Raw genomic sequence first — 144,179 nt, forward strand, 5'->3', positions numbered from 1 at the left:
GGACCACGACCATATAAGGACTCCCGGTCTGGAAGCATGTTTTAAATAATTAAGTTTTTAAGGTGTTTAAGAGTTGTTTTTAATATTAATTGTATTGTGTTCAATATATGTGTATGAGAGGAACTATACAGATACGATGCACTCCAATTATGTGATACAAAGGGATTAATTGAGAACACGCCCCTGTTTGTAATTCCTCTGAAGTCTTCGTATTTAAACCCCTGCATGTAGATGTGTGGCACCACCTTGATAAAGACCATTCACAGGTCAAAATGCGTTGGTGCGGTGCCTATTTTTTATTTGTATCATTTTTTAATACTGGAAGTCTTGACACCTACTGATCTGAGATGAGTTACCTGGGTGTTCCAACACTCCCTTGGTCTGTCTCTGTCTATGTACATCTGGCACCAGTTTTTAATTTGATGGAATCCTACTGGAATTCAATAAAAAAAAAAGTTGGGATCTTCACGCTTGGGATATTCCGTTCAAAGAAACCTTGATGAGAGTGTGATGACATGTGTACATGTAAGCATACAAGTGAGCATTCACATCTGTTTCCCGTTTCATCTCTAATGTCTGAAATAGATTTTAGATGAGAAAAGAAACCTTTATATGCAGGGGTAAAAATTCCTTCATGTAAGCGAATGTGTAAGCACTATCTCTGACTAAAAGCATGAGGTGTTCCTTTAACAAGTAGCAATACCACGCAATATAAGGAAAAGGACCCCATAGGATTCCCTATACATTTCTATTACTCTTCCTTTTATGTGGGAGTCTAAATGGGACTGAGCTATTGAAACCAGGAGAAAGAAGATCATCATATGTGAGACTATTTTAAAAATATAACATAGCGTTAAGCCCACAGTACAGCGCCGACCATCAATATTTGTGGTTTTTGATCATATGAACTGGGGACACTGCATGCCATAATGTGAATTAGAAGTACTGTGTTGAAGAATATGTGCTGGCAGCCCAACAGTGTGATATAACATTAACTAAGGTACTACTATTGCTTAGAAAATGAACTAGGGCACTATTATGGGACATGAAATTAATGACTGCTGCAGAGAGGGTCTTCAATGTTGCCTTATGGCCCACAAAGTTCTGGATAAGCCCGTTGTTCTGTACATGCAAATGCTAGATACAAATGCCAAATGGGGAGAGGTATCTAGCACATGCCTAGAACAATGGGAACAGACATAGATGCCCATGGAGAACTGTGTGGTTCTGACACATAGGCCAGCCTGCCTTTTGGATTGTGGAATAAAGCGGAATGTTGTAAGCTAAACCAAGTTCCAAAAGTGCATGCAATCAGGTGCAGGTCATTAAATACTCATCATATACACCTGGGTAATTATTTGTAGTTGGTCCTGTGCAGACACTTAATGAATAATAATAATAAGGACATTTGGCTCTTTGGGATTTATCTACTAGCACTAATAAACAGGTAGTTGAGATAATCAATAACTCTTCAACACAATCCAATGTAAAGACTCCCATACACTGGTCCGACTTGTCCTAAGGACAAGTCGGACCAGTTTGCTCTGGCAGCTCCCCGGGAGGCTCGCAAGCGATCTGGCACTTGATGTGCCATTTTTACATGCAATAAATTGCATCTGATTTATTGCATGTAATACTCTCAGGGAGTTGCTGCGGTGGCGGGGGTCGCAGTGGGATCTGGCCAGCTGGTGGGGGGGGGGGGGGGGGGCGGGCAGCGGGGTCCGTCCGAGCAGTGGCTGGAAGCTTGTAGCCGCATTTTGCCAGGTGGCAGGGCGGAATGGGCTGCTGAATATTTTGAAATGACTTGCTGGACACTGATTGGCTGAGAGAATTCTCTCAGCCAATCAGCGGCCTCCCATCAGGACCACGCATCTGACGTGAGGGGCAGTCAAACTGAGCTGACTTGGCCAGATTTTACGGCCAAACCAGCTCAGCGTTTGTGCACCTTAACTCTTATCCTGGTTCCACCCTACAAGGCCAATAGCGCAAAGATATTTTCCAATTGTATGTTTTTCCACTCCACTAACACTGATTGGTGCTTTTTTGTTAGTTTGGACATACAGTAGTTTATTATTGTTGAGTGTGGAGGAAATTCTGTATTAGGGAGGTGTAAAGAAAGTAAAATAGAATAAAAAGGAGGTGAGGAGACCTAAGGAGTGGACTAGAAGGTTCAGAAAACAGAAGGTAAAATATAGAATGGAGGGGTGGGGGGCAGCAACCCACAACAACTAATACACCCTCTTTTATTTGCCCAATAGTGATATCATTTGTTGGGTGAAAAAATACTAAATTGAGTATAAGGTATGGTGCAGGGTGCATACATGGGGATGCTTTATGAGTGGGACAGGTGTTTGGAGGCTTGCAGCTGGCAAGTGACTTAAAATTACACGCACACACACACACACACACACACACACACACACACACACACACACACACACACACACACAATTAACCATGATTAAATAGGGCATATATTTTACACAAAAAATAGCTTTTAATATGTTTTTCAGTGTTTTTGGAAAGTACATTTAGCAGTTATTTGATACGTTTTAAGAACCCAAATATTTGGCCATTAATAGACTTCTATACTGTTATCCTTTATTAGTTTGTATTTGTTTAAGCTACAGGTAGATTTCCACATTTTCATGTATACTTAATGTCTTTAACACAATCAAGAATTATCATGTGAATGCCAATTTTGTGATTTTCTAATTGAATTGTATGATAAATGGGAGAAGGCATACATGCGATAAGCAGAATTATTGAGCAATAGCTGCATTAAAATAACATGCATTAGATTAATGTGTTATCGCATGCTAATTGGATTCCCCAGAAAGTCTAAAATTTATTTTCTGCATAGGATTTGTTCGGTTTTATCCAGTTCCTACAAAAAAAAACGCGTTAACAAAAATATGCACCAACAAAGGCAAGGAAGGAATATTAGCACCGTCACCTTAGGGAGGATCTAATGTCTAAAGGGTATCTAATTCCGAAAGAATTGTGAATATTGTTATTTTTCCTTATAATTTAAAAATAAATTAAAACCTATATTAACTTCATCAGGCATTGGATCTTGGTACCATTTTCTGCTATATTTTTCCATTGAGGCGTTTATTTGACATGAAACCATGATATGTTAATTAAATGAACCAGGTTGCAGAATTATAGTTTTTAATTTAATGATTTCTCAATTGCCTAATCTCATTGATATTTTAAACATTAAAGACGACAGTTGGATTTTAAACAAGATTAAAACTGCAAAAGGGCTGGCAAGATTAATTAAGGTTTATGTAGAGAAAATTTTACTTCTACATTTATCAAAGCATAAAATCTAGCACCATAGCATTGTGTATAATCCAGTATTTTTTGTTATCTCTCCCCTCATTTGCTCTTTTGTTTCGCTATATTTCTTAACTCTCTGTGTGCCAAGTGAATTTGTCAAAATAGGTGTGAAAATTGGCAAGCAAACATTTTTAATTCATCATAATGAACTGTAATGTTTACCTTATATAGGAAATATAATCTTTTTTAACACATCTTTTATTTTAATTTACATAACAAAGTTGTGTGACGCTGGCATTTTTAGCGTATCGCACATCACTCACAGATATGTTGACTCTCAAAGGGTTAATGAACCACATACAGTATTTTGTTATATAAGTCTATACAGAATGGAATGATTATACAGTATCTGTAATGAACAATAATTGTATTTTAACTGGGTTTGTCCTTCAGCAGATTTTAGGCCTGATTCGAATTTGTGTGTAAACCCAATGGTTTACAAATCTGATGGTGGTGCACTCTGTGGCGTACATTTACTAAGATGTGAGTTCTATTGAAGATGGGATGTTGGTCTTAGCAAAAATCAGATTCTATTATCTTCTAGAACGTGCTAAATAAATAAGAAGTCGATTCTGATTGATTGCTACAGACAACATCCCATCTTCAATAGAATTCCCATTGTAGTAAATTTACCCATCTATCTGTGTCGCTGCACTGATAACTGTAATCAGTGACTTTGGGCCTTATTCTAGTTCACTCTTTCTGACAAAATCCTTCTTAGATGGACAAAACCATGTGCACTGCAGGGGGGCAGATGTAAAATGTGCAGAGAGAATTAGATTTGGGTGAGTTATTTTATTTCTGTGCAGGGTAAATGCTGGCTGCTTTATTTTTACACTGCAATATAGATCTCACTTTGAAGTAAAACCCCACCGAAATCTAATTCTCTCTGCACAAGTAACATCTGCCCCACCTGCAGTGCACATGGTTTTGTCCACCTAAGAAGGACTTTGTCAGAAAGAGTGAAATAGAATAAGGCCCTTTGTCTGGGTATAATGGGCCTGATTCAGTGCAGGATGCAGCAGCTTCCGTGTTTGCGTCTTTTGCCTCTGCCATCATGTCTGTGACTTTATGATAGTACGAACCCTTTTGTTGTTGTACAGATGTGTGGTTGGTTGTGCAAGGACTGAGTTGCTTACTTTGTCTGTCTTCAGACCATTGGATGCACCATTATGCATTGCACATATCCCATGCTAGGAACAGATTCTCTATCAGAGTATAGTCTCCAATGTACACCATTAAGCATCTGAGCTTGCAGCCAGATATGTGATATGCCTGCGACATGCCCAAGGGTTAACTCTTAATGCCCAGACTGGCAAGCCCGAAAAATTCTTGGTATTGCCAGTGTTTAGCTCCGGGCATCGCTACTGAGTTCATCGCTGAACTCAGCTGGTTTCAGCATACCTCCCAACATGACCCTCTCCCGGAGGGACACAATGCTCTGCTCCTGGACTTTCTTCTTAACGTATGATTACCTCCATCTGTGTTGAACAGGTTAATTGATAAGAAAGGTGCTTCAACACAGGTGATCATACATTAAGATGAAAGTTCAGGAGCAGAGCATTGTGTCCCTACTGGAGAGGGTCATGTTGGGAGGTATGCTTCAGCGCTGCTTCGCTACCTCTCCTCCACCGTGCCTCCGCCTCGCTCCGTCCCCGGCTGTTGTATTACAGCCTGCGGCGAGACGGGGCGCCAGGCAGCGGCTGATGGCCGGTTCAGTGGCGCTGCCCGGACCCTGGGACACAGGGTTTTTTTAGGGAGCACTCCCCAGAAAAAACATGCCCAGTGGGGAGCACTCCCTAAAAAAAAAAACACCACTGAAGGGGTTAAACAGTGTATTCCAAATACGCATGCCCAGGTCATTGCACATGAAAATTCATTACATTTTCATTATACTGATGCAGGGACAGACTGGGGCAGGGAAACAGCCCTATCACATGTTTGTGCATGCGTACTGCAGACGTGCATGTCAACGGATGCATGCTACAAATCAGGGGTCATAGCCTCATGGTACACTCCCATCTATCTAATCACCGCGTATTGCTCTCTGTGTGACTGGATCTTCCCAACGGGCCATCAGCTATTCTGGTATTTCCCAGATGTGCAGGTGGCTAGTCCAGCTCTGCATTTCTGAGATTGTAAAAAACAACTTGTCCTGTGACTCTGTACATATACACCATGGGTGAATGCGATGTGTGACTTTTTAACTAGACCAGTGGTTGCCAAACTTTATTGAACACAATGAGCACACTAAAGTATCAGACTTTTCTTTTGTGGCCCCCCTAGGCCAAAAGTTTATCAGAAATTTAGAAATAAATATTAAATTAAGTAAATTGTGTTTATATGTCATCCTTAGGTTTAATTATTTGCTTGTCTATGTCCACATATATTATGATTGGAAGCCAATAGCACTGGTTTTGTATATTACATTGACAATAAATAATTAGAATATATCCTGGACCACCAACCCAGGGCACCCTCTGAAAGTGTCTTGAAGCACCCCAGGGTGCCACGGCACACAGCTCGGGAACACATTTTAGGTTTGTTTGACTAGGAACTAACAGTGTTAAGGGGCAGATTCAATTAATTCACAGTAGCTGATTTCTGATTGCAGCCTATTGAGGTGTGAGGAGATATCAGCTAGTCCACTGGACGGAACATGTGCAATGGAAGCAGACATTGGAAGCTTGCCGCTAACTGAATTTTGTATGTCAGCAATGTAGAACAACCTGTAGCCCATGGAAGTATTTCAAACTTAATATTCAGAGCTTATACATTCATATTAATGGACCACAGGCTTTGTCCACAATTACCTGAGATGAACTGGCTACCCTTGGAACATGATGATGTCCTCCTACCCACTCCAGTACTGTATATGGTCAATGTGGCAGAGATAAATGCATTGTGCAATGATCTTCAAATCAGAATCAAGTAAATGGTTCCTTAGCAGTGACCACCAAAAATTTATTTTCTAGAGGTGATGGACATTAGCAGATTTGAGACCCCATTTGATTACTTATATGTTAAAGTGATAATAGAGCTGTATATTTTTCCATATATCCCTGCCTGTTTCTTCATTAAAAACTGAATCTTTCCAACAGATTCACATATGCTACTGTGATCTGTCAATGTGTTTTAGACAACATGAAACCAGCCAGATTGGCACACTAGCTGTTAGTACTCAGTTCCAATTCTCAACCGTCTTGAAATTATTTTTCAATTACCAGCTTTCTGCGAAGTTCTAATCACATGATTATATTCTAATTACAGGATTTGATGTGACTATTTGTTTGCTAAAAGTAAACTGGAAATATAGTCAGGATCCTGCGTCGGTGTGGCGTGGGGCTGAGGTGGGCAAATATACGCAGCGTTATATTAGTACAACAGTGTTAATATGAATTTCAGGTTTACATACAAACACTACCAATAATAACTACTTCCCATGAGAATGTCAGGAGAAGTGAAAGAAAAGATAGAAAACGGTAATAGATTTGTGAATATTAACATAAAACAAATGTCTTATACTGTACTTACAATTTTGTCAGGGATAAAACACGTTTTTATATCGATTTAGAATACATGTGACATTTTAAAACAAGTGTAACATCTATATAGATCAGGGATGGAGAACCTTCGGCCCTCCAGCTGTTGTCGAACTACACATTCCAGCATTCCCTGCTACAATTTTGCTAGTTGGCAATGCTAAAACTGTTGCAGGGCATGCTGGGATGTGTAGTTCAACAACAGCTGTAGGGCTGAAGGTTCCCCATCTCTGATATACAGTAAATGGAGTATGTTAAAGCAAATGCCAAGACACAGGACTTGCGCATTTTCCACCATATTCATATATGTTTCTCACATATATGTTCTTCATCCCTGTATGTACCTTATAGTTTATGGAAGCAATTTAACTCTCTGCAAGGTGCACAAATGATGGTACAGTGACATCCTATATAAGGATATACTTCAGTATATAAATTATGGTACAGACAGTGACATCATCGATTTTCCTGTATGTTGGTGGGCCACGAATTGCCGTTGAAAAGTTGATTTTTCATCCTCGATGTCCAATAAATCTATATGTTGGGAATTTTCCATCCTGTAGTACATATTTTGTAGCCCTACCTGCAGGAATACCACCTGTGCTTCTGTGCTTATGCTCGGTTAGGAAGGCATAAGAAAGATTGTTTGTTTCAGAACAAATGTCTGAATAGATGCTATTAATAAAATGTTGCATAAATTTAGTGTTCACTCATGGGAAACAGGGCACTTCTGTGTCGGCCAAATAGGGGACAGGGTCACCAAGGAAGATAACACCACCTCTTGGTAACCTTTGGGAAGTACCCCAATCTCCTCCAGTGAGCAATACAACAAAACCCTGCCCACCTGCCAGGTGAGTATTGCTGATGACAAGCTGTTTCAGTGGGGCACCTCCATAAGGACAGGGGGCATTTTGTATGAACCAATAATCTAGATCATGGGTCCTCAAACTGCAGCCCTCCAGATGTTGTGAAACTACAAATCCCAGCATGCCTTGCCACAGTTTTGCTATAAGGGAGTATTAAAACTGTGGCAAGACATGCTGGGATTTGTAGTTTCCCAACATCTGGAGGGCCGCAGTTTGAGGACCCATGATCTAGATGATTCAATAACTCTAGCATTATCTCGGTGCCTCTCTATTTTGAAAATGCAATGAAAGGAAGAAGCTTTAACACATAATAATAATAATAATAATAATAATAATAATAATAATAATAATAATAATAATCTAAAGATATTAACATGCAGCTCTAAGGTAACGGATTTATCAGTAAAAGTTACATGGTCACTTCCCCACAGGACTTCTCTCCTCACTGCCATCGGGATGGCTGGATAACTACAATCTACTTTAATGAAGCTGTGTGGCTGCCATGTACAGGGAATTAATTAGGTCTCCATTTTACTGGTAGCCCCACAAGTCTTGGTGCCCTAGTCAGCAGCCTAATCAGTCTAATGGTTGATCAGGCACAGGTTCACAGACGCCTAGTATTTTAGCTGGCAGTGGTTACTCACCATCCTCATACATACCTTCCAACATGCTTATTAAGAATGAACATTATCTTTGGGCCAAATCATGCTGTTGATGCACACTAGCAATTTTGCGAGGGTTACATAAAAAAAAGTCAATGCAATTTTAACACAAAGTTACAAAAATAAAGTTCTAGAGCAATGTGAAAATGACAAATTGATCTAATTTTTTTTTTCGATTTCCCCACTGATCAATAAAAATTTGTGAACCAATCTGCTGAAATAAAGCTATTGATCCAGAACCTTGAAATATCCTACTGTGGCAATGTTGCGTGTTTCCTAAACTATATTTGGTTATAAAGCCACCTTATACTGTGATTACGCACAACTTCATACATTTATAATGTCCACTTATTCTATTACAAAAGTACGACATTACTGTATTGGCCAGCAGGGATCAGTATTATACTTTTGGACTGCTTAAGTACACTTACACTAGATCATGATGTAAAATATGAGCCTTGCTTAAAGAACAAAACCCATAAGCACTTGCTTCTGGCGATTTGTAAGTTTATCAAGTGAAGGTCAATTAAATCCATTAAATCAATATTGATGTATCCCTTGGACAGATGCAGGAGACACAGTATATTTTGCTGTACAATAGTCATCTAACAGCTCATTGTTTGCATGGCGGCGAACATTTATTCTCTTTCATAATGAATGACTCCATTCATATTGATTTTCTATACAGTAGGATAATGGTTCTGACAATAAATAGGATATTTTTTTCCCCTTTTCTCCAGATAAGATGCCTATTAAATTTTCATGCAAGAAATGAATGGAATTGATGAGTGGCAGTCGGAGGTTTCAGTTGTGGTAAGAATGGAGAAGGCTGCTGTGTTTTGTGCATGTGTAATTGTTTTCTTTAAATTTGCATATTATTTTCTCTTTTGGAAAGCAGCATCTGGGAGGCTGTTGTTCAGATTGTATGGCTTCATAAGGTCATCAAAGAAAGAGATTCAAAGGAAATGGAAATGCAAGACAATCTTTAAATTGTTTCAGAATTGTTGTTTTTTTTTTTTAACAAAGAATCTTAGATTCCCAGTGCACACTGCAATACCTCTGTAAATGTTTGTCTAAATGAAGCAATACATTTCATTATTGATAATGTGCTTCTGTATGACTTTTATCAAGAGAGGCAATGAGAAACTTTTCTCACGTGGTTCAATATGAGGCGTGGAAAAGACTAAGGGGTAATTTTTTTTTCAGCCTTTGATCAGTATACCAGATGCCACTTTGACATGAGACTAACAGTACAGCTCCTAATATAGATACAGCTAATTAGGAAAAACATAAAGTCCATTACCTAGAGACAGACTATAGAAAGATATTGGCATAAGCAGTGTATGACAGTTTGCCTGTGAAACGCGTCACTAAAGTTGTATGTGTCTTACTCTGAAGAAGCAAATGTGAATGGATGTCTGCCTATCTGTGTTATTTTTTATGACATATTAATAATTTCAGCTCAATTCAGCGATTAAGACTCTCCAATTGCTTTAGGATCTTTGTCTTTTGGACTTGTGACTACTGGACTCTTTAAGGTTTTGGTTTCCTCTTTTTTGGCAAACACTAACAATTGATGGATTAGTTTCTCAAGTGAGTGGGTGTGAATCATTCTGGGTAAATTTATTAAGCAACGTCATTTCCCCATACAGTTCCGGTAATTTGCCACTCTAATTGCAACATTTATTATACGGAAGATTGGAAGGTTCTAATTTACTTGTCCTGTTTAACTAGGCAATGTAGGATACCTGACTTGCAGTTTCTTGTCGTTTTCCTTGGCGGTGTCACATAAAATAGATATCAGGGGGCAAAGTGAACCAATTTTCCCATAGACTAAAATGGGCCTGTTATAGGTAAGTTTTATATACAGAATAAGCACGCTAACTGGACCCTTAAAACCAGAGAAATTTAACTTTAAGACCATTTTAATTTATCCATAGGGTTAAGCTACAGCAATTCTATAGCATCACGCCTTTTAGAAAAGTCATCACCCTGATGGTCAGCAATATGGAGTCGCAAACCCATGCTGAGAAGGTCGGGACTCACAGTTTGAGAACCGCTGGTCTAGGGGACTTGGATGCTCACACAAACCTAATTTTCGACAGTGTCTCTGAATTCCACTGGTTAACCCCACACCTCCCCTGGGAGACTGCTCTTTTTCACAGACAAGGAGGCCATTTTACAGTGAATACTGTAAATTTCTAACACAGTATGTAAATGAAGGGCTGATAGTACAGTCGCTTTGATTGGCAGAAGGCACTAGAGAAGGCCGGAGTGAATGTACAGTGATCCCTTGCCATCAGATCTGCTTATGCTGCATTGGCTAAGGGATTATTGCTGTAACATATTGGTTTGCAATTGTATGCGCTATTTTTATTTAATGATTTGTCTAGGACACATACACACAGGCCTATCTTCAATGGATCATTAGTTTAACATGTTTGTTTGTGTCTGTACACACTGTTTTTATTCACTGATTTATTGGTTTATTTTTTTATTGACTCTCTCCGGCTGAGTTACAGTATACAGTAACGTAACAGTTGTCACTGGCCATTGACTGTACTGTACAGTATATCCCCCTGCCTCTATTTGCTCTATAGTACTGTATTAATGGAGCATTAGCCTCCCAGTGTTGGAGATGTGTATTGCATGCTATGTATGTTGTGCCTCAACACGCTCCAACATGACTGTTTGGTCTCCAATCGAGGTGTAACACAACCTCCGTTTAGGTGGTAAAATACAACGATGAGGGAGGCTCACTGGTAAAATTATATCGTAAAATGAATTGGCATGTACACACACACACACACACACACACACACACACACACACACACAAAGCAGTATAGATTAATATATAGAAACATTAGAACCAGGCAATAAAAATACAGCATAAAATAGAAACAAAAAATCTAACAAGGGGGTGTGATCAATGGGAGGGACGTGGTCAACAGAAGGGGGCGTGGCCACGTCTCTTTAAAAAGGGGCAGAAGCGGTGCGGTGTATGGCAGGGTGTGGGTGTGATCACACACCTGCTCACGGAAAGAGAACAGACTGCTGCAAATGCCTCTCTCATCCAGCTTATCACACAGCACTGAGCAGTGCGTGCTGGGCTGAGGAGAAATGATGTGCTGCAGCGACAGTCTGTCCTCTCTCTTCCACTGCTCTGCTCTCTGCGAAACTAGCCACTGGGAAAACTACTGCTCACATCAGCCTTTGTGCCTAGTGACATCACAACATGGGTGTGGGGTGCGAGTTCTGCAGTGACAGGAGCTAGATGCTGCAGTGTGATATTTTTCTGCCAGCATCTGGATACTGGAAATGCCCCAGAGTGATGCAATATAGATCCCTGTTTTCAGAAGACCACACCTACGGCACAGGGAGGAGGGGGAGTTATACAGAATGTGTCTCTGCTTGCGCCACCCTACAGTCCTTGTGCCCGGACCGCCTAGAGGGGTGGGGCTGGTACTAATTACCCGGGCCTGGGATTGCTGGAGGGGCCCATCAGGGGCCCTGGTCTGACCCCCCCTTCCCCCTCCGTCCCCCCCTCAGCAGCAGCACACACCTACAGCATGTGCTGTGCTGAAAGCAGGCTCAGCATGAGCATCTCACTGACAGCGTGAGAGCTCATGCTGAGCCTGCTGTCAGCACAGCACATGCTGTAGGTGTGTGCTGCTGCTGAGGGGGGACATTGACACCCCCTTGAATTTAGAGTGTTTCTTTCAACCCTGTCTAAACATTTTGGGGGCATGGCCTAATCATGTAGGTGGTCATGCCTCCACGATTAGGCCACACCCCCACAGTTTACCATGACCCGGCATACCTCTAAGCGGCCCCGTTTGTGCCTCCAAGCAGCCCATGGAACTGTAATCCCAGCAGCCTCCTCCCCAGTTAAGGGTTGGAGGGGTGACCGCCAGAAGCCACAGAGGTGACCAGAGATCCCTGGAAAGGCAAGTATCATCAATTTTTTATACACACTGTGGGATTTTCAGGTCTGAAAACCCTGCAACCATTTTTTTTAAATTGTATACTGTATGAATTGAGAGTGCATATACTGCATGAATTGAGAACGCATATACCACATGAATTGAGAGCGTATATACTGCATGTGTTCAGAGCGTATATACTCCAGTAATCTAAAAATGGATTCTTGCTAAACCTTACTCTCGACTGAATTTCCTCCATGGAGGATGGTGTTAATGTATTGTGTTTTTGGGTGATGGTCTCGCTCCTAATGAAACTGTTATCTGAAATGTCTTCAGTAGGAGACTGTAAAAATCATGACAATGTCAATGAGCTAAACAGTGCAGAAAATGTGTGAGTGATAGGGGCCCATTAAAAGGTGATTAACCTAATAAATAACGAGCAAAGGAATAGGATTCTGCCCTTAGCAAAGATGAAGTTGCTGAGATAACTATAACCATGGAATGCAAATAACCTGTAAGACAATAGAACTATCTTGGTGCAGGCCATTAAGTGAACAATCGCACAGTCATGTAGCACTCAATCAATAACGGCATTCAATAAGTGGTTTGGTAATAGCATGTGGTTGGAGATTCTGTAACACTACTGATGATGATAATGAAAAAAACAACAATGGCATGAATCAATTAGGGCTCGTAACATCGAAAAAATAAAATAAAGGAATATACTAGGAACTAGGGAGCAGGTTATTAGTGCAGAGTTAAAATAATTATTATTTTTGTTTATTTAGGTTTCTATTTAAAATGATCAACACCAGGGGTCTATGTACCAAGGGTAGAACATGTTAAAGGCAATAAAAATCCCTGTACTCACCGCTGTTCAGTATGTACTATGGCAGTGATGGCTAACCTTAATACTCTAGCTGTTGTTGAACTACACATCCCAACATGCCCTGCTACAGTTTTACTATTTGGCCATGCTAAAACAGATGCAGGATGTGTAGTTCAACAACAGCTGGAGTGTCAAGGTTAGCCATCACTTTACTATAGGGATTTTCTGTGCAGCCCACTAGTGTTAACAGTAGGCTACAATATCGCACAACACCTGGGTCACTAGTGCTGCCAGAGACACCTACAGGTATTACTGCACTGTACTGTCATTAGATTTGCATGTCTGTGACTTTTAACCCCCCCACTTCACATCATTGCTGCAATTGAGGTGCATTTATCTTCATCCTGCAGCTTCATCATCCTGTCCACTCTGTCGGGCTGGGGGGACTACCCAAAGATCGGGAGTCTTCTGCAGCTTCCGGGAGGGTAGTCATGTACAGTATAATAGCATATGGCACTCTCAACGCAGAGGGTTTGGTAGTCGGGACACGGAAGCCACGCCTTCTATTTTCATCCCCCCCAGTACACATAAATAGATCCATAAATCACCACTACTCAGTTCTGCACCCACAGGGTTCTTAGAACATTTTTTACTTTTTAAATGCCCCCAAGTGTAGAGCCCTGTAGGGGTCAGGCATGCCTGTGGGGCAGTGAGAGGTATGGGGCGAGTCAATTGTGTAATAGTGGCATCACACTTTTGGGGTGTCACTTCATTCAGTAAGACAGTGCAAGCATGAGACTGGCTCCACTCTTTTGGGAGTTATGGAGAGACTCCAAAATTTGGGATTCATCCAGACACTCTGAGGAAGTTTGCAAGCATGCATTACATAGTCCTGGTGCATGCTTGAAATCTATTAGATGTGGATTTGATTCAGAGGTCTAATTACCCAGAAGCCTATTCTCTTCTTGTTGTGTCTTATTTGAATATGCCCTTAAATATTTTTTACTTTAAACAGAAAAGTATTAGAACATTTCTTGCAACAAATTCATGTTTGGAACTTGTGTAGAGTGTGAAACTGATTTGATTACCAGCAGACTGTATGTCTTCATAACAATAAATTAGCGTTTCCGTCTATTGGGAAATTTGCTGGCATGTGTAGTCTATTTTCACTTTTTATTCCATAACTAAACAATATTTTATTGTATGTGTCATTGTGCTCCTAAATAATTCTAGTTAAAACCACTGCTTATTCTTTACTTTTGAATTTAATTTCAAAGGACTTGCAGTACAAATCAATCTGAACCAAAGTAATAATTCTCGTATATTCTGGTAAAGACTAGAATATTAACAAGGCTGGGACTTTAGAAATCCTTCTTTAATTTGCATCTATTGCACACTGTGGATAACCGAACGCTTTACTTGCTTCATGCAGTGTTGCACATCAGGTAGCTTCTGTGGTCAGCTTTGCTAGAGTGAGTAAAAGAAAAGTGGGTTTTATATTCTGCAAATGTTTAAAATGGAATTGTATGAACAATTGTTAATTTAACTCTGCCAAATCATTGTTTTATTGTCATTTTCAGATTGCAAGTGATAGACAAGCAATGTGTTTAGTAATATGTATTCGTGCATGAATTATGCATGATTTAGGGATATATTTAATACAAAATATTTGTGGGATACTACCCTGTAGAGACCCATTTTTCCATGGCAAACTGCAAATACTAAGTATCCCCTGACTGTATGCATTGTATGAGGTAATTTACCTATTCACTATTCTTAGCTCTCCGTTGGAGCCACAGGTATAATCATCTGGGCCAGTGGCCATGTTTGCAGAGATCAATGCATGCCAAATGCAAAGATCACTGGGAAAATGGTGCATGCAGACTCACTCCTTCTGTTCATATGAAGCAGTAGTGCAGACATGTCTGGAACCCAGAAGTATAGTTATTGCATAAGTGCTCAATTTACTTTTGAGCAATGGTAATTGCCTGTGATCCTTAATTTCTTATTGCCGATAATAAATATGCCATGCATTTTTTGTACTGTCAATCAAATATGATCCTTTCTTGTTTATTCCTTTTTATATATTTTCTTTTATATTTTTGTGTGTTTTATATTATTTTCATTAGTTTTCATTATTAGTGGTGCCCAGTACTACTTTCATAATATACATAATCGCATAGGGCTAGATTCGCTAAGCTTCAAAAGTGATAAAATGGAGAGTGATAAACAGCCAGCCAATCAGCTCCTACCTGCCATGTGACCGATTGTGTTTGAAAAATGTCAGGCAGGAGCTGATTGGCTGGCTGTTTATCACTCTCAATTTTATCACTTTTGAAGCTTAGAGAATCTGGCCCATAATCTTTTTTTGGCACATACAGTATTCCGCGTTGAATGCAGGGGCGGCCGGCTGACATCATGATCTGTCTCTACTGACTCGAATGATTTCTCCACCAGCGGGACATGCGAGGGGATGTGTCTCCATGACATATCCCCTCACATGGTTGCGAGGGGATATGATTACCAGGGGGCGGCAATTTGGCGGGGTGTGCCCTCTGGGGCTCGGTAAGCTGCATTAGCAGCAGCTACCTACAGATGGAGCCGGCCTGGCTCTTGCAGGTGTTGGCGATTCCATTGCCAACCCCCGCCAGCTCCTGCCAGGGGGCGCATGCGAACGAGACGCCCGCATGTCCCATGGTGACGGAGCTCCCTGCCGCCATCCGCCGCCATCCGCCGCGTCCCCCACAACGGTCCCCATCACTGCCCCGACTGCCGCCCTAACCCTGCCTCTCTCCCTGAAGCGGAGACGGGCAGGGTCCCGCTGCCCAGCTGCTGAATGGGACATGTGTGTGCGTAAGACACAGGCGCGTCCCAGTTTGATGGCGTCCCTCTCCACCGGCTCTCGCCAACGGGGATGTTCTGGCGAGAACAGAGCAAGCATGAGAGGGGCTCCATCTGTATTTGCAGAAGGAATTAAGTATCTGAAAATAGAGCCATGACTATGGTTGTTTTAGTGGTGCCATCATCCAGGGTACAGGGTTAAGTGGGTTGCACATGTATATGGGTTGTAATCAGTCTGATCCTGTCTTGTCCTATTGCAGGGTTGCCTACCCTGCCGGAATGACAGGGAGAGTCCCGGAAATCGTGGTTCCCCTCCCGGCCCCCCCGGAAAGGGGGGAAAGCGTCCTGGATCACATGTAGTCTCCCGCGACCCCCTGCCAACGGGGTCCGTGGGACCAAAGACACGCATCACGTCCTTGTAGCCTCACCCACCCCTGTCCAATGCATGAAATACCGGCATTGGACATGGGGCCGTGGCCGCAAGGATGTGGCCATGGCATTTTCCCATCCATCGGCGGCCTCTCCCCCTACTGCCGCACTGAACTGAGCTATAAAGTAGGCAACCCTTTCCTAATGTATACAGGGATTCCTGATATGAGCTGCTCAGTAAAGTTAATATGCCCACCTCATTTGGAAAGCCTGTTTCCTGCTGACATTTCTCTATGGAGAAGCTAACTCTGTGAAAGATCTGCTACGTCTCTTACTACACTGATAATAATTTGTTAGTATTGAAAAGAACTGTGCTGCATTTTATTAAAATGCAATCACTCTGGAGTATTCTGAAGATCTACTGAATAGCTTGCTGCTGTGCAAATTAGTTGTGCTGTATAGGAACTCCCTACCTATACCCATTAGCTCTTAGCAAACACCTACTAACAGTCATTTTATAGGCTGTGTTTCAAATATGACTTAGGAACTGATTGGTTTGCACTATACTTTATAGCTGGGTACACACACAAAGATTTATCTGCCCAATCTGTCTGGTGGGAACAAAATCTGGTTATGTATGGGAGAAAATGACAATTGCTCATTTTCTCCCAAGCACTGTAAAATGTATAAAAAAAATTGTTCAGATTAAGCTGGCAATACATCTATAGATTTATTGTCAGATCTGGCTATTTGGAACAAAAACCTGATAATGGATGAGAGCAAATGACAGTTGACCATTAGCTTCGAAATGCTGACAAACTGTCATTTGCTCTCATCCATTACCAGGATTTTGTTCCAACCAGCCAGATCTGACAATAAATCTGTAGATGTAGGGCCAGCTTTATAATAGTTTTATAAATCAAACTGCTTTAACCAATTTATCTGAATTACTATTGTTTGTTTTCCAGCATTTGGGAGCAAAGGGTTGATTCTCTTATACGCTTATTACCAGATCTTTGTTCCTACCATATAGATTGGACAGATAAATCTGTAGGTGTGTACCCAGCTTAACTCTTTTCATTTTGTCTTATTCCAACATTTAATACAACTCCCCTCTAGTGTGTTCAGTTGTTCTGCTGTCTGGATTTACAGCCTGAATCTCATAGATGACATTGTTGCCAAGTCCAGATCGATTATTTTAATCGTTACCTCAGCCTTGCCAGTCTTATTACAGAAGCATTTTATTTCCATTACTGAATAAATTAGAGAGGTGCAGCTGCTGAGCATCCTAGTGCAGGCATGTCCAAACTGTGTCCCTCCAGCTGTTGTGAAACTACACATCCCAGCATGCCTTGCAATCATTTTAGCATTCCCTAATAGCAAACTGTGGCAAGACTTGTAGTTTCACAACATCTGGAGGGCCATAGTTTGGACATGCCTGTCCTAGAGTATCCCTTGCATTAGCAATAATGCAAGTAATAGGTGTAACTATATACTATATATATACTGTAGGACCTTTTTCTGGTCCGTTCGCATGGTGCCGATATTTTTGCATTGCGCATGCGCAAGCACTGGGTGCATGCAGCCTTATGCTAATGCGCCTATGACATGGGGGTGTGGGGCGGGCAGAAGACATCACTGGATGTTCGCTCCCCACCCACTTCCCTCAGAGTGTGCACGCAAATCTAAGGTTGTTCCGAGATCTGCGTGTAGGTAACACGTCATTCAATGGTCTGTTTTATGTAAAACATCCATTCGCTGCCAGTGCAAACTTACCTGCCTTGCGAATGGTGGGCCAGCGTACCACCATAAGCAAGGCTGGATCTAGTGTACTCGCAATGATGTAAATTTGCATCCGAGCAAAAAGAACCAGAATATCCCGCATACTTCTACAGTATAATATACAAAAAACGTGTGCATTAGGAAAGATATTGCTATTGCCTAGCATTCAAATATATTACTATCGCTACCATAAGGCATGATATGTTGTTTAGCTGTAAATGTTACAAGTAATAAAATCCTGTTCTTATGTATATCACGTAACATTGGTAAAAAGAAGTACATAACCAAAATCATTTATTTTTTCAAAGCTGACATGTTTCATAGAAAAATATAAAGAATTTTACAGGTGCTATAAATTTCCGCTGTTCATCCTTGAAATCTAATTTTTGCTGTTCAAGGTGCGGGAGAAATAAAGAGGCTCTCTCCCAGTCTCCCCGTGCGATGAGAGCTTAGCCAAGTTCTACACTTGGAATACTTCAATTAATCCAATGAAGAGTCTTCTGAGTTCAACAAAATCACAATATATCTGATTGTTTCTAGATTGTGACACAAACACTATAAGTATCTAAAGTGATTTTGAGGCCGATTCAGGCCTGTTTGCACAGGTCCGAATTTGTCCCTGTCTCTGATGGTGGGGGTCTGCGTATGTCTGTAAATGCGCATGTGCAAACCCCCGCAGCAAGCGCCTTTGGTAAATTTTTGATTTGCCGGGGCACTCCCTGCCTGAGTGACAAGCAGGGGACGGCCACTGGGGTTTCATGGGCGAGCCCACAAAAATGGTGGGCACGCCCATAGAAATGCTGGGCGGGCCTCTGTGAATGCAGGCATGCCCATGTTTGCTCAGATGACATCACATGACTTCAGCGCCCGCCCCCAAATCGGCCATCAGTGTGCAGTATAAAAGAAAGCCCTGACTTACTTTTATCTGCGAACAGAGAGGAAAAATAATCCGATGGTGAGTAAACATCCAATGATGTTTCCTCTGTACGGGCGCATGCGAGCGAATCTGTCAGCGTACACATCAGCTTGCAGCATCCCAAGGGGATTTGGCCGGTGGGGGGGCATGCGTTCGGAGGGGTGATGGGGCAGCGTTAACCTGCTTGCTAGGCGAATATATGCAGCCTTGCGAGCCAGTCTGAATTACCCCCTTTATGTCTGACTCAATTAATGAGAGATGTATCAAACCTTAGAAATAAAGTGGAGAAGATGACCATAGAAACCAACCAGCTTCTGCCCTTTGTCTAGCACAGTCTATGAAACGACAGAAGCTACATATGGAGCCGCTCTTGTTAGGGTGGCTCCCGGCACGATAATTAGCAAACACCCCCCGCCGCCATGTCCCCCATTCTTGGCAATGGGACGCGCAAGAGAGTGAGACGTCTGCCGGCCCGCCCTCCGCCAGCACTCATCATGAACTAGAACGGTTCCATCTGTAATTGGCTGCAATGGGCAAATTTTCCACTTTCTCTTTTACAAGATTGATACACCTCTCCCTTGGATTCCAGGACTGTTTTGTATATTAAGCCACTGTAGCTCAGTTATAACCATTTCCCTGGTTAGACTGGACCACAGGGGTGCAAGGAAAACCCCTGGTGGCCCCCATTACCTGAGGGCCTAACTCTTCCTCTAGAGTTTGAGTTCCAGACTGTGTATATAAATTATACATTATACATATACTATACGTATTCGATACAGAGCTATTAATCAGGCACTAGCAGTATTTACTATATATATATGTGCACAAGAAATGGATATAGAGAGCGCTAAAAAAGAACCTCCAGCTTAGTGTGATATTCAACAATGGGTACGGATTTTTACAATTTGTCAAATAATTTTATTAAAAAACATGGATGACACAATAGATGTCAGACACTGTTAACAGTAAACATAGTTATTTGGTAATATTGAGATTTCCAGTAAGTCGAGACCCAACGCGTTTCGTCGATGAACGACTTCCTCAGGGGTAATAGACTCGAGATTCTGAGCTTAGAAGGTGTACATAGAGTTTTAAAAAAAAACTTCTTTGACGCTATGATGACGTCCTTCGATGTCAGAGGATCTGTCATACAGATATAAAAATGGATTCGCTGTCCAGAGATTATATAAAAACCAGAGGTGTGTCAATCAATCCTTTCCAGCGTCTGCCTATATAGAGCACAGTTGTGAGTTGGCGCCCCTAGTGATGATCTTGACAATTTCATCAGTCCAGCTTTAATACAATTCACTCTAGTATATAGAATAAGAGTCCAAATAATTTCAAAATTGTTTATTCAAAAAGTCTCTTAATCCACACAGTGGCAACAATTCATCCAGATCTTTATGGTTTTCATTGAGACAATACAAATGCTTGACAACAGCAGAAGAAACCCAATGCGTTTCGTCCCTTAAAGGGACTTCATCAAGGTTTAACTACAAAATTAATTGATAACATTTAGAATGTAAATTTGTTTAAAAATAATAATAATAAAAAAATGGGTACTTATGTAATATCTGGGCTCCCGTTTTTCTTATGAGACCGCGTCCCCTCGCGGGGCTCGCTGCGCTTCGGGCACGGTGGCTCGCTGCGCTCGCCACACTATATAAAATCAACTCCATGCGTAGTTGGATAGTAGGGGTATGAAAAAATGGGGTGCATTTAACATGGGAGCCCAGATAATACATAAGTACCAAAAAATGGACTACATAATGGCAGTACATTTTTTGGCTACATATTTCATGATTTATTTACATGAAATGGATTAAAACTTCAATGGAGAAAATGGAGACAGGCGAACAGACATGGAACAGCAAAACAGATATACTGTACCATTTATCATGGTACAAGATAATATGGTTAATTACATACCGGATCGTAAGGATTTAATAAGGCAGTCTTTCTCAAGAGGAATTAATTCCTATTAGGTGGTGAGTCCTTGGAACAGTATAACACCTAGTAAGGGATAATGAGAATTCGGTACTTGTTTCCTAGCACGGTCACAATCGCGGGCATCGGGTGTCATTTTTAGTGGTCTGCGACGCGACCGACGCGATACCCCCGATTTTCCCATTGAAATGCATTGAAAACAGTCAATATCACATCGGTCGCGTCGTATGTGGCTAAAAAAGGCTTAAATGGTCCAGACGCGATGCCCCCAATTTCCCCATAGGTAACAATGTTAAATGCCTCAATGTACCCGCGATGGGAACAATGGTAAATGGGCCAGAAAACCCAAAAAACACCCCTGAACCGTGAAATGTCCCCCCAAAAGTAGTTGACGCCACCCCACGATCAACGCAAACCCGAAGCGTGGCGAGCGCAGCGAGCCCGCGAGGGGCGACGGTACGCGTCCTCCGACCTTTTCATACCCCCACTATCCACGTCGGCGTGGAGTTGAGAATAGAATAGTGTGGCGAGCGCAGCGAGCCACCGAGCCCGAAGCGTGGCGAGCGCAGCGAGCCCCGCGCGGGGACGCGGATACCTTCACAGGTAAACGCGTCCCTTCGCGGGCTTCACAGGTATCCGCGTCCCCTCGCGGGGCTTGCTGCGCTCCCCACGCTTCGGGCTCGGTTCACTATTCTATTCTCAACTCCACGCCGACGTGGATAGTGGGGGTATGAAAAGGTCGGAGGACGCGTACCGCTGCCCCTCGCGGGCTCGCTGCGCTCGCCACGCTTTGGGTCCGCTTTGATCGTGGGGTGGCGTCAACTACTTTTGGGGGGACATTTCACTGTTCAGGGGTGTTTTTTGGGTTTTCTGGCCCATTTACCATTGTTCCCTATGATGATTTGGGTAAATTGAGCCATTTAACATTGATTCCTATGGGAAATCGGGGGCATCGCGGGTAAATTGAGGCATTTAACATTGTTCCCTATGGGGAAATCGCGGGCATCGCGTCGGTACCATCGCACCCGATACTTTAGTGCATGCGATGGCCGCGATGCCCCCGATTTTTCCTCACGATGCCCACGATCATGATCGTTGTGGCCGTGCTAGGAAACAAATACCGAGAATTCCTTAGAGGATCTTAAATAGGTTGATATACAAACTACTCTAATGTGGAGTTAATTCTCCCATTCAAATGGACATTATTTGTTAAGCCATATGTACAATGCGAGAGGAGTGTCCAACTCCATTAGTTAAGTAGACAAATTAAAGAAGTACCTATCAAAAATAAAAATAGAAATTAAAATAAATATAAAAAAAATAACTAAAAATGAAAATAATAATAAGAAATAATAAATAATAATAAAAAATATAAAAAATAATGAAATAAAATATAAAAAATAAACAATAATAAAAAAAAAAGTTCATCAAGTTGCTTCACCATTATACCCTTCTGATCCACCAATGAGGTCCTTTGATCAACACCTGGATAGAGTACAGATAGTGTAACCTAGGCCAGCATATCCAGGTCAGGCCTGTGAAAACCCCTCATCACGACTAGGGACATGGGTTTGGGGAACATAACCCAGGTAGACACACAACCTGGATTTTTGTTTGGGTGTGAAAGGGATATTAGAGATGCGTTACTTGTTGCTATCACAAGGTGTACTTATTTTGGGGAATAATACATTGCTATGTATAGTTACATTACATCTGAGAATAAATATACTTAATATTCAATTAAGTTGCGCTTACCAATAGGATAGTACTTCAAATAACATTCCAACATTTTAGAAAGGGGTTTCAACAGAGTGCATCCTTAACTTTCTTCTTTCTTTTTAATTGGCTGTGTATGTATGTGGAAATGTCCAGAGGGTAGAATATTGCAAATACTGGATGTCTCATCATATTGGGTAAGACACTGCACAGTATAAAATATGCAGATGACTTTTTATTGAAATTGGTGTTTAAAAGAAAGACCAGTGAGTAGCTTGGGTAGATTTGCATCAGCGTTCTATAATACAGTAGTGATGTTACTGGATCTTAAAACAATACATGAATTGTAACCTACCCCTATGACTCCACTAGGAGATTTTTATGACTATAACATATTAGAAGAATACATTAACATATGCTTCATTTTTCATACCTCACAATTTTTTCAAATTAGAATGGGGAGGTGGGGGATTAGACTTGACTAAACCCGATTAATACGTTACCACAACCCTATGGCATGCCTAGTATATTTAAAGTGCTAGACCAGTGGTTCTCAACCTCTGGCCTCAAGGACCACCCAACAGTGCACGTTTTCCAGGTCTCCTGGCAGTTGCACAGATACACTCATTATTCACTGACACATTTTAAAAGATCACAGGTGGAGCTAATTATTTCACCTGTGATTCTGTGTGGAGACCTGGAAAATGTGCACTGTTGGGGGTCCTTGAGGCATAGGCGCCGATCCTGTGGGCTTGAGCACCCACAAAAATCCATGAGCACCCAACGGGCAGCCTGAATCACGCTGCTGGGCCGCCGTATTGCTGCTCGAGTCATCATACCTGCGGTATATACAGTACACTTCCGCCCTGAAGAGCATGCCCCGCCCTGGCCCACCATTCCCAGTGCATCCTCACACACACACACCGGGCGCCGGAGTAAACCTCCCTCCCTCTCCCTCCACCACGCGCGATCGCACAGAGCGTCGCGTCCATCACAGCCTGGTGCTGGGGCAGCTGCTGCAGCAGAGTGCACCTTACTCACCCCAACAAGCATAGCAGAGAAGGCTGTAAGGATTGGGACCGCCCGGCATCTGACTCCAGTCCAGTGAGGCTTGTCAGCTTTTCTAGTTTCCATTCTGGCTCATGTGATGTGTGAGGCCATAAAAGTTTAAGTAAACCCAGTGCATGCTGCTCGCCTCTGCTGGACACAAAATAACAGCAGGGCACTGGGCAGGACATTTATAATAACCAGAGCTCATATAACAGCAGCCAGGGAATAAAGGAAAGGAGGTGTGTTTAGATCAGTGGTTGGTGTCAAACTCATGCCCCCAGCCCTCCACTTGTTGTGGAACTACATGTCCCAGCATGCCCTGCCATAGATTTTATATAATGGATTGCTAAAACTGACAGGGCATGCTGGGACATGTAGTTCCACAACAGCATCTGACTCCAGTCCTGTCAGGCTTGTCAGCTTCTATTTTCTTGGGGTGCCTGCCTGGGCCTGGCCATGCGCTGACAGTCACAGTCTAATTTGAATATTGGAGACAACTGTGCTGCGTAAAATAAATTGGTATTATTTTGTGGCCACGCCTCTTCTCCATGAAGCCACTCCCCTATATTTTTGGCTTGAGCACCCACCAGTGAAAACATAAATCAGCACCTATGCCTTGAGGACCGAGGTTGAGAACCACTACCTCTTGCCTATGTTGTCCCTTCCCTCCTAACTTCCCCTTACATTGAATCAATTAACTGCATCTGGGAAGAAGGCTTTATTGTCAAAGAATATGTATTGCTGTTATTCTGACGTTCTAAGTAAATTTAATTCAATAACTATTGTATTTCTTTTTTCATCTTTGAAATGTTTATCATTTGACTACAATTACCTAGAACCCCACATGTCCGTGCCCCATACACAAAAAAGTGTGTAGCTTTATTTTTACTGGTTAATGTCCCGCCAAAATATATATAAAATAAATATTGCATATTTTATGCATATCTCTGCATAATCTTCATTTTTTAGAGCCATCTATAGAATAGGGATTTTTTATCTCGAACCTATTATCCGATACATATGATATCACGGAGGCCAGGATGCTGGAAGTCAAAACACAGATCCCAGCACCTCGTTATGGAGAATCCAGACAGAAGCTCCATTAGGAACCTAACCCCCACACCCTGCTGCCTAACTTTAACCCCCTCTTATAAGTGCATAAACCTAATTCCTCTCCCCAGCAGCCTAACCTTAATCTTTCCCTAACCATAGCCTAACCCTAAGTCCACTCATTATTATTCTTATTAAGATTATCGTTTATTTCTATGGAGCCACAAAGGTTCCGCAGCACCTGACAATACATAGATGAGCAAAGAACAATACAAGAAAGATTGTGATTTACAGTACAAATGCAAATTAGGTACATGGAAAATAAAAAAGACATTTGCAACAGTGAACATTGATGCAATTATAACAGTGGCAGAGATATAACCTAAGAAAAGCACACGGGGAGAGAGGGCCCTGCTCGTTAGAGCTTACATTCTTAAGGTACGGGGCAGACAAACTGGGGTGACACAGCTGGGATAGAAGCGAGCATAAACATAGGGTTAGTGGGTCTTGAGTGCCCGTTTAAAGTTTTGTAGGGAGGTAGCAAGTCTAATAGGGAGGGGTAGAGAATTCCAGAAATATGGTGCACAATGGTCAAAGTCCTGGAGGCGGGAATGGGAGGAAGTAACCAGTTTGCAGTAGAGGCGACGTGCATTGGTGGAGCAGAGAGGGTGGGTGGGAGTGTGAAGAGAGACAAGGTCAGATATGTAGGTGGGAGAAGAATGGGTGATGGCTTTGTGAGTGAGTGTAGGGAGCCTGAATTGTATTCTGAAGGGAAAGGGGAGCCAGTGCAGGGATTGTAAGAGAGGGGACATGGACATAGTACGTTTGGGGAGGAAGATGAGACGGGCAGCAGCATTGAGGATAGATTGGAGTGGAGAGAGGTGTTTTACAGGGAAGCCAGAAAGTAGTAGATTACAGTAGTCCAATTTGGATATAACTAGTGAGTGGATGAGGGTCTTTGTAGCATCCTGGGTGAGATAGGGTCTGATCCAGGGCCGGCGCCACCACTAGAGGGCGGCATTTTGTGCCGCCCGGGTACCTGTCCTGCGGCGCTGTGTATTTAAATCTGGCAGCGGAGGCAGCGGGGGTCCCTGCAGTCCATTAGAAATCACGAGCGCTATCCGCCGGGCTATGCGGAAGCGCTTTTAGTGTGAAAACTCTGGCAGCACGGCGCACGCTGATCTCAGCCAATCAGCGTGCTGCCAGTGTTTTCACACTAGAAGCGCTTCCGCATAGCCCGGCGGATAGCGCTCGTGATTTCTAATGGACTGCAGGGACCCCCGCTGCCTCCGCCGCCAGATTTAAATACACAACGCCGCAGGACAGGTACCCCCCCCCCCCCCGGCACCGGGGCGCCCCCACCCCGACTCGCCTGGGGCGCTCCGGTGCCTTGCACCGGCCCTGGTCTGATCCTGGAAATATTTTTGAGGTGGAAACAACAGGACTGTGAGAGATGCTGAATGAGTGGTTTAAAGGAGACAGAGGAATCAAGAGTAACGCCAAGGCAGTGTACTTGGTGGCTAGAGGAGATCATTGTTCCATCAATAGAAAAGTGAAATTGTGGGAGGTGTAGTTATGTGAGAGGGAGGGAAGATTATCAGCTCAGTTTTAGACATGTATAGTTTAAGAAAGCGCTGGAGGGCATAAACTGAACCTTCACCATCCCCTACCACATACAAGCCCACATGGAAACTTAACGATCAGGATGCCAGTTGATGGTTTTCCGGTGTCAGGATCCTGATCTGTTCAAAGTTCCAATGCCGGACTTCTGACAGCAGATGGGATGCCGGCGTTGGTATATTGAATGCTGGCATGCTGACAGCAAGGAATCTGACTGCATCCCCATGTATTGATCTACATGTTAAACTACCAGCTTACAAATAAATGCAGTACAAATACTATTAAAAATGTATTACAAATAATGAAGGAGAAGTTTAAATGTTCTCTGCGTGTACCATAAATACTTGCATTATATTCCTACATTAGCTGAGATTACAGGGGGTTTTCTCGTCTCCTGTATTTGCTAAACAGATAAAATGAATTTCCTGGCTGCTAATTACCAAACACCTGCCTGCTTTTTTAATGAGACCTCATTTTTTTTAAATCGACTGTTCATTTCTTGCTCTTCACTTCAATATTTTTGATTGCCTTTGATTCCTTTGAGTGCTTTCTAAAGAATCTTACCACTAAACGTGACGGCCTCCTTAGCAAACACGCTTCCATCTGCATTTCAAATGTAAAAACAAACCTTCCAATCTGTTTGCAAATGTTGAGCCTTCTGAAGGGATCATTATGAATTGATATTTTAGAAAATGCCTTGTTTACACACAAGACACTATTTTCCTAGCAATTTTGGCATTTACTCAAAGAATATTAATGTAAACACATTCCAAACTGGGCGAAAATGAAAAAATACTATTTATCTCTGCAAAGTAAGATCAGAGGCAGATGGGGTGTGGTATGTGACTCTGACAGTCGGGATCCCGACAGTCATTATCCCGACGTCGGGATCCCGGCTGCCCGGAGTCAGACAGCATGGCGAGTGCAAAAAAGCCCCTTGCGGGCACAGTGGCTTGCTACGCGAGCCACCTATTCTATTCTCCCTTTATGGGGGTCGTGGACCCCCACGAGGGAAAATAGCGGGTGGCCGTCGGGCACCCAGCTGTCGCCGTTTTGACAGTCGGGATCCCGACGTCAGGTAAATGACTGCCGGGATCCCGACTGTCGGGAACCCGTCCGGCACCCAGGCAGATGACTATGCTGTCTTTGATCTATAGGCTGATGGGCAGATTTTGCTGGCAGTCTGTTTACCAAATTGAGGAAACCCCAAAAGTAGAAGCACTGGGATTCTTCTGGTGAAAGTTTTAACAAGTAATACAAGGGGAAGCCTACGTACAGTACATGTGTAGGCCCAGTTCTCCTTTTACTATAGTATCTGAGGGTGATAGCACTGGATAATGACTAGAGAAAAATACTTTATTGTTTAAAATAAGCATTATTTCCAAATATGCTACTTACTATTACTATGTTATTGAATAATCAAATCATGTTTAAAGAAGACATCTACAGCAAATGCCGACATTTCAGGGCCACTAAGCCTCTTTTTTTTTCAAGACAATCATGTCCCAAATAAAGTACATATGAAAAAATGTACGTAAAAGGTTACCTTTAAATAGGAGTAGTCATGGCCATTCTTTTTGCAGGTTGGGTCAGAGCGGTGCACGCTGGACGGGACGGGTCTGCTGTGGATGACATCATTAGCCACAGACAGGTAACCTAGGCAACCTGGGTCAGATGCTAACCTTGCTGGCTGTTGAAAGGAGTGTGGGGGTGATTTAATGATCAATATCAACAAATAATGTAAATACAAAAGTGAAACTTAAGTACAGCTTCACAACATGGGGTCACACAGGGTATGCTGGGAATCTATAAAGGAGTATATAAATGCCAAAATACTGAACTCAACACATATCTAAGAGACTGATAAGTGGGCAGTACATAAAAACTGTACACAAAGGTACTGCAAAAACATATATAGCACTGAGTAATATTGAATCTATATCATAGTGTCAAGAAGTAGGGTACAGGCATGGCAGCAGAGAGCCTGGCAGGACCCAGGTACTTTTCAGGGGGCATGGCCTGATCACGTGAGGCGTGGCCATGCACCCTTAGAAGAAAATATTGGAAAAACAGTACTTTAAGTCGCTCCCTGGGCACACTGCAGCCCAGCACACAGCAGCATGTGCTGGGTTGAGAAGAACTGTTGCCAGGTAATGGGGGCCGCACTGGGCATCTTCATCAGATTTGGCCTGGGTAAGTAGTAACCCCCCTTTTCGGTGCCACTGGGTACAGGTAAAGCTCTACACATACAATATCGTAACAGGGATGCAAGTGTGTCGGGAAGAAACTAAATGAAAGGATGTCCCCAAATGATTGCCTCAGACAAAAAAGCAGTGAATTGACCAATGGCTAGTGTAAAGAATTCATGTGAAAATTATCCAATTGAACAATTAATTTAGTCCATGAGGCTGTTTGTTGTTTAATAAATAAATCCATTGGATTTCAATTTAATGGATGACCACCTCAATCTCCTCTTCTAAGAGTGGCATGTACATGGTCAATCACCATGAGGCTTATAGAGAGAGAGAGAGAGAGTCCATGCTCTAAAAAGTGTCTGGCCATAGGTCATACTGCATAACCCCTGGACAAGGCTGACTTGTGGAGGGATATTCTCTCAAGGAGTGTCTTAAAAGTTTATCCAACATAATATTTATTGCATGGGCAGATGATGATATATACTACAGAAGTTTACTGGCAATTCAGCATATGTCCAATATTACACATTTTATTGTTTTGTGCATATATATGAGAAGTTTGATCCTGTCAGCATTTAAGAATTAGTGGTGTATTTGAGGCACTTGCAACAGCCCAACAGTATATTGGTTGATAGTATACTGAAGTATTTGATGTTGCGTGTGATAGATAAGGACTTACCATCTTTGTAAAATATCAAAGGACACTGTTGGTTACAGTGCCCTAGTAGCTCTGCATTTAAATGTATTTAAATTCCATTTTCCACAGCATAGTGTTTTTTGTAGATATCACTGCTTATTAAAATAGCTGTTGTCTTGGCAATAAAAGAACCTGTTGTTTCTGTCTCCATAAGTTAGCTAGAGCATACCCCCCAAGCAACAAAAACAGTCTAATTCTGTGCTGATTTGGGTAGTGACATTACAGATTCTTGCCACATCATACATTTGAGATTTTGGGAGGCCCCTTTTTAATTGGCTTTGGATCATGACTGGTGCCAATATTAGTGTATTATGATCAGTGGTTTGGGAATATAGATGAGTATGTATTTGGCGGTCCTTGATTGTGACTTGTACACTTAGATAATTAGTGGTGCATTCAATTGTTTGATGTGTGGGTTACATTGAAGAGTCATTCAAATTGATGGATTTTAAAAGGTTATTGAGGAGTGCCTCTACCCAAGTCCAGAGTAGGAATAAATCGTCAATGTATCTTGCATAAAGGAAAACGTGCTTATTCTGGTTTGATAAAGAACATATTTTGTTACTCCCAGAGCATAAAGATGGTAAAATGTACTTTTGAACATGAAGTAATTTCAGGTGAGTGTTAACCCCTTCATGACAGAGCCAGTTTGTGCCTTCATGACAGAGCCCTTTTTTTCAAATCTGACATGTCTCACTTAAGTGGGGATAACTTTTTTTTGCTTTTACTTATCCCAGTGATTTTGAGATTGTTTTCTCGTGACACATTGTACTTCAAGTTAGTGGTAAATTTTGGTCGATACAGTCTGTGTTTTTTTGTGAAAAATACCAAAATATCGTGAAAAAATGGAAAATTTAGCAATATGCAAAATGTCACATTTTCTGCTTGTGAGACAAATAATCATACCACTCAAAATAGTTAATACCTAACAAAGACCATATGTCTACTTTATGTTGCAATCATTATTTCAACCTCCTTTTCATTTTTTTGGACACTAGGAGGCTTCAAATATGACTAGCAAATTCTCAAATTTTCAAGAAAATTTCAAACACTGATTTTTTTAGGGACCAGTTCAGTTCTGATGTGACTTTGAGGGACTTGTATGTGAGACACCCCCATAAATGATGCCATTTCAAAAACTGCACCCCTCACAGTATTCAAAACAGCATTTTGGAAGTTTGTTAACCCTTTAGGTGTTTCACAGGAATTAAAACAAAGTGTAGGTGAAATTTCAAAATTTCTTTTTTTTTGCAGAGTTTCAATTTTAATACATTTTTCTAACGAATACAGTAGATTTTACTAGAGAAATGTGACTAAAAATTGATTCCCCCAATTCTTTTGTTTTCAAATATATCCTATATGTGGCCCTAGTGTGCACGTTGACCAAACCACAGGCTTCATAATAGAAGGAGCACCTACTTGATTTTAGAGCCTCCTTTTTATGAGATTTTTTTTTAGGCACCATGTAGGTTTCTAGGCACCATAAGTGCTAAAAGTTAGGAACCTCCCCCACAAGTCACCCCATTTTGCAATCTACACCCCTCAGGGAATTCATCTAGGGGTATAGTGTACATTTCAAACCCCCAGGGGTTTCACCAATTTTGGTACAACTGGGATGTGAAAATGGAAAATTACATTTTTTTACACAAACATGCAGTTCTGGCTCAAAATTTTTCATTTTCACAAGGAATGAAGGAGACAAAGCACCCCAAAGTCTGTGCCCCAATTTCTCCCGAGTACGGCAATGCCTCACATGTGACCAAAAAATACCAGTTGGGCGCATGGCAGGACTCAGAAGGGAAGGAGTGATTTTTGGATTTTGCAGCACAGATTTTGGTGGAATGAATGGTGGGTGCCATGTTGCATTAGCAAGACTCCCAAAGCACCAATACAGTGGAACCCCCCCACAAGTCACCCCATTTTGCAAAGTACACCCCTCAGGGAATTAATCTAGGGGTATAGTGTACATTTCAAACCCCCAGGGGTTTCACCAATTTTGATACAACTGGGCAGTGAAAATGAAAAATTACATTTTTTTACACAAAAATGCAGTTCTGGCTCAAAATTTTTCATTTTCACAAGGAATGAAGGAGACAAAGCACCCCAAAATCTGTGCCCCAATTTCTCCAGAGTACGGCAATGCCTCACATGTGACCAAAAAATACCAGTTGGGCGCATGGCAGGACTCAGAAGGGAAGGAGTGATTTTTGGATTTTGCAGCACAGATTTTGGTGGAATGAATGGTGGGTGCTATGTTGCACCAATACAGTGGAACCCCCCACAAGTCACCCCATTTTGCAAAGTACACCCCTCAGGGAATTCATCTAGGGGTATAGTGTACATTTCAAACCCCCAGGGGTTTCACCAATTTTGATACAACTGGGCAGTGAAAATGAAAAATTACATTTTTTTACACAAAAATGCAGTTCTGGCTCAAAATTTTTCATTTTCACAAGGAATGAAGGAGACAAAGCACCCCAAAATCTGTGCCCCAATTTCTCCCGAGTACGGCAATGCCTCACATGTGACCAAAAAATACCAGTTGGGCGCATGGCAGGACTCAGAAGGGAAGGAGTGATTTTTGGATTTGGCAGCACAGATTTTGGTGGAATGAATGGTGGGTGCCATGTTGCATTAGCAAGACTCCCAAAGCACCAATACAGTGGAACCCCCCCACAAGTCACCCCATTTTGCAAAGTACACCCCTCAGGGAATTCATCTAGGGGTATAGTGTACATTTCAAACCCCCAGGGGTTTCACCAATTTTGGTACAACTGGGCTGTGAAAATGAAAAATTACATTTTTTTACACAAAAATGTACTTCTGGCTCAAAATTTTTCATTTTCACAAGGAATGAAGGAGACAAAGCACCCCAAAATCTGTGCCCCCATTTCTCCAGAGTACGGCAATGCCTCACATGTGACCAAAAAGTACCAGTTGGGCGCATGGCAGGACTCAGAAGGGAAGGAGTGATTTTTGGATTTGGCAGCACAGATTTTGGTGGAATGAATGGTGGGTGCCATGTTGCATTAGCAAGACTCCCAAAGCACCAATACAGTGGAACCCCCCCACAAGTGACCCCATTTTGCAAACTACACTCCTCAGGGAATTCATCTAGGGGTATAGTGTACATTTCAAACCCCCAGGGGTTTCACCAATTTTGGTACAACTGGGCTGTGAAAATGAAAAATTACATTTTTTTTACACAAAAATGTACTTCTGGCTCAAAATTTTTCATTTTCACAAGGAATGAAGGAGACAAAGCACCCCAAAATCTGTGCCCCCATTTCTCCAGAGTACGGCAATGCCTCACATGTGACCAAAAAATACCAGTTGGGTGCATGGCAGGACTCAGAAGGGAAGGAGTGATTTTTGGATTTTGGAGCACAGATTTTGGTGGAATGAATGGTGGGTGCTATGTTGCATTACCAATACAGTGGAACCCCCCCACAAGTGACCCCATTTTGCAAACTACACCCCTCAGGGAATTCATCTAGGGGTATAGTGTACATTTCAAACCCCCAGGGGTTTCACCAATTTTGGTACAACTGGGCTGTGAAAATGAAAAATTACATTTTTTTACACAAAAATGTACTTCTGGCTCAAAATTTTTCATTTTCACAAGGAATGAAGGAGACAAAGCACCCCAAAATCTGTGCCCCCATTTCTCCAGAGTACGGCAATGCCTCACATGTGACCAAAAAATACCAGTTGGGTGCATGGCAGGACTCAGAAGGGAAGGAGTGATTTTTGGATTTTGCAGCTCAGATTCTGGTGGAATGAATGGTGGGTGCTATGTGGCATTAGCAAGACCCCCGAAGCACGGTGAAATGATGAACCTAATAATCCATAGATGTGTGGTATATTTTGAAACACTCCTTTATACATAGGCCGGGTTTGTCGGGGCAAGTTTCACAGTGGAAAATAGTTTCCTTTCTTATTCCCTTTTTATAGCAAACTTTGCATCTTTTTTGTGTCCTGCCCTTTCTTGCAGTGGAGGGGATTTCGTTGGGAAAATGCTGCCCTGGTACAATACGGGGGCCAGTACTAGAAGTACTGGGGCCCTCTGCCTGCTGGTTCCCAAATATTAGGCCCTTTATGACTTCCTCTTGAAAGTGCATAAATGTCCCCCTCTGGCCGGTAGAACGGAATAGCACGTAAGCGTTATACAGTGCCATCTGGATGATATACACGGCCAGCTTCTTGTACCAGATATTTGTTTTCCGCAGGGCACTGTACGGCTTCAGTACCTGATCTGAAAGATCCACTCCGCCCATGTACTTATTGTAATCTAGGATACAATTTGGTTTTGAGGTGTGGGTACTGGTACCTCGTACAGGGATGGAGGTGGTACTGTCTCCATGAATTGTTGTCAGTATAAGGACATCCCTCTTGTCCTTATATTTGACCAACAACATATTTTCGGTGCATATTCCCCTGCTTTCACCCCTTCTCATTACTTGGGCAATGTGCGTTTTTGGGAGGCCTCTTTGGTTCTTACGCACAGTACCGCAAGCTGCTGTACCTCTTGAACCAAGGGCCTTAAACAGGGGGATGCTGGTGTAAAAGTTATCCACATAGAGGTGATAACCCTTATCCAGGAAGGGGTGCATTAAATCCCAGACAATTTTTCCACTAACACCTACGAGGGAGGGGGGGCATTCTGGCGGTTCAATTCTTGAATCCTTCCCTTCATATACCCTAAACTTGTGGGTGTACCCTGTGGTGCTTTCACACAGCTTATACATTTTTATGCCATACCTTGCCCTCTTACTGGGAAGGTACTGGCGGAATTTAACCCTTCCTTTAAAATGTATAAGGGACTCGTCGATGCTAATACATTTATCAGGGATGTATAGCTCTGCAAATTTGGCACTGAAATGATCAATGACCGGCCTGACTTTGAATAGCCTGTCAAAGGTGGGATCATCTCTGGGTGGGCACTGTGCATTATCGGTGTAATGTATAAATTTATGGATTGCCTCAAAACGAGTCCGAGTCATGGCCATACGGTAAAATGGGGTGCTGTACAGAACATCTGTACTCCAATATTGCCTAATTTGTGGCTTTTTTACTATGCCCATATGAAACACCAGACCCCAAAACGTCATCATCTCTACTGCATCTACAGGGGTCCACCTAGCAAATGATGACGTGGGGTTTTGAGCAATAAACTGCTGGGCATATAAATTAGTTTGGTCCACCATTAAATTTATAAAATCATCAGAGAAAAATAATTTGAAAAAGTCAATTTCTCTGAGACCTGTGGAATCAAATTGGATTCCTGGCATGGCCAAAAACTCAGGAACCTGGGGCTCAAAATTGTCTGGTGGTGGGGTCCATACGAGATCAATTATTGGGGGGGGGTCTCAGCTGCTCTACGGGGGCGTCTTTGAGGGGGTCCCTCATCACCAGAGGAGGAAGAGGAGCTTAAGACGAATCCTTCAAATTCCCCGCTTGCCTCACTGGCTGTGTCAGAGTCAGAAGCAAGCATGGCATATGCCTCCTCCACTGAATACATTCTTCTGGATGACTGGGATGACATTTGGGATGACATTTGGGATGCCATTTTTATTTTTGTGTTACTGGTAGTGAAATGTTTCAACACGTGTATAGTGTAGGGGGGGGGTACAAACTTTATTTCAACCCGGGGGGTATGTAGTGTGTAGTGTGTATGTAGTGCAGAAAAAAAAAATACTTTATACAAAAAAAAAAATTGAAGGGGTTAAAAAAAAAAAAAATTGAAGGCGTTAAAAAAAAAAAAATTGAAGGGGTTAAAAAAACAAAAAAAAAGGTCCTGCGCCAAAAATTGAGCACAGATGTTGGTCAGTAACGTCCGTCACTGAACAGCGCTCAAAGGCAACAGGAATTTGATCAAAAAAAAAAAAATAGATCAACCCTGTGCCGAAAAAGCTGATCAGTGATGTACGTCACTGATCAGCGCACAGTGGCCACAGGACACCCACAAAATCACAATGTGTGTAAAAAAAAAATTAAAAAAAGACCACACAGCACCCACAAAAAAAAAAAAAGGTGATCAGTGATGCGACACTGATTACCAGTAAGGGGCAGCAGGTGCACAACCTTTGGTGCAACTGGCAGCAACTGACAGGTATATATAAAAAAAAAAAACCTCTGCGCCCCCAAAAAGTTGCTGATCACCTCAGATATAGTGATCAGCACAAAAGGCGGGGGTAGCAGACACAAAATATACACTCTCTATCACTCTCTGTCACTATCTCTCTCTATCTCTCACTATCTATCACTATCTATCACTATCTATCACTATCTATCACTCTAGGACACTGCAGCAGCAGCACTGACAGTTATATGTATAAAAAAAAACCTGCACCCCCAAAAAGGGGGGGTAGCAGACACAAAATATACACTCTCTATCACTCTCTGTCACTATCTCTCTCTATCTCTCTATCTCTCACTATCTATCACTATCTATCACTCTATGACACTGCAGCAGCAGCACTGACAGTTATATATATAAAAAAAAAACCTGCACCCCCAAAAAGGGGGGGTAGCAGACACAAATCTCTCTATCTCTCACTATCTCTCACTATCTATCACTATCTATCACTATCTATCACTCTATGACACTGCAGCAGCAGCACTGACAGTTATTTATATATAAAAAAAACCTGCACCCCCAAAAAGGGGGGGGTAGCAGACACAAAATATAGCTCTCTCTGTCACTATCTCTCTATCTCTCTCTATCTCTCTCTCTATCTCTCTATCACACTGCAGCAGCAGCAGGAAGTCTCAGGAAGTCAGATCCAGGAAGCGTCCAGCACGCTACAAGCAGTGATCAAGTGATCAGGTAAGGTATTTGCAAGGATCAGGTAAGTATTAGCAAGGATCAGGTCAGTATCACGGCAGATAGGCACGGTGACCGCTCTGCACGCTATTCCATTTTTGGTGTAAAAGGGGTATTAGACACATAAAAAAACATTTTGGTATCAAGTGAAGTGCCTCAAAGTCAATAGGATTTCCTCGTATTCTGAGAAGTAAGCTGTGAAATCAGCTCACAAGAAGTTCCCAAAATAAAGGATTAAATGTATAAAGTGAAGTTCAAATTAATACACACAATATATCAACATAATTGTTGGCGTTTTGCGATGGAACTACCATAAGTGTGCAGCGGTCAGCATCATATAAAAGGTAGTCACAGGTGTTAACTTGCAATCAGAGAGGATTAGTCTTGTGTAGGTATAACTTCTTTATGTAGAACTGGGTAACAGGGTCAATATAACATAACAAAACATCAGCATTCAGTAACAGCTTATTAAACTTAACATTGTCTGCCACATGTGCTTCTTACTTCACTCCATCAGACAACATGAACAGGAAGCATCAGAGAGATATAGGAATATAACAGCAGATACACAATACATATCACAGTATATCGCCATCTACTGTCCCTCCAGTGTACATGCATAAATACATGCATACTGTATGAATGAAACCCACAGCCTGTTGCATATATTCCAATAATAATATCAGTGTGAAATCCAATATTATCTACACAGTGCTGTGGAATATGTACAGAGGGCCATACAAATAGCAATTACCGTCTGTAGATGTAATGTCTTGTAGCAACTATATAACATGGGTCCAGAGTACCTTACGCCTCTGGATCCCATAGCAATGACACCCCTGTGCCCAATATAGACATGCCCATAAACTCCACACAGACATAGGCATTCATCCACACTCACACCACTTATCTAAGAAATAAAGACGCGTACAACTGAGTGGGCTTAAAGGGGACGGCTTATTTATTTTGAGCAGGGGCGGCCTATTTGAATCTAACTAAAATTTATGTCCCTGCTCTAACTAAGGTGGCGGGCAAAGAACGGCATGCAAGATAAATAACATTGCTGGAAAATAACAAAGTAATAAAAATAACAAACTCCGGATCTAAGGGCCACCTGCCCTCAATTGCCAAGGACTGGCCACCTGCCAGGCGTCCAAGACAACGGCTCAATTACGAAGCGGACTTTTCAAAAGGGGCCAATTGCCCTTAAGGTCAGGGGGTTGACCTTCTGCTTCTGCCCCTGACCTCGCAAATATCACTAAGGCAGAGCTCACCACTCTGCCCGAGTCATCAAAAAATTGGGCCACCTGCCCTCAACTACAAATGTCCGCAAGAATTTTCGCTATCCGAAGTAGATGATCGTTAAGGTCCAGATGCGGGCCCACCTGGATCGGTGATGCCCACATCTCGACATCAACCACCAGCTAAGTGTAAATACAGCTCTAATTTAACTACCGTTCTTTCCGCCAATACAAAATAAGCCGACAACAGCTAAACGAATAAATGCAAACGACTTCTCAAAAACTAATTCTAACTAATAATTGGGGCGGGCGGGAGGGCAACGTTTCCTGAAGCAAGAGACAGAATCTTCTGGAAGCAAGAACATCACCCCATCAATCTCCACCTCTGACCTCAACCAGCCTATCCTGAACCGTCATTCAAATCAGCCAACCCGTCAATCAAGACAAGCCGAACCCCCGGGCCCAGATCCAGTGTGTGAGCTAAAGATTCCTGCCAATAGCCAGGTGAGTTTATGCTGTTTTCAGCCAGACAAGCTGGCTTCTACAGTCTTGTTCTTTCTATTACACACAACTGAGAAAACAACAACACAAAGCATATGATAGCAGGGAGGGAATATCCTGAAGACCAGATGCTGCAGTTTGCCTATGCTCTATAATACTTACATCCCTCTGCCCCTCACACATTGGGGGTTATTCTTGTTGATTAACAGTAGGGCTGCATTCGCACGGGGACCTATGTTTTTGTACTGCGCATGCACATTTTTGCACATGTGCATACGCAGGGTGCGTGCACACACAGTGAACAGATTGTTCGCCGAGTGTATGCACCCAGTGTGAGGTGGTGTGCGGCTGTCTGCTGCCCGCCCACTTCCCCCCCGAGCATCCACACATACAGTTATGCTCATAAGTTTACATACCCTAGCAGAATTTGTGATTTTCTGGCCATTTGTCAGAGAATATGAATGATAACTCACAAACTTTTCTTTCACTCATCGTTAGTGATTGGGTGAAGCCATTTATTGTCAAACAACTGTGTTTACTCTTTTTAAATCATAATGACAACATAAACTACCCAAATGACCCTGATCAAAAGTTTATATACCCTGGAGATTTTGGCTTGATAACATGCACACAAGTTGACACAAATGGGTTTAAATGGCTACTAAAGGTAACCATCCTCACCTGTGATCTGTTTGCTTGTAATCAGGGGTGTGTGTGTGTGTATAAAAGGTCAGTGAGTTTCTGGTCTTCTGAAAGACCCTTGCATCTTTCATCAAGTGCTGCACTGACGTGTCTGGATTCTGAGTCATGGGGAAAGCAAAAGAATTGTCAAAGGATCAGCGGAAAAAGGTAATTGAACTGTATAAAACAGGAAAATGATATCAAAAGATATCCAAGCAATTGAGAATGCCAATCAGCAGTGTTCAAACTCTAACTCTAAGTGGAAAATGAGGGATTTTGTGGAAACCAAATCATGTTCAGGTAGACCAGCAAAAATTTCATCCACAACTGTCAGGAATATTGTTCTGGATGCAAAGAATATCTACAAATAACTTCAGTTGAAATACAGGACTCTGAAAAAAAGTTGTGTGGTTTTTTCAAGATGCACAATAAGGAAAAATGGGCTGCATGGTCGAGTCGCCAGAAGAAAACCATTACTACGCAAATGCCACAAAACATCCCGCTTACAATACTCCAAACAGCACAAGCCTCAAAACTTCTGGAGCAAAGTCATTTGGAGTGATGAGACCAAAATTTTACTTTTGATCAGGGTCATTAGGGTAGTTTCTGTTGTCATTATGATTTAAAAAAGAGTAAACACAATTGTTTGACAATAAGGGGGAAATTTACTAAGAATATGAATACGAACAATCAGATTCGTTTTCCTAATAGTAATGAATATGAATGAATATGACTGGTGTAGTCGTATTTTCATTCGTATTCTGGAGGATATTTTACTAATCAGTTGTATTTGACTGATTTGTATTATCCGATGGCGTATTGATTTGTTTTTTTTTTCCGATACGAATTTGTATTTTAAATACAAATTCGTATTTTTAAATACAAATTTGTATTTTAAAATACAAATTCGTATTGGTTTTAGCCTGTATATAGCCTATATTTAGCCTAACCAAGTCCTAAGCGACGAAACATGTTGGGTAACTTCTGAGACAACATCTCCTGCACTAAAGCTAAGCCATTCTATTTAATTCTATTTATTCTATTTATTTCAGACATCATTTGACTCTTTCATCTCTAGCTATTGCCTTGTTTACAGTAGTTAATTATTTCTGCATTTGTCAGTTATTTTTTAAAGAATTCCTTTTTTTTAACTGTATGTTTCCCATCCCAATTCATTATATGTTTTTTATATGTCAACTTTTATTTTTAGAAAATAAATGTAAGAAATTAAAAAAAATATATATATTCATCAGTTTCTCCATATTTATTAGCTTTGTCGCCGGGTTCCTAATATTCTTTCACAATATATATGTATGTATATATATATATATATATATATATATATATATATATATATATATATATATATATATATATATATATATATATATATATATATATATATATATATACACAAACACACACACACACACACACACACATATACACACTATTTTTCAGTTGTGCTCTCATACAAAAAAAATGACATATAGACCTTTCGGTAAAGTAATATGAGCAGTAATATGAGCAATTTGATTCATGCGGCTATGTCAGCAAATTCATGTCAGCAGTTTTCTAAACGATATGATGGAGGTACCTTAGAACTGTGAGTGCCTATTCCTCTCAGTCCTGTGCTTGATGCATTTGGTTTGAAATTCAGGCAGAAATAAAGCATGTCAGCAAGGCACAAAATAGAACAGCAGAGAATTTAGCAGATGCAATTGCCTTTTTGGAGGCTGCGACATTTACTTAGAACAAGTAATTTAAAACCCAATGGAACTGAAAGACAGATGCTGAGGGATTTACTTGACCTGTGAAACACAATTTCCAATAGGCAAAAGTCACAGGTATAGTATAGGTGCTATCACACTCAGTCATTTGTAAAAAGTAATTGAAGCATGCTTTAACCTTTTTCTATTGTAAAGACTGGGAAGTTATTACATGTTCATAAACCAAAGACTTTTCCATTAATGTTTAATCGCACTGTTGTTCATTTAAATATGAATGTTTTTCTAATGATTTGGCTTAAATATACTGCAAATGTGAAACAGATGGAGGAATTAAGTGTAAAACCTTGTGATTCCATGTCATTGGACTGTAACTGAACAATATCAAAGTTCTGTAGATATGATCAGATAACTGATTACAATATATTAACATTAAATATTATTTTCAGTACTACTCCACTCTACGTACGTATGTACATATAGATGTAGCGCCTGTCATTCAGGAAGGGGCTGGTGGTGGATTCGCCAGCTGCCAGCCCCCGCCATCTGCCGTAAGGGGACGTGCGCACATCCCCTTACAACAGAGTTCCCCGCCAGTCACCACCGCATCGCCGCCAGTCCCCGCCACCCGATCCCACCTCCCCGCCCCCCCTAACCCTGCCAGTCTCCTTGGAGCGAAACTGGGACGTGCATCCCAGTCAGATGGAGTGGTCTGGCGAGCCCTGGAGCTGAGCGAGAGGCGCTCCATCTGTATTTACATACATACAGTATAACCTCTATATGAGCAGAGCAAGTAATGGCATATTAGTAAGGGTCAAGTTACACATTCCTTCTGGTGTTTATGACTTTGAATAATGAGTATGGTTCATTGGTGGACCCTAATACCCCATTCACACCAGAAATGCAGGGACAAACCCGGGAATTCAGTTCCCGGGACAAGCAGGGACATTCCCGGGTTTGGACCCATTCACACCAGAAATGTTCCTGCATTTTCTGGTGTGAGAAGGGGGCGGGAAGGAGGCCGGCAGGAGGTGGGGAGGAGGCGGGCAGTCGGCGGGATGGCGGCGGAGGTGGGGAGAATACTCACCCCGGTTGCTGGTTCTCCGTGCAGGCCAGGGATCCACACAGGCGGCGGCGCAAATGACGGGACAGGCTGCGGATGAAGATGACGCAGCTCTCCGGCGTCCTCACTGCCACCGGAGAGCTGCGTCATCATCATCCACCGGCTGTCCCGTCATTTGCGCCCGCCGCCTGCATTAACTCCCATCGGACAGGCCACGGAGGACACGGCAACCCGGGTAAGTATACCCTGTACCTTTCACACCAGCCAGGTCCCCAGGTTGAACCCAGGAACAACCCTGGTACCTATCCGGGTTGAAATTTGCCCGGGATTTTGTCCTGGGAACCTTTCACACCAGCGCTAGTACCGGGTTGTTCCCGGACTCAACCCGGGAATTTAAGTAGTTTGACAGGCAATAGGTCAAACTGTGTAAAAAGTTCAACAGTTTCATTAGGGCAACGTGAAAAAGGTAGACAGGTGAAAAACTCGACAAGTACAAAAGGTCGAAAAGGAAATGATCGACAGTAAAATGGTTAATGACTTTTAAAGTTTTATATTGGTCATTTTGTTTGTTAAACCACACATGATCCCAATAAGTGTATGGCATCTCGTCACAGGGCTCGCATTTAGTTGCCATGCTTCCGGCCTCAGCATAAATTACTTTTCCCAATCATAGTACACCTAGTGGTTCCCAACCTGGGGGCACACTGCAGACTGGTTGGGGGGTACTTGAAAATAATATTCTTAATGGATAAAGAAGAGGAAGAAGTCTCTCCATGGTAGAAGAAGTTCCATCTTCCGGTTCCATCTGCTGCGTCATCGGTATCTCCTTGTGTTTTTGCCCGACCACTGGGAGCTACCTGCGCTGCATTCCTCTGACATGGATGGAGGAAGCAGTAGCATTAATACTACAGGCATACTACAGACACTCCTAAATATAAGAACACACAGAAGGATATGCATACCACTCAATTACACTCCACTCAGAAGTACTGTGGATATTTCAAATTGAGAGGAGAGGGTAATTTATAAATGAAAAGCCTAATCAAGGGGTGCAGGAGAGTCGCTGACATAAATAGTAAATATATGGCCCCCATAGCAATGGCATCCCCTGTGCCCACTAGACAATAAACAATCAAATATCTTTCGTCCCTCTATTACGTGTTTCTAGATCATCGGTGTAATGAGTTCATCATAATGATCTGCCATAATTAGCAGGAGATCCAGTGAGATCCAACGAAAAACAACTGTAAATCTACTGTAGGGGGATTTTCTAGGGTGTGTGGTATAGGGTTCCGACAGTCGGGATCCCGACAGTCATTAGCCCGATGTCGAAACCCGACTGGCCGGACTCAGACAGCAGGACGAGGGCGGTGGCCGTCGGGAACCCGTCTGTTGGTGTTTTAACAGTCGGGATCCCGACATCGGTTAAATGACTGTTGGGATCACGACTGTCGGGACCCCGTCCGGCACCCTTTCTAGGGAGGAGCATATCATTCTGCTCTATGGGAGGTTTCCATCTTCCCTGGGCTTGCCTGAAGCCATACAGCTCCAGTTAAAAATCTGTCTATTGTTCAGTTATTGATGAAACCAATCAATATCATGATTTATATGTCAGTATTATGAGAGACTCTGCTTGTTCATATTATTTATTGAGTCAGATTCTTTATTAAGCAACATGCTGTACACTAAATTATCCGTGCACCACTGATATCATTAAAGATATTGGTGGTGGCTGCAGGTGAATGTTATAGATTTAGAGCAGACACACTGAATTATATCATTTCCGATATCCACCGGGACCCAATGAACATGCAGGTTGTCAAGCATGCATGCACAGTTCGAGAGGAAACCCACTTTAATATCTTTTAAAAACAGACTCAATACTTTCTTGTTTACTCAAGCATTTCTCAAGCAATTCCCTTAAGTATCTCCACACTCTCTGTAGTTTATAAAAAGCTTTTCTGTACTTCATTGTTCCTGTACTGTATTACGTTCATTCTATCTGTTAAGTGCCTTGAGTCCTATTAGAGAAAGAGCACTAAATAAGTAAAAAATATTATTTTTATTATTACATAGCCCAAATTAACCTGCATGTTCAGTCAAAAGGGGTTGTTAACAATACTCGGGAGCGCACAGTGTTAAAGATATTGAGTGTACACATTACACTTACAGTACAGTATTTTTAGGGCCCGTCTGAGGGATATTTTTTAAATCATGTACTGTGTAGGGGGCTTTAGGGGGACATCCTAAGGGTAGCTGTGAATTATTGCTGCTAATAGATTCTGCCAGGGCTATCCTATTATCCCCAATGCCGGCATCCTTTCCCCTAATAATCAATGTTATTGGGGATTATGCTTCACATGCCTAAGGCACGCAAATCATAATCTCTGATAAGTAGCCACCAGGACCCGGGATAACACATGCGATCAGGAACTTATCACTGATCCCATGTATTTTCGTCTGATCGCGGGTCCGTCTCAACATGTAAAAACTGCCGTAAAAAAATGTGCTGTGTGGGCACTAAGGGGCAATGATTTTTGCCAGGAGGGCCCAAACAGTATGTTGCTCAGGGCCACATGGGGGTATTAATCAATATTCACATCATATTGCAGAAGACCTTCCTTTTATTGCCAAAACAAGAGTACAGTATGGAATATTTAGGGAAATTGAAGCTAAATGGACAATCATATATTGCAGCGATTTTTTTTTTAATACAGTGCTTATTATGTCCCAGATATTATTTGTTGAACATGTGCTGACAATAATAACTGTAACTACTTCTTTGTGACTAATTAAGCAAGTACTGTAATTAATTGTCCGGAGTACTGTTAAACGTTATGCTGTACTGATGCATTAGCGGGTTCAATCTGCTGCATACTGTAGATCTCTAGTTGTTTCCTATTCTATTTATAGATCAGCTCATTTGTATGCTTCCCCCCATATGTTCCTTTCACTGTAATAAAACTGATGCTTCATCAGCCTTATTTACTATCAATAAATGGTGCAAAGGTTGATGGCCATCAGTTACAATGCAGTAAGATACGTTTCATGTGCATGGTGCGTTAAACATTTGATTACACGGTAGAGTCATCTTTGTCAACTTGATGAGAATAACTTGCATTTTGAGTGTAAATTAAGAACATCAATAAACAAAAAACAAGTCCCCTCTCTGACTCTTGAGTGATCTAATAGTAAGTGCTCCTACTCTGTGATGTTTGCAGTAATTGCAATGGGAAAAAAGTTTTGAGTCCCTTTGCAAAAGCTGCAATGAGATTTTGGCTATGGAATGCTGATACAGTAATACTATAACACAACACATAACATAGAATCCCCCTGTAAAATGACACAATGCTAGTGCATTCAACACGGGGCTGAATTTCCTAATGGGTTTGGGCCTGGTAAATAAAAATTTCCAAGCTGAAAGCATTGGGATTAGTTCCAATGCATGTGCCCAGTGGGTGCTGCAAGAAACTGTTAAACAGATGGAGCAGTCATCGGTATTGCCGAGTGCTCACCAGAGTGCTCACCAGTGTTGAGCGGGCGAACAGGGATGCGTGAGTGGCTCACTCACTCGCATGTCACATTGCTGAGAATGGGGCATGCAAGAGTCTTGTGCTTGCCATTCTGTCGCACAGCACCAGCTGGCGGGGGCTGGCGAACTGTGATCCTTTCGCCAAGAGCCGCTCTAATGATAGTGGCTCCATGTGTATTAAATAAATTAGTATTTTCCCATGGGGCACTGCTGGGTCCAGTAAGGAAAAGTAAACTACGGTTGTATGCAAAGAATATTTTAATTAAATAACATTTAATTAAGGTTCATGTGTAACATTACAACTACACAAAATTAACATTGATGCACTGATTCCAGCGCATAGGAAGTGAGTGGATGTTTTCAGTGAAAAAACTCCTGGGTTGCTGACGGATCTAGTTTTTCATGGTGTCCTGGACTACCTGGTCACAGGTGAACCGTTGACATTTCAGTGATTTTTTTTAAGGGGCCGAAGATATAGGAGTCACTGGGGAGATATCGGAGCTGCATGGAGGATGTTTCAGGACCTCACATTGAAATTTTGCCAGTAGGACCAGGGTTTGATTGGTCAGATGTGGCCTGACTTTGTCATGGAGCAGCAATATCCCTTTTTGAGAGCTTGCCTCTGCACTTGTTTTTGAAAATCTGTTTCAGCCTCAGCAAGGTCTTGCAGTACTGTTCAGCATTGACTGTTCCATCCCATTCCAGCCAGTCGATGAGTAGAGAGTCTTCTTTGCTGAGTTTTTTTGGGGGGGGATGAGAGGAGCCTGGATGCCGCCACTATATGCTTATCCATTTGGTGGCATACAGCAACCTTGACAATGAAATCTGTTCCTTCCTCTGTTCCTTGACAGATGGGTCAAGCAAACACTCATTCTCGCCAACTTCTGATTCTTGGCTCACTGTGCACAAACATTGCCATAACCAAGCTTGCTTATCGACAGTGCAGCAGCAAATTCACGTGTGGTGATCTGACGAATCTGACAAATGAAATCCTCCACAGCCGATATCATGGCAGGGTTGGTGAAAACGTGCGCCTTTGATAAAGGATAGTAAGGGGGAGGGAGGAGCTGAGGGTACGCACACACCTTTTTTGAGAATATATCCCTTGTATAATAATGGGAATAGGTCTTCAATCGCCTATATTAAATGTAATTTGGCGATTTGTGCTATCCAGGCAATATGGTCAAGACAAAATCTAGAAAGAGAAGGAATTGCGCGGTGGATGCACACCAAAAGGAGAAGATATTTTGAAGAGAGGGAATGATCCCAAAATATTTAAAATTTAAACTTCTATTGATATCTAGAACTAAAACTAGTCCTGTGCAGATTTTTTAACATATAGAATCTCACAGGGTGATCTCCTTCTGTGGCTTGTGACATTTTCAAGGGTTAAAATTTTTGGAAAACGTGCGCCTGCATGGGCCATGGCAAGTCCTTGATGCTTTGGCATCCCGCTGACACCACCAGAATATGATTCATGGTGTGAGACACTGCTCTCTGTATACCGCCTTCATCCTGCGATACATTTCCGAATCATGCACTGATCTGGAGGATTCCATGATGCATCCGACCGCGCAAAACAACTTCTGGTAAATGAAGAAACTGAGGCAAAGTCGTTCACTACATATGGGCAACAGGGAAAACGCCACGCCATTTATCGGCAAACACATTAAACCACAGCGATTAGATACAATGCAGCTACAGCAAAAGTCTCCTTTTCATTTGGGCACACCTTATACATGGCCATGCTGAAGCTGGTTTAATGTATGTACAAATACCAGCATGTGCTGGCATCTAGGGTTCCGGATTAAAAGATATGCAGATACACAGCAGATCAACACCAGAAGGTTGACATGCACAAGGTCAACATTGACAAAAGTTCAACATGCAGAAGGTCCACATTGACAAAAGGTCAGCTTAAGCAAACAGTGCTGCGGTGAAGAGATGCTGCGCACATGCGCACAGCATCTATTCACAGCAGAGAGAGAGACTGGGGGCATGGCCAGCAGTCCACAAAGTGCTGGCCATGTCCCTGCAGAGACAACAAATGGGGGCGTGGCTCATGATCAAGGCTTTGCCGTGAAGCCATGGTCAAGCCGTGAAGCCTTTGGCCGAGGCCTTTTGAGGAGCATGACCCAGCTGTTTTAAAAGTTGGTTCATATGAAATGGTAATACAGTGACAGGAAGGGATAAGGGGGAGTGGGATGACCACTCACAAGCATACAGCCCCTGTGGAACAGACACCTTAGTAAAATATCATGGGACAGATGTACTAATACTAAGAGAGTGACAAAGCAAAGTGGATGGAGAAATGCTTACAATCAATCAGCCGCTGTCATTTTTCAAACACTGCCTGTAACATGGCAATTAGGAACTGATTGGTTAAAGATGGCCATACACGGTACAATTGCTGGGTGCGATGAGATGCGCGTTCCCGTCACACATCTCATCACACAGCTCAAAAAGTATGTTCTGCACATACTTTATGTACTAGATCTCATCTCATCTCATTGCATTACAAAATCTATGTAATGCAATCTATTCCAAATTGTATACCAAAATTGTACTGTGTATGGGCACCTTAACACTTCATCTCTCTCCATTGTATCCCTCTCCAAGTGTAAATTTATCCCTTTGAGTGCCAAGGGAATTTGTCAGAATAGGTGTGAAAATTGCCAAGCCAACATTTTTATTGATCATAATGACCTGCGACCTGTAATGTTTACCTTATATAGGAAATCTAATCTATGTTTACACAACATTTGTCATTTGAATTTACAGATGGGGCCAGACCGCCATCCATAGGTTTCTGGCGGATGGGGACAGGACATGGACGCGCAAGGGTCTCACATGCTCGTGTGTCCATTGTCAAGACTGGGGCGTGCGAGCGCCTGGACTTGCACGCACCCCATTCTGGCACAGGGTGGCAGATGGCGGACGGCGTTATGGGAGCCGATTTGATGGGAGCAGCACCATCTGTATATAACAAATGTGGAATTTTTTGTGGATATTTTGAACATCTCTCACAGAGATGTTAGCACTCGAGGGTTAAGGGTGATATATGGAAGGCAGTAGACATGTTCTTTGAGAAACAATTCTTATTTTTCTCTGCATTTGCATTCCAGTCATGGAAGACATGACACAAAAATCAATGTATTTGCTGCATGTTCATAAGTGGCCTTAGGACCTTTTAACAGGAGAAATGTAAAATACTGTAAAAACATTTATCTGAGATCTTGTCAGATGCCTCATTATTGGATCTACATATCATTTATGTTTAGTAGTGGTCCTTTCATTTTATTTTATTGTGAAGCTTTATATTCCTATGACTATAGCAAGAAATTACAGTAAAACACTGTTCTATTTACTGTATGTAATTATATAAGTAATTACTAGCTATATAATCACATCCAGTGATTCCTTCCTTATAGCATGCTTTTTGGACCTTAAAAAATGTTTCCTAGATAATTATAAGTTTATGCAAATGTGAAAAGCTCTCTTTAATTAAATCTGTGCTACATCTGTTCCTCTTGTCAGGCTATTTATTCCCAATTAAGGAGAAAAAAAAATGTTTTCCAATGTCTCACAATGCAGAGATTCGCAAAATACTGTAAATGCATGATATATATATATATATATATATATATTTATATATACACACACACAGTATATAAAATACAGTATTTGCAGTACATTAACAGCTTCCAAATGTGGGCACATATCTAGGGTTACCACCTCATCCCTTAAACCCCTTGAGTGGTGGGTTTTTCTGGGGCAGGACAAACTTACCAGGGTAGGTTTGTCCTGTCCCAGCAAAACCCACCACAGATCATAAGAAGCCGCTGCCGCCAACCCCCCCTCACCTTTGCTCCGGCGTTAGTACGCCGGAGCTCCCGTGCCGCCACTGCCCCAGCCGCCTTTCAGTCATCAGACAGGCGGCAGGCTCAGGGATGTTTCGTAGCGGCTTGGGAGGACTCGGGTGCCTGAACTCTCCCGAGTCCCCCCGAGCCGCCCCGAACATCCCCGAGCCTGCGGCCTGTCAATCAATAGAACTAAAGGGGCAGGGGATCTCCGGCGTAGCTGAGAGGTGAGGGGGATTGAGGGGAGGGGACATCAGAGTGGCCACTGGGGAGGTGCCCGGACAGGTGATGCGCCAGTGGTGCACACCTGGACACCACTGGCGCACACCTTCATTTTAGTGGTATGCCCAGAAATTTTCCGGGACAGCCCGCTGCGGCAGCACAGCTGAGCTCGAGAAATTTCCAGCCATACCACTCAAGTGGGTAATCCTGGACACATATTAATTACACAGGTTCTGTGGCTGATTTAAAAAAAAAAAACTGTTGAAATGGAGTCTTGAGGGCAGCCAGCCACAGAACCTATGTAATTAATATGTGTCCGGAATTAAAGGGATGAGGTGGTAACCCTACACATATCCTATGTAACAACAGATTATTATATTTCAGTCCTGTTACATCTTACAATTCATGTTTTATAAAGCTACATGATGATAATAATAATTCAGTGGCAGATATTAACTAAGGGCTACAGGACAAGTCCCCAGTTAGATCTGTTACCTGCAAGGACTTTTCACGTGAAGCACCCCCTGCTAATCATTGCCAGGCAGGCAGTACCAGGGGCAGTGGTGTAACTCGTGAGGGTGGAGGAGGGAGCAGTTGTTATGGGAATCTGGCAGCTTGGAGGGCCCCCTGCACCCACTCACTGGCAACCTCCAAGACCTGCAGTTGCCCCCCTGGAAAGAACGCCACTGACACTGGTAGCATAAAACCTCTTGCCGCTCCCTTCACTCCTCCAAGGCTGCAGAGCTACACGGAGGCCATGGTGGAGGCGGGTGGTCGGGCTCTGAGCACTGCAATTTAGAGGGTAAGGCCAAATGCAGGGAAGTGCCCATCCTTTTTGGAGACTTCTGCAGCTGCTGGAGACAGATAATAGATGCTCTCCCTTCTTCTTCCCCTGGTGTAACGTGTGTGGGGGAGGGCTCTGCCAAGGGCGTTACTAGATATTCGTAGGCCCCATAGTCAAAGTTTTTAAGGGCCCCCTATTTAGCAGTTGATGATGACAAATATATGTAAAACATATTGCTTATACAGTAAGATGGGCCTCCTTCAGCTCTGTGCCCCATAGCAGCTGCACTCTTGCACCTATGGTACTACGCCCTTGGGCTCTGCCTGGCATAGCGAGGCTCTACCTGGTGTAATGGGGGCTATACCTGGTGAAATGGGGGCTCTACCTGGCATAACAGAGGTTCTACTTGATGTAATGGGGCTAAACCTGGTATAATGAGGGCTCTACCTGGTGTAACGCATAACTGCGGCTCTGCCTGGTATAATGGAGGGGCTTTGCCTGGCATAGCAGGGGCTCCAGCTGACACAACATGGTCTCTGCCTAGCGGAAGAGGGGCTCTACCTGGCGTAACATGTAACGGGAGCTCTGAGGTGCCACACCATTACATTCTATCTAAAAAAAAAATTGGGCCTAGGAGTGACATGAGCAAAATTCTTATAATCTAGGGTGCAGTTATTTAAGAAAAAGTTTGGGAACCACTGCCTTAGCATCTGAATATAGTGTATCATCTATCTATATATGTTTAGTGTCTGTGAGTCTGCCAAACACTGCCATCTGCTGGCAGAGAGTGAAACTACATCTTTCTCACACATGCACAAACACAGAAGGTAGCAGACTAGTCACTAGCTTTTGAAGGTTTTGCTTTGAGTGGGCTCACTAGTACTGTATATAACTGCACATGCTCAGTACCATATCCAATCTCCAGAATGCTTCACTGCTATCAAACAGATCAAAGGGCTCACATTGCTCCTTTTCCCTTTGAACCCTTCAAAAGAAGTGAGAATAGCCAGTAGTACAACTGCGCCCTGAGGTGTTCAGAAAATAGCTACAATATGGGGAAAGGTAGATTGGGAAAAAGAACCTGTGCACCAGTACCACTTTTTAATTGTGTTGGGTGTATATATGATATACTTGTGTAAAAAAATATCCACTATTTTTTTAGTATCAGAAATGCTTTATGCATTGATAGATGATGTGGAGGTGCTCCCCTGAGAGTAAAGAATGGTCCTGTGCCACTGGCTATTTTCTGAACACAGAAGAGAAAAGAGAAAGTACTCTCTGTTTTTGGGGGCACACTTTTAAATTTAAAACTTAACGTTTATTTATTTGTTCATTAAAATTGATTTAGACATGACAAGACAGACATACAAAAAATGTGTACAAATTCCTGAGACTCCAATTCACAGAGTTCTCTGTTAATTGTTGAGGTACCACAATATATGGAGTGGACCGCGAATATTTGTTATTATGGTAATATACCTTATTTTACACCGAAAATTCTTGGTTTCTCAGGCCGTTATAATTTTCTATTGACAGGAAAATTAGTGATATAAGAAGAAAAGAGAGAAGAAGAAAAAAGAAAGAGAGAAAAGAAAGGGAAAAAAAGAGAATGGGGGGAGGGAAGAAAAGGAAGGAGTGGAGAGGAAAGAGAGTAAAGAAAGGAGAGATGGAGAAGAACAAATTGAGTGTCAGTACACCCCTGCAGTTTGTTTGTGATCACGGTGACTGCTGCTGATTGCTCTGTATGCCTGGCTAAACCAGACTGTGCAATTGAGCGGGTCTTACCGTGCGACAGTTGCAGATAAGGGTGTTAAATAGTTGGGCTGTAATTCCCTCTCTGTTAGAGTGGGCGACTCCCTGATTGGCTGGGCCCTTGCAGGGAAATCTACCCTCAATCAGTGAGGTTTTGAGCCCAGAAAGTGTATAGTCTTAGAGAACACAGTTTATTGCTTTGTAGGGTGTATGTGCACGCTGCTTTCTCCCACTTGCTTTGCAGTATTGGTGGGCGATGAGCGGTGAACCCCACCCTTAAAGACAATTTCAGAAATTCCCAGTAGTATAAGGAAAAAATATCTTGGAGAATAAAAGAAATAAGATAACAGGTGAAAGCAGTAATGTATGGAATGTGTGATGTCAAGAAGGATCAAAAGAATGGTCCTTTGGTCACAATATCATAGGATACACCTGTATATCAATTTACAGCTATCATACATCAGGTTATTTACCTGTATTTACAGTAATAGAAAGTTTTCCTGTCACTATTTATATGATTTTCACTAAGAAAAAGTAATAATAAATCTCATTCCTAAACATAAAAAGTATCACTCTGGGTGATCTTAGTGGTTCTAGACCAGGGGTGGCCAAAAGGTCGATCGCGATCTACCCGTCGATCGCGGAGGGCCTGCGGGTAGATCGCGATCAAGTTCCATTGCCTGCACACGCATAGCTGCTGAAGCCTCTGAAAGAACAGTGGCTTCAGCGTTACCATGGATGCCGTGCGCGGGTGACGTCACCTGCGCACTGCACGTGAGAGCCGACTGGAAGGCTCAGCGTCGCGTGGGACAGGGGCTGCCAGGCTTTGAGCGCTCAGTGGTGCGGACACTGGAGGCTCAGCAGTGGCAGGAATTGGAAAGGACTCGGAGCGCAGCAGGCAATGGAGGGACTGGACTGGATGCTCAGCATGTGTGGGACGGGACTCAGAGTGCAGCGCACAGTGGGAAGCTGCACCCAAACGGCAGGAAGCACAGTAAGTTCTACTTAAGTGCCCTGCATGTGAGGGCATAATTGTCCACAGGTTTTTGTTTTTAGTGTTATGTAATGCGGTGGGGGTGGGAGGGGCTCTGTTTACAAATATAAGTTCATCCCAGTTGCTGCTTGTGATAAGTTGTGTGCCCCCTTAAAAAACATGTAAAGAAATTATATATATATATATATTTTTCTTTAAATGTTTTTTAAAGGGGGCACACAACTCCATCACAAGCAGCAACTGGGATGAACTTTTGTAAACAGAGCCCCTCCCACCGCATAAAAGAAGTTTGCGTCATTCCATGTGCCATAATGTGAATTTTAAAACATTCCGTGTGGCAAAATGTAAAGTTTACTGCTCATTCCCTTTGTCAGTGTGTGAATTTCGGGCACATTCCCTGTGTCAGTATGCAGGGGCGTAACTATAGCACCGCAGCCCCCGCGGTTGCGGGGGAGCGCTGTGCATGTGGGTGCGCCGGGGGGCTGCGGTGCTATAGTAATGTCCCCGCCCCCCATGCCCCGCAGGCTTACCTGTCTGCGCGTCCCGGCTCGCATCCTGGCTTCAATCAATTCTATGGAGACGGACCACGATAAAATGGCCGCCCCATAAAGCAGACAGTTCTCTGAAATTTTATCGTGGTCCGTCTGCATAGAATTAATTGAAGCCAGGAGGGGAGCCGGGATGCGCAGACAGGTAAGCCTGCGGCGATGGGGGGGCATGGGCGGCCGGGGGGGGGGGGAAGACGCCCCCCCATTAACGGCGGCGGGGCGCCCCAAACCAAGCTACGCCACTGTCAGTATGTGAATTTTGGCTCATTCCCTATGTCAGAATGTTAAATTCGGGCACGTTCCCTGTGTCAGTATGTGAATTTCGGGCACATTCCCTGTGTCAGTATGTGAAATTCGGGCACATTCCCTGTGTCAGTATGTGAAATTTGGGCACGTTCCCTGTGTCAGTATGTGAAATTCGGGCACGTTCCCTGTGTCAGTATGTGAAATTCGGGCACGTTCCCTGTGTCAGTATTTGAATTTCGGGCACATTCCCTGTGTCAGTATGTGAAATTCGGGCACGTTCCCTGTGTCAGTATTTGAATTTCGGGCACATTCCCTGTGTCAGTATGTGAATTTCGGGCACATTCCCTGTGTCAGTATGTGAAATTCGGGCACGTTCCCTGTGTCAGTATGTGAAATTCGGGCACGTTCCCTGTGTCAGTATTTGAATTTCTAGCTCATTCCCTGTGTCAGAATGTGAATTTCGGGCACATTCCCTGTGTCAGAATGTGAATTTCGGGCACATTCCCTGTGTCAGTATGTAAAATTCGGGCACGTTCCCTGTGTCAGTATTTGAATTTCGGGCACATTCCCTGTGTCAGTATGTGAATTTGATGCACATTCCCTGTGTCAGTATGTGAATTTCGGGCACATTCCCTGTGTCAGAGTGTGAAATTCGGGCACATTCCCTGTGTCAGTATGTGAAATTCGGGCACATTCCCTGTGTCAGTATGTGAATTTCGGGCACATTCCCTGTGTCAGTATGTGAAATTCGGGCACATTCCCTGTGTCAGTATGTGAAATTCGGGCACATTCCCTGTGTCAGAGTGTGAATTTCGGGCACATTCCCTGTGTCAGTATGTGAAATTCGGGCACATTCCCTGTGTCAGTATGTGAATTTCGGGCACATTCCCTGTGTCAGTATGTGAATTTCGGGCACATTCCCTGTGTCAGTATGTGAAATTCGGGCACATTCCCTGTGTCAGTATGTGAAATTCGGGCACGTTCCCTGTGTCAGTATTTGAATTTCGGGCACATTCCCTGTGTCAGTATGTGAATTTGATGCACATTCCCTGTGTCAGTATGTGAAATTCGGGCACGTTCCCTGTGTCAGTATTTGAATTTCGGGCACATTCCCTGTGTCAGTTTGTGAAATTCGGGCACATTCCCTGTGTCAGTATGTGAAATTCGGGCACATTCCCTGTGTCAGAGTGTGAAATTCGGGCACATTCCCTGTGTCAGTATGTGAATTTCGGGCACATTCCCTGTGTCAGTATGTGAAATTCGGGCACATTCCCTGTGTCAGTATGTGAAATTCGGGCACATTCCCTGTGTCAGTATGTGAAATTCGGGCACATTCCCTGTGTCAGTATGTGAATTTCGGGCACATTCCCTGTGTCAGTATGTGAATTTCGGGCACATTCCCTGTGTCAGTATGTGAATTTCGGGCACATTCCCTGTGTCAGTATGTGAAATTCGGGCACATTCCCTGTGTCAGTATGTGAATTTCGGGCACATTCCCTGTGTCAGTATGTGAATTTCGGCTCATCATGTGTGGCATACTGTAATGTTAAGTTTGTCTCATTACATGTTGCATAATGTGTAAAGGACGGGGTATATTTTACGCAGGGGTAGATGCCGGTAGATCCCGGGTAAGTAAGTGTATAAAAAGTAGATCCCGGGTTGTAAAAGTCCGGCCACCCCTGTTCTAGACCATTCAGAGCAGATAAAGGCAAAACAAAACAAAGGGAAAACAATGAAGCCCTTATTCCCAAAGTGATAGCAGGACAAAGCAGTTTCTGTGGGGTTGTATTCACAATTGTATCCAATGGTTATAATGCCAGCAGCCCCTTAATAGGGGTCTTACCACCACCCGGATAGTTGTCTGCTATGGTCTAAGGGACAATCAATCTGCTGCAGAGGAAAGAGATTTTTTCTTAGGTCTGGACCTGATTGCAGTGATGGGGAGTCTGGTATCTCCTCAGTAGCTCAAGGTGCAAAAGTAGTTGTGGGATAGACAGCTGTTTCGCGGAGGTCCCGCTTCCTCAGTATCCTACTGCTGTCTGGCTTGTGCTGGGTTTTGTTTGGTCTTACACCAATGAGAGATGTGGGTGTGTCATGACGTGAGATGGATCTATCACCAATAGAAATTATGGGTGTGTCATGATATAGGGTGGGTGGGTGTGCACCTTTTGCCTTAGTACTATTTCCTATGTTTCGCGTTGGTTTAGATATGTAAAAGTTAGTCACCGTATGCCGGAAGAAGAGGGGCATTCCCTCTCTGTTCTCCCCGGCGTGGCGCCGGCGCCTCCGTCCATATCATGTCTGATCGTGCGCCAGACAGATGGACGGGTCCCACAGTTTCCGGCAGCCCACTGCTGTATGGGCAGCGCGTCGCCATGACGTGCGCTTGTGTATAGCGCATCGCCGTGGCAACGCGTTCGGCGAGTGGCTGTATGGGCTGCGCATCGCCATGACGTGCGCTTGTGTATAGCGCATCGCCGTGGCAACGCGTTCGGCGAGTGGCTGTATGGGCAGCGCATCGCCATGACGTGCGCTTGTGTATAGCGCATCGCCATGGCAACGCGTTCTGCGCACAGCCATGACGCGCGCTTGTGTACAGCGCGTTGCCATGGTAGCGCGTTCTGCGCATGGCTATCTTTTTGACTATTCTTCCGGCTAGTGTGACGTGCGTCTGCTAGAGACGCTGTGCCATGGCAACGCTAGCTTCGCCTGACGTTGGTATGTGATCCCGTAAGTGATCTGTTGTCATGGCTGAAGCACCGTGGCCCGTACCTGGGTACATTTATGCCTTTAACCCATTCCTTTGATTGCTCATGATTTCTTAGTTTTACATTTACTGTGGACTATTAAATTCCTGTTTTGTGTCCATGCAAATAGTCTTGTTACTGCCTGTAATGACTACCCATAATATATATGGTAGTGAGTGTTATGGGTATCATTTTTATAGGGAAAAAGGGGGACAGAGGAAATGGGGTGTATGGAAGAAAAAAAGGGGGGGAGGGGGGGAGGGGGGGAAGGGAGGAAAGGAAGGGGATACATGTTGAAAAATATAAAGTGAACATGGTTGTCTATGTGAGACTGGAAATCTTCCCATTTTAGGAAAAATATTTATTTGTAAGTGAGCCGTGAAAAAAGTGCTTAAACAATATATATATTAATTGTGTTGTGTGAAAAAGAAACCAAAACACAAATAAGTGACAAACTGGTACCTACAAATATGTAGTGTAGGAGTGTCTAGCGAAGTGCAAAAGAAATATAAATAAAGATAAAATTAAAGATGATTTATGAATGTACATAAAAATTAACATAAGTGCTATATTATATATAGTCCCCCAGTTATTTTCAAAAAGAGGGGGTTAAGTTTACTCTTTTTTTGTGTGTTTAAAAAGTGCTGTAATATGGGGCTAGGATAAAGGGTGAGTCACTGTGGGGAATAGGGAAGTAGGGGCAGAGACACATGAATTGCATAGTTATTGTCATTATGATTCATTGTTCAGGCATAGAGTACTGTAATCGTATGGTAAAAAGAAGAGGATCCCACAAGTATCTCCCGATTATTCTGATTTATGCTAATAAGTAATAGTTTATTCATCCCATGCACATTGCCCAGGCAAAATATACAGTTTGGGTTATAGAAGATAATTATGTTATTGTTAGGCCTAAAAGGCATCATTTTTAGAATGAATGGATTTCAATTATTTGAAATAAGAATAGGAGGAATGTAATATGTTTTTGGGACAAGGTAGTTTTTATTAGAAAAAAAGGGGGATTTGAAGAGAAGAATATTTAGCCAAGGAATGACGTATAATTGGTATTCTCATTTAAGCCGTATGGACTAACTGTATTGAGGTTAAATATCCATCTGCATTCTTTTTGAAGTAATGCTTTGGTTGTGTCTCCTCCTCTAATGCCTAGCTTGATTTGTTCTAGGCCAAAAGCTCTTAGTTCGTCTGGTTTCCCTTGATGGTAAGTTAAAAAATGACGGGCTACTGATGTGAGTTTCCTTGTCTTTGAGAGGTCCGTTTTGGCATTCCGAATATTGCCAATATGTTCCAGCAGTCTCTGCTTGAGGGCACGTGTTGTCATGCCCACATAGCGGAGGCCGCATGGACATTCCAGACAATACACTACGCCCATGGAGTTACAGTTTATGAATTGTTTGATAGAGTGTTTCTTGCCATGTCTGTCCATAACTTGATTTGTTTTTTTTAATATGGATACATGCTTTGCAAGAGCCGCACGGAAAAGTCCCTTGTGATTTAGGTTTTTTTCTTGTTGTTTTTTGAAAATGGCTTCGTACTAATTTATCCCTTAAGTTAGGGGAACGTCGCCAACTGAATGAAGGTTTTTTAGGGAGAGCTTCTCTAAGATCGTCGTCTGCTAGAAGTACCGTCCAGTGTTTTTTGGCCAGGTTTTGTAATTCTTTCCATTCCGCACAGTAACTTGTAATGAACCGTAGCTCCGATTGTTCTTTCCCTGTTGTTGGTTGTGGAAAGATTAAGCTGTCTCTATCTGTTTTTAACGCTTGAAATTTGGCTGTTTTGATTGCTCTCTTATGGGGCCTACACACATGCTGATTTTGTGCCATTTTCTAAGCGATTTAGCAAGGTCGCTTAGAAACTAAGCATACATCGGTGTGTGTGTGGGGGCTAAACCGATATAGATGCGCGGCCCCGCGCGTCTAAATCGCATTAAGATGAAGAATGAGCATGTCCCATCAATCTAGCAAAATCGTTTAGCAAGACCCTGCATATCGGGTGCCTTCTGTGTGGTGTCTTTTTTTTGTGCTCAAGTGACCACCGATTTTGCTCATCTGGACACTCCCTGAAGCCCTCCTCTCCATTCTGCACATGCTGCTGCTGTCAGACACCACGCGCTGTGAACCCTCCGGAGCTGGTAAGTACTATGCTCTCCACTATGCACCACCAACGCACTGATCACAGGTGGGGTGGGGTGGTAATGAGAGGGGTCCACTGTGCCACCAATGTAAACTTCATGGGTGAGGGTGTCACGTGATGCGCGCTGCCCCCCCAGCGCAAGAATATGGGCACAATGATGTTTGGGGGGATGAGAGGCGCCCACTGTGCCACCAATGTTATAAAATAAAGCATGGGTGAGGGTGTCACGTGATGCGCGCTGCACCCGCTGCGCGCTGCCCCCCCCAGCGCAAGAATATGGGCACAATGATGTTTGGGGGGATGAGAGGTGCCCACTGTGCCACCAATGTCATAAAATAAAGCATGCTTCTGGGTGAGGGTGTCATGTGATGCCCGCTGCCCCCAGTGCAAGTTTGGAGAGGGGTGATGGCACATTGCTAAGCTAGCCATGTGGTTTTTGCTTGCATGCTCTGGGGTGTTGGCACATTGTAAAAGCTAGCCATGTGGTGTTTGCTTGCATGCTCTGGGGTGAAGGCACATTGTGAAAGCTAGTCATGTGGTGTTTGCTTGCATGCTCTGGGGTGAAGGCACATTGTGAAAGCTAGTCATGTGGTGTTTGCTTGCATGCTCTGGGGTGATGGCACATTGTAAAAGCTAGCCATGTGGTGTTTGCTTGCATGCTCTGGGGTGATGGCACATTGTAAAAGCTAGTCATGTGGTTTTAACATGCATGCTCTGGGGTGTTGGCACATTGCAAAAGCTAGTCATGTGTTGTTTACTTGCATGTCTATGATGGGGTAAATTGTCTTACCAGACCCCCTAAAAAAACAGTGAACGTGTGCGCATGTACATGTGGTAGGGACAATAGATTGTAAGCTGACCTAGTTTGGACTGTTTATGTACATAATGGTGGATGCATATTTGTTAATTATGTATTTACATTTTATACCATATTATTCACACAGAAATGGCAAAACAGAATAGTTCCAAGAAATTCACCACTGGGTTCATCGACATATATCGGGCCCACGAATGCCTGTGGCAAATTACAAGCAAAGACTTTTCAAACAAACAGAAAAGGGATCAGGCCTACAATGCTTTGCTGGCCTATGCTAAAGCCAACAGAAGTGATGCCACCATGGAATGTGTGAAGAAGAAGATAGCGAATTTGAGGACCGTCTTTGTGAAGGAGCACGCAAAAGTGACTGAGTCGCAGAGTTCTGGAGCCGGTGCCGATGACGTATACAAGCCAACGTTATGGTACTACGACCAGATGCACTTCCTGCTGGAGAAAGAATCGAAGACGCATGGACAGAATAGCATGGATCCTGTGCCTCCAATTAGGCAAGAGGAGGAGAGCCAGGATCTGGTAAGTGTGAACACATATAGATATGCAACATGTCATCATTATTCATGGTCCTAAAGTATTTTATTTTACAGGATGCTACTCCGGAGCTGTTTGCGGAGACGTCCGAGACTACAGCGGCTACAGATCTAGAGTGTGAGGAAGTGGAACCCTCGACCTCTACCCCCCTGCCAACGCCACCACCCAGGCAGAGGAAGAAGACAGCCAAAAGATCTGTAGCCGGCAGCTCTGAGCAATTTTTTCAATTTGCGGAGGCAAGGCTTAATAAGCCTATTGATTCAATTAGGCAATTTTCAAACACTGTAGACTCGGAGATGCGTTCTATGGATGACGACACCCGTCGGAAATTCAAATGCATCGTGTACGACGCAATAATTCGGGCACAGGATAAAAACATTCCTGATGACCTCAAATTAATGCGCGACCCGATGCATTACGCATCTGGCGGACCCTCACCACAGTATCCCTACCACCAACCCTATATTAATCCGGCGGCAAATCCTCCGCAGCTTGCCCCAGCTAACACGACGGGAGCCCCTTCACCCAACCTGCCCACATCAGCCACCACCAGCAGTCTGTCCAGTGGAATGTACTCAGCGTTCTCGAGTACACAAGGACAGGACGATGCTGTTTATTATCCATTATAATTTTCAAAACCAAAAAAATTCCAAATTTTAAAAGTTGAAAAAATTGCTCTTCCATGCGTTTTCGATTCCGTGTAGACTATAATGTCTGCTTGTATACGTCATTTGGCCCTGACTCCAGAATGATGCGTTATCAGTCACTGTTGTGTGTCCTTCACTGAAGACTGTCCTTACTTTTGCTATCTCTTCTTTGCACATTTTGTGAGTCATCACTTCTGTTGGCTCTAGTATACTGTTGTGAGTTTGTTGGCCTGATCCCTTTGTTTGTTTGAAAAGTCTTTGGGCCAGAGGCATTTCTCGGCCTGATATTGTTGATGAACCCAGTGGTGTTCAATTTTATACTTTTATACTATTTACAATAAATTATAAAAAACACGGTATGGTGTCATTTCATTTCAAAATGTTATTTATTGTTAATTTTAAGTTCAATTATGTACAGGTATGGTTCCTCTTTGCAACACTTCTCCTGACTTCTCTCCCCTTGAAAAATAATCTTTTTCAAGTTGTGAGGAGTGAAGAGAAAGTACTGCAAACACTCTGGTAAGGTACTATTATGTACAGGTACTCTTTGCAACACTTCTCCTGACTTCTCTCCCCTTAAAACTCCCCAAGAACTCCCCCAGCCCTTTGAACTGCCCATTTTTATTTAAATTAGTTTTTTTTTCTTTTTCCCCATGCTTGAGAAGAATCTGGCATGCTTAAATCGCTAAGCAGAATCGCTGAGGCATATCGTTGACACATTTTGCACGTTCTAAGCAATATAGATGATTTTGTGCTCAAAGGAAATCTGCTATGCTAAATCTGGCATGCTATATCTCTGGCCAAAATCGGGATGTGTGTAGGCCCTATTACTGTAGCCTCTTTCTTGTAGTCTCTTCATCAGTTCCTCACTTTTGATCTCAAATAATTCCCTGGTGGTACAGTTCCTTCTTAACCGTAGAAACTCGCCTTTTGGGAGATTTTTGATTATATCATGACACACCCATAATTTCTATTGGTGATAGATCCATCTCACGTCATGACACACCCACATCTCTCATTGGTGTAAGACCAAACAAAACCCAGCACAAGCCAGACAGCAGTAGGATACTGAGGAAGCGGGACCTCCGCGAAACAGCTGTCTATCCCACAACTACTTTTGCACCTTGAGCTACTGAGGAGATACCAGACTCCCCATCACTGCAATCAGGTCCAGACCTAAGAAAAAATCTCTTTCCTCTGCAGCAGATTGATTGTCCCTTAGACCATAGCAGACAACTATCCGGGTGGTGGTAAGACCCCTATTAAGGGGCTGCTAGCATTATAACCATTTGATACAATTGTGAATACAACCTCACAGAAACTGCTTTGTCCTGCTATCACTTTGGGAATAAGGGCTTCATTGTTTTCCCTTTGTTTTGTTTTGCCTTTATCTGCTCTGAATGGTCTAGAACCACTAAGATCACCCAGAGTGATACTTTTTATGTTTAGGAATGAGATTTATTATTACTTTTTCTTAGTGAAAATCATATAAATAGTGACAGGAAAACTTTCTACTACTGTAAATACAGGTAAATAACCTGATGTATGATAGCTGTAAATTGATATACAGGTGTATCCTATGATATTGTGACCAAAGGACCATTCTTTTGATCCTTCTTGACATCACACATTCCATACATTACTGCTTTCACCTGTTATCTTATTTCTTTTATTCTCCAAGATATTTTTTCCTTATACTACTGGGAATTTCTGAAATTGTCTTTAAGGGTGGGATTCACCGCTCATCGCCCACCAATACTGCAAAGCAAGTGGGAGAAATCAGCGTGCACATACACCCTACAAAGCAATAAACTGTGTTCTCTAAGACTATACACTTTCTGGGCTCAAAACCTCACTGATTGAGGGTAGATTTCCTTGCAAGGGCCCAGCCAATCAGGGAGTCGCCCACTCTAACAGAGAGGGAATTACAGCCCAACTATTTAACACCCTTATCGGCAACTGTCGCACGGTAAGACCCGCTCAATTGCACAGTCTGGTTTAGCCAGGCATACAGAGCAATCAGCAGCAGTCACCGTGATCACAAACAAACTGCAGGGGTGTACTGACACTCAATTTGTTCTTCTCCATCTCTCCTTTCTTTACTCTCTTTCCTCTCCACTCCTTCCTTTTCTTCCCTCCCCCCCCTTCTCTTTTTTTCCCTTTCTTTTCTCTCTTTCTTTTTTTTTCTTCTCTCTTTTCTTCTTATATCTCTAATTTTCCTGTCAATAGAAAATTATAACGGCCTGAGAAACCAAGAATTTTCGGTGTAAAATAAGGTATATTACCATAATAACAAATATTCGCGGTCCACTCCATATATTGTGGTACCTCAACAATTAACAGAGAACTCTGTGAATTGGAGTCTCAGGAATTTGTACACATTTTTTGTATGTCTGTCTTGTCATGTCTAAATCAATTTTAATGAACAAATAAATAAACGTTAAGTTTTAAATTTAAAAGTGTGCCCCCCAAAACAGAGAGTACTTTCTCTTTTCTCTTCTGTGTTCAGAAAATAGCCAGTGGCACAGGACCAAATGTAATAGGGTGTCAGAAAGTGAGAGATTTCGGGCCAGATGCACTAAGCTTAAAAAGTGTTAAAATGGAGAGTGATAAACAGCTAGCAAATCAGCTCCTACCTGCTCTGTAACATACTGTATTTGAAAAATGTCAAGCAGGAGCTGATTGGTTGGTTGTTTATCACTCTCCATTTGATCACTTTTGAAGGTTAGTGCATCTCGCCTTTTTGTAAGAGTTTTGCAACTTGGTGTCCTACATGCCATTTGTATAACCTTCGTTACATACACATGTAAATGGTGAGTCCCTGAGCGCCCATACATGTGGACCCCGTTTCTATAATTGTTTTGCTTCCTTTTGCTTAATCTGCCCATTTTATACTATATTCACTATACAATTTAATGATATACAGTATATTGGTTTGATATTATTATTAATTTTAGAACACCTAGCACTTCTTTAATCTGTTTCTTATTGCACATATTTACATTTTCAAGAACCCGATACTAAAAAAGTTAACTATTTGTTCTTCAAGGCACATTTGCAGACCTCAGTGCATTACAATTTCAGTTTAAATGTTGCTTCAGTTATTGTAGGTGTTATGTTCTAGTAGTAAAGCACACTATTAAGTGATAAAGATCACTGAGGAGAAAAATATATATATGTAATATTGGAAATAATTCTCTCTCCTTTTTGTGGCTACTGAAAGTTAGGTTAGTGCTGAAACCCTAAATATGCTAACTGATGCAAAATATCAGCAGCACCAAAACATAGTAGAATAACATATCCAGAACCAACATGGCAGGTGTTCCATATCTTTGTAATAAGTAATCATTCCTGACTGATACCGTTTTACTATTCATGCATAGAGGCCAGTACAGTGGACAGCTGTTTTTAAGTCTTTGGGGTATATTTACTTTTTAATATGACCAGAATAGATCCAACATCTCCACAAAATCAATTAGCGTTTCTATTCCAATTAGCTCATTTACTTTTTTTTTTTTTCATTTTATTTTATTTTATTTTCGATGCCATTTTCGATGCCAAAATTCAATTTGAAACCAATGGTTTCCATTGGTTGCTATTTAATTTAGAAATTTATTATTTATCCTCAATGGACTCAAAATCAGCATAATTATAACAAAGCATTTCTATTGCCAAAACAAGTCACATGCCCTATATTTCTCACTAAAACCTTCATTTCTGGACTAGTTTGCATATCCACTTATTTTTTAAATCGTTGCTCTGACTTTATAAGCCATGATTTATGCAGCCACATGCTTCTTTTAAATGTTTTTTATATTTTATTAAAGTTTCAGACATTTCCACATGAATTAATATCAATAGAACTATTTCTTATGGTTCTATTGGAAATCGCGATTTTTGGTTCTATTGAGGTTCTATTTTCAAATTGACTGTTAGTAAATGAGCTTTTCCTATTTATGTCTAAGGAAAGTACAGATGGTCTATTTGAAGTTCTATTTGAGTCTGTTTTATCTCCTATAGACAATCTCTTTCCAGGCTACATATTGATCACCGGCAGCTAGGATGTTGGAAGTCAGAATACCAACGCTACATCCTGGAGGGAATCCTAATATGGGTCAGGTGAGCATACTATTACTTACCCATGCCCCGTAGCCTGACCTTAACCTACCTCACTAATACCTAAACCAAACCCTAGCAACCCACCGCCTATTCTTAAACCCCCATTCTGCAGCCTAACCCTAACCTTCCCATTCTAAGTGCCTTACCCTAACCTTCCCTCCCCACAGTCTACTCTAAATCCCCCTAATAGTGCCCAAACCTAACTCTGCCTACCCGGCCACATGACAGTGCTTCCCCCAATATTTACCATACGGCATCCAGGCAGTCAGGATTCTGGTGCCAGCATCATAATAAATGTTGGAATTCTTACTCAGGTCGCAAGGTGGTTGTCAAGATGCTGACGTCAATATATTGACCACATCCTCTTTTCAAATCAATAGGGCACTGTGTCCTCTTCTCTGAACCTCTACCAAACTTGGAAAATCTACAAAAACAAAAAGGTTCCAGTTAAATGGTTGAGAAAATGTAATCAGCACAGAGCATTTCAGCATTCTTTAAAATATTTTTACTCAAAGATTGTAAAGCAGGTAAAAAAAGGAATGAAGCATTGACAGCTGATATCCATATACTGTATGTATCATTATATATAATCTTAACTATTATCAGTAGTGCCAGTTGTGGTTGTAACGGTGGACCCTTAATTAGTATTGTCTTTTTTTATTTCTCCACACATCAAGAGCACATGGTTACTGATGCGTTGCCATACATCTTGCCTCAATACGCCATGCAGCTGGAGATGCATAGTATGAGTGAGCTGGCAGGTTCAGTGCAACTCTATTAGCAACGGGCATCTTTTTTTTTTAGCAGAAAACAGGTCTTATTTACATCATTAGCAGAATTAAAATGATATGCAGCATGACATTATTCTGTGTACGCCTGCAAATAAAACATTTTCTCTTCAAGGCTTAGTAAATAGAATCCTGAAATATTTATTATAAATATATCATTTTTATTATATTCCCCGGCTCTCCCTGTGATGAGAAGCTCCAGGCTCCACTTGTCCATGCAGTTGAGGTTCCTCAGCAGCATTCATTTCTTCTGGTGGAAGTTGAGGGTCAAGTCATGCTCAGCCCCACTCTGTAAATGATGAGCAGCATCAGGGTGACAGGCACCAGTCAGCACCTGGAGGTAGCAGGTCCCGTTGATAGCAGGGTGCAATATCCCAAAGCTGAGTTCAGGGGCTGGGCAAAGAAAGGAGAAGGTTCGGGACATCCAGGACCACATACATTGTATCCAGAGCTGTAACTAGATGTATCAATACTGCATGAGATGGGGCAGAGGACAAGGGGCAGTGGCAGCTGCAGCTTTGTCCACTGCAATGTATAATAGTCAGGGGCGCATTGACCTTAGACCTTACAGGGAAGATTTCTGGGAGGTTGATGCACCTGTGAGGCCACCTGCCAGCCAATGTCTTTTTTGTGAGATGTGTCCCTGCCCAGAGTAGTGGCCTCATCACCCTCCTGTCTCCCACACAAGCAACCTTTGCCAGTTCACAGAGCAGAGAACCTGATGCTGCAACCACTCATCTGGTGCCCTTCTATATCCAATGTGAGATCTGTGCTATCTGGTGTATCAATCTCTGGGGTGTTTCTGGGCTCCACTGAGGAGGGATAGGGATATCTGTGATATTTGTAGGATTAAGGTAATGAGTAGTTTGTCAGTTTGTGATTGTTTTGGGGACTGTGTTCAGTCTCAGTGGGGTGAAGTGTGTGTGGGATATTATTTGAAATGTGGATGTTTGTGGTTTGTCACAGCAGCTTAAAGGTATGTGGGCCGCTAGACTGCTAACGGATTCCACACAGGTGTAGTGATGCATCAATCTCACCTATTTTGGGGTTGGTTCCACCTACATTTAATTTGGTGCCGCCCATTTCTACAAATTTTGCCAGGGCCACTTTTAGTTCACAAACCGTCCCTGATTCTAGTAGTGGTGGGCCCAACAGAGAAGGAGTCAGGAGCACTTCTACTGTTATACTGTACATTGCAGCTATAGGTACACAGCAGTTGGTGGTAGTGCATACAAAGGGAATTGCAGGTGGATGCAACTGATACAACTACAGGCAAATACACTGTGTGCTGAGCACCATCCACTCTACTCTAGTTAGTCCCTGCAATTATTGTTGCACTTTAGGTTGTGTTGTACCTTTATTATGTACTCTATGGGTTACAGTTAAGAAGCGTTAACTTGCTGCTTATGGTGCGTTTGACTACACAATTTAAAGTGCCATTAATATTGAGAGCCTGACTTCATACTTTAAATTAGTGTAACTATAACTTTTTAAGTTAATCCTGTCAAAATTGGTGTTTTTTGTAAATTTGCCCTTATGCTCTCGCTATGTTTGTACTGTACACTGATATGTACTATGTATGTACTACATACTCCTTTTTTCTTTATTAACAGTTTCTTATATAGTGCATACATATTACGCAGCGCTTTACAGAGAATATTTGACCATTCACATCAGCCCCAGTGGAGCGTACAATCTATAGTCCCTACCACATATACATGCACACAGACATTCTAGGGTTAACAACACGTTTGTGGCCACTAGAGTCACCCAAAAGCGCTGGTTTCTATAGTGCAATAGCAAGGATGATGGTCTTTTTTGACCAAGCTGCAGCCTCCTATTCAGAGGAATTGTGTACCTCTTATAGATCAAAAAATAAAAATTTGGTATCCAGCTCTGTGCTGGTATCCCTAGGTGGCGCTGCTTAGTCAAAAAAACAATTATTCATTCAAATACCAGATTTGGATAGGCATAAATTTATTAAAAAACACAATTCATCATTAATATAAAAAAAAGGTTCTCCTAGACATACATAACATACAACATGAAACCCATAATAGTATGGGCGAAGCTGATTTAGCTTTAAGTGTCTATATAATGAGGCTTAGGTTATGGAATGACTGTTCATCATATCATAGAGGCTTTTTTATATATTGTAGAGGCTTTTGTATTAATAGTTACTAGTCCCAAGGGCCGTATATATAGGATGGATCTCACAGGTTTTTGCTGTAGTATCCTATTGGACTTCCTCCCTTTTTCTGAGCCAGAAATAGATTTGTAATCCTTTTTGGATGGTCAACCTTTTTTCAAAGGGACCGGCTCCAGGTGGTGTCCGTCCAGTGGATCTAACCTGCTGCACAATACGGTGAAGGCTGTGTGCCAGTGTAGTAACGGTGCTGGGCTGTTTCCGGGCTGTCGCGGGGCTCCCAATACGCGTTTCTCCGCCTGTTAATAGATTCTAGGGTTAATTTTGTCGGAAGCCAATTAGCCTATCTGTATATTTTTGGATTGTGGGAGGAAACCGGAGTACCCGGAGTAAACCCACGCAAGCACAGGGAGAATATACAAACTCCGCACAATTAGAGCCATGGTGGGGATCGAACCCATGACCTCAGCACTGTGAGGCAGTAATGCTAACCATTACACCATCCGTGCTGCTCCTTGGTATATCCTATAAAAAAGGATAATAATAATAATAATAATAATAATAACAACAGAATCTACAATATTTTGTCACTGCCCCTCTAAAAATATGTAGAACACAGCCAGGAAGAAATAAATTCACTGCAAATTACTTTTATAATTTGCTCCACTAAATATCTGCCAAGTTGATGTTCTCTCTGCTTCCATTAAATTAATAGAGAAAGGTATCTTTTTTTCCAACATAACCAATATTATTGATGTTGTTGATGGGAAAAACATTCACAGAAACCACTTATAGCAGACACAGCTAACAGCAAAGATTTCACATTGCAGGAAATAAAAGCTCATTACACCTGTCACCCAGACATTTGAAGCTAAACCTTTGTGTTCCACATTCTAACCACAGGGAAAACTAAGTGACAGGAGCATAAAGACAATTGTTAATACTTCACAACCGCGGCAACTAATATACATATCCAGTCGCACTCACAGCCCTGCCAGCAACCGGCAAGTAATAATCACAGGACAATAGCTAATTGTTTATTTATGTGTAGAAGGGCATAATGTTAGTTTATATCTGAGCAGTTAAGTAGCTATATTCATAATACATTTGATGCAACAAACATATATTACTTGATAGATGTAGGTTTATATAGTGTGATCAGTGGCATAACTACTGTAAGGCAGCCCCAGCAGCCGCTTGGGGGAGCAAGCAGCAGCAGGGTCTGTGTGGGCGCCGGCACCCGTTTGACGCACTGACATGCTGCTGCCTGCCGCTGCCCACTGACTGAGCACTGTAGGCGAGTCAGCCACAGCACGGGTGCGGCAATGGCAGAGATGACAAATCCCCCCCACTGATTCAATTGACTGTACAGAGAGCTGGCTATTGGGTACTGTGTACAGGATGGGTGGGCGGATGGGCGGGCGGATTGGCGTGCTAGGGCAGCCTGGGATGCGCCGGAGCCAAGGGAAGCAGTAGTGTCTGCTGGTCTCTCTTCCTCTACCCTGCTTCAGGTTCTCCGTTATGCATATGAGGTCATCACGTAACACGCTGTGGAAACACGCTGGAGCCTGTGGGGGGGGCACAAACTTTTTGGCAGGGGGGAGCTAAATTTATAGTTACGCCACTGAGTGTGATGGCACTACTCGAAGCGAAGACACTCCACCAATCACTGTATCAGCGTATCAGCAGAAAATGGTCTTTGCTATTGAAAAAAGCAGTGATGAACAGGAATATATCTGACAGCTTTGTCGCATACCGTCTTCCAGTGGCGTAAGTTCGTTCCAGTTGCCCGTAGGCAAGATATATATTGGTGCCCCCCCCCACACACACACACATACAACCTTATACAGTATAACCTTATATAAAATATATATCTCTGTTCAGATAGATAGATAGAGAACACATATATATTTCAGAACTCAGCCACAGAAGCAATATCGTTGGCTTTTAAATAAATGATTTAAACTTCCAGGGGGTGGAGAGGTGCCCCTTGGGAGCAGGAGCCTGGCGGCAGATGACTCCATTCCCTCCCAGAGTTCTGCCTCTGCTGTCTTTAATTACAGGGCTTATGGAGAATTAGCATGCAAGTGAGGTTGCCAACTGGTTACAAGTGTTACTGATCCATGTAAAGAAGTCTGATACCAGGGAGTGGCAGAACTAGATATTTGAAGGCCCCATAGAAGAGATTTTCTGGGCCCCTTTGTACCACCCAGTGGTGATAAATGTGTATATAGCACATGTTAAAGTGACAGAGAAGGTGGATCCCTCTCAGCTCTGGTCCCCATAGCAGCTACACTTATGGACCTATGGTAGTATACCTCCCAACTTTCCTGATTTCTGCAGGACAGACCCATATTTGGGGTGACTGTCTTGCTGTTCCACCTATTGGCAGCAATGTCCTGTGGTAGGGAGGCAGTTTTCAACCTCCCTATCATTCGCTGCTCTAGATCACTGAAAACAGAGGGACTGGGGGCATGCCAGAAGCTCACAGAGAGATGGGCATACCCCCACAGTGAAGGCAAATGGCAGCGTGGTTTCAATGGATGGGAGTCCTGCTTCCCAACTTCAAAATGTTTGGAGGTATACGGTAGTTACACCATTGTCTGACATAAACCATTACTATACCTGTGGGTGCTTTTCTTGCATTATGTTCTGCAAATATATCATCAGTTGATATAAAACCTAAAAGACGAAGTCACCAGGAATTTGCTAATAGTGGATGTAATGCACTGTGTCTGTCAGATAAACTTTACGAGCACAGTAGATTCCATGGTGTTGATAAGTACTCTAAGATCAGGCTTTGAGCCCAAAAGCACAATAATTGTTTGGTATAAATTTATAGTTTTGACTACATGTGAGATATTTAGATAACACTGAGACATTTTAATATTAATGAGATGCACATACTGTAAATCTGCATCATTGCTTTTCAGGCAATACAGGTTTTGTATTCACCATTCCAGGAGACTTTTTAAAGGTGATGCGCAGGTGATGGTCATGTTGAACTATGACAAAGAGAGCATCTTACAAAACTCTCCAGCTTGCAAGACTCTCATAAAGCAGCAAAGGTTAACATCATGGGTGACATTCTATGGGATGAGAGTTTTTCGCACGTCAGTTTTTCGCCCATTATAGCACTTTTTTTAAATCACATTTTTGCTGTGGATTCGCATATTTAATGAGGTGCGTGTTCCGGCAAGAAAAGTGCGATGTAGTGCGATAATGGGCGAATTTTCGGCATGAAAATGTGCGATTTTTAGCCATGAAAATGTGCGAATTTGAGGTTATGTGTGATTTTGTGTTTGTATAAAAAAAAGAATTGCATGTGGTCCCCCCTCCTGAGCATAACCAGCCTCGGGCTCATTGAGCCGGACCTGGTTCCAAAAATATGGGGGACAAAAAGCGTAGGGGTCCCCTGTATTTCTGAAACCAGCCCCGGACTCTTGGACCAGTCCTGGTTCCAAAAATACGGGGGACAAAAAATCTGGGGGTCCCCCGTATTTTGAAACCAGCACCAGGCTCCAACAGCCCGCAGTGTCATGCCAAAGCCAGGGGACACTTTTTACATAAGGTCCCCCGGCCGTACCATTTGCACCGTGGCTGGTCAGCCTTGGACGGGGTACCTGGAGGAGTGGGGACCCCACCAATAAAGGGGTCCCCCCCCCCAGGCTTCACCCATCCAGGGCTGAAGCCCGGGGCTGTCACCGGCGTCCCTGGCCATTGGACGCCGGCCTGATGGGGTTAAATCTTTCAATCCTAACATTGCTTTATACAGGAGAACTACAAGTACCAGCAGACCTCCTCCGCAGGCTGGGACTTGGAGAACCACAAGTCCCAGCATGCAGGGCATTAATGGGCCCGCTGGGACTTGTAGTCCACCTGTAAAAAGAATATTAAAAGAAAACACACACACAGAGAAGTAAAACTTTATTACATACACATCCACACACCTCACTTTTACACCCACATACTCACCGATCCAGGATCCAGCGCTGGTCTCCCTTCTGCAGAGCCGGCTATCCCCGCACTGACAGCAGGGACAACCGGCTTTCTTCGATGGAGCTAACAGCTTCTGTCGCACTGACTCCCTGCACTACACAGGCTGAGAGCGTCTTCGGCTTATGTGTCTCCATGGAGATGCATAGCTCATTCAATCAGAGCTGAGCTATGCGTCTCCATGGAGACGCATCGCCCAATCACGCTCTCAGCCTGTGTCGCGCTGGGACAGCGCGACAGAAGCTGTTAGCTCCATCGGAGAAAGCCGTTTTTTCCCGCTGTCACTGTTTTTCGCATCTCATTAAATATGCGAAAACGGGATTTCGGACGTTTTTTTGCGAAAATTTCGCCAAAAAACACACATCCCATCCCATAGAATGTCACCCCATATCTAGATGCCATTAACCAGCAACACAAATCAAAGCTTTTCATTGTTTGATAAAATATATTGTAAGCCTTTAGCCCAGCAGAGCTGTATGGCGACATCACATGTTTTGGTATCAAATTCAGGAACTGCGGACAAGACTGACTGTGTCATACATTTATTCATGAATGAGCCTAATCTCATAAGAGAGGTCGTGACCACTACAAACCCCCTGCAACCTGGAACCATCACAAAACATACCAGGAAAGACTAAAAGATTTTAATATGTATAGTTTAGAGCAGAGAAGGGAAAGGGGGGACATGATAGAAACTTTCAAATATATCAAGGGTTTTAACAAGGTACAGGTGGGAGACATTCTTCACAGGAAGAGGAGCAACAGAACAGGAGGACATGCACTGAAACTAGAGGGAGGAAGATTCAGGGGAAATGTGAGGAAGAATTACTTCACAGAAAGAGTAGTAGATAAGTGGAATAGCCTCCCAACAGAGGTGGTAGACGCAAATACAGTAGTACAATTTAAACATGCTTGGGATAAGCATATTGATATCCTTACAAAAAATAAGGATCAAATATGGTTTGAGGTAACATGTTTATAAAAGGGGGCAGACTAGATGGGCCAAGTGGTTCTTATCTGCCATCAAATTCTATGTTTCTATGTAACCAATTGAGAGGAACTAATAACCAGGTCTGAACCTCGGAATGTTGGTACCAGTACTTGAGAACCTGGGTGTTAAATTGGATGAAAAGATAACTAGCCCACCTCGAATCCACTTAGGAATTGCATAACCTGTATTCCACAGCTGGGTGCCTGGGGCCTAAATGCACAGAGAAGGACATAGATCCATTACCCAGTCCCCAACAAGACCTGGAGCTGACCAAACTATCGGAGACTCATTATAAAACCCAAGGAGATAGGACCAACACAACCACATCAAAGTTCAAACCAATAGTATACTGAACAGAGTCCCAGAGATTTGGAACTGGAACCAGAGAAGTACAGCTGGTACTGGAGTATAGCAGGTGAAATCGGACTGGAACCAGTGGAGAAAAGCATCTCTTATCTAAGCCAGAGATAATGCAGTCTTAATCACTGACAATAGTATGTACTGTGACTGCAGGGTGAAGGTAAGAGCCTTAAAGGTCGGAAAATGAAAGCAGTTTGCAATGATCCTATGAGAAGAACCACAGATTCATTTAACAGATAGAAGACAGAAGACACACACTGTAGAGTGAGCACACATATGAGCAATATTTTGCCTTGGAACAGAGGGAGAGAGAATGAGAGACTGAAGCCGAGTACATAGACACTGAGAAGATATTGGTCCAATATGTTTTTTTTTTTTTGACAAACGGAACAACATATGAGGCATGTCGCTGAGTATATGCCGATGTGTGGGTGCCTGTGTTCGCATGTGATGACGCCTTGTAGGCCATGCTGCAAACATCGGCTAAACATTGCATAGTGTGTAACCAGCTTAAGTTCATGACTTGTGGCATGAAGGAATTAGCCGGTTGAGCAATGGAGAAATATTTGCATTCTCCGAGGTTAACCTATTGGTTAATAAATCCCTAAGTGTAACATACTGTACTGTATGCCTGATTGTTAATGATATGGTCTACAGAACATTACCTGGGCACTTTACTTTTCATTTGGTTCTGTATGTCATTATCCAGTAACTTGACCTCAGACTTATTGATTACATTCTTTCTAGACATGTTTTTGCTTGTTAAGTTCCAGATTAGTGAGCATCAGGTACTGCATTAATACAACCTGTGTGCAAATAAGTTACTGGAAAGTACACTTGGTTTATGATAATGGGGGCTGCTTTAGATGGACACTGTAAAATGGGCTGTATGCAAATCACCCCAAGATTCCGAAGAGCTGCAGAAGTGCATCTTTACTCACAGCAATCATGCTAAACAATGGCTGTAGTGACACTTTCTTTATAACAAACACTTCCGATATGATAAAGTGGATGCCAGTTATGTCTCTTCCACCAATCTACATACAGCATACATTTACAGTTCAGGCCAACTGTAAGTGTTAAATAATGGATGGGCAATCATACATTTTAGAGTGTGGAAGGAGTTGGTGTGACAATGAATATGGGCGCCAAGGGATTTAGAATTTAACAAGATTTATTTATACATAGAAAACATTAGGAAGGTATAAAAAACATTTAAAATCATGTGATAAAAATTCTTCTTACCCCTAAGGGTATTTGGAGCCAGCAAGGATGGAATACTGTAAGTCAGGATACAGTCCAGAGTGTGCACCCTGCTTGTGGCTCCAAATACCTATGCACTGAGGCTGAGTCCTGGGTCAAGTTGTGGGATACCAGTGACTGCGCCCAGGAAGAAGAGCACTCAGATGCTCGAAACTCATTGGCAGTGACTGGTATCCCATTTTCATTGTCACAACAACTCCTTCCACATTCTACTAACCGTTAAGGTGTGAGGGTGACCTTAGTGACAATTTACAGGCAGCTGGGATAGAAGCGCAGGACCGAACCCCTCCAAAAACCACAAACCACAATCATACATTTTAAGGTGAATGGATAAAACCTACCATGGCAGGACAGGTAACTGATTTTGAGTGTTCATAAATAGCATGGGTGCAGTGGTGAGAGTTGGAGTTTGTATGAGTGCGCTCCTGCACTGTTTCCTACTCAGCAGTACTACTGCTCCATACCTGTGCAGTACTACAGTAGCTTCTCACAGGTGAGATCCTATACAGCTGCTATACTGGAAATATAGCTACAGTACCAATGTTTTTCCACATTACCACTGTGTGTGTACTGCTACTACTGTTCCTAAATAAACCTGCAAGCATGGTAAGGGGTCACTGTGTTGCCGAATGTTAATTTCACATTTTTCTTGCACCTATTGCAAATCTTGCATGTTCTATTCCAGACTACATGATGTTATGCTATACTATTAGTAATGGAACTATCTACAGGAGACTCAGAGCTCTATGATTCATTCTCAGGAAACACTGTTCCTGTCTCAGATGCCTTGTTATAAACTGCTCAGCTGCCTTTGTCCTTTGCAATAGTACCATTTTCTAAATGTGGCCTTCAGTTCGTATTGGTGATTTCCCTTGGTGTTTTCTGTTCTTTCCAATAAATCATTTAACAACACCCCTGCATAATTCATTGGAGCGCTTTATTATTGATGTACCTTTCATACTTTCATATGGCAACTACTGAAATAAAATTGATTTCTGAACATTTTATCCACCCTACACTGAAACAACAGGAGCTGTTGTGCGCAGGCTTTATAATCTTGGTAAGAGACACAGTTTGTCTCTGGTGCTCCCAAAAGATCCAGAGATGCAACGCATGAATTTTAATATTTTTAGCTTGTCCAGTATCATAATTGCTCCCATTGTGGATACGCTGGAGAAAAATGCATAGATTTAACAATCCTCTCTGTTACCATGTAGAATTAAAATATAGAACTGACTACTCTGGGTTGTCTGCATTTGAGTCATCATTTAAACATGAATTATCTCCCCCAATTTTTTTTTCCCAATTAAGATCCTGCATTTGCTGAAATAAGTTTCCTTTATTAAGGTGTATGGCCCACGCTGATACCTAATGCTGGTACACCTGAGCTCAGTCTCAACCTTCTAAATGGCCAAAGCCCATGCCATATTCAACTTATCTGGTGTACACCCTATACTTAACTGGTACAAACTGAACAAGGATAACCTACAGCACCAAACTATGGGATACATATTTGAATTAACCCATTTGTTGTGCAGAGTTTATTGGTCTGTTCTGGTGGAGTCCCATAAATGTCAACAGCCATACCCAAATGTTGCTGGACCCAAATTAGCGGTGGTCACTGCTGGATGAAGGGTGGAAGCCAGAACTGGTTCCTGAATGGTGGAGATCATCAACTTTGGAGGCACTGTGAAGGAAATCCCTGCTGATTCTACTCCATTACAATGGCTAATAGCAGTTCATTGGTGGAGATGGAGCAGAAAAAGAGAGAAAGCTACTAATGAAAGAAGAGCGTGGAAAGCTGGAGGAGATGGATCGCCAATAAAAGGAAGAGAAAAAATACTAAAAAGGAGATAGAAAACAACTGATCAATAAATAAGCAAAAATACCTGGCACTCTTACAAAAATCTATCCCTTAATGATTTGGTGACCATGCCAAGGATATCAGAGCATTTCAAATATATATTTTTTTTTTGTCGGCCTGCTAGACAACAGAGCCACTAATGACATTAAGAATTATCTGGATAGTTTGGGCTCTAAGCCTGTGCCTTGTTACTGTAAATTCTGAGATACAGTATGACACCCATGAGGCTTCCTTAGCTAGGTTTACTGGAAAGGGACATGACCAAACCTCCTGGATTTGGCTATGCCACCCAGAAATTTATGTATATCTGCTATGTGTCTCTGTATAACAAAAGTAAGTCGGCTTTGAACATAGCAATCAATCATAGGAGAGACTGCTGGTATATGGACTCAAGGACAACTAGACATTTTAGTATGGTTTAACTAAATGAGTGAATGTGTACCCATCACAGTCAGAGGGATCAGGAACAAAATCATCACATCATACAAAGTCGAGATAATTACAGTGCTCCTAAATATTAAATTAAAAACTTTAGTCACAGATATTGAACTTTTATTTGTACCAGACCTTGGAACTACCTTAATTGTATCCTTGAGAAGAAATACTACAAAATTAAATGCAGGTGTACTGTGCGCAAGAAGAAAGGGACAATAATTGCTACTGGATGCCTTGAACTCCATTTCTTAGATCTTGATCAGTGTTATGCAATGGTTGCTGCTGACTATAGTCAGACTATGAAACTGTGGCATAGTATTCTATACAAGATGTAAGGAAGAGTGGGAGACAGCAGTTAGAAATGACTGCACTTTATATCTGTTCGGTACCCTACCTCCTACGTCATTATCTTCTTACAGATATAAAACTGTTGAAGATTTTCAAAGGCAGTAGGGAATTAAATGCTGTTACCAAAGTTCTTACACCACCCAGGGCCGGTGCAAGGCACCGGAGCGCCCCAGGCGAGTCGGGGTGGGGGCGCCCCGGTGCCGGGGGGAGGGAGGGGGGGTGATACCTGTGTAAAAAAATTGCTGCCCCGGCGTCCCTGCAGTGCTGGGGCGGTCAGGGGTGTCCGTGCCGTAGGGGTACCTGCGGCGCCGTCATGTGTATAAAGCTGGCTGCGGCCGGCAGGGTCCCTGTAGTGAATAGCAAATAACTAGCGCTTCCCGCGCCGCCGCGCGCATATCGCTAGTTATTTACTATTCACTACAGGGACCCAGCCGGCCCCAGCCAGCTTTATACACATGACGGCGCCGCAGGTACCCCTATGGCACGGACACCCCTGACCGCCCCAGCACTGCAGGGACGCCGGGGCAGCAATTTTTTTACACAGTTCGCTGGGGGTGAGGGGCGAACTGCCGCCCTCCAGGTGCCAGCGCCCTAGACAAATGCCTAGAGCTGCCTAGTGGTGGCGCCGGCCCTGACACCACCACCCTAAGAACAAGGTTTCTTAAAGTTTTACTGAATTATGTTAGCACTGGACCCAGTGAATTTAGTTGTCCATGCTGTCATCTGTCAACATGAAAAAAAAATTGGGCACATAATTACTCCATACTAGTGGACAACTATAGAATTGTCCATATAGTACAAGACTAAAAGCCATTCCCAGAACTAAAAACAAGGTGGAAGTTCATGTTTGTCAGCAGCTGGATGTTTTGATATCTTAGCAGTGACTAGTTCATCTTTGAGGTCTTCATCTTGCATTAGAATTCTTCAGATACTGATGATTCATCTAGTATCCATACACAGATCTAAAGGATTTGACTGAAAGAAAAGATCAAAGCCAAATTTGTTGTCATCTCTGATATCATTGCTCATTGGCAATTGGGTCATTCATTACTAAGAGTATTATGTTTGAAGTCCTCTCCTTAGTTTTTCTGCACATTAGATCTGGAGAGATAGAATAGGAGTGGGTACACTGAGGGTTGGTATATATAAATCTAGCTAAATCCTTGATAATGCAACCTAATAAGACATAGACACATCCTAAAATACAGTATGCTTCTTAGAAGGTGCATATTTTGTATGTTCTTTTATCCTAGTGTATACCTAATGATGATGACACAACCAGCTTGGCCACTACAGTGGATAGTACTTAAATAATTCAGGTTGTGGCTATAGTATAACATGTTGCAACTATGTATTTAGATTACTTATTTCTATTTTCCATTTGGACAACTTTGGTAAAGAATATTTATAAAGAGGTAAATAATGGTGTTCTGAAAAGGTAAATTATAGTCAATTTTACTTTTCATGTACTGTACATTGCAACCTTTGCATTGATAGGACAACATTCTGTCTTGTGTAATGCGCGAGTCGTATTGGAGGAATGTGCTATATTAATGCAGTTATTACTAAAACATCATTATATTATTTTTATATTTTAACTTATATTATAGAGTTCTCTCTGGACTCTCTATGGTGTATATACTGGGAGACCCTGACCTGAGATCACATAGGGGCATTGAAGATAAAGATACCTTGATGCGCATGGTTCCATCTGTGACATTGTGAGTGTGGTACGCGCCTTCCTCTGGGACCTTACAGGCTTTAGAACACAAAGATACCTTTATGGGTTTTCCCCATATCTTTTGGATGTGAGTGGGGGTACTGTACACTCATTTGGGGCCTAATCTAATAAAAATAAAAAACAGTTATGCTTTATTGCTTTATGTGAATATACTTACCTGTGGTGGCTTAACAAAGATAACTTTTACGAGAACTCGACACCTTATCCAATAGTGAGTGGGGTATGCCATAATTTGTACAAGATGTTGGCGAACCAATAAAGAAACCTTTTTAGGTGTCATACAACTTGTATATACTGTAAGTGAGTGAGGGTATGCTCTCTTGAGTTATATCTCGAGTGAACTGCAATGTAAAGAAACCTTTCATCACATTTTTTTCACTTTCCTTGTGTGAGTGGGGTACGCCCTTTCTTCCCAACTTGACAACTAAAAGATCAATAGAGACACATTTTTTTTGAAGCACTTTATTTTGAAACTGTTTTACATATTTTGTTTTTTTTCTTTTTTCACATCATCTTGGATCACTTTAGGACAATCACTGGAGTACCTGATACTGTACCACGAGGGTCATATACCTCCAATAGGATGTAAGGACTGCTCTTTTTGGATACGCATAAGGAAAGTATCCTGTTCCACTTTTCACCCCCAAATTTTTTTGGTACACATTGAATTGTATGTACCACACACACACACGTTAGATAATTTAGTGCTTATGATTGTTTTTGTTATTCATACTCCTCTTTCTTTTACATTTTCTATTATCTGCATTACTTTGTTATTGTCAGATAGAAGCATACACACTTGGATTTGCATAGTCCTGACACAGAAATATAACTATTTTTGATACATAGGAGTAAATATGCAAAGATTGGAGTTCTATTGAAGATGGGATGTTGTCCATAGCAACCAATCAGATCCTACTTCTTATTCATTTAGTACCTTTTCGACAGGTAAGAATGAGAAATGTTCATATTATCTAGTGTGTATGCTCTATATAACTGATGAGCATCGTCATCGACATCCTCTGTACATGCAGTACATTGTAAGTGAGGGATGCGCTGTGGAATATAGCATGGCCCCCATTCATTGGCAAGTGTACAGCATATGCAATTGCCGATGCCGGCTGGCCCGCCGGGGCAGCCATGACCGGTAAAGTCTGCCGTGATGTCACCTCCCATCCCATTCCCTACCCATAACAGCCTCTGCTCCATCCATACACAAATGTTCCTGTTTCCTTTTCCCCAAGTGTGCACTCACCATATGTCTCCACATCTCTCCTCGTGTACCTCTGCACCTATTCCTCCCCAAGTGAACCTCTTATCACATCTCTACCCAAGTGTGCTTCTGACCACTTCTCTAGGTGTTCGGCACCCTTTCTATGTGTTCCTGGTTCCAGTTGATAGATCTACAGTCAATAGGTGTACCCCAAAATGTTGACATGAAATAGGTTGACAAGGTCAAAGGATGACATGAAAAAGGTAGACCTATGACAAGGTCGACATGGGTTTTTCATGTTTTTTCTTCTAAAGCAGGCTTGATTTTGCTTAACCATCCATGTCGGCATAGAAGTAGAATACAATAGTGTGCCGAGTGTAGTGAAGTACCAAGCCCAAAGCATGGCGAGTGATGCGAGCTATGCGAGGGTCCATGTAAACAGTTGTCAACATTGACACCAATTTTATTTTAAACTCATGTCAAACTTCCATGTGTCTACCTTTTTCCTGTTGACATTTGACCCTGTCGACCTTTGACCATGTCAACTTTTTGACCCTGTTGATGACCTTTTGAAGTTGACCTTTTGGAGATGACCTATTGACTGTCTAGACACTGCCTATAATCCACATCCTGTGCTCCTGTGGCCACATCTGCTCATGTGTTCCTGTAAATGCCTCCTCATCTCTGACCCTTCCACTAACCCAAAAACCAGCTCTAATGATACCTCTTTTTTCTATGGCAGATGGTTGGTATTCAGAAGAGGAGTGGATGAACGGAGGCAAGAGTGCATTCAGCGCCACATATCTGAACCTATAGATGACAGATTACATGTCTGATGGAAATTGGAGAGGTTTAAGAGGCGTGAGGCACATGCTAACAGTGCCTCCCTGTTTCATCTTTACTGAGCCTGCAATTTCTGATGGCAGTCCGTGCTTACAGTTGCCTTTTATCTAAATGTATAACTTTGTTTTATGTATTAAAGTACATTTATCACACACAGAAGAGAATGACTATTCTAGTAAATGATATAACCAAATAAACAAATAGTATACAGTATTTAAAATGAAATGATCTTTTATGGTATAACACCTATATGGCAAATAGTTATCTTTCCAATAGATTTGCCTGTCTGCTTATAATGAATATACAAAAGCATCTGGAGGAAAATAATTATGAGCCAGTTAATTACTAGTAAAACAATTACTAGCCAGTTAGAGTAGACGTCTTTTACTGTCACATATTTCTTCTCTCAGGACAGCTGGTTATTATAGTTTTGAATAGAAGCTTTCACTAGTCAAGTACTTACTGATATCCTACTGGTGTTTTTGCATCAAACTAAATATCCCAACAAGCCAAACTAATCTGAATTGCTGGAAATAGCATTTTTAATTATATTACAATGTATTTGTGCAGCTTGTATCTGTTTCAAACAAAGAAAATGCCATCTTTCAATTAACATAACAATAATAATAATAGTAATAATAATAATAAACATTTATTATTCAACTCATATTTGTCCCTTAACGTGGTAAATTGGAGAAGATTTCCTCCCAGGTCAAAGGTGGTTCTCTAGGGCAGGGGTGAAAAGTGGATTGCAATAAAATGGTATAAATGGGGAGTTGAGCTAGTTACGTTTTAATTTACGGTTAATCTGAATCCATGCATCAAAAGTTTCATGAAATAAGGGATTTTAGCGAATAAAAAGAGGAATCTTTGCCCTTGGAGTGTGAAGCAATGCAGCAAATGACTATGAACTGACTAGTTAATTTTCTACTGGAAATGAGGTCTTGATAGAGCTTTGTAAGAGCCAGTTGGAGATGTGACAATACAGACAAAGAAAGGCTTTCAAATCAGGGGCACCCAACCCGCCCTCTTTATGAGTCAAACTGAGCTTAGCCAATGTAATTCTAGATTTCTCCAGATTCCAAATAAAGTTGGTAAAAATTGTATGCATTGCTTCAATATCATGTTTAGGGATGGCAATAGGTAACATCTGCCTGGGATAAGAGAGTTTTGGAAAGATTACACTTTTTAGTACTGCTGTTCTGCCCAGTATAGATAAAGGCAGTGATAACCAGCCATCCAACAGTCTAGGTATAGTGCGCATATATAATTCCCCAGGGTCATAAGGAATACAGATACTGTACCCAGATATTTCAGTGTTGGTTTAGCAAGAAGGAGTTGGGAGAAGATACTGTAGGAATTAGAGATATGCAGGTTCTGATTTACTCTGATTTCAAAGCAGGATCTTATTGGCTATCCCAAATCACATGACAGTTGTTGACAGTTGATAGCCAATAAGATCCTGCTAGGAATAGTTTGAAAATCAGTCAAAGATCCAGAGAAGGAAGTATTCTGACTTGACAAAATTTATCATATTATAACCTGTGAAGGAACCAAATTGTTTTATGATTTATGATTTTATGATTACCTCCAGCACCTTGGAACCCGGGTCAGACATAAAAAGGAACAGGTCATTAGCAAATAATGCCAACTTTAGTTCTAAAGTCATGGGTTAACAATTTTAACCACATGAGCGGTTACATTTACAAACAAGCTAGAAAGTATTGGTCAATAGTATCCACTGATCAAGATCTCAAACCATTGCAAAATACTAAATTAATACCATGTTATCAGAGGGGTAGCAACATGAGAGATTTGTTAGTACATAAGGATATATTCAAATCTACACAATCTATCGACATTAAGGTACAGGATCATCGATCATGTCCCTTCATTGACAAGAGGTGGTGATAGATCTAATACGTTATTGAATTTAGAAGTGCAATGGATCATTAAGTTAGATGCGTTACACCCAAAAGGGTTAAATGACCAATTAAAGTCTGCAATGCTACTTATAAACATTATGGTGACTCATTGGTGGCATTTACTAGTTTATTGATTTATTATTTCTGAGCAGCCCATCATTATGATCGCTCACAGTTGCATAAATGTACGTTATATTGTCTTGGCAATGCAGCAGTGATATTTGTGTTAAAATGCAATGTAACCAATTGATATCTTTCGTATGCCTTTTTTTATGTATCATTTTTTTTCTCTATATCATTGGTTTTTATTGTTAGTATATTTCCTGTTAGTATATCGAGTGCTTCAATGTATTTTATTTATGTGGTTTATTTAGTAAAATGATGTCGGGTCAGCCGGAGGTACTGTATCAGCTGTGGCTGATGAGGGACACCATTTTAGGTGGTGACCTGTGGTGTTTGTTAGTACTGGCTTTAAAAAAGTGCAAATAAAAGCACTGAAATGTTGCTATTCATAATGTGATGCCGAGTTTTAGTTTCTCTTCGTTTCTGTCTCCTGGAGTTCCGCCTGACATGTGGGGCACACTTCATTGAAAAGTCTGCTTTTGGGAGGCACCAGCAAAGTATATTTCTGTTACCATCATTAATTGTGAATGAAAGCTGACTTATTACTGTTCTGGCTGGCAGGGAGAGATCCAAATGATATCTACCTGTTAAAATAAATGCAGAAGTGTAGCCCATACAGTAATATACAGTACCATGTGCTAGGCCAAGATAGTTGGCAAATTTCAATTTAACTGCCCTCATATCAGGAACCAATGAAGGCTATTTTTTGACATCTGAAATGAAGGGATGTCCAATATCCGCTGCAAAATAGATATGTCCCTACTGGATACATACAGATGACCAGTGGTTAGGATGCTGGTGGCTATTATACAGAAACCTGCTAGTGGCTAACCCTAACCCCCTCACCTTGCCATCTAAATCTATCTCCACTGCCCCGCAGCCTGACCCTCACCCCCCTAACTGCTGCCTAACCGTAACTCGCCCTTTTAAACGCCTAATCCTGGCACTATAAATCTACCCCCCCCAGCAGCCTGACCCTAGCCCTCCCTGCTAGTAGCAAACCCTAGCCCCCACCACCGAAACCTATCCCCAACACCCCGCATCCTAACCATATCCCCCCTTCTAAGTACATTACCATAACCCTCCCTCCCTGCAGCCTATTCCAAACCTCCCCCCACAGCTTCACCCTAAGTCACCCCAATAGTGCCTAAACTTAAATCCCCTAAACCACTCCCTGCATACTTACTGATCTGTATTTTGTCTTTGCATCCTGATCCATTCTATGATCTGATGGCAGGTGGGATTCCTGCAGCGTTATACCAAACCCCAAATTACGGACACCCGGGGTGGTGACTGTATCCCCTCCCTACATAAGCTGAACTATGCTAAACCATATTTGTTCAACCTCAGTCAAATCCAACACCATTCATCTCTATTGTATGTCATTTCTTTTGATCAATGCAAAGAGATTTATTCCACTGCTAATTACCATACAGTACCTACCAGCCATCATGATTTAGGTAGGGCAGACCTGACTAGTGGGGACTGTCCTGATTTACCGAGGGGTGGGGCGTAGTTCCCTGCCACAAGCACAAGGACACAGTAACACCTCCAGCATGTCAGAGACACACCCACTTTCCAGTTCCATGCTTGCAAATATTGGGAGTGATGCCTTAAGCTTTCCAAACACTTATACGATTTGTACCCTTTTCCCCCAATGCCGATGGATTGGGCAAAGAAATCGGGTGAAAAGTGACCAAATCGTATGTGCCCAACCTCCCGTTCTGAACCGATGACGGTCTTATGCACTTCGGACATGAAGATCGCAAGTGCTGCAAATAACATTTATCAGATCCGACAGCACTTTCTGGGGGTTGCATACAATACATTGTATGGTAAAGGACCACATACAATGTATCATGTGCGGTCCAGGCGCTGGGGAGCCCGGTGGCTCCCCGGTGGGCAGTTGCCGAGGCATCGCACGTGAGGCTGCATGCGATACCTTGGTTTTAGTGTATGGGGGCCTTAACTCTTCATATTATGTTCAGGGTCTATGTGTATAAATTATTATCCTTTACATCAGGGGTGGCCAACCCGCGGCTCGCGAGCAGCATGAGGCTCTTCTCCCCTTTATCTGCGGCTCGGCGGGTTGGGCGTGCACGCCGCCACATAAGCAGAGACCCAAACACAATGTGAGAGTATTGTGTTGAACTGACGCTGGAGACGCTGCTGCTGCCGCCGGTGTCCTCCTAGTGCGACAGCGCATGCGCAGGGTCACTCCTTGTGCGGACCGTCAGTGCTGTGAATGCCGAAGCCGCAGCCGCATGGGGAGTGATCCGGGGCATGTGCTGTCGTGCTCGGAGGTTGCTGGCGGCGACAGCGTCTCCAGCACCAGTTCAATACTATTCAGATCCTCCCCCAGACAGCAGCAATTCTGCAGAGGGATGTAAGAGCCAGTGACAGTTGGATTATTCCTCCCTCCTCCACTCTAACTTTTTCTGTGCTGCAAAGCACTACTGGGAAGAGTGCAGGAGGCAGGGAGCTGCTGGGAGAGGCTGGCCAGGAAGTAACTGCGGAGCGCCAGCTTAAGTTGCACATACAGCAATTTCTTCCAGGACCACTGGCTCTGTGCAGTGTGCACCCCGGGAACATGGAGATAACAAGATGCTGAATGCTGACCTTTGGTCTGCGAGTGTCCAGGAGCAATGGTGGTTGCAGAGTGGACACTGCACCCTGTTACCAGCATGGCCTTCCACATAAACCAAGCTGACCGGCATGGGAAGGTGAGATCCACCGAATAACATGGAGGTTCAGTTGTATGGTGACAAGTACATATAGTAAGCTGAGGTCTGGTGACATGGGTAGGGCAGAAGACATATGGGGCCAGATAGACACAGAGGAAATGGAGCTATCAACAAATATGTGGGTTTTTTTTCCTGTGGTTGCAACTTGCAATCATTGATCATTGTGTTGTTTTTGTTTTTTTAACTGTTGTGGCCAATGTGTGTATGTTTATTTTCCTGTAGTGGCCACTGTCACTTTTTACATGTGGGCACTTTTTACATGTGGGAGCAAAAGTGTATTCTTTTTTCTGTAGGACCCAGGATGTGTGCTATTTGCCCTGTGTGAGGTTTTTTTTACTGTATTTTGGGACCCTTGCAAGATTTTACTACAAAGTCCTAGTTACGCCCCTGACTCACAGCGTGTTCAGCTCCTGCTCCACCTGCCATCCTGATCCCTCCTGGCTGCCCCCCAAAGCCCTTAGTAAGCAAGGCCCTTTCTAAGAAATTTAAGGGCAGATAGATGAAACTGGCTCAATTTTTATATAGGCCACAGCCCATTTTAAAATGAGACGTGGCCTTTCAGGCGCTAGGCCACGCCCATTTTTGCATGGTGTCGGCTCTTTCTCTTACCAGAACATATTTTTTTGGCTCTTTGCCTCTGATTGGTTGGCCACCCCTGCTTTACATGAACAATAAAGGGCATATCCTTACTGATATTTGAAAAGATATATTACAGTATATGTGGATGAAATTTGGAAAGTTATATTTAATCAAATATACTGTATGTTCTGTTTTCAGTTAGGAATTGCCAGCCAAGTACCTTGCCAGACTTTTCTCCGAGCAAATGTTGATTGGACCTAGAAGTGAATTTATTGGCATTTATTTGACCTGATGGGTAATGTTACATTTCCCTTTCTTGCTAACTGTGCATTTTCCCCTGACATAGAATTTATGTTTTTGGCCAAACTATTTATTCATTTGGAACTTGTTGTGTGTGTTTATTAAGATGATTTTCATAGATATCTGGGGTTTCCAGTTTTTAGTATTTTTTATTTTTTTGGAACTCTTAAGTCTTTGTTATTATTATTGCTTTTTTTTACAAGTAATTTTTTTTTTTTTTTTTAGTGTAAACATTTTTATTATACAGTATAATCTACTCAAATATCTGTTTCTGATCTGCACACTGGGATCCGAAGGCAAGCATGCGACTCATCCAGGCAGGCTCCCCCCTGCAGCTCTCACTGGCACCAGGAACATACATACTGGGAAGATCTCCCACAGACATTACAAAGCTCCAAATGCCAATCTGTAGAATCTATCTTTATCAAACTAAAGAGGAATACAATATTTGCTACTTTCTTTATCCTAATTTATAATGATGATCTTCAATATTCAAAAAATATAATTATGCAATGGTGGAAATGCTTTGGGATGATGCGTTACTTGGCAATGTTATGTAGAACAATTTATCCATCGCCCTCTTTGTTTATATATCTTTTATCTCTGATGCGGCGACCCAACTGTTCAATTCTGAGGGGTTTCCTCGACACGTATTTCTGGCCTCTTACTATCTTAAGGTGCGTACACACGGGGGCGATTTTGTTAAAAATCGTGGGAAATATGGTCGCTGAGCGACCATATTGCCCGCAATGGGAGTGTGCACCGGCGATATATTTCGCCGGGTGCGCGCTCCTGTTTTTGCCCCTGTGGTGATCGCTGGTCGCAGGAACATGCTCCTGCGACCAGCTGATTACCACTGCCGGGCTCCCCCCGGCAGTTTCTTTTTCATCAGCAACCATCTCTGGTTGCTGATGTAAAGTAGAAACTGAGCAATATATTGCTCAGCCATATATTGCTCAGCAATATATGGCTGAGCAATATATCTCCCCCGTGTGTACACAGCATTATTTTTAAAATTCTTTTCCACTTTGTAAAAACTTATGATGGTTTTTGGTATGCTTTAAGGCCTTTAGTGTTCACACCGCATATTACAAATTTTTCCTCAGAAAAACTCTGTTCATAGCCTTTCTGAAATATAGCCTTATATTTGGCTATACGGACATGGTCAACAATTCATAAAAATGCCAATGTTTTCTTACTTGTAAAGTGATTGCCGTACATCATCTTGAAGATCTCAATGCATTAGAGTCATTCTCGTTGCACAAAGTGCACTTTAATCTGTAGTTATATGGTAAGTGTTAATATAGCTGTGTATGAAGTCTTGTAAAATGTCTATATATATCTGTAGGTATTCTTCGCTGTGAAATAGAACCACATGCATGTTAAAAAGTCCTATTGAAGCGCTCTATAATAGCGGTTTTCACTTCGTTATTGGTCATGAAATGCTGTATACTGTATTTTTCTAATACTTTTTTTTAGGACTTTGTTTAGAAACTCTTTAACACGATCGGTTTGTAGCTTCTTCGGCGTGTACCCCTGGTGGAAGTATTTTTCAAAAGCATTAGCGATTGTTGTAGCATTCTTAGCGGTCAGAATATCAAACCAGACCCTCTTACTGAAAATACAGTATTGATGATACTTAATAAATATTTAATACCATCATACCTCACCAGGTCTATAAACGATACCAAATTGCATTGCCACTGCTTGAGTAGCATGTATACATCTTGTGCTTGTAAACATTTTCTTATGTCAGATCTTTTAAATTCATATATCATCGATTCATTATATATATATATATATATATATATATATATATATATATATATATATATATATATATATATATATATATATATATATATATATATATATATATATATATATAGCAAGGACAAAGAACAAGGCGGCACTCCAAGGATTTTCAATTCAGGTAAGTGTATTCAAAGATGACACCAACGTTTCGGAGCGTGATGTGCTCCTTTGTCAAGGCAGGTAAAACAGTGAATGACAAGACGTGTACAGTGTCTTACCTTAAGTAAGGTGAGTTACCGCCTCCTCTTCTCCTCAGTCAGCGCGGGTTTCCCGTATACGTCCCTGTATGCTGAAGTCGGAAGTGACGTAGTAGATTCCTGTAAGAGGGCTGGAACGCATGGGTGGCTTGAGATGACACGCATGACGTTAGGACCAGGAAATTAATCTAGCCGCTGGTATATTATTCACCCCATTTTTATGTATACGCCATCTCTTTACAGCAGCCGGACTTTCCCGTCATCCACCTGCGTGCACATAGCCTTAGAACTGGTCTCTTAGCAATCGCCAGCGGCTAGATTCATTTCCTGGTCCTAACGTCATGCGTGTCATCTCAAGCCACCCATGCGTTCCAGCCCTCTTACAGGAATCTACTACGTCACTTCCGACTTCAGCATACAGGGACGGATACGGGAAACCCGCGCTGACTGAGGAGAAGAGGAGGCGGTAACTCACCTTACTTAAGGTAAGACACTGTACACGTCTTGTCATTCACTGTTTTACCTGCCTTGACAAAGAAGCACATCACGCTCCGAAACGTTGGTGTCATCTTTGAATACACTTACCTGAATTGAAAATCCTTGGAGTGCCGCCTTGTTCTTTGTCCTTGCTGTATATTTGTTTGGAGGGCACCGAGGTCTCCATTACCGGAGGGGAGAGTGCCGGACCGCCCACGCTCGTATCCATTGAACCCTCATCAGGTTCCCCGGAGCCAAGGCACCCCCGGACTGAAAGGCAGTGTTTTGCCTGCCGCACAGTGAATTATCCACCACTTCCCTTCCTCACTTGCTGCACCCCTATACCTGCACACGGACCACTATCAGCAGAAGTATCCCATGATGCAAGCCCAAAGTTCAGAGGATCCCAGACCTGTACCCCATACACCGGGTTTTCAGGGACTTGCCCTGGACAAAAGGGAGCACTTTAGTTATTCTGAAGATGAAACTGCAAGAGCTTTATTCACCCAGAGTTTATCCACAATAGAAAGTACCCCAAACCCTGAAAACATGTACCGTCAATGGTATAAAATCAAAAAACGTGAAGTAGATTTTCTACTCCATGGAGTCTCACTATCGGACTATCTGCGTGACAGTATGATTCCACGCGGTTTTAGGATTCGAAACACACCTACTATAGGTCGACATAATGTCGACTTTTGTAGGAAGTGGATAGGAATCCTAAATAAATGCAGCCATGATCTCATGGTGTTGGTAGTGGAAGAATCCGGCAGAGAATTAGCCTTAGCCAAAGAACAAGCCGCAAAATTTGATATGGATCACAAGACCAATCTCCTTGCAGATACATCACAGGACTGGCTGAATAAGCTAGAATCTCAAATTGAAGCATATCAAAAACAGCTGATACAATTTAAACGCAATAAATATTCCATAGTGCGAGAAGATTACAAACATAATATGGTCTATAGATGGCTAACAGGCTCCGCATCAGAACGCTCCTCCTACCGCGGACCAAGATCAAAACCATTCAGACGGGCACGCAGTTCAAACTCCAGAACCACCCCTCACTCATCGAACAGCGATAGCGACTTTTTGGTGGAATCTGTTGCCCCGGAACAAAGTGGCCCTTTAGGCCCTACAACAAACAACAAAAAGAGTACTTCAAGAAAAGCAAGCGGCCGACCACCCGTAGGGGAGGCCAAAACACGAGGAGCGCGAAAAGCAGCCGGCACCACGATACCATAGTATACAACTTATCTAACAGAACCTTTAGTGATATTGAAATGGAGGTTTTAAACCATGGCTTGTCTTTCGTGCCTACTACTAGACATGATGACCTGACCTGGAAGACAGAATTACATCGTTTTGGGAGAAATCTACGCCTCAAGGAACATTTTCAATATCAACCAGCACCGGTCCTAGATAATCCACCTCCCTATCACAAATTTTTGAGAAGCCGCAGCACATCCACTTTTGATCCACCGTCCAACAACGCCTCCATAGCAGCTTATCTCAGGCTGATGGATGAATCAGTCACACGATATCAACAAGCCCCTCATCCTGTACATCAGAACCTTAGTAAGTGTCAACAAATAGCCCTTAAACAACTTGGCCAATATAAGGATGTAACATTCAGACCCGCCGACAACGGCGGAGGCCTGGTGATCCAGGACCTAACTGATTATAAAAAAGAGGCCTATCGTCAACTGAATGATGAAAGCGTGTATGAAAGACTGAAGGAGGATCCTACAGACCTTTACAAACAGGAAGTCGACTCACTATTGAGCAATGCATATAAGAACGGTCTCATACCCGAAAAATTATTATCAGCATTAACCCAAAAGTCACCCAAGGTTCCCATCTTTTATACTGTACCAAAAATACACAAAGCCCTACAAGATCCACCAGGCCGCCCCATCATTAGCGCATCAGAATCCATTTTCCAACCTATTTCTCAATTTTTGGACTCCATTGCACAACCCATCATAATTCAGCAAGAATCCTATATCAAAGACACAACTGCATTCCTTAATAAATTATCCACCATCAAAACGGTACCAGAGGGAGCTAGACTGGTGACGTTAGACGTGAGCAGTCTATACACCAGCATACCCCAGGACCATGGACTGGCAGTTATGAGAAGATTCTTAAGGAATAATAACATGCAAGATATACAACTTGAATTATTTATGGAGTTAATGGAACTAACGCTAACAAAAAACTACTTCCTATTCGACGGAAAGTTTTACCGCCAAAAAACCGGCTGTGCAATGGGGAGCCCAGTCTCTCCTTCATTCGCTAACATATATATGTTCAATCAAGAACAGAATATGTTTTTCGGATGTGTAGAGACTACCAACAAGATCCTCACCTTCAGCAGATACATAGATGATCTGTTCATGATCTGGGTAGGACAAGAAGAAGAATTGGTACAGCTGATCAATAAAATTAATGCAAGACCATCATCTATTAAATTAACATTTCAACACTCTACAAGTGAAATTAACTTCCTGGATGTGAATGTAAAGATCAAGGATAACACTATCCAAACAAGTCTGTATGTAAAACCCACGGACCGTAATACTACATTAAAATCCAACAGCTTTCATCCCACCGCCTTTAAAAAATCCCTGCCCAAATCTCAAATGATTCGAGCAGCTAGGATTACAAGCCAGACTGAGACACTACCTACTGTATTGGAATCTATAGTCTCTAAATTCCATGATAGAGGGTATCCAACTCATCAGCTACAACTCCAAAAAGCGGAAGTTCTGAAGATGGATACAGCAGCACTTCTCTCGTATAAACCTACTACATATGCCAACAGAGGGGAGGAACAAGAAGAGAAGATGCCATTTGTCACCAAACTCACCCCCATTAGCAAAGTTCTACCTCGGGCCACTCGGGCATTATGGCCCATTATTAAATCTGATAAACATCTATCATGTTTCCAAAAGAAAAGACCCATGTTATGCTATACCAGGGGAAAAAACATCAAAGACACCATAGTGCATGGAGACATCACTGGATTCGAACAGCACCAAAAAGAAACAAATAGCCACATTCTCACAAAACCAAAAGGATGCTACAAATGCATAAAGTGCACAACATGCACAGATATGCTTACAGGACCAGCATTTATCCATCCTATAACTCGTAAAAAGTATCCCATCAATTATGTTTTGGACTGTATGTCGGCGTTTATAGTATATGTGATCCAGTGCCCCTGTGGCCTAATATATGTGGGCAAGACCAGCAGACCCATGCGAGAAAGAATGGCAAATCATCGCTCATCTATAAAAAAAGCCCTAATTGGAAATACAAAGAATACAGATTTACCAGTGGCCAAACATTTTGCTTTAGCTCATCACAGACTGGCTGACCTCAAGCACATGGCTATAGACCATGTCCCAGCGTCTATAAGAAGAGGGGATAGAGAAGGTAAACTTCTCAGACTGGAGACAACATGGATTCACCGACTAAATGCGGTTAAACCTCACGGCCTCAATGATAAACTACCATTAACTGTTTTTCTGTAGTTCTCACATGGATAACCATCAGTTACCTCCCGGAACTTTTCTATATATTACAGGAAGAAGCATCAGTTATATATCTGCCTAATAGTAATTTATCCGTTTTTAATTTTTTATCTACAGTATACACTTATGGTGTGTTGATATATACCCATGTTTATGTTTTTTCGTTTATTTCACAGTATATCATGTCTTATTTTCTGATCATGTCTTAATTCTTGCACTGGTATATTATTCACCCCATTTTTATGTATACGCCATCTCTTTACAGCAGCCGGACTTTCCCGTCATCCACCTGCGTGCACATAGCCTTAGAACTGGTCTCTTAGCAATCGCCAGCGGCTAGATTCATTTCCTGGTCCTAACGTCATGCGTGTCATCTCAAGCCACCCATGCGTTCCAGCCCTCTTACAGGAATCTACTACGTCACTTCCGACTTCAGCATACAGGGACGGATACGGGAAACCCGCGCTGACTGAGGAGAAGAGGAGGCGGTAACTCACCTTACTTAAGGTAAGACACTGTACACGTCTTGTCATTCACTGTTTACCTGCCTTGACAAAGGAGCACATCACGCTCCGAAACGTTGGTGTCATCTTTGAATACACTTACCTGAATTGAAAATCCTTGGAGTGCCGCCTTGTTCTTTGTCCTTGCTGTATATTTGTTTGGAGGGCACCGAGGTCTCCATTACCGGAGGGGAGAGTGCCGGACCGCCCACGCTCGTATATATATATATATATATATATATATATATATATATATATATATATATATCAATGCCACAAAAAGGACCTTGTTTAAATACGGTATAATATACTTTTATCAGCCTTTTTATATGCTCGCCGCTGTGCGATGTTCTATTCAAAACTATTTTTTTTTACATGAAATTAATAACACATTTATATAAAATTTATATCAAATGCATATCAAATGGGGCATAAAAATGGGAGTGCCATAAGGTGTCAAAAGAGGCGTGGTACCTGTCAAATTAAGTTTGATGAAAGAGTGCTCTATACCTACTGTACTCAGGGGTGCTGCCAAATGTGCCATAACAGTCCAGGGGTGCTGCTAAGTTTCTTGTATCAGTCCAAGGACACTGCAAAGTGTGCCATAACAGTCCAGGGGTGCTGCTAAGTGTGCTGTATTAGTCCAGATCTTGTACCGTCCACTTGTGTCATTTAGCTAAGTCTCCCAGCTACCTCCGTGCACACCTTTGGATTAACAACAATATTGTGAGAGGTGAGGGGTTCATGTAAATGAATGAAAATTAATGTTATTGAAGTTAATAATACTGTAGGAACAAAAACAGCCCCAAACTGTCATTTTAGCTGTTTTTAGGATTTTTTTCAAAAGTACAGATCCCAAACCATAATCTGCAAGGGTGGTTTTGGCGGGCAGGGATACTAGCCCATGGGAACACCCTGCGTTTCAGGGGCATTCCCATGAAAATGCTGTGTATTCCCATGGTAAATGCCTGGTGATGTGTGTGTGCCAAGGGTGGGTAGCTGACATCACCAGATGTCAGCTGCCCGCCCTCTTCCTTCAGAATGTGCACGCACATCTAAGGTTGCTCTGAGCAACCTTGTATATGCGTGCACATTCCACATCATTAATCAATGATCTGGGTGTTCCCTGCAGGCTGCAAATGGATGTTTATTGAAAACATCCATCCGTAGCCAGTGCATACTAACACACGCTGTAAATGGGTCGTGGCCAGGCCACCATTTGTTAGGCAGGGTTTGTTGGACTCACAAGGCTGCAAATTTGCAGCCTTGCGAATCAACAAGAATAACCCCCATGGTGTATTATGTGCAAAAGGCAATTCCAACTATGCTAAACTTTATGTACAGTACATGTGTGAAATCATCACACATATTGAGGAATTTCTGCTAGCAAAAAAATGAAAGTGCTTGTTATTGTTTTGCAGCATTGAAAGAATTAAAGGATTTTCTTTATTCTGGTGAATGCTTAAGCTTATGACCTGCTGGCTAATCAAAGGATATTTCTGTTGCAATTAACGGAATGTAGTAAACTTAGAAACATAGAATTTGATGGCAGGTAAGAACCACTTGGCCCATCTAGTCTGCCCCTTTTTTTAAACATGTTACCTCAAACCATATTTGATCCTTATTTTTTTTGTAAGGATATCAATATGCCTATCCCAAGCATGTTTAAATTGTACTACTGTATTTGCGTCCACCACCTCTGATGGTAGGCTATTCCACTTATCTACTACTCTTTCTGTGAAGTAATTCTTCCTCACATTTCCCCTGAATCTTCCTCCCTCTAGTTTAAATGCATATCCTCGTGTTCTGTTGCTCCTCTTCCTGTTAAAAATTTCTCCCACCTGTACCTTGTTAAAACCCTTGATATATTTGAAAGTTTCTATCATGTCCCCCCTTTCCCTTCTCTGCTCTAAAGTATACATATTAAGATCTTTTAGTCTTTCCTGGTACGCTTTGTGATGTAGGCCATGCACCATTTTAGTTGCTCTTCTTTGTACAGTCTCTAATGTATTTAGATCCTTCTGGAGATATGGCCTCCAGAACTGAACACAATACTCTAGGTGAGGTCGTACCAATGACCTATACAGTGGCATTATTACTTCTTTCTTTCTACTGCTGATACCTCTCCCTATGCAACCAAGCATCTGACTTGCCTTCTTCATTGCTTTGTTACATTGCCTATCTGTTTTTAAGTCCCCTGAAATAGTGACACCTAGATCCCTCTCTTCCTCAGTAGTTTCCATTATAGTGCCATTTATACTATATTTAGTCTTTGGATTTCTGAGACCCAAGTGCATGATTTTGCATTTTTTGGAATTAAACTGTAATTGCCATTCTCTTGACCATTTCTCTAATCTACCTAGATCCTCAATCATTTGTTTTACCCCTCCTGGTGTGTCTACTCTGTTGCATACCTTTGTGTCATCTGCAAAAAGGAACATTTTACCCTCAATTCCATTTGCAATATCACCAATAAAGATATTAAAAAGCACCGGTCCAAGTACAGATCCCTGGGGTACTCCACTTGTAACCTTTCCCTCCTTTGACTGTACTCCGTTTACTACAACTCTCTGTTTTCTGTCCTGCAACCACGCTCTTATCCATTCAACTATCTTAGAATCCAATCCCAAGCTTTCAAGTTTATTTAACAGTCTGTGATGTGGAACAGTGTCAAAAGCTTTACTAAAGTCTAGATAAGCTACATCTACAGCCCCACCTTGATCTATTACTTTAGTCACCCAGTCAAAAAAGTCAATAAGATTTGTTCGACATGATCTTCCCCCAGTAAACCCATGCTGTTTTGGATCCTGTAAATTGCTGGTTTTGAGATATTCTACAACTCGTTCACTGGTCGATAGTTGCTTACCTCTTCCTTGCTTCCACTTTTGTGCAGTGGGACTACAATAGTTGTTTTCCAGTCCTCTGGGATGACTCCAGTAGCTAGTGACTGGTTGAATAATTCTGTTATTGGTTTTACCAGCTCCCCTTTAAGCTCTTTTAGTATCCTTTAGTAGTGACATTGATTGCAGTGTGGTACAAATGACAACCAAAGCAGTTGCTGTGTTGTATTGTGATGCAAGTAAATGAAATAAAAAATAAAAAGTTTATTTCAAATCTTTAGTTTAGACATCCAATTTGTGTGGCTGAAAACACTGTTCCACCGTGTTCTCTGTGATGGTGTAATTACAGATGGATCTGCTCTCATTCTTTCCAACACTTTGCCATGGCAAAGGTTTTGGTGATCCAATTTTCCTCTGCACTCCAGTGCGCCGTGGCACATGGATGCATGCCATACAATTTACATGCAATACATATTGCCACTGCTGGGTGGCTACTGCTCCACCAATCTAGCAGCGGTTTGATATACAGATGGAACCACGCCATTCACTAAGAGTGGGGTGGGCTGAATACAGTACCTTCGACACTAATCCACAATGGCAGTGTCTGAGATGCAGTAGGGACTCATGTTTCTCCGATGGCGCTACGGATGCCTCTGAATGGGAGCACTATCTACATACACATCACCAAGTGGCGTAGGCTGGTGGGTTACTGCGCCGCTCTACACGCTGGAAACCCATGTTCGATTACCGTGTCATTTTTTAAATTGAAATATTTATGAAAGTTATGTATAATAAAACTAGACAAACATAAAAAATCAGTTAAATAATAAAAGTATTTTTGTGACAATCATAGAGCATACCGTACTAGAGCATATAGTACTATGCATTATGCATGGTGTCTGTATAGCGCCTTTCACAAGCCAGATCAACTGTATCAGCCTCTTCAATTGCATTCTCTGTGAAAAATCTCCAAAGGAAGGGGGAAGGGTTGGGGTGGGCTGAATACAATACCTTCAAACTAATCCACACTGGGAGTGTCTGAGACACTGTAGCGACTCATGTTTCTCCAATGGCGCTATGGCTACCTCGGAATGGGAGCACTCTCTACATACACATCATGCATGGCATAGGCTGGTGGATAACTGCACCGCTCTACACACATGAAACTTATGTTGGATTACATCAGGGCTCAACAAAAAAATTTTAAATCTAGGAGTCGGGATGAAAGTGTAGGAGCCAGGTGCCAGACAAACTAAAAACAGGGACTGTGTGCACCAAATATTTACAATGTTACACACACAGCATTGCACCACTGAGCCCCCTACAGCACACTAATACACACATAGCACTACACCACTGAGCCCCCCCCAGCACACTGATACACACACAGCACTGAATCACTGAGTCCCCCTAGCACATTGATACACACATAACATTGCACCACTGAGTCCCCCAGAACACCCATATACACACAGCCCCACTGAGTCCCCCAGAACACCCATATACAGAACTTATATAGACTGTGGTACAAACACACTGCATACCTTAGAATCTGACCCTCTCCAGGAGGGACAGTGGCGCTTTGTGCGGGTGACCCAGGCAGCGCCCCGATGAACTGCTCCTCCACCTCCACCATAACAGCGCTGGCTGCACCATTCCCCCCTCCTGTACACGTTACTGCATGTGGAGCAGTGGCACACAAACACACAGAGCACAAGATTACAACTCACACCCGCTGGCTGCCAAATCAGATCAGGTCCGCGGTGCAGCTATTTCAAATCTCAAGGCTTCAATCGGAGCTCGCTGCCGGCACCTGATTGGCTGCCGAACCACGAGCTCTTCGTTTGGCTTGCGGTTCGTCAGCCAATCAGGTGCTGGCAGTGAGCTTGATTGAAGCCTTGAGATTGAAATAGCCACGCCGTAGACCTGATCCATCTGATACAGTGGCAGCCAGTGGGGGCGAGTTCTCACCTTACGTATCGGCTCTGTGTGTTTGTGTGCCGGCCGCTGCACGTGCAGGACCATGTACAGGAGGGTGAATGGTGCAGAGGGCACTGTCACATTGGAGGTGCACTTCATCGGTGCACCCACTGGAGTGATGCCTGGTGATCCCTGTGCCCCTGGGTCACCCACAGAAAGCGTCCACTGTCCCTTCTTGAGTATTGAAATAGCCACGCCGCCCATCTGTGATCCTGCTCTGATACAGCTGCAGCCGAAAGAGTAGTGTTGATAATATCATATCTGCCAAATCATTGTTGATATATTTATACAATAAATAGTGTATCTGAAACAAGTAAAATGATTGTTCTTGAAATTATCTATGTATAACTCCCAACTGTTCCAATTTTCCCAGGATAGTTGCAATATTATGTGGCTGTCCCATGTACCACCTGTGGCAGGCAGTGTCCAGTGTTTAGGGGGCAGTTGGGAGCCCCCCTGCCACTCACTACTCTGCTTATCAGGGCAGAGGTGAATAGACGCTTTGCGCATGCACACAGTGTTGATTTACTAAGGAAAAGGGGGCATGACCAGCAGTTAACAGAGCACTAGCCATTCGCCACAGTGACAAAATTGGGGGCATGGTCTAGTGATCACAATCTTTCCCACAAAGCAATGCTCCCTTTTCCTGGGGCCACACTCTCTTTTTGGGAACACGTGTGGCAGGGCCATGTGGGAGTCCAGTCTGGAATTTAGAATGTTGGGAGGTATGTCTATGTACAGTATATGTGTATAGAAGTAAGAGAGGGACAGGGAGCCCCGCAAAGAGCTTTGGACTTAGCTGCACCTGATGAGCAGGTCACGGCCCCCTTCCCTGGTCCTCTGGAACTTAGCTAACTGGTGATGGAGGACGCTGGGAAGTGTATACTGGAGATCTTGAGAAAGACTTAGACTAAAAGTTCATTGGGTGTCAGTCTATGGACTGGGGGTGTCAATAGTCATTGGCCTTGAAGCTGGTGAGGATGGGAGGCAATGGCCTGGAAGACAGAGATGGTTGCTGACAGCTTGGGAGCTGGAGGTAAGTGTCGATGGCCTGGGAGCTGGTGATAATTGTCTATGGCCTGGGAGCTGGAGATAGTATTGACGGCCTGGGAGCCAGTGATAGTTGTCGATGGCCTTGGAGCCGGGGATAAGCAATGATGGCCTGGGAGCCGGGAATGGTTGTCGATGGCTTGGGAGCCGGAGATGATATTGCCTGTCAGGACACTGATGGTATTAGTCACTGACTTGGCACAATAGGGGGTACTTGGCCTGGGAGCCAATAGTAGGTAGCTGGCCTGGGAGCCAGTAGTGGGTAGCTGGCCTGGGAGCCAGTGGTGACCTCTGCTGGTGATTGCTGGATGCAACTCAAATGCTGGAGTCTAGGAACTCTGACACTGGAGACAAACACACAGGGAACAGAACAATTGTTCAAGGACATGACAGTAGATGCAACCGCACACCGCGATTCCTGATATTGTGTTTTTCAAAGTATCAGCATTATTTTTTTTTAGGGAGGGGGGGATAATTTTTGATTGAAAAAGCAGGTCTTTATTGTACATAAAGAATGCAAAAAACAGACGATAACAAATATCACACATATACCGTGTCGCAGCACAGCCAAAACACAGTACACATGCATACAGTATAGTACATATTATAAAATACAGTACAAGATAAACTCACACTATAGACTATACTATGCACTATGCATTCTAACGGTAACATGTACACAACAGTATACAAGACTATGGGTGTGGAGGGTAGGGAGTGAGGGAGGAGGAATCACATGCCCGAAGCTTTATTGACCAGACAGACACATATAAGGGGAGGGCAATAAATAGAAATACATCAACAAAACAACAGACATTGTGAAGTGAGGGGGAAGGGGCCACGGTCCCAAAGTCTTATAAAGCAGTCCAAACAAGGGGAAAGGACCAGAAGAAAAGGGGTTGTAGTCCTCATCTTCCTCAGGGCTATCCCGAATGGAATAGTCTCTGAGCAGGCTGTGAACCAGCCTGCGGCAGTCCTGAACGGACATTCTCTCCCTCCGCAATATGAGACGATTTCTGGCAAACCACAAAGCGTCCTTAACACAGTTTATAAGGCGCCAGGCTTCCTGGGTCGCCCCATACGTGTGGGTGCCTGGGAATAGTCCATACAATACCGAAAGGTATGAAAGACAGTTCCTCGGCACGGAGTCCTTGAATTCAGTCTCTAGGGCATCCAACAACTGTGCGTAGGTGCAGTCCCAGAAGATGTGCATGGAGGTTTCTTCATGCACAAAGCACCAGGGACAATGTCTATACCTACACAAGTTTCGGGAGTGCATGAATGACCGGTGAGGCAAGCCGCCCTGAATGGCCATCCATGACATGTCTTTGTGTCTATTTGTGAGCCTTTTGGAGGCCACATACTCCCAGACAAACTTGGCAGTTGCTGAAGGGAGCCCTGAAATCGGTTCCATGACGTCTTTGGCTCTGATGAGCTTGTGGACCGTTTTAGGTTTCCACAAGTCGGGTTTCAATCCCTCCAGTTGGTGCTCCCTCACAAACTTGGACACATCCAGGTAGAACCATGGAGTAGTCCAGTTGTAAGGGATGGAGCTGTCCCACTTGTCCCATTTAAGGGTCCTCCACATTGGTAGGAGGAAGAAGCGGGACATGGAGTTCCCCGCAGAGCCGGCGCAATTGTCAATCAAAGTTCTGCGGATACAGTTACATGCAAAGAAGGCTCTCAGCATAGTTGGAATGTCTGGAATGCCTTTGCCACCTTTGAGGGGATCTTTGTACATAACAATCCGCTTGACTCTGTCCATTTTGGAGCCCCAGATGAAGTAGAAAACGGCCCGTGTGATGGCCTTGCAGATCGTGGCCAGAGGTGGCCAGGCCTGGGCGGTGTACTGAAGAACAGGAAGAATCTCATTCCGCAGCACAATGGTTTTCCCTTCGATGGTAAGGTCTCTGAGACTCCACAATCCAAGTTTCTGGCGCATAGTAGCAAGTCTTTCATCCCAGCACTTCAGGGCCGCTCCATCTCCTCCGAACCAGACACCAAGGATCTTGATGAGGTCTGGCTTTACCGTGAATGGAAATGGAGTGGAGGACGACAGGTGCCACATAATGCTACAGCTGGCGGGGCCAATATAAATGTGTCCACCAACTGTGGAATTAATCCCCTCATGCTAGTTGAGCCTGACACTGGTTTTTAAAATACAGGAGACCCCCATGTCCTTTTCCCCCTGACATTTTGGATTAAAGACCAATCCAAGGGCCTGGTGCTGGTTCTTTAAATACAGTATGACCCTACAAAATATTTCCCCTGTATTTTTAGAACCATAACTGACTCAAAGAGACCAGGGCTGGTTATGCCTAGGGGGGGGGGGAACCACATGCAGATTATTTTTTTAATATGTAACCCTTTCTTTTACTTTTACACCAAGAAACGCTGGACAGATCTGACTGATCCATGCATTCTTCTTCAAACACACTGCCCGTATTGTGTTCTATTTGAAAAGTGCATTTTTAATAAATTTACAGTAGTGTTTGCAGAAACAAATCTTGGCAACATTTTCTTGTTGTAGTGCTGCAGTGCTGCCTATGGAAAGTCCTGCTGAGTTTTGATGATGAAGCATTGATTTGTGCATGTGTGTTCTGCCATAATTTGTATTTAGATTGTAGCTAACTATGCCATGTTTTGAGTTTTGTAAATAACCGAGATGCATTTTATGGCCGAAAATGCAATCTCAAAAATAAAATAAAATAATAGTACATTTAATAAGCTTGTTCAGTATGATCGCCGGAACTCCTCTACCTGTGCCAGGAAATTTGCAAATCCTGACCTTGGCATGCCCTCAAAATGGAAGCGACCCAGTTCTGATTTTGTAGTCTCATTCCCCTCCAAATGGTGACAGAATGTCATTCATGCTGCAGCTTGGGGGGATGGTAATGACTCCTAGGCTAAATAATAGAACTTTTAATTTTGTTAGGTTCTATTATGCATTATGCAGACCTGTGGTCCTCCAGGCATTTCTGCAAAAGATGAACTCTTGACTCATCAAAGTAAGTGGACATCATTAAGGTATCAGTTTTTGCAAACTTTCTGACAACTGGGCACATGGCCTGGATTACTTGTACAGGATTACATTGAAAGTTGCTCTGCTCTATTCTGAAACTAGAGACTTTGGGTCTTTATTCAGTTTTAATAATATTAAACCTAACACAGAATACTAATGCAGCCACTGTATCATATATGTAAAATATACTGTACAACACATATGCCCTTATTCTATTTAACTCGGACGGATGCGTATTTTTGGATGGCCACCGAGTGTTCTTAGCCCCGCCTACCGTATGGATCGCTCACACCATCCGAATGCGGTAAGACGCCGAGGGAATGGACCGCGAGTGGTTGTTTCATGTGAACAACTCCCCCATCTGTGGGAACCACCCCCATACTCCAATGGTCGCCGACCATCGAATGATGGACCAAGCGCTTAGACAGCTCTGAGTGCTCCAGACCACTCAGACATTTCTCCGTGCGAAAGCAGGGATATGGGCGGGCAGCTGGCATACGGCTATGTCAACTGTCCACCTCCCCCATGTGCATACATACGCCATGGGGCAATTCTTCCTTGTAGGGGTGCACGACCACATAGAATGAGAAGCAAGCGCAGCGAGCCACCAAGCCCGCAAGGGGCTTCTTTGTGCTCTCCCCCTTTCGGAGTACCATTGGTTTGTATACTGACCATCTAAATCCCAACAGTCGGGCGGGCATACCACACCCAACACAGTGAACAGACAATATATTGTTTACTGTTCGGCGAGTGTGTACAAATTATATATCGATGAACATTCACATAACTCTGCAGATATACTGTATTGGTGTATTATGGCAGACCGGATGATCACATGATACACAATAGGTTCAACCATTATTCCTGTCATAAGGTGGGTAGGATTATTCATTAAATGTTACACTATCCTGTAGCAGCTTATTGGATACAAACTGCCGATCACAGTGCACTTTCACTTTGCACTTTCAGACCACCGGACACTTTCAGGACGCACTTGCACTTTATTTGAGGACTCTCCTATAGCAAGCCATCTGCGGTGTGGCCGCAGACCTTCATATGGAAGGATAGCCCACCGCAACTCCATTCCATGGTGAGATAAAGTCTTCATATCTATTGTGCTTGGTGGTACCCAAGAAACACTGAATTACACCAGTGGAAATTCTGTGAATATTTGTTGTTTTTATATTTCATTACTGTTTTCATTTGTCAAATATTCTGTCACAATAAATCCATTATATATATTTATTGTGTATTAACATCTTTTTAAGGGGGTTGCGCTAAAATTCAAACAAACATTCTTTTTGGATACTATCCTGTACAGGAAGTCCCAGTGGAGTTTCAACGTGGGACTGCAATGCACACTGGTAGAGCAGTGACTTCAATGCACTTTTGTGTCTGTGTCAGTAAGTGTGTACCCCTCCTAAGAACAGACCAATGAAAACTCATAAAAGTCATTTAAGCTGTGAAGGGAACTTCAGACTTTTTGTAGTTAAATTTTAAAACATTTAATACTCAGAAATGAAGGTGCCAAACTCTTCCTATCATACACTAAGCGAGAATGGATGTAAATATTGCTTTCTTTCAGTAAAAGACTTTCACAGGCCTAAGCCCCCTACATTTCACAGAATTTATTTCACTGAAATACAGCAATAGTGACATCGTCTACAGGAAAATAAATGAAGAGCTATTCTCCAACACAAAAGCATCTTCAATGATCTCAGAGACAAAGCTGTTCCTGGTCATCAATCTACAAAGATTTAAAAGGCCATTTCCACGGTTGCCAATGTTCCAGGGAGTGAATGTCCCAGGTATGATGCTCTGAATTCATGACTCTACCATCAGAAAGAAAACCGAGCAATTATGATTCAATGGGTGGTTGGCAGAGGAAAATAACCATATGCAATAAAAGGCATTGCCATTCTGCATAAATTAACATAATCTAACATAATCAGAATGAAACAGGTACCATGGGGTTGTAATTCAGACCTGATCGTAGGGCCACAAATTTGCACAGCGGCCTATTATCGATGCGTGAGGCTGTACTGCGATGAAATCATGCTCATTTTCCTATTCGCTAGCTGTTTGCAAGGTTATGGACAGGAAGTAGGAGTCTGGGGTTGGAAACTGGTCGTTTAGTGGGACTGCTAAGAAAAACGCAGGCGTGCCTAGGAAAATACTGGGAGTGCCCGGAATGTGCTAGCCGTGCCTGACCGTTTTAGGGGAGGGTGTGTGATGTCAGCTCCAGGCCGGATATGCCTTTTTCCATTGCACTGCCGAGTAAGTCTCTGGCTACCCTGAACCTGCAATTACTTGTGCTCAGTGTAACAATCAATTCAGGGTCAGCCTGTTACCATGGGTTTTGAACATGTTTGCATGGCTACAAACAGATTTGTAGCTGTACACATCCATTTGTACAGCAAATTTATTCACAAGGCGGGATTTCACTCTAGCGGGCAGCGTCTACCTGAGCGCTGGCCGTTGCGAATTCGTGGCCATGTGATCAGGTATGAATTAACCCCCATGTCCAGCAAACATCAAACTGAAATTGTTTTCTTGTATAACTACAATACTGTGTTTCACTGAAACCAAATACAACACATAACCAGAAAAACTGTCAAGAATGTTAATAGATCAGTGCTTATAATTGAGCAATAAAACATCCTTTGCCTCAAGACGACCGTTTTCATCTTGCGACCAATAGGAATACGCTAAAACGTAGTCCCGTTCTCCAGCTGTACTGGGTAAAGCACCCAGCGTCTCCAAGCTCCACTCTGCCAGCTACCGAAGCAGAGGCCTGGTCCGTGACCAGTGGGGAACCAACCGATACCAGTCAGGGGTGTGTCAGCAGCGTGTTGATGCATACCCCATAGCAGGTAGTACTAATGTGCCAGCGTTTGGGCCTGAGGAGGTATCCGTGGTTCCAGATGCCACATGGTAGGAGTCTGGTGGTTGCAGCGATATCCCCACCCACTGCGTAGTGAGTGGAGTCAGTAACGGGCAGTTACTGATGGTTACAGGGAATCCCTATTGGCCAGGTTCCGTGAGACCAGAAAACGCCATCTGTGGACCCGGAGGACGCAGCCAGAGCCTAGGACAGGCGTCCTGTCACAGGAGAGATTTATCAAAAGCTTGTGGAGAGAGATAAAGTACTAACCAATCAACTTCTGTCATTTCACAGGTTGTGTTTCAAAACGGATAGGTAAGAGCTAATTGGTTGGTGCTTATTCATTCTCCAAACTTTAATACAGTATATCTCCCCCCTTTAACTGAAGTTGATTTTCTCTTTCCTATTTTTCTTTGACCAAGTGGTCTCATTCCCCTTGAAGAGAGAAGGGCCCTTCTGAGATATATTTTAAAAATAATGTCTAGTACAGTATGTTCAATGTTGTTAACAATGTGCATGCAGCTCAATCTGACTATACCGTCACTGACTACATGCCAACCCACGGTCCCAGTAATGCCAATTAACGATAGTGGTATGCAATATTGTTCAGTGTGTATGCATTATATAATTTGACCAGCAGCACTGCCAATATAGCTAACTTAATATAGCTTAAGGACTCTTGCTTTTAGCAGTTGAAATGAAGTTTTGTCTACAGTATGAACATGTATAGAGTTATGTAAAGAAGACCACCAATGTGAATGGAGCTTTTACTATCAAGTCCAGTAACTTATTTTACCTTTGTCAATGGAATCAATGGATAACTGTAGTTTTAGAAGCCCTGCTACTGTATGTACAGTTTTAATGATGGCACAACAGGGAAACATTCATATGCCAACAAAGACTATGGCCGGGATGTAACAGGAGCTGAGTTTTTTCCGATTTTGTAAAATGTCCAAATTTTTCCTACAAAATTCACACATTTTGCAGTCAGATGTTTCACCCATGTTAAACATACAACTCGTCATTATCATAGAGTTTGAGACTTACTAACTCAGCTCCTATTACATACTGTACAAGCTTGCAACTGTTATACTATACAGTGCATACCGGTTGGTCTGTAAAAGTCCAACGCTTCCTGGTCTACAAATAAAATGAGAAGTTGGTTCTGATTTGCATTCGGAGTATTAAAGATACATGCCATTACATTGGTCAAATTCCGGAGAAAATATTTTTTTTTCCACAGTTGTTGAACTCATCTCCCGTTACATCCATGCCTATGACCAGTCTAAAACTTAACCAATACCTTCTCTCCTCTGGTGCTGTGCTCAGAAACAATTTTAGTGGTGGTCATGTGGGTAAGTATCTCCATAGGATAGCTAGATAGCTGAGAGCAAACTGAGGAAGTTAAAACTAAGGGCCGAGTCAGATCAGTTCAAACAGGTTCGTATTCGGCCCTGTCTCCGATGGTGGCGGTGTGCTCATGCACATGTGCAAATGCATTCAGCGAGTTTTTTCACTTGCTGGGGCATTCGCAAATTGAGTGACAAGCATGCCCCATGTCTACCCAGCATTTCATGGGCGTGCCCTCAAAAACATTGGGCGTGCCCAAAGAAGCGCTGGACGGACCCCTGCCTGCACGGGGCGGGTGGATGACGTCACATGACATCAGAGCCCGCCCCCAATTCGCAGAGGAATGGCTAGCAGAAAAGTAAGTCCAGGCTTAGTTTTATGTGCAAAGAGAGAAAACATCATTCAATGGTAACCATCAAATGACATTTCCTCTGTGTGGGAACATGCAAGCGGATATGTAAGCGTGCTGTGGGGATTTGGTCGGCGGTGTGGATGTGCGCTCGGCGGGGCAGCATTTACCCGTCAGCTAGACAGCGAATATAAGTAGCCTAGGGAGCAGGTATGACCCCCTAAGTTCCATTTCAGCAAGTGGTGAGGCTTTAATCAATTGCATCTTCCGGGCACCTTTGCAATTACCGTTGCTAACTTCTGCTTGCAGCCTATGGAGATACAAGCAGAAATCAGTCAGTGTATTGGCACTTGTATGCGCAGAGCAAGCTGCGGCTGGTAGCTCGGATGTAATTCGATCATCTCCTGTGTCTGTCTAGAGGCTAAATGCAAATAGCTGTTCATCATTCATCCATCAAAAGATTATAAGGAAACTACTATTCTGGTAAAGAATTGATGGATTTTATATTCCACCTTATTGTTTAAAGCATCTTTCTGGGCATTGGGTGGCATATACTGACTGATGGGTATAAAGTAGTAGAGCAGATTGCTGAACTGTCCGCACTGCATGTTATACCGTTATCCTTACACATAATGCAAAAATGTGTTACCCTGCAAAGGCCAAACAGTATTCTTCCCATAAATCGTTGGTAATGACCCTATAGCAGAGCATAAGTTGATTTACTGTGAATTCTTAATGTTCAATTTTCCTTCATTCCTCTCCATATTCCAGAAATATACAAAATGAGAACAGGCCCTTGAAGAATTAACCATCAGAAGAACTCATTTTAATTTTAGATGCAGCTGGGGAGTAATGACTGAGAGCTCAAACTCTTTTTACGTGATTACAGTTTCTAAAAATATTCACTCCATCACCCTAATGGGCGAGTGTTTAAAGAGTCGCAGTAGTCTTTAAAGGTTGTCATAATGTTAGAAAAATGTCGACTATCATTCTGGCAGAATGGAAAAAAGATGAGCATTCTGCAAGCTATATATTCATTTATTTCCCATTGTCTAACAAATAACCATTCAATAGGTCATTATTTCATATATTTATTTTTCCCTGCACTCACAAATGCAGTTTCGTACAGTATGTTTGGGCAAATAGCTGAGCAGTTGATGCCACTGCGCGTTTATACATGACGAGCGCAAACTTTCTCTTGACAGACAAAAAGAAAGATTGTGTTGAAATCACAACGGACTTCTGATATCTTAAAGGGGCATACACACGGAGCGATTGTGTGCTATTTTCTAAACAATCTGACTAGATTGCTTAGAAAGTAAGCACAGATCTCTCTGTGTGTATGCTCCGAGAGATTAATTATCTCCTGCTAAGTCAGTGTATGCAGTCAAAATCTAATCAAATTGCTTAGCAAATGACTGCAAATCTCTGTGTGTACAGAATGAGAGATACCGATCGCAATCTCTCATTTTGAACCACTACCTGGCCTTTTTTTGCTTAAGCAAAATTGGATAGCAAAATTGCTTAGCAAAATCGCTTAGCACAAATCTCTGCATGTGTATGTGCTCCCCGTGGGAGATCTGGACACCAGGAAATCACCTACCCTAAATAGCTAAGCAAAATTGCTTAGCACACATCTCTACATGTGTATGCCCCTTAAAGGCTGTTTAAAGATAACTAAGAAAAGTGATTAAAAGATAAAATGATTAATAAAATAAGACGGCGAAAAAAGTTTTAATAGCAAAGTTAGAATGTGGAAAGACCAATTAGTGACGGACTTTATTCATTGTGGCAGGAAATCTGTCTCTGTGGGAGGGAACGCGTCTCTGTTGTTCATTTTTTCAGGCAATGTTATGCAAGTTCTCATTAGAGACTTTAAAATGGCAAAGTTCATTAAACTATTAATAATGTAGAATACACGCTGTTAGAACAAAGGTATCGTTGTCCCTGGATATATATTTTTAAATATTAAAACTGAATATATCTAGTAAAATATTAGCATGGCATTACTTTCAATGGTCTGACATGATTCTATTAGTGTTTTTGTGAAACGGCTTATAATAGAACATAACTTGGAGAAGTACAAAGCCTCTGGGTACGGCTGTATGCTAAATTGGTTCTTTTAGTAAAGATGTGAAAACAAAAAAGATCTCCTTGGATGAAGGTCAAGTTTGCAGTGTAATATTGATTTGCAAACATTAATTAGAATGTCTTGCTTGAAATGACTGTGTCTACGAGGTACTGCTGTAAAGTAACGAATAACATAAAAATATAAAGAAGTCAAATAGTTTGTTTTATTGTTTGAAGGCAACCGTGAAGATTGGCTAATCTCCTAGATTCTGAAGTACAGCATTGGGCAATACTTGACATAAAAAAAAAAAAAAACATTCGACTGAACTATAGGCACTATACTTATTCTATTGAATTGGTACTGCTAAGGCCTAATCAATACTATCTGACAATAGACAGCTAAAGAGCAACACTTTCCCTTTCCAATACTGTGTAATGGATTCCTACTCTGTTGGAGTTGGCTGGGTTAAGCTAAATAGGGACTTCCCAATCCATTCATGGATTAGTCATTAGCGTTGGCAAGGTTTTTTTTTTTTACTGTAGCTACTGAATCTGCTCCTTTTGCAGAATCTTGTAAAATCAGAACCGATTCTTTCTGGGGTTGATGCCATTGGTTGGCTTCAGAGTCAGTTTAAGAGAGGAGAGGGACTGTGCGCAGACAACATGCTGGCTCCTCCTTTCCATGGTGCAGTAGACTCTGGCATAGACTCTGCCAGAGACTAGCAAGCGCAAATCACCTGAAAAATGTTTATTACTGATTTCTGCTGCAATATGACTCCAGAGGGGCAAGTTCTTTAACATGGGTGTAGGATGAGGCGTGTGGGCTCTCTTCTGGAGCCAGGGCCACATGCATGTGCACTACACATCCAGTGTATTATCAATACACAAATTGTTAGATTTATGGATAGCTAATATTTTGTATGTTTCTTTCTGGCAACTAGGTAAGCTGATGTTTCCAACATAATTACACATAGTCATACCAAGGGTGTATTCAATTAATTGCCTTTTTTTGACTAGTCAAAAAATGCACCTTTAGCCATTTTTAGGTCGAATTTTGTTTCGAGCTATTGAATCAAAATGTCGATTTTTTGGCTAGTTGAAAAAACGGCACAGTCGGAAAACACGTGGAAGTGTGAAGTGTCCGGAAGGCCGTAATGTGAGGATGTGTCATCAATGGCAGCCAAATGATGTCCAATTAACCGACGAATCTCTATGTGAAATGGCCGTCTAAATTGATTGACACTGCTGCTGCACACAGCAGCGTAACCATCAATTGCACTGGATTGGACACCCCAATACTGCATGGAGAGAGTGACTCCCCGCAGCTTAAAGCTGCACACCACTGCAAAGCTTCCCCCACTCTGGGCCGCTAATTCCCTACCAATACCATATGGCATATAGGGAAAAGCAGTGTCCAGCACTGGGTAGACAGACCACCTCTATCTACACCGATAATCTCCTTTCAGGGCATTCTCTTTTGGGACTCTTTATGTGAATACCTTAATTGCTATTAATGGTGTCACATGCACTATGAATAGCAGATGCCCTCTTACTCCCAATAGGTGGAATTGCGCTCACTTGATTATCTGACAAATCGGATGTGCAGCAGCAGTTATGGCAGACCAATAACTGAGGATTCTTTTTCCTACTAAATTACTCAAATATCTCTTTGGGCCGCTGCTGGTTAAATCTATCTCAGTGCCATGTGATACTGTTATGGGCCCTACACACATAGCAATGTGTGTAGGGCTTCCTAACTATGCTAGGTTGTGCACTGCTACGGTGCTGTCGCTCAGCAGACGGTGCTGACAGCCAACACACAGTGCGATCTTTCAGTGCTGTGTGCTGACCGTGCTGACAGCACCAGTGTTGTCCGTGGGACAACACTGGCGATCAGCAAGATTGATGCACAATCTCGGCCAGTGATGCGTGGGGACGTGCATTGCTGTCGCTATAGCCCATTAACACACACTGATGTAGGGGCATTTTCTAAGAGACGTTGCCAAACTAAGCAACGTCGCTTACAAAGTGCCTTAATATCGGCATGTGTGTAGCCCCTATTAGAATAAAGGCATATTACATAGGGATCGTACCTCTGATTGCTCCTGTTCATTTTATATGCTTAATCTAGAATCTGGGAGTTGTTTTATATATAAAAAAATCCCCTACCAATAGTAAAATAATTATACCTATACACAGTTAATATTGGGGCAGTAATTTTTGGTGTGTTACAGCCATATTAGGGAATTGCAAAAGCTCATACAGGTTGAGTATCCCTTATCCAAATTATTCCGAAAACCATACATTTCAGAAAGTGAAAAACAAATTCTTGCTAAAAATACTATTGGTGACATCTGTAACTACTACATGATATGTAACTGCCACTACTGGGGACATCTGTAACAGCACTACTGAGGACATGATATGTAACTGCCACTACTGGGGACATCTGTAACAGCACTACTGAGGACATGATATGTAACTGCCACTACTGGGAACATCTGTAACAGCACTACTGAGGACATGATATGTGACTGCCACTACTGGGGACATCTGTAACAGAACTACTGAGGACATGATATGTAACTGCCACTACTGGGGACATCTGTAACAGCACTACTGGGGACATGATATGTAACTGGCACTACTGGGGACATCTGTAACAGCACTACTGAGGACATGATATGTATCTGGCACTACTGGGGACATCTCTAACAGGACTACTGAGGACATGATATGTGACTGCCACTACTGGGGACATCTGTAACAGCACTACTGAGGACATGATATGTAACTGCCACTACTGGGGACATATGTAACAGCACTACTGAGGACATGATATGTAACTGCCACTACTGGGGACATCTGTAACAGCACTACTGAGGACATGATATGTAACTGCCACTACTGGGAACATCTGTAACAGCACTACTGAGGACATGATATGTGACTGCCACTACTGGGGACATCTGTAACAGCACTACTGAGGACATGATATGTAACTGCCACTACTGGGGACATCTGTAACAGCACTACTGGGGACATGATATGTAACTGGCACTACTGGGGACATCTGTAACAGAACTACTGAGGAAATGATATGTAACTGGCACTACTGGGGACATCTGCAACAGAACTACTGAGGACATGATATGTAACAGCACTACTGGGGACATCTGTAACAGCACTACTGAGGACATGATATGTAACTGGCACTACTGGGGACATCTGTAACAGCACTACTGAGGACATGATATGTAACTGCCACTACTGGGGACATCTGTAACAGAACTACTGAGGACATGATATGTAACTGGCACTACTGGGGACATCTGTAACAGCACTACTGAGGACATGATATGTAACTGGCACTACTGGGGACATCTGTAACAGAACTACTGAGGACATGATATGTAACAGCACTACTGGGGACATCTGTAACAGCACTAACTGAGGACATGATATGTAACTGGCACTACTGGGGACATCTGTAACAGCACTACTGAGGACATGATATGTAACTGGCACTACTGGGGACATGATATGTATCTGGCACTACTGGGGGCATCTGTAACAGGACTACTGAGGACATGATATGTAACTGCCACTACTGGGGACATCTGTAACAGAACTACTGAGGAAATGATATGTAACAGCACTACTGGGGACATCTGTAACAGCACTACTGAGGACATGATATGTAACTGGCACTACTGGGGACATCTGTAACAGCACTTCTGGGGACATGATATGTAACTGGCACTACTGGGGACATCTGTAACAGCACTACTGAGGACATGATATGTATCTGGCACTACTGGGGACATCTGTAACAGGACTACTGAGGACATGATATGTAACTGCCACTACTGGGTACATCTGTAACAGAACTACTGAGGACATGATATGTAACTGGCACTACTGGGGACATCTGTAACAGAACTACTGAGGACATGATATGTAACAGCACTACTGGGGACATCTGTAACAGCACTACTGAGGACATGATATGTAACTGGCACTACTGGGGACATCTGTAACAGCACTACTGAGGACATGATATGTAACTGCCACTACTGGAGACATCTGTAACAGCACTACTGAGGACATGATATGTAACTGGCACTACTGGGGACATCTGTAACAGCACTACTGAGGACATGATATGTAACTGCCACTACTGGGGACATCTGTAACAGCACTACTGGGGACATGATATGTAACTGGCACTACTGGGGACATCTGTAACAGCACTACTGAGGACATGATATGTATCTGGCACTACTGGGGACATCTGTAACAGCACTACTGAGGACATGATATGTATCTGGCACTACTGGGGACATCTGTAACAGAACTACTGAGGACATGATATGTAACTGGCACTACTGGGGACATCTGTAACAGAACTACTGAGGACATGATATGTAACAGCACTACTGGGGACATCTGTAACAGCACTACTGAGGACATGATATGTAACTGGCACTACTGGGGACATCTGTAACAGCACTACTGAGGACATGATATGTAACTGGCACTACTGGGGACATGATATGTATCTGGCACTACTGGGGACATCTGTAACAGGACTACTGAGGACATGATACGTAACTGGCACTACTGGGGACATCTGTAACAGAACTACTGAGGAAATGATATGTAACAGCACTACTGGTGACATCTGTAACAGCACTACTGAGGACATGATATGTAACTGGCACTACTGGGGACATCTGTAACAGCACTACTGAGGACATGATATGTAACTGGCGCTACTGGGGACATGATATGTATCTGGCACTACTGGGGACATCTGTAACAGGACTACTGAGGACATGATATGTAACTGGCACTACTGGGGACAGCTGTAACAGAACTACTGAGGACATGATATGTAACTGGCACTACTGGGGACATCTGTAACAGAACTACTGAGGACATGATATGTAACTGGCACTACTGGGGACATCTGTAACAGAACTACCGAGGACATGATATGTAACTGGCACTACTGGGGTCATGATATGTATCTGGCACTACTGAGGACATGATATGTATCTGGCACTACTAGGACATCTGTAACAGCACTACTGAGGACATGATATGTAACTGCCACTACTGGGGACATCTGTAAAAGCACTACTGAGGACATGATATGTAACTGCCACTACTGGGGACATCTGTAACAGAACTACTGAGGACATGATATGTAACTGGCACTACTGGGGACATCATAATATGTTTCTGGCACTACTGAGGACATGATATGTATCTGGCACTACTAGGACATCTGTAACAGCACTACTGAGGACATGATATGTAACTGCCACTACTGGGGACATCTGTAACAGCACTACTGGGGACATGATATGTAACTGGCACTACTGGGGACATGATATGTAACTGGCACTACTGGGGACATGATATGTCTCTGGCACTAAATATGTGCAAGAAAATGATTGTTCAGCATTTAATTTCAGTGCCTGAGATAACATACAAACTTTGTTTCATGTTTTGAAACCTTTTTTATGCACAAATAAAATATATCTGTGTTTATTTCATGTGTTTGATGTGTTTGTACAACATAAATGCAAGATACCTCAAGATACATCATTGAAATATAAAAATATTCTGAAATACGGAATAATCGGTTATCCAAAATTCTTCTGGTCCCGAGCATTTTGGATAAGGAATACTCAACCTGTAACAGTATTCTTCACAGCCTCACAGATAATTGACTGCACTTAGTCGAAAACTAACTAACTCAGGTTAGGGATCGGGACAGGAGTAGGAAGGTCGTAGGGAGTACCGGGATGTTTTGAGGCAAAAACTGAGATGTGGATGACGTAAACCAGAGAATGCTGACGGAGAAACTGAATTATGGTTAATTAAAAACAAAACAAAAAAAAACACTTTTTGTTTTGAGCTCATTCCGATTACCAAGATCGGGGATAGCGGAACACTGATGGAGCCATGCAAGCTGCACGCTGGAGATGTCACAGGTCCTGGAAGGAGTGGAGTTTAGAGACAGAGAGAGCACCATTCAGTTAACACAATCAGATCAGATCAGTAGCACTGGCAACTGGCCTCACTTAACCAGCATCCTTATAGCAGCCAGTGGTAGATGATTGGTGGTGTAATTAGCCAGACTGGGAAGCACACCGGATTGGCTGGAAATGGACAGGTGACTGAGAAAGACATGGCTGCTCCCATGTGTGGGAAAGGCGGAAAGGGTGGTTTGTACAGCAGATGGTCCGAGGCCTATGGCAATGGTGGCGGCATGGAAGCCGCAGGAGACAGGAGCTGATCATCAGACATGACAGGCAGGGAATGGTGTACAGTCGAGGGGAAAGCCACGCCGAGAGACTGCTGGATCCGTGAGCACACACAACGCTAATAGAATCATGATCTGGAGTGCAGGGACAGTCTTATCAGGCACTAAGAAGGTAAATTTGCCTGTTTTGTATGAAACCTTCACGTCAATATCATTCTCCTCTCTTCCTGAAGAGACTGTCCATGTGGGAGGTGCAGCCATCTGCATTTCTGTGGCCCTACCCTCTCTCAATGCCACGATCAGTGTGGGGTACAGAATGATGATGAAACAATTCACAAAAAATCACTCCTTCAAGCCATGGATCCACCACATCACTGGGGAATAAGCATTGACCCAGGCAGCTGGTTTACTGTACGAGTGAACCCCAACAATTGTTCTGGATATTGCGGGAGAGTATGGTCTAAAGCTGACTTTGACAGAGGGACATGAGAAGATGGGGTATACTATTACTTAGGGTGGATTAAGTCAAGAAGCCTAGGGCAGTATCAACTTCAAATAAAGATCAGTGGTAAAATATGGCATGGAAAAGCACTTACTGGACAAGCCTCGAAAATCAGAAAAACAAAACAAGAAACAAACATGGGGGGAGTTTCAATTGGTCCCTTATAACCTCGGGTGAAAGGGTTGCGATCAAATTTTTTTTCCTGCCAGCAGCATTAATTAATTGAATTTCTTTCATGTAGATCTAGTAACTAATTATGTTTTTTTTTGGAAGGGGGGGGGGGGGGGTGGAATTCAACCACCAATCTGGACAAAGTGGTGGGTGGCAAGTTTCACCTGTCAAACTATAACACAGAAACATCCAAAAATAATTCCAAACTTATCTGCTTTGCTTTAACTATAAATATATAAGATGATATATGCCGTCGTGTTTATAAACAGAGATTTCTTGAGTATTTGCACACATGAACTTGCATTAATGATGTATGTATTTGTGATCTTTTTGTTAGCTCTAGGAGCATAAAATGAGCTGATCTGGTCACAGCAGCGAGTTTCTGCAAATATCTCTTCAGGGAGAGGAACCAGAGCTGTGAGATATTTGTGGTTTGCTTTATTGGTACACAGAAGCACAAACATATTAAAATGCCAGCCTTAAATGGATTTTCTAAAATCAATTCTCTATATACAAACTTCATCCTAAAATATGTTGACCTGAGTATTTTGGGTACATTATCTGCCAACTATGTTTTTTTTTTTTTATATTCCTGGTAAAAAGAAGGTACTTGTCTTGTGAATCATTTACCAACCTCATCAACTGGAACACACAATACATTCTGGAGTTCAGAGCACTGAAGAAATGATTAATATGTTTTCCTGTAAAGTACTTGCTCTAAAAACAATCCATATTTGGCATTGGAAGACTATAGATAGTACAGAAAGTGTCATACATCTTCAGGAATTTATGGATGCAGTGAAAATACAAAAAGAGAATGATAGATTATTTGGAGAAGCAACTCTCCTAATCAATCCTTTATGGTTTGTGTGCTTTTGTGCAATGTCTAATACAGTCGGGCACCACAGAAGTCACATAATATTTTCTTCTAATCATAAAAATTGATTTTTTTTTTGTTTCCAATTTATTTTGTAATCCTATCATTATCAGTGGTTATTTGCCAGCAGGAGAAAATATCAAAACGACCTTCCATTAAGGGATCACACATACAATTAAATTAGAATGATAATCCTAGTAATTTTGTTTTAATGTTAATGCGTATCGAGTCATTTTCATTAAAAGAAAAAGTCTTTGCTGCAGTGCATAATTGTGTGACTGTTATGCGGCAACCAGGAGCCCTTGCTGCAATGTACGCATTGTACAGAAACACACAATGGGGTAAATAAATGAAGATAGGAGTTCTATTAAATAGGGGGTGGTGCACATACTGTAGCAACCAATAAGATTTTACTTCTTTTTTATTTAGCACCTTCTAGAAGATAATAGATAGAATCTGGTTGCCCATAACAACATCCTACTGTTTTCAATAGTACTTCCATCTTAGTAAATTTACCCCAAAGTGACTCTTAAGCTTGGTACGATGGTACACTCCAGTGACGTGGCAATGTGATGTAATTATACAATGTATCTGCTGTACACAGTGGCGTCCACGTTGTCCGGAGGCAAGATAAATATTGGTGCACTCCAAATAGCTCAATTATTAAGGTGTCTGTCTCCAGTTAGACAGATCGTGGGTTCTAATACAGGGTGTGAAACTTGCACTAATGATTTTAGGAGGGGGAGTCAGCTACAGAAGAGATAACGATGTCTTTCAATTAACTGATTCAAACTGTCAGGGGAGGAGAGGTGCCCTTTTGGCTGTACACACTAAATGATCCACTGTATGAGGTGTGATGGGTCGTTACATATTGCTTGCAACAACACTGCAACCGATTTTAAATCGTTCCTACGATGAATTTGGTGCACGTACTGATTTGGAATTTAAAAACTTAACTCAACACCTGGCTACAAGGACTCATGTAAATGTGCAGAGCGAGTTAGAATTGGATGTAGTGGGGGACATTTACCAAAATGGATTCGTAGAAAAAAGGTGTATTCGTAGGGAGAAATACACCTTTTTTTTACGAATTTGTATTTTCGGGATTTACAATCCCAAAAATACAACAATTCGTAGTCCTAAAGATGGAACATTCGTATTTGTAGTTACAAATACGAATGTCTACACCATCGATAGAATACGACAGAAATCACCATTCAAAAGAATGGTGGTTTCTGATTTACTAAGCAGCCGTATGGATAATACGGCTGCTTAGTGGTGTAAAACACCCACGCAAATACGACAGGAAAATAGAACACCATTTTCATGTCGTATTTGCGTTTTTGCCTGCACGGATCAGTCAGATCCGTGCAGGCTTCGGTGTAAAAAAATAGAAAAAAAAAATAAATGAAAAAAAAAAACGGCGTGGGGTCCCCCCCACAGCCGAAACCAGCACCAGGCTGACAGAGCCTGGAGCCGGTAATTAAAAATCAGGGAACCCGACAAATAGGGGTTCCCCGATTTTTAACAACCAGCCCCAGGCTCCTGCTCTGGGGCTGGTTCCCAAAATACGGGGGACAAAATGACTAGGGGTCCCCCGTATTTCAAGAACCAGCCCCAGGCAAAACCAGCCAGCGGGTAATGCCACAGCCGGGGGGAGACTTTTTATGCAAGTCCCCCCGGCCAAAGCATTAACCCTACCGACCAGTCAGCCTGGCCAGGGGCCCTGGGGGAGTGGGGACCCCCCCAATAAAGGGGTCCCCCCCCTCCCGGACTTACCTGACCAGGCTGAAGCCTGGTGCTGTCCTCGATGCCCCTGGGCGGTGGGCATCGAGCTGATGGTTTTGTGTAAAAAATAGAATAAAAACCATTGTTTTTTACTGTGGCACTACAAGTGCCAGCAAGCCTCCCCAGCAAGCTGGGACTTGGATAACCACAAGTCCCAGCCTGCTGGGCATTAAAGGGCCCGCTGGGTCTTGTAGTGCCACCGTAAAAAAATAGTTAAATAAAACACACTGACACCCGTTTTAAATAAAAGTTTAATACACACATTACATACATACTGATACTTACCTTTCTTGATCCCGTAGGTAGCCCTGGTCCTGATGTCCTGTGTCGTCCTCCAGGTCCATGTCGGCTGTCTGCGTCGTCCTCCAGGTCCATGTCGACGGTCCGTGTCGTCCTCCAGGTCCATGGCGGTGTCCGGGTCCGAAGAAATCCATGTTGGAGCTGTGGAAGGAAATCCTACTCACCTGTTCCTGCGCTGAAGAAGTCTTCTCTTGATCCGACGTAGTCCAGGTAATCTTCCTGCTGTCGCCGGTCCCCGCTGTCTCCGCTGTCCGTGCATCGCGCTGAGGAGAGATGCTGAAGTTTCATATTCGGCGCCTCTCCTCAGACTGAATTCTATTGGCCGCCTAGCAGGCCAATCAGGAGCCGAGAAAGTCGGCTCCTGATTGGCCTGCTAGGCGGCCAATAGAATTCAGTCTGAGGAGAGGCGCCGAATATGAAACTTCAGCATCTCTCCTCAGCGCGATGCACGGACAGCGCAGACAGCGGGGACCGGCGACAGCAGGAAGATTACCTGGACTACGTCGGATCAAGACAAGACTTCTTCAGCGCAGGAACAGGTGAGTAGGATTTCCTTCCACAGCTCCAACATGGATTTCTTCGGACCCGGACACCGCCATGGACCTGGAGGACGACACGGACCGTCGACATGGACCTGGAGGACGACGCAGACAGCCGACATGGACCTGGAGGACGACACAGGACATCAGGACCAGGGCTACCTACGGGATCAAGAAAGGTAAGTATCAGTATGTATGTAATGTGTGTATTAAACTTTTATTTAAAACGGGTGTCAGTGTGTTTTATTTAACTATTTTTTTTACGGTGGCACTACAAGACCCAGCGGGCCCTTTAATGCCCAGCAGGCTGGGACTTGTGGTTATCCAAGTCCCAGCTTGCTGGGGAGGCTTGCTGGCACTTGTAGTGCCACAGTAAAAAACAATGGTTTTTATTCTATTTTTTACACAAAACCATCAGCTCGATGCCCACCGCCCAGGGGCATCGAGGACAGCACCAGGCTTCAGCCTGGTCAGGTAAGTCCTGGAGGGGGGGGACCCCTTTATTGGGGGGGTCCCCACTCCCCCAGGGCCCCTGGCCAGGCTGACTGGTCGGTAGGGTTAATGCTTTGGCCGGGGGGACTTGCATAAAAAGTCTCCCCCCGGCTGTGGCATTACCCGCTGGCTGGTTTTGCCTGGGGCTGGTTCTTGAAATACGGGGGACCCCTAGTCATTTTGTCCCCCGTATTTTGGGAACCAGCCCCAGAGCAGGAGCCTGGGGCTGGTTGTTAAAAATCGGGGAACCCCTATTTGTCGGGTTCCCTGATTTTTAATTACCGGCTCCAGGCTCTGTCAGCCTGGTGCTGGTTTCGCCTGTGGGGGGGACCCCACGCCGTTTTTTTTTTTAATTTTTTTTTTTTAATTTTTTTTTTTTTCTATTTTTTTTACACCATGCAGCCTGCACGGATCTGACTGATCCGTGCAGACTGCTAGAAATAATTCGTATTAGCAGCCGTATATACGGCCGCTAATACGAATCATTACACCATCGGAGGGTTACAAAGCAGTCGTATATGACTGCTTTGTAACTGATCCTCCGGAACACGACTTTGCATACGACTTAAACAGTCGTATGCAGTCGTAGGGAAAATACCAATACGAAAAACTAGGTTTTTCATATTGGTAAATTTCCCCCAGTATGTCCAAATTTAAATCTATATTGCAGTTTCAAAATAAAGCTGTCTAATATTTTGGGGCTAAATGCAAAAACAGACATTATTTACAGTACTCTGCAGAGAAAAACACTAAATGTATTTGCGCCCCTTGCTTTGCAACATGGTTTGTTGCAGATATAATGTTATGGTCCTCATATATCTGTAACGTATTTGGGCAATGCCCTGATCCCTGGATGGCCAAGTTGGGAATCCACAATATTAAACTTGTTTAGGAATCCTGATTCTGACCATTTTCAGTCCGGTTTGGGGTACTGGTCATTTCTACCATATTTAATATCCCCGATTCTCTGATAGATCAAAAATCATCAATGGCCCTGAATCTGCGAATCCAGTCTGCAAATCAGTATTTCCCTCAGGGATTGGGAATCACCTCTTAGATGTATGGAGGCCATTATTTGCTTTACTTATGAATCAGAACCAGTCCCAATACAAAGTAAAGGCTCGTATCCTGCAATGGGATTGCATACTTATCACAGAAGACACTAGAATTGGTGAACATTTATTGGTGTGTGTGGCCGCAGCCCTCTCATCCCCATTGTCAACAACTTTGGGGAGAATTCAATGTTTTTATTCTCCATGTGCAGCGAATCCTGTTTAGGATCCTGTATACTCTCGGCTAATCCCAGTGAAAACCCCATTGAAATACACCAGCGAATTGCAGCGAGAATGAAACAGAGAACTGGCCGGCGTTCACTGTTCGCTTTCGGCAAACAGTGAACATTGAATAGGGTGAATCAGATTTTCAGTGAAAAAGATTCACTGCAAGGAGTGAAAACAGCCCGATTCGCCGAAAAAAACAAAACGGTGAATCGGGAGCATTGAATACTGGCCTTTGTGGGAACCCATATTTGAACGAGGGGAGTCGGCGCTTGCTAGTAGCTATTGGTAATCACCAGACAATGCTACTGGTTGCTACAAAAAGTATTTTAGTTGGAGGTTCTGTGGCTATGTGCCCTATCATACCCAGAATTAGATCAGTAAATATGGGATAACCCATTTAAGAAAGATTATAGCCCCCTCTTTCAAATTATTTGGACCCAGAAATAGTGGGACCCGGGACTGACACAACAGGTAGGGCCCCACTATTGTGTTTCCCATAAAAGGAGGTGAGAGAAGAAAGAGAAAGAATGGACAACAATGTTAGAGAGAAACAGAAGAAATAGGCAGCAGACAGAAAGGAGGAGCGAGAGGTGAAATACTTCAAAATTAGAGATAGGATGAATATGGTGAGATGGAAGATAGGAAAAATAAGAGGGTGTGTGTGGGGGGGGGATAGGAGAGAGGAGGAATATTGAGAGACAGGAGATAAAGGATGACAGAATTTGCAATGTGCAATACCGACAAAACAGGCCCAACCCAGTGGATGCAGAGATGTAGCCTGACACCCTGATGCCCAATGTAAACACGTTCTGATGTGCACCATATGCCCCACAGAATCCCGACCAACAAAATCCTGGCACTTTCTCCCTCTATGAGTGTCCACGACACCCATAGAGGGAGAATAAATTAGTGTGTCACACCAGGGGTCTGAGTCGCAGAGACTAAGACCTCTGGTGGGGGCCTGGATCGATACTGGCTGCAGAAGACCCCTGTGCATATACGTTGTGCGACAGTGCACCCAGAGGCAGACAAGAGTCAGTGGTAAAATACAACCGGTTTTATTTTAATGCAGGAAGGTTGTACTATAACAGGCAGTAAGGTTTACAAGGTGAAAGTCTCTGAACAATATATCTCTTGGACAGGTAATGCAATACGTTACTGTAGATGTGAAGTGAGCGCTCCCAGCACCCACTGGTTGGCCAGGATTGGCCAGGCAGGTATGACAGGCAGATCACTCCAGCAGGATTGGACAAGGGAAACAAGTGACTGGGAAAACATGGCAGCCCCCATGTCAGACTATGGCGGGAAAGACTGTAGTTGCCATGCTTGTGGCCGGGAGCAATGGTGGCAGACAGGGAGATTGCCGAGCACTGGACACTGTCACTGCGGGTAAGGGAAGTGGTGCACCTAGTGGCCAGTGCCATATTTCAGATGGTGCCAGTGATGTCTTAATGGCCCCTGCCAGCTCCCCTACATGCAGCTCCCCCTGTTAGCTCTTCCGTGTTTGGCTCCCCCTACCAGCCCCCCTGCATGCGGTCCCCCCTGTCAGCTCCCCCATATGTTGCTCTTCCCGCCAGCTCCCCTGCATGTGTGGTACCCGTGCTTCAGGAGGAGGAAGCACTGAGTTATGTGTGAGAGAAAGTTGAAGGAGGCTGCTGTCCCATGTGTGAGGAGAAGCAAGAGAGAGAGAGGGAGCTCACTGAAGCACCCAGCAGAGGGTCCAGACAGCAGGCAGCAGTGTAGCCAGTGATCCATGTGGCAGAAGCCAACAACACCCAAGGTACTGATTCATTCCCCCTGTGACAGCATCTGCACCCTTGTATTACCCAGCAGGGGCATCTCAAAACACATGTTTACAACCCAATGCCCTAGAGACGCTGCTGAGAGAGGACCTCTGTCTCATAAGACACTCCTTAGTGCAGTGGTTCCCAAACTGTGTGCCGTGGCTCCCTGGGGTGCCCCGGGACACTTGCAGGGGTGCCACGGGTTGGTGGTCCAGGACCAATTCAAATAATTTATGATCAATTATTTATGGACAAAACCAGTGCTGGTGGCTGCCAATCATAAACTATGTACAATCAGAAGCAAATTCTGCCATTTAAAACATAACTGAACCAAATAAGCACATATAAACACAATCTACTTAATTTTATATATATTTTTTTTGGGCCTACGGGTGCCGTGGAAAAATTCTGATACTCTAGGGTGCCGTGATTCGAAAAAGATTGGGAACCCCTGCCTTAGTGATTAATTTCAGTAAGGAAACACGGCACTATAAGGGCCAGATGGCCTCCTTACTAAAGCTGGGGAACTGCCTTTATTCTGTACAAACTTTGACCCTGTGTTGTGGCCCATCCGGTCATGGAAGGGAAACACCCCTGCACCCACAAACGCCATTGGCCCAGTGTACTCAGACCCCTGGCCACAGCCAGCTCCATTGCCTAACTGCGAAAGGATTCCAGTGCACAGATTTATCACCATGAGTGGAGACTGCAGATCCAGGCAATGGGACTAATTACAGGCAGCCTGATTACACACAAACAGTGTGCACACTATTGTAGGGACTTAATACGTTTGAGGACCTGTCGTCGTGGGACCGTTTCTTTGAGCCAGTGACTGTTATCTGGGACTGTGTACGTTGGTTGCCATTAATTTGCATTAAGTTTGTTGAAGCATTTAGATTGGCTGCAGGACCAGAGAGTGAAGCTAGATATAGACAAGTTAATTAGCGCCACCTGGCGGATGACAGTTAAAACCGCCAGAGTCTATGCTGGCTTAGAGTACTGGAATAATAATTGTTTTATTTAATGCTTTATGGTAACTATACTTCTGTTGAGTATTTCTTATATCATTTGCAACTACCCATTGAAATATTACAGCGTTATATTATCAGTGTGTTGTTCAATAAACCCTTGTCGTTGCTAACTGTGGTAGTCTGCCTTTTGTGGGTCCTCCCTGGGGTATACCATTCCCTGCCGCAGGTTCTTCCAGGGAAGAGGCCGTGAAGAGTTCTGAAGCTGCCGCAGTTGTCAGAGCCAGGTACGGCATCACACCACACCATCACAGGGGTGCTGTTACACATATGATTCCCCTGCCTGCTCTCCCACATGTGGCTTCCTCTGCCAGCTCACCCCTTGCGGCTCCCCCCACCAGCTCCCCCGTGTGTGGCTCCCCCTGCTCTCCGGTGTGTGGCTTCACCTGCCACTCTCCAGCGTGCGGCTCCCCCTGCCAGCTCCAACGCATGCGACTCCCTCTGTTCCCCGGCGTGCGACTTCACCTGTCAGCTGTAAAGCAGTGAGCATGGTACAGAGGAGATCTGTTGGGGTGGTGCAGGGAGCAGCCACAGGATTCTAAGATAAGGGGACATGGGCATTCTGATTCGTGGGTGGACCGACGCCCAGTTCCAGAGAACTTCAACCTCTGACTAACCTTAACACTGCCAGTCGGACTCGGGCTCCATTTCTGTCCAGGCCCGGGACTCAAGTACCCCTAGACCCCCCCCCCCCCCCCCTGATGGCAGCCCTGCCCATAGCAGTTATTGTCTGATGATCACTTGTGAAAAGACATTTTCTAAGTTGGAGAAAAGGCATTGGGGGAAATTTGCTAAGATGTGTATTCTACTTCACATGTGATGTTGCTATAACCAATCAGAATCTTATTTATTTAGTACCCTCTAGAACAGTGGTAGCCAACCCTAGCCCTCGAGAGCTACCAACAGTTCACATTTTCCAGACAACCTAGCTGCTGCACAGCTGCACTCATTAATCACTGACACATTTTAAAAGATCCACAGATGGAGCTAATTAGCTCACTTGTGATTCTGTGAGGAGACCTGCAAAACATGCACTGTTGGTAGCTCTCGAGGACTAGGGTTGGCTACCCCAGCTCTAGAAGATAGTAGACAGGATCTGATTGGTAGCCCATAGCAACATCACATGTGAAGTAGAATACGCATCTTATGCCGTGTTCTCACCGCGAGTGAGAAAGATATGGCTTTTACCCGGCATTAAAATGCCAGGGACTGACGCGCTGGACCCCCGTTCTCACTGCAAAGCAAATTCCCGGGTGAAGAAGTTCTACCTGGGAATTTGCCTTTCAACACAGGTTTTTCGGCAGTGTGAGCGGGTCAACCTGTGTCTGCATATCCGGATCTCAGACGCGAGAAAAAAAAAAGGGTTTTACCCGTGTATGAAATCCGGATATGCGACCCGTTCACACTGCCAAAAATCCTGTGTTAAAAGGAAAATTCCCGGGTCTACATGCTAGACCCGGGAATTTGGCTGCAGTGAGAATGGGGTATAAGTAAATTTCCCCCATTGTGTCCTATCTCCAGATCAGTATCTCCGGATTAGTTTTCGCAGTTATTGTCTGATAGGAGCAGATTGGGAGCAAAAAGTTACCATGGAAAAATTTCTAAAAGTGACCTTAAGTGGGTGGCACCAAACCAACTGTAGATGGAACCCAAAGTAGGTGGGGTTAGTAGGTCACTACACCTGTGTGGAAACAATAGCAGGAATGATATAAAGAAATCTAGTGCAGCAAATTTGTGTGTACATACAAACAGAAGGCAAATCACCTTGTAGTGCAGGAACAGATTCATACATTATACATATACAACACAGTGATTTATCCATCATTTATGCAGCACCTACTATATTGTCCTCCCAATCTTGCCATTTCAGGATCATTTAAAGTCGTTTATTGGTTTCAAGCGCTCTAATGCTCCTGCGTACACATCGGCTGATTGGATAGTGTGTACTTGCCTTAACCAGTTAAATCTGTTCTTTATCTTTTCATCTCGTCATCTTTACCTTTCCCACATCTGTCATCACATTAACATGTTAGTTTCTCCATGAACTAAAACACTTCTACCCCCGCTCAAATCCAGCCTTTAGCATGACAGTTAGGGGCTGTTTAGCTGATGCATTTAACTGACCACTTTATCACTTCACCAGGCTTACTAAACCTGCCCCACTGCCCCCTCCCTGCTACACAACAGCCCCTTCTATTCCCTGTACCACCCCCCCCCCACCACACACACACACACACACACACACACACATTTTTCTCTCTTTACTACCAAACATTTCCTGCCATCATTCCATACCTTACATAGGGGTAGATGTATGAAGCAGTGATAAAGGAGAAGTGATAAAGTGCCTGATACTTCTTTATCACCAATCAGCTCCTAACTGTCCCTTTTTAAATCCAGCCTGTAACTTAACAGTCATGAGATGATTGGCCGTTGATAAAGTACCAGGCACTTTATCCCTTTTCCTCCCTTATCACTGCTTCATACATATACCCCGTAATTACATTTATGCTTTTTCTGTACTTGGCCCTTACTTGCCAGCGCCTTCTCTTCCTCATTCTGCTTTTCCAGTGGCAAGATAATGCAAATGAGGGATTTCAAAAACATTATAGGAGAGATTTATTAAATCTTGGAGAGAGATAAAGGGCCAACCAATAAGCTTCTAGCTGTACTTTTTTCAAAAACAGCCAGTTAGAAACTGATAGGTACAGTAAGTACTTGATCACTCTACTCTCTATGCATTGATAAATCTCCTCCTAGATATGGATGTAGCCGGTATACGCATTAATTGGGAAAATGTACAGTTTAAAAAATTTGTATCTTTCCCGAATAAAAAAAAACATTCTAAGTAAAAAAAAAAACTGTAATCCGGTCCAAAGTCAGTATATATTCCATTATTATTTATTATGTTTTGGATTATATAGGCAATTAGTTAATGTCTTACTGTCTTTATGATCTGAGATTAGTGATATTTCTCAAATTGTTCTTCAAAACATTTTAGATTTGGCTGCAAAATTTAGTATAATTCTTTGGCTCTAAGAATTCTCAGCATGACACCAACCGCGCAGCAAAATGGATTGGCCGGTATCACCCCAATTATGCAGTTACAAAGCCGGTGCGGAAAGGCAAAGTGAATGCGTAAATGTATTGTTGACTTGTACTGTGAAGAAACTGGATTTGTGCTAAGTGTCGCCTTGCTTTTACCAACTGTATCTAAGGATTCAGTATTGAATCCCGGCGGTCGGGATCCCAGCGTTCAGAATCCCGACGCCGGAATCCCGACAGCCGAAATGCCGACAAGGGGGGGACGTGGATCGCCCCCCCTTGCGGGCTCGCTGCGCTCGCCACGCAGCGGGCCCGGTGCCTCGCTACGCTCGGCACGCTATTTTGTTCTCCCTCCATGGGTGTCGTGGACACCCCAGGAGGGAGAAATTGTCGGCATTTCGGCGGTCGGGATTCCGACGTCGGGATTCTGAACGCCGGGATCCCGACCGCCGGGATCTTAACTGCATCCCGTATCTAAGACTGTAGTATATAATACATGTATCTGTTAAACCTCTTTGCAACTCTCAATAAAAAGGGTTAACAGAGCACTGAAGCATATTTTTCTCAGCTCTTTTCTCCAAGGAAGGGCACAGATTTACAAATGTCTAATTATAGGCCTCCTGATTGATAGTGATTTATACTGCCACATATTTGCATTTTTATACTGGAATTATTGTTGAAGCAGATGTGCATTGCTGGAAGCCTGTTTTGACAATGAGCATGGTTTAGTGAGTATACTTCAGATACGCTGTCGTATGGTTTTAAGAAAAATCCTTCTGGAAATCTGAAAATAGATAGGTCTCTCTGGACAGAAAATGATTAAAGGGTTCATCAATTTCAAATGCTTTCCATAGAGGTTTAGGTACCTGCTACTGGTGACATGTTTGTATTGATTTTTTGTGTGTTACTTATGTCTTTGTCATAATAAATGTTCTATGGGTCCATTTGTACACCTCACTGTTCTCCCGGGTGCAGTATGAATTGCCGGCAGCCGGGGTACCGGCGGGCATTCCGTTCTCCCATTGTATACTAAAATATTTACGTTTAGGATTCAGTGTTGATTTTGACAGTCAGAATATCAGCCAATCTGACGTCAATTTGACAATTGGAATACATGTGGTTCGTCTAATCCACTTGGATTTTGTCAAAAACAGCTGTGGATTCGACAATCCAGCAATGCAGATTTTACTTGAAAAAAAGACGACTCTGCACGGGCTTCAATGGAAACCGCCGCATTGAATACTGTAGATGTGTGCCAATATTTCCGACTCTCTGAAATCTCAGCATTGAATACCCCCAACATGTAATTTTAACATATAGATAGCAGACACAAAAATGGAAACATCTGTGTAAAGGAGGGGCACCAAATACAGATGTAGCCATGCTCATCGTGAATACATTGCAGCCATAATTTCCCGTTTGGTGTGGTTAAATGCACCTGTGACTCAGGCGGCTGGGGTGTGCTGGGCTGCTGGCTCATAGATTTCTCATGGGCTGCAGGAACGAGTATGTCACACTTGCATTACGGCTGTCTATTTCTGTATATTGAAAGTAACATCTTTCACACACACATATAGCATATACATTAATTAGGGATGCTGTTAGAATCTCCGCGCTTGGGATGCTGGCAGTCGAAATACTGATGCCGGCATACCCACTAGGGCACTGACCCTCCTAGTCAGATGTGATTCTGTACAGGAACAGCATACACAGGAAATGGAAGTGCAGTTCCTAGTCATCAATCCGTGAACATACTAATACAGGTAAAAACACTTATTATACAGCATGTATTATTCCCACGCTGTTGGAGCTAGTGATGGGTGGATCAGAGGTGGTGGCCACATCCTGATAGGAGAGATAATGATATGCTCCCCCATGGCGGTTGGTGACCATTGGCTCCCTGTGGAGAAGAAGCATAGGAGTCTAATCCAGGCTACTAGTATAAAAATCACTTTGCCTGATAAACATGAAAATGTTGATAGTATTAGGTCTGTGCACACTAATTGTTTAACAAAGAGAACTATTGTTCTCTCTTATTAAGCACTGCACCAAGCAATATTTATGAATAACTTGTCTAATTAATAGAACAAGTAACATAAATACACCTGGCGTACAATAACATATGTTAACTAAAATAGGAATAACAAAAAAAAAAAATTGTAAGGCGAGACAATGACAGTTCAGAGTAAAGAATTTCCCACTGTGATACACATAAAATTGGCCGGATTGGATTGTGTATGCGCAATTGTGCCGGGTAGTGGGGTATATGTTGCTTAGGGGGGTAGCCATATACTCAGGGGTGGATTGAGAACTAAAAGAGAACTAAAATTGGGCAAGGAAAAATTTCTAGAAGTGGCCTCATGTGGGCGGCACCAAATTAAATGCAGGCGCAGCCTAACACCAAAATAGGTAGGAATAAAAAATCTCTTTATCTGGGTGAAGGCCATTGGTTTCACTGCACTTGGCGTCTAGTGACCCCAAGATTGTTAAGCTTTTGGGAAGAACCACAAGCCTCCATATTTCAAATAATACATCACCTACCCCCACTGAGACAGTCTCAAAATTGATATACAGATGGATCCCCTCTCAGCCATACTGCCAGGTGACCGCTGCTGCCTACTCCCATCCTCCCTTACTGCTTCCTACTGTACATCCACCTCCCTCTCTACTCCCTACTCACATTCTTCCTAAGTGCTCTCTACACTGACTGTCCCTCAATGCTTACTACACCCACTCTCTCTCACTGCTCCCTATGCCCTTCCTCACTGCTCCCTATGCCCTTCCTCATTGCTCCCCACACCCACACATGTTGCTCCCTACACCAATTATAACTACTGTCACTGCTCACTATTACCTGCAAGCACTATTCAATCCGGGGATCGTGGGAAGCCTGGAATTGAGTCCCAGGATTACAACAATGGTCCAGGATTGGCCTCCCTAGTTGCCCTTGATAATGTAACCATTTTGCTAACTCTTCCGCTACTTCTCCTGAGCGTTTATATTGAGCTCTGTTCCCATTAGCTGACTCTTCTGCTTTCTCTTATTGAAAATGACAATTTCCAGTCTACATCTCGAGGCAATATTCAACATATTTCCATATTGGCAGTGATCAGATATTTTTTTAAGTTCTGCCAAATAAGCATGAATAAATTCTATCCCGCTTTGGTACTGTCTATGTTCTGCAGAAGTTTAACAAGTAGAAGTTTATGAATAAATGTATCATTTGTACAATGATAGTCATAAAGTAAATATTGGGCCTATGTATCAAAGAACACCTGCAGGAACATAAATACTGAGAGGATATGGAAAAAGCAATAGTATATAAGACAGGTGCGCCCAGCCCCAGAATACTGTAGAGGAGCGGTTCTCAAACTGTGGGTCCTGACCCCAAAGTGTGTCCCAACCTTCTAATGCTGACCATCAGGCTGATGACTTTTCTAATCTCAGTCAGTGATTCAAGGAGTCTGAAAAATCTGTTAAATTGCCTGTTATTTAGACTCCTCCCATCATGTTGTGCCTCCACAATGCTGCCATGTATGTGCTGTCTGCTGTCTGCTGACTACACATGTGATGTGATGGGTTATGGTATATTAGACTCCTCCCATCATGTTGTGCCTCCACAATGCTGCCATGTCTGTGCTGTCTGCTGACTACACATGTGATGTGATGGGTTATGGTATATTAGACTCCTCCCATCATGTTGTGCCTCCACAATGCTGCCATGTATGTGCTGTCTGCTGACTACACATGTGATGTGATGACCTTCTGCAGTAACTTTCTGGGGTCCCATAATTATTTTAATTGTTTGTTGGGGTCCCAGAGCAAATAGTTTGAGGACCCCTGCTGTAGAGAATAATAAAATATAACTTCCCTTAAATGTCTCAATTATCAGTGTCTCGAGGAATAGTCACTAAACGCATTGGAAGCAGGGGGGGGAGGATTACTGATGCTTCACTGTGGTTTGGAGTGGATATGACTTCCTGTGGCAGGGAAGTCCAGGTAGAGGTTCTAGAGTCTGTATTGTTAAACACCTACACTATATTGTGCTTTTGTGGTCACTGTTAGTCGATAATCCTGCAAATTTGCTTTAAATCTGGCCATACACTTATGCAAGTTTAACCAATTTCAACCAATTCTGGTGCTACGGGCAGAAGAATCGGGTGAAAAGTGGCAAACCGCATTTGTTTTCAATCCAGCAGATCTGGGAACACCTCCCATATCCTGCCCTCTAGGAGAGTCTGTGATGGTGCAAAACATTTCACTATGGGCCTGATTCAGACTGGTTAGCAAAGCTGCAAGTTTTGCAGATGGACAATACCATGCTGCACTGCAGGTGGGGAAGATGTAACATGTGCAGAGAGAGTTAGACTTGGAAGAGGTGTGTTTAAACTAAAATCTAAATTGTAGTGCAAGAATAAAGCAACCAGTATTTACCCTGCACAGAAACAAAATAACTCCTCCAAATCTAACTCTCTCTGCACATGTTACATCTGCCCCACTTGCAGTGCAGCATGGTTTTGTCCATATGCAAAAATTGCAGCCCTGCTAACAGCTCTGAATTAGGCCACTTGGACCTCCCCAACACGATCTCCAGAGCCCATCCTGCACCATCCACATAGCAATGATAGAGCCCTATATCTCATTTCATTAGTCACACCTTGAAATTTGCAAGTATTACCACTTTGCAAGTATGTAAATCTTACCAACTCTCCTCTTGAAACAAAGGCAAAAAGTTATGTTGCCAAAACTCTCTTGCATAGCATAGTGTTTTTTGGTACGTGTTTCCTAGAACGGCGCCCACTAAGCAATAGTCGGAAAATTGCATCGCATGGGCCATTTTAGGGCCATGCGATGTGCGATGCGATTTTCCTATGTAATTTATTCACTGCTCTCTCTGCCCTGGCCCATCGCATCGCATCTGCCGCAAAATCGCATGCAATTTAAATCGCACGCGATCGCATGGGATTTTATAGGGTGTGTGATGCCATGACATTAGGTATACAATAATATGATTGTATGTCCCCAAAATAGGTTTAACGCACCCCCCCACTATCCACGCCACCCCGAAGTGTGGCGAGCGCAACGAGCCCTGTGAGGGGCGGTGGAAAGCGTCCTCAGACTTTTTCATGACCCCACTATCCACGTCGGCGTGGAGTTGATTTTATATAGTGTGGCGAGCACAGCGAGCCACCGAGCCCGAAGCGTGGCGACCGCAGCGAGGTGACGTGGAATACATGTAAAGTAATGTAATGAGCATAGAAAAAACTACATTTACTAAAGCTACTAAAAATGAAAAGAGGTGATGTTGCTCATAGCAACCAATCAGATTATGTGTATCATTTTCTAGGATGCAACTGAGAAAAGACAGAATCTTGGTTGCTGTGGGCAACCCCACCTCTTTTTAACTGGTTAATGGAAAGACAATTACCAGTGTGGGCTTTGCTGAAGATGTCTCTGTGGCATCATATACATCACATGTTGGGAATAGTAACACAGGCATATGCAGAGCCAGATTAAGGTCTAAATGGGCCTGGAGCTGAAAATAATCAAGGGCCTATTATGCACAATAATAGGGGTTGTGGCCAGCACCTAATAATGTGGGGGACGTGACCAGTGTTCTGGTTGGGTGGTCTGCTCATGGGTGTGTCTCTATTTGTGTAAATACTTTTAACTAATTATATATGCCTGGAAAAGGCAGGGGGCTGGCATAGGAAAAATGCAGGGAGATATATTGGCGGGTGCCCTCCAAAGGTGCACCCGCAGGATGCCGATGTCCTAAGATACTTGCGGGGTGAGGCGGCACTCCAGTCATAAAAAAAATACTGAAAGCCGAAACTTGGTAGACAACATTTCAGCACCTTTTATGTGGTCACCTTAGTTTACCACACCATATACCCCTTATACAAATCATGCAACACAATAGTAACCCCCTTATACTGTATTCGACTCTTACACATTATGACATATGGAATGAGCCAAAATTCACACCAATTGAGCCAAAATTCACACTATGGCACACAGATTGAGTCAAAATTCACGTTATGCCACACAGATTAAGGCAAAATTCACATTTTGCCACATGGATTGAGCCAAAATGTACACTATAACAGGCATGTCCAAACAGTGGCCCTCCTGCTGTTGTGAAACTACACGTCCCAGCATGCCTTGACATAGTTTCTGTACTATACCAAACAGATTGAGCAATAATGCACAATATGCTTCATAAATAGGGACATTGCATGCCAATGCGCGCATTAAAAATTTACACCATAATGTCCATTACGTATTATGCCAAACACCATAATGCCTATTAAAAATGATGCTACATAAGTGTTGCTTACCTACATGTTCATTGCCAGGGGTTCCATGTTCATTGCCAGGGGTTCCATGCTCGTTGCCATGTGGGATTACATGCTCATTGCCAAGGGGGAATACATGCTAATGGTAACTGGGGGACAGCCACCGCCGGGCAGAAATGACAGCCATTGACAGCAGGGCCAGATTAAAGCAGGGGCAAAAGGGGTCAGTACCCATGGGCCCCCTCTAGCTAGGGGCCCCCTGTGGTTGGCATGTATTTTTAACAAAAACATTATTATTATTTTTTTTGCTAAAGGTTTTGTGCATGGGAGTGGGGTAGTGCTGCAGCTTCATCTATCTGACAATGTGACAATAATTAATGGTGCTGAGCATCGGGAGCTGAGGCACACTGATTGCACAAGTGTGCAGTGCATTACTGGGAGTTGACTAAGCCCCATGACACTTTGCACAAGAGGGCAGAGGCTGAGAGGTTTATGCTGAGCTCTGAGTGGAGGAGCTCATTACATGCTTATCAGGCCTATGGAGGAGCAGCAGCAGCCTATTCATGGGAGGGTTTTTAATCAGAGGCAGCACTGACACTGTGAGATCTCCGACAGTCCTACAGAGTAAGCAGTTACCCATTGACCAAGTTTATACTGTCTTTACTCTGTGTTTTGACAGTATAATATTCTCTCATGCAGTTTGTGGCCAGTAATGGAAAGTGCAAGGGGATCCCCCTGTCTAAAGTGCCCTGGGTCCCCCGAAGGCTTAATCTGGCACTGATTGACCGCCGGGCAGAGAGCAGGGGGCTGCACGGCTGTATTCAGAGCACTGCATGTCCCGGCTTTTTGAAATAACACCCCTTTCACACCAGAAAATGCAGGGACTTACCCGGAAATATGGTCCCAGGATCATGCTGGGACATTCTCGGACTGGCCCCTTTTACACAAGCCTAATCCCTACATTTTCTGGTGTGAGGGGGAGAGAAAACCACCACCACCCCCCTTTAAACAAACAGCTATATCTTCGGAACCAACTGACCCATTTACATGTAGGCTTCGAATGATTTTGGTCCCGTGAAACTGGGCCGTTTGGTTCCAGAGAAATCTGAACAGCCATGAAATTACATTTCAGAAATGAAAAAAAAAAATTGGTTTACCCACAATATCTCTAGAACCAATGTACCCATATGGACCAGGTATCAGATTGAAGGCCCAGCAATTTGGGTTCGACTGAGATCAACCTCGAGCTTCTGTGATGCCAGAGTGGGAACTGGACAACATTCCAGGTTTGCCTGGCGGTATCTCTAGTTGCCGGGGGGCTAGCGACACGGGGCTGGGCTCGTTGTAAAGCCCTGGCCCTCAGCTACAAAATGGGCCTATTTGTAGAGTGGGCCTGGAGCTGTAGCTCCATCAGGCCCATTGTTAATCCGGCTCTGGGCATATGATGGAACGAACTATTACAGTTTAATAGGAGATGGTAAATCGCTGAATCATTTGTTTTCTTCCATGTGAACTCCTAAAGACCTTCCCTTATACAATACAAATTTTTCTGCATTACACTCTCTTTTCATTGTGTACTTCATTGATCTCCAGTGCCTTATCTGCTGTGCTGTGCCTGGCATACAGCCTGCAAAATCTATAGGAGGAAACAATAGTATTTACTGCTCAGACAGTGACGAGATGCGTCCTCTGTTCTCCTTTGGCTGCTGCTAAATAACACACTCGGCTACCATTAGATTACATTGAAGGTCCTGCGATAATTCTTTAATGTGCAGGATGACCTCTTTATCAAAAACAGAAATTAATACAGTACACCACTAGCCGCCTTATTCACCTTCTTATATATTCTTATATAAACTAGATCAGTCACGCAAAAAAATAAGTCTGTGACCTTACAAAATTGTCTTCGCACTGGTGGCAGTCAGAAGGGGGTGCAGCAGATACTGTACCCCAGTCTCCCACTGTCATGGGTGCCCTCAAGCAAAAGCACACTGTTCTCTTGCAGTAGCAGAACGGGGCAACCGGAATGCGAGCACAACAGTGGGGCGGGGGGGGGGGGGGGGGGGTGTATAAGCTAGCGATAACATTTGCTGCACTTTTGCTTGTTAATTGTGTTTTTTATCCTTATACTTTAACTGTCATTTATTAAACTCAGACTGTAACATGGTAGTTGATTGGCTGGTAGTTTATCACTTGCCGTTTTATCACTTTTCGAGGCTTAGTACATCTGACCCTATGGGGGAAATTTACTAATATGAAAAACCTAGTTTTTCGTATTAGTATTTTCCCTACGACTGCATACGACTGTTTCAGTCGTATGCAAAGTCGTGTTCCGGAGAGGGATTTACAAAGCAGTCATATACGACTGCTTTGTAACCCTCCGATGCCGTAGGAATTCGTATTAGCAGCCGTATATACGGCTGCTAATACGAATTATTTGTAGGCAGTGTGCACGGATCAGTCAGATCCGTGCAGGCTGCAAGGTGTAAAAAAAAATTAAATAAATAAATAAAAAAAAATAAAAAACCGGCGTGGGGTCCCCCCCACAGCCGAAACCAGCACCAGGCTGACAGAGCCTGGAGCCGGTAATTAAAAATCAGGGAACCCGACAAATAGGGGTTCCCTGATTTTTAACAACCAGCCCCAGGCTCCTGCTCTGGGGCTGGTTCCCAAAATACGGGGGACAAAATGACTAGGGGTCCCCCCCCCTCCAGGACTTACCTGACCAGGCTGAAGCCTGGTGCTGTCCTCTATGCCCCTGGGCGGTGGGCATCGAGCTGATAGCGGTGTAAAAAATAGAACAAACGATTGTTTTTTACTGTGGCACTACAAGTGCCAGCAAGCCTCCCCAGCAAGCTGGGACTTGGAGAACCACAAGTCCCAGCCTGCTGGGCATTAAAGGGCCAGCTGGGTCTTGTAGTGCCACAGTAAAAAAAATAGTTAAATAAAACACACTGACACCCATTTTAAATAAAAGTTTAATACACACATTACATACATACTGTCACGGACCCACCGGTCGCCTGCTCCGATACGTCAATCTGAGCAGCTCCGGCCGTGACTGGGGTTCACTTAGGACACTCGGGTCCTTTCCTTGAGGTACACTGCCACCAGCCAAAACCTGATTTTAGCGCTTGAAACTGCGCAAGGGGCGGCTTGGCTCGCACCTGACCGCACAATACAATATACAAATGGTAACACGCTGGAGCGTTCTCTTCTGAGGCTAATGAGTCTTAAGAACACAGAACCAGGACTGAGAATATGTATTATTTATTCCTAGAAATACTACAGAGCTTTAGAAAATAGTTACAAGATTTTACAATGATTTTAAAAGTACACACGAGTTTTAAATGCAATTTCAGAAATAAAATAAAAAGGGAAAAATGACAGAACCGTAGCTTACACTTAAGTACCAATCCTGACGTGGGGGGGTTCTCCACAAGAAATCTCTCGTCGCTTACAGCCTGTTTGCTAGACCCCCAGGTAGTGACACTGACTATAGGGAGAAGGGTCTTCGTTATACCTTGCAGACTCCCTCATCCCTCCCCCCCTTGGGATTTTTAACCATTCCCTTGCTGAGCCTAGTGAAAGTCCCTAGATATAGGATCTTTCCCATAAAGAATTTGTCCCTGCTTTGAAGTAGATTTTCTACATTCCTCAAGTGATAAGAGGTAATTTAGTGTGGAGGGCCAGAGCACCTTTTGGCCTGTTGGCTGGACACTATTGCTCTCCCCCCCAATCTGGTTTATGAGGGGTCTCAGATCTTATCTTACATCCTAACTCCAGAGGAGTCCATAGATGGCTACACTCCCTGGGTCACCAATAGTCCACACACATAATACATGACATGTTCTGATCTCCCACATAATAATCACAGGCGGCATGAATTTACCAAACATACCAGACATACATTGATTGCACAGATAATCATAACAGGAGGCATACGTTAATTTGATCGATCACCTGATCTGATCGTTACACATACTGATACTTACCTTTCTTAATCCCGTAGGTAGCCCTGGTCCTGATGTCCTGTGTCGTCCTCCAGGTCCATGTCGGCTGTCTGCGTCGTCCTCCAGGTCCATGTCGACGGTCCGTGTCGTCCTCCAGGTCCATGGCGGTGTCCGGGTCCGAAGAAATCCATGTTGGAGCTGTGGAAGGAAATCCTACTCACCTGGTCCTGCGCTGAAGAAGTCTTCTCTTGACTTTCTCGGCTCCTGATTGGCCTGCTAGGCGGCCAATAGAATTCAGTCTGAGGAGAGGCGCCGAATATGAAACATCTCAGCATCTCTCCTCAGCGCGATGCAGAGACAGCGGAGACAGCGGGGACCGGCGACAGCTTCAACATTACCTGGATTACGTCAGATCAAGAGAAGACTTCTTCAGCGCAGGACCAGGTGAGTAGGATTTCCTTCCACAGCTCCAACATGGATTTCTTCGGACCCGGACACCGCCATGGACCTGGAGGACGACACGGACCGTCGACATGGACCTGGAGGACGACGCAGACAGCCGACATGGACCTGGAGGACGACACAGGACATCAGGACCAGGGCTACCTACGGGATCAAGAAAGGTAAGTGCCAGTATGTATGTAATGTGTGTATTAAACTTATATTTAAAATGGGTGTCAGTGTGTTTTATTTAACTATTTTTTTTACTGTGGCACTACAAGACCCAGCGGGCCCTTTAATGCCCAGCAGGCTGGGACTTGTGGTTCTCCAAGTCCCAGCTTGCTGGGGAGGCTTGCTGGCACTTGTAGTGCCACAGTAAAAAACAATCGTTTGTTCTATTTTTTACACCGCTATCAGCTCGATGCCCACCGCCCAGGGGCATCGAGGACAGCACCAGGCTTCAGCCTGGTCAGGTAAGTCCTGGAGGGGGGGGACCCCTTTATTGGGGGGGTCCCCACTCCCCCAGGGCCCCTGGCCAGGCTGACTGGTCGGTAGGGTTAATGCTTTGGCCGGGGGGACTTGCATAAAAAGTCTCCCCCCGGCTGTGGCATTACCCTGCTGGCTGGTTTTGCCTGGGGCTGGTTCTTAAAATACGGGGGACCCCTAGTCATTTTGTCCCCCGTATTTTGGGAACCAGCCCCAGAGCAGGAGCCTGGGGCTGGTTGTTAAAAATCAGGGAACCCCTATTTGTCGGGTTCCCTGATTTTTAATTACCGGCTCCAGGCTCCGTCAGCCTGGTGCTGGTTACGGCTGTGGGGGGGACCCCACGCCGTTTTTTTTTTTTTATATTTAATTTTTTTTCTATTTTTTTACACTGAAGCCTGCACGGATCTGACTGATCCGTGCAGGCTTAAAGCAAATACGACAGGAAAATGGTGTTCTATTTTCCTGTCGTATTTGCGTGGGTGTTTCACACCACTTAGCAGCCGTATTATCCATACGGCTGCTTAGTAAATCAGAAACCACCATTCTTTTGAATGGTGATTTCTGTCGTATCCTATCGATGGTGTAGACATTTGTATTTGTAAATACAAATACGAATGTTCCATCTTTAGGGCTACGAATTGTTGTATTTTTGGGATTGTAAATCCCGAAAATACAAATTCGTAAAACAAAAGGTGTATTTCTGCCTACGAATACACCTTTTTTCTATGAATCCATTTTGGTAAATGTCCCCCCATGTCTCTGTAGCAGTTAATGGGCCAGATGTACTAAGCTTCTAAAGTGATAAAATGGAGAGTGATAAACAACCAACCAATCTGCTCCTGCCTGTCATTTTTCAAACACAGTCTGTGACATGGCAGGCAGAAATTGATTGGCTAGCTGTTTATCACTCTCCATTTTATCACCTTCGAAGCTTAGTGCATCTGGCCCACTGTCTGGTTTGACTACATCTCCCAGCATGAGCATCGGAATTTCCTGTTTCTTTAGAATTACTACCCAGTAGGACTACATCTCCCTTCAAGCTTCTGGGATTTCCTGTTTTGCTTGCCCTGTGAATACACCCCTATTCATAATTCAATGCGGTTTAGGAATGAACAGGTGCTGGGAGAGGGGTGTGTCAGTCTTTCCAAATCCTGTGTTGTTGGAAGATACCAGGAGAGCAGAGGCGTAACTTTGGGAGGCAATGGAGTCATCTGCTGCTGGGCTCCTGCTCCCAAGGGGGCACCTCTCCTCCCCTGCAAATTTAAATCAGTTCATTGAAACTGAAAGCCTTCAATATCGCTTCTGTGGCTGACTACCCCTTTGCTGGACCATAGACATCACACTCAATTTATTTTAAACATAACATACATAACACACATAAATACTTACACACATGCATACATGTATTTATATAAGGTGCTGTATGTGTGTGTGAGGGAGGCACCAATATTTTTCTTGCCTCCGGGCAACTGGGGCGAACTTACGCCACTCCAGGAGAGTGTTTGCTTACCAGCTTCATATCTCCCAACTGTTTTGGTTGGGAGATATGAAGGGATAGTCACTTTTTTTGCATGAGTGTCCCGCTGTCCCACCCATGGACAGCAGTGTCCTTTGGTGTGGGGGGCAGTTGGGGGCTCCCTGTCACTTGCTGCTCTGTCCAGCATTGCAGCGGTGAATAGATGCCATTGCTTTCACTGACTTAAACCTATTTTTTTATCCTATATTACAGAGGTAAAATCAAGGTTTTAAAAAAGAATTATTGATGCCAATTTGTAGATCACTAATGAGACTCCTCAACTTTAAGTGCATGAAACTAAAATCGACAAACCACAAATTGTAACATCATTAGTACAATGTATCATTCAGGGATCCATTCAGCTTTATATGAATGACTGCCTGACTCGCTGATTGAATGTGATGTGAGATTCAGTGAAATACAATGCAAGGAAAATCGTGGGTCTTCTCACAAGCAATACATTAAATAACACCATCACAAAGGTACAGCCAGGAAGAAATCTGCTGCAGTAAAAGTCGCCGTGATTCTAAATACATTTATGGCAAAATGAGAAGACATAGAAATGTTCAAAACCATAATTACAGCCCCAATTAGACAGGAAACATCAAGCAGAATTAACCAGTGGAGTCAGGAGTTATGAGAGTCAAATTTAATTTATTTAAATGATCAATTGGAGAACTGCAAAAAGCCATACACGTTTAGTGTTTTTTTTTATTGCTATTACTTTAATGAAAAGCACTGACCTGAAGGCTTGTGTACAATTCCGATGGTGAACTTTGGGGGCGGTGTTCATGTAAATAGGTCCCCATTTTTTCTCAGGGCATTCAGTAAGTGATTACATCATACCTCTCGACATTAAGGCTGGCACGAGCAGAGCCAGGCCCGCCGACAGGGGGGTCTGTGGGGTCTGGAGTCCCGGGCCCTCACAGAGAAGGGGGCCCGGACCTGGTCCTACAATTATTAACAGCAAATAGTTCCTTACCAGCTGTCCCTGTGGCGTGTCCATCGGCTGTGCTGCAGCCAGACTCTGCTCTGGGCTCGGAAAGCATTGGCTGCTGGTACATGTAGTTTTTTTTAAGTGTCTGGTAGCAAGGCACTTCAAAAAAAACCTACATGTCCCAGCAGCCCCTGCTGTCCGAGACCAGAGTAGACCAGACTAATGGATGCCTGAAGCAGCTCTCGGTAAGAACAGAGTGCTGCATGGAGATCATAGTGCGCTGCCTGTGCGGATGAGGGAAGGAGGAGGACCCAGCCAGCAAGTCACAGGGATCCAAAGAAAACAGTGCAGCAAGGATCTCCCTGTCAGCTCCCTGCCGGCCATGCCCCCATCCCCTTTGTCTCCCATGTATAGATTGCTTGCATGTACACAGCATCTATTCACTGCTGTTCTGCTAAGCAGAACAGCGAGGGACTCCCAACTGCCCCCACCCCACCACAGGACACTGCTGCCAGTGGATGGGTCAGAACCAAAGAAACTGAATGGTCCTGGGACATTTGGGAGGTATGGTTACATGGAAATTAATTATCATCAGTCAATGGTTATCAGCCAATAGAGATTAGACTATCTGACCCACGTATGTCAACAGGGGACTCAAAGTACAGTTATTCAATTAACTATGGCACAACTTCTACGTAGACCTGAAAAAAAATTGCTTATTTATATATAATGACAATGATGTTACCTAGTAATAGTCTGCATGTTATTTCATCCAGTTTTCCTGATGTCATCATTACACGCTTACTACTGATGTGAAGCATTCTAAGCAGTTGGCAACTTTACTCAGCAGTTGCCTACGTGTGCAGCCATACTGTATATTGCATCATGTTTTAGCTTACAGGTTCAGTAATTGTCATATTGGTTAAAATTTCACATAATTGCTAAAACTGTACCAGAATAGAACCTTTGTAAAACCATATTTAGATTTCTTACCGCCAGTCAAATAATCTTGACAGCTTGTTAAAAATAATAGCCAAAAGCTCCTTGATTGATTCCAATGTAACATACAGTAATAACTGTTATAAGATATGTAGGCTGCTAGCAATCTGAATAGAATTCACAAAAGAACTCACAATACTCAGTGCAACCATTTGATTGGCGCATGGACCAAGGGCATGGTCGGAAAACAAAATAGTCACTTGAAAATCCCGTCTACTAGAACCTTAATACTATACTATTATTTATATCATTCTTACAGTCATGTGGATAGCTGGACTGCCTTTACTGTATGTCAAATTTATAGATTTGAATATTTTTATTACTTAAAATTGTTATCGGATACAGGTCAAAAAGCTGAGATTGCAGTTATCCAAGCTTCTGTGATGTCACATACCACATATAGTGGGCCTTACTCATACAGTAGTTGTAAATGGATTTGCAATTCATCTTTGAAACTTGCCCATAGTCAGCCACATAGACAAATCTAGAGCAGCAACTCATTTCCTTTGCCTGTATGAAATAACAGTGCACAATATAATCACATACAGTTATTGGTCGGATTGAGCTGATAATAAGTAAATGGTGCACTTGCAATGCTTAACAAAGCAGATATTAGAGATGGGCAGGTTTGGATTTTTAGGACTAGAAAACTTGAGGTTAAAATAAACCCAATCGGAAGCAAATATTAAAGATTAACCCTAGGAAAAAATGTATTTATATGGATATACACTAACGGCTGCTCCCAAATAACAAACTGGATGCTTTGTTAATTAGAACACTATAGAAGAGGGGAAAGATATAAGTGAATAATCGCATATATCCGGAGAGCGCCACACGGTTAGGAATAATAAAAATAACATTTATTTGTATATAAAAAAAACATACAATATATAACTATACCATTGATACAGACTTATAAAAAAACACAAGCAAAGGATTAGTAGCCGGTATTTCTATTTGTGATCCGTACTGTCCGCAGACAGCTCCAGCTACCCCACCAGCGGTTGCCGCCTGTTGACGACCCGCTGATGTCATGATATGCAGGGAGCGAGCCGTCCACTTCCGGCAAACAGCTCAGATGGAAGCCGCTGAGTTGCCGTGAACTGATGAAGATTGTATAAACTACAGGTAAACTCACCCAGGCTCTTGTTCTTGGCTTTTTCTGCCAGAAAACGGCTAGCGCTGTTGAAGAGGGAGACTCCTGTTAATCGGTGTTGCAGGGAACCGGCTTAATAGATGAAAGCAAGTTAGGGAGTTTGCACAGGAATGGCTGCTAGTAAGATACCACACGGAGTGTATGCTGGTTCTGCCCCTTGACTCTTTTTATTTATTTATTTATACTCTTTTTATTCATTTTTTATTTCTTTATTGTCTATTTATAAGTCTGTATCAATGGTATAGTTATATATTGTATGTATTTTTATATACAAATAAATGTAATTTTTATTATTCCTAATCGTATGGCACTCCCTGGATATATGTGATTATTCGTTTATATCTTTCCCCTATTCTATATTATTTTTTTAGGAAACAACTCACCCGAAATTAGCGGTTTTGAGTCAAACCAAGCCCAGCTTGGGTCTCTCTGCCAAATGCAAATCTCCAAATGAAGCAAAATGTCATCTTCATGGCCCTGGATCGTCAGTGTTTTGGAATGTATATCTATAGCAAAGCGAAAACCAAAACATAATGAAGAATTAGAACCAAAACCAAAATATTGGGGTCCTCTCACATTAATTGGTTTATACCAATTATACCAACCCAAAGAGGGTTTAGCCACAGATGATAACATTAAGGTTGATGTTTTGATCCTCTTGGGAGTATTTCCAAGACAATGCAACATCCTTAAATCCAAGCGAAGATCCAATAGAAAGGATAGCCAAACTGTACCACCGTGTCAGCTTAAGTACCAAACCCCAACAAATCTTAACTGTCCTGTTTGGTGGCAAAACTCAAATCAAATACCTTTCACCGCAATTTTGTGCACCTAACACTGTTGTATGGTTAAAAGAGAATATACAGTAAGCTCCACTTAAAACTGACATATAAATCTCTATTAGTAAAGGAGGCTTGATGCACACCACTTAATGGTCTAGAGCTTCCCAAATAGACTTTTCCTATGAATATTCTGGTCAGCAACAGCAGTGCTTAGTGAAATGGCTCAATGAATTGGATAATACAGTGCTCGTTTGGCAAAAGGAATGAGCTCGATACTGGATAATGAATGCTTCTGACTTCAATAACTGCATGCATAGAGACGTATCTTTCAGCTTCGGTAATCATATATTTTAGCTTAGCTTTAATACAGAAGCACTATTCATATTTCATGCCTCAGTCCACATAAAATTATTTTAATGTATATCTGAGCTTGCAACTTATTGGACAATAATCTAGCTATTTAATTTAAATATATAGCTGTTTTACTCTTGTAATATATACTTAGAGGATACTAAAGTGCACATCTAAGCAAAACAAGAGAAGAGATTTATTAGCTTTGCTTATGAATATTGCAGAAGTTTACTCTGGTGCAAAATCCAAATAGTGTCATTAATTCTGCGGAGAAAAAGTGTAATTATAAAATGTGATATTATCTTTTAATCGTTCCATAAATATCCACGAAAGCTGCGGCAAGGGCTGTGTACAAGACAAGCGTTTGCTACAGCTGACTCACATAGATTACAGTTATAGGTAAAAACTATTAAGGAAGAAATGTAAAAATGTAATTTGTGTCCACACTCATTCAACGTTTACCCACATGTTACCCTGCTGCCATTTTGTTTTAAATATAAAAAAAAATCACTATATGTTTTACTTTTTAAAATATGGATTTGGCACTCCTATCTTTTCCAAAAGGTATAGATGGGTTATTCTGGTTCACTCCTTCTGGCAAATTCCTTCTTAAATGGACAAAACCATGTGCACTGCAGGGGGCAGATGTCAAATGTGCAGAGAGAATTAGATTAGGGTTAGTTATTTTGTTTCTGTGCAGGGAAAATACTGACTGCTTTACTTTTACACTGCAAAATAGATCTCACTTTGAAGTAAAACCCCACCCAAATCTAACTCTCTCTGCACAAGTACCATCTACCCCACCTGCAGTGCACATGGTTTTGTCCATTTAAGAAGGAATTTGCCAGGAGTGAACCAGAATAACCCCCATAGTTAGGGAGTATTGTGAATGTGAAATCCTCCCTCCTTAGTCATGAACTTCTGAGACATCCAATATTGCAGTGCAAATCAAAGGAATAATCAACTGTCCATTGGAAGTCCTAGGGGTAAATTTACTAAGAACTGTGATTGATCTGGGTTTGTGCGAGATCAATCATGCTGGGATTTGCAGGAACCTCGAGACAATGAGTTTCCAAATCTGGGAA

This window comes from Crinia signifera, chromosome 5, assembly GCF_055691185.1.
Source record: "Crinia signifera chromosome 5, ASM5569118v1, whole genome shotgun sequence".
In the NCBI taxonomy this organism is placed as follows: Eukaryota; Metazoa; Chordata; class Amphibia; order Anura; family Myobatrachidae; genus Crinia; species Crinia signifera.